Source organism: Nicotiana sylvestris, chromosome 3 (genome assembly GCF_000393655.2).
Source record: "Nicotiana sylvestris chromosome 3, ASM39365v2, whole genome shotgun sequence".
Taxonomy (NCBI): Eukaryota; Viridiplantae; Streptophyta; class Magnoliopsida; order Solanales; family Solanaceae; genus Nicotiana; species Nicotiana sylvestris.
Genome location: NC_091059.1, coordinates 203,229,847 through 203,374,025, shown reverse-complemented (window position 1 = coordinate 203,374,025; position 144,179 = coordinate 203,229,847). Strand labels below are relative to the sequence as shown.

Here is a 144,179-nt window from a genome sequence, read left to right as displayed (position 1 = left end):
TCAAACCATTTCGCTCTGTCAAAATTGGTCATCATTTCTTTACCCGAAAACTCTTTCATTCTTCCCAGGTAAAGAGGGGCAGCTGTTAATACCCAATTTTCCCTATATATTTTAAATATGCAAAATACCTTCAAAATAGCATATATATATATATATATATATATATATATATATATATATATATATATATATACACACACACATATATAAGCATGTCCAATGTTTTTATTATTTTTTTCACAATTTTAAGGTTTTAAATTGATTTATTTTCTCCCTTTTAATCCATAAAATCCCCAATAATTATTTCCAGAATTATTGTTTTGATAATTCATCTATTGGATTTCTATATTTATGCCAAAATATGGCTAATTTAATTTTTATATATATTTATAATTACATTTAGTATTTTTAAAAGCTAAATTGTATATAATTGCAATATTAGCCCTTTTAAGATTTAATTATATTTTATATGCATAAAATTGGATCCTGTATTTTTAAATTGCTAATATGTATTATAAATCATTTTAGAATTTTTAAATTATCTTTTTAGAAATTATCTACTATTTTTTATAAACTAAATAGGGAAAAATGGCTACTTAACTTATAGCCAAATTGGCTTTCAATTCTAGCCTAAATCTAACGGACCCCCAACCCAATTAAAAAACCCACCGGACCCAAGCCCAAACCCAAACCATACCCGACCCAGACTTGAGTTAATCCTGGTCGTTGATCAATTTTGATCAACGGTCCGGATTCACTCTTACCATAATTAAACTAAGACTAACCCTAACCCTCATTCTCTCATTCACTCAACCGACACTCATCTCCCTTTCTCTATCTCTGGTTCTCTCTAGAACCTTCTCTTCTCCCATCCTCTCCAATGGACCTTGTCCACCTTCTCCGGCCACCTCCCTCACCGGAAACCATGGCCTCTCATCATCTCCTAGTCCCTGCTTCACCCCCACGGTGGTTCGACACTACCCTGAGGTCCTCAGGTGAACCTGGAGCGGTTCAGCTCCTATCATGGTCTTTCATGCCATTTTCCAGCCATCCATGGTTGTTCGAGTAAGATCCATGACTTTTCCGGCTAAAACCGATAACGTTCTAAGGTTTTCCCATCTTCTCTGGGTTCTCTGAAACCCTAACTCTTGAGATCCTTCGGTTTATTTTAGATATATCTTAGATCTATGTATATTATGAGCTTTTATTGTTTTCCTCGAAGGGTTTTTCCGATTTTCTCTAAAGTAACCCTTCGCCTTCAAGACTAGGGTTTCTTAACCTTTTTTTTAGATGACTTCTCCTCTGATTTTCAGTATTATCATATGATTTTTACTACGTTTAAATTGTTTATTTTTATCTGACTCATTACGTTGAAAACCCCAATTTGTTTGGCTCTAGTTTGTGATTCTGAGTTCGTCTTTACTGTTCGTTCATTCAATTTTTCTGTATGTGCGATTCTCATGGATATGTTGTGATTAGTTAGAGTATTTCTATGAATTTCATCCTAGTGATGTCTTATTAAGGGTTCCGATTTGGTTCTTCCTATTTGTAGTCCGTTTATTGGTTTATTCATGGAAGTCTATACTATTTCCCTTAATATTAGTACTATTTTTTCGATTCTTGAAATCCTTGATTTACAGTACTGATGCTCTTATACAGATTTCTGGCTATTTTTTCCTATCCCTTAAAATTATTTCAAACCTTGTTATGGGATTGACTATATTTTAATTGATTTCTACTGTTATTTTCTTAATTAGGCCCTTATGTATCTAGCCCTAATTTACATATTCTGTACCTATGTTACTTGGATTTTTTCCTTATCTGTTACCTGCTTTCTACTGTTGGTAAATTACTCCCTTAATTAAGGGATACTTGGCTGATTTTCGTTCTTAATTGATACTGAGTTCTATAATTACTGAGAATTGATTCTTACTTTATTTTGAACCAGTTTTCAAACTACTATATAAATGACTCTCTTCTACAGTCTTAACACACGAACAATTAGCTCAGAAACACACACACACACATATAAACTCTCTTTTCTCTCTTTGATACTTGTGCTAACTGCTTGTCTAGCCGGCTGAAAGCCAAGGCTAGACTGTGGGAAACTACTTGCTTTACTTTTTGCACTTTACTTCCTTAACTGGTATGTTCCTAGTTCAATTCTGAAACTCAATTCTATGTGCTCCATGTCTATTAATCCATGTCTCCTTCTGCACTAATTTAATGGCTCATGTGTTTAATTGCCCTTCTTGTTTATTGTTTTATTCAGCATGCTTAAGTTTTGCCCTCTCTTGTTGAAGTGTAATCAGCATGTCTAATTGAGTTTTGTTTATTTCCCTCAACTAGTATGCCATGTTAGTATCATAGACTCCTAATGTACTTGATTAACACTAAGTGGCATGACTAATCATGTAGGCCCATGTCCTTAACATGACTACTATGTTTTATTACTATTCTAATTTCAAGCATGATTCTCTTGTTAACACTTTGAAGTAGTAATTGTTTGTGTCCTGAAGGCCAATCAGTTCTTACTTGTTCTTTGTACTTGCTAGTCTATATGCATCTCTTCTCAGCCATGTTTATGTGTTTTTGATTTGGGCCCTCTATGTCCCTAACCCCTTACTTCCTTGCTTGTGAATGTTGAGATGATAATTTTCTTTGAATTTGTTCTGTATGTGCTGGCTTGTTCCAAGTTGTTGTTGCTCCTGTTCCCTTCTCCTTTCAAAACTGTTTTCCCTAAGGCAAACTCTTCTATTGCTTTTTTCCAAAACGTATTTCAAACATGTTGTTTCAAAACTGTTTCCAACTCAACTCCTTTACATCTATGTCAAGAACTCTCACATATACTCTTAGACCATTAGGTTCTGCCCCTTTTGTGTGAGCCTTGCCTTGGGACCTTGGAGCTCCCTCTGAACTTGGACATATAAAAGCTGGCATTTCCACACAGCACTTACTCTGTCTTGGCTATGCAGTCTGGGTGTGAGCACTGCCCGAGATCCCTTGAGGTCCTTAGGGAACTCTGACACACCCAGATATGAGAAAGACTATGGAACAATCTTGGCACTTGAGGTGATTTATTACATAACTCAGGGATGAAGTCGTAATCAAGCTCTCTATAGTGTAACTTGTTGTAATTCATTTCAATGTTGGTCTGTAATAACCTGTTGTAAACAAGTATTGAGGTGGCTAGTGAAAAGTGATAAGGTAAATATGCATGCTATAGTTGCTAAGGGTAGAAAACATATTATTAGGTTCATATTCCTAACTGCACAATAGAAACCATGCTTAGGATTCATACACGCATTAGAAATCATGCTCTTAGATTTCTATATTTATTGTTTCAGCATGTGCTTACTTACAAAATTATGTGCTAAAATCTGCTAATAACTAGCACTTTACCGTTATGTTATGCGCTGTCATGTACACTTAGAGATCCTGCCTTAGGATAAAAACAACGCTAATAAACAGGTCATTTCCATATCTTCTGCATATTCTGAAAGTATGTAATACTTATTGTCACACCTTCTTTTTGCGCGCCTACCCCGAAGGATAAATGCGTGAGGGAGTTTTTCCAATTTAAGTGACAATATTTGAAATGGGATTATTTATTTAATTCAGAGTCGCCACTTGGGAAAGGTTTGGCTTTTGGTCTCCCAAGTCACCGGTTTATCTTGAATCCCAAATCGAGGAAATTTTTGACTTTTCAATGAAGTCTGCGAACCAGAAATTCTAAGTAAGGAATTCTATTGACCTGAGGGAAGGTGTTAGGCACCCCCGAATCCCGTGGTTCTAGCACGGTCGCTTAAATTGTTATAATGGCTAAATATCTGATTTTAATACATGTTATGACTTGTGTGCTTTTATTAAGTTTAAACCGTTTTTATTATTATTATTATAGAATTGCAACGTCGTGGAAATGGATCTTCGAACCACGTCGCAATCAATGCACCCGTGGTTGTTGATACATTCCGACACCGTTGAGATTTGGATTTGGGTCACATAAATACGCACCCGAATTTAAGAATGTAAATTAATTAAAATCGCGCCTAAAAGTCTAACGCGTTATTATCTTTGAGAAAGGCCGTAAAAATTCGTTAAATGGCCCATCCCAAATTCTAAGTATTTTATTATGACCAATTATTGAGGGCCCCGCAATTTGCATTTTTGTTTGGCAAGGCATGCCTCATTTTTGTTTTAAAAGGATCGACCTATAGTGACTATGTTTTTCTATTTCGTTTGTCTCTATAATGAAAGAAAAAGAATTCTAATTTATTTACATGCTCACGAGTTATTATAGTTGAGTTTCGAAAGTGAGTCATTTAAAGAGTTTACATGGGCAGCGCATAGAATGTTCTAAATACAGTCAGTAAAAGGAAGAAAAGACTACATTAAACTACAGCTTCAAATCTTTCCCATTTTTTTTTGCATTCATGCTTCGAGTAGCTTACAAGATGTACCGATGTATCAGTTTGTATACCTGGTATTTGGAAAACAAAGAAAGAAGATGAAGATCAGTGGAAGCAGCAGTAGTGTAAATACACAGCAACAAACAGGTTCAGCAACACAGCAAAACCAGTAACGACCAGTAGAATAACCCAGTAACAGATTGAAAAACCAGCAGTACCAGAATGCAATCGCAGTCAAAGCAGAAGAGAGACGGATACAAGACGCAGTAGTTTACTGATTTTTAAATGACACTCAAGGAAAAGCATCCTGAAATTATTCAAGTAAAGTTTCAGCTGGTTTTTCTCTTTTTGCTCTCAAATTATAATTTCTCAAAATTCAGTCAACTCTCTCAACTTTTTTTTTTCTATCAGTCTCTCTATCCTCTAAGTCTCTCCCCAAAAATCTCTCCAAAAGTCTCTCTTCAAAAGTCTCCTTTTATCCTCCCCTTTTTGTGTCAAAGAATGACTCTATTTATAACAAGACTCTTGTCTTGAACCACTCAACCGAAATATTCCCATGATTGCATGTTTTGTTCCCCACTACCTTAAACAAATGAATTATTCCCCACTATTTTGTGTCTTGTCCCCCACTATATTAAACTAAAGAGTTATTCCCCCACTATCTTGTGTCTTGTCCCCCATTATATTAAACAATTATATCAACCCCCCACTACTTCATGTCTTGTCCCCCACCATGTACTATTTTTAATATTATTAATGCCTAGTGGACGGAGCACTCAGATTAAATAATTGTTCAAATTTTCAATTCCAAAAATACCCCTCCGACCTTACTGAAATTAACATTTTACCCCCTGAAAGTACTGCAATTTACCAATCTACCCCCATCAGCTATAACCAATTCACCTAATCAATTAACCAAAATATAGCAACTATAACCAATTTTTAATCCAAATTCAATCAACAAATTCAAACTAAATGATGAACAACAAAGAAACAACTGGAATTATTTTGACTAAACAATATTTTTTAACAAACATCCTATTTTCAGATTCAACAACAATAACAAACAAACATATTCAATTTTTTTTTAAATTCAAATTAAGCTTAAACGGAACAAATAAACAGATTCAAATCACTAAACTAAATAATCAATTGATCCTCAAACTAGATCTAACAATATTACAGTCAAGACGAAGGATTCAAGTTATCAAACCGACATATTTCCATATTAAAACTAAATCCTTTTAAACGAATAAAAACAAACTGAAGAAATGATTAATTGAACTTCAACTTAAATCTAACGACATTATAATTAAACTAACAGTTTCTTTATTAAAAATAAACAATAACAAATGAAACAAACTGAAGAAATAATCAAGAAACGATAAACACGAACAAAAACAAGAATCAAACATCTACTGATTTCAGATCCGAGAATATCAAAATAAAATACGGACAGAAATGAAACTTAAACCCACTAACCGGATCGGAACGACGGCGAACTCGAACGAAAGCAAATATGCCCGGAAACAACTATCGCACCCAAATAACTTGACGCCGAAGACGACCACGAACGGACGATCGAAGAAGATTGTCGTTTGGTGTCGTTTGAAGACGAAACAGTGGCGGCGAGGAGGCGGTGAAGCAGTAGCAGATGCTACTGCTGAACATGCTCGACGGAGGGCAGCTTTGGTGGTCGTCCATGGCTGGACGTAGCAGAAGGCAGCAGAAGCGACGCTACAGCTCGTCCATGGCTGGACGTAGCAGGAGCAGCAATGGCGACGCTGCAGAAACTGGATGAAGCAGTAGCGGCAACGCGGGCAGCCATGGTCGTGCGTCATGAATCTGGTCGAGCTGCTGGTCGTTTGGGATGAGGAGGTGGAGCAGCAGCGACGATGAAGAAGATAAATAGTCGTGGCTAGGGTGACAGTGTAGTTGGGTCGTTGGTCGACGGGATCGGAGAAGACGACGATGGAGATGAAACTGGTTGTTTGGACGAGCTGTTGGACGTGACAGTGGTGAAGCAGCAGCGGTAGGGTGCTGGTTCGAAGGCAGTCACGGGGGAGGCAGCCATAGTTGCCGGAGGTGAAGCTCGTTTTGGACTAGTTCGCTGCGTGCCGAAGAAGATGACGAAGTAGCGGCAGCAGCAGGTAGTGACGATGGAGAAGATGACATAGCAGGGGTAGGCAGCCATGGTTGCCGGAGGTGATGGTGACGATGAGGAGGCAGCCATGGCTGCTAGGGCTTGGAGGGATTTGGAGAAAAAGAAGAGGGAGGGGGGAGGGTAGGTTCTTAGGTTTTTTTTTTGGGTTTGTTTTTTGTGAAATGAAAGATAGGGAGATAGGGGTGTCACACCTCCTTTTTGCGCGCCCCCGCCCCGAAGGGTTAAATGCGCGAGGGGAGTTTTTCCAATTTAAGTAACAATATTCGAAATGGGATTATTTATTTAATTCAGAGTCGCCACTTGGGAAAGGTTTGATTTTTGGTGTCCCAAGTCACCGGTTTATCTTAAATCCCAAATCGAGGAAATTTTCGACTTTTCCGAATGAAGTCTGCGAACCAGAAATTCTAAGTAAGGAATTCTGTTGACCTGAGGGAAGGTGTTAGGCACCCTCGAATCCCGTGGTTCTAGCACGGTCGCTTAAATTGTTATAATGGCTAAATAACTGATTTAAATACATGTTGTGATTTATATGCTTCTTATTAGATTTATACCGCTTTTATTATTATCATTTATTTTTATAGAATTGCAACGTCGTGAAAATGCATGTCGAACCACGTCACAATCAATGCACCCGTGATCGTCGACACATTCGGACTTCGTTGAGATTCGGATTTGGGTCACATCAATGTGCACCCGAATTTAAGAATATGATTTAATTAAGCCGCGCCTACGGAGTCTAACGCGTTATTATTTTGTAGAAGGCCATGAAATTTATTAAATGGCCTATCCTGAATTCTAAATAATTATCATGGTTATTTATTGAGGGCCCCGCAATTTTGCATTTTTATTTGGCGAGGCTCATCTCTATTTTAGAAAAGGATATCCTAAAGAGACTACATTTCTAATGTGTTTGTCTCTAAAATAGAAGAAAAGATGCATGCTAATTCAATTATATGCTTTGGCCAAATTAAGATTTTAGTTAATCGTCTGATTAATTATTTACAGAATGAAGAGACGTTGTACCTCATGAAACATGCTTTTAACTTGATAGAAGAATTATATACAAGATTGATGAAATGCTACGACTGCTGCAAGAGCTCCCTAACCCTAACTTATTTAGGCAAGATTAATTAAAACTACTTATTAGAAAAATGCGACTAATGATATTTGAAACTCATCCTATAAACTGCTTCATGAAAAACTGAAACTCAAGAGTTTGAAACTGTATTGTCTTTAGCTAGATCTAAACAATTATTTGTCCTTACATATTCGAAACATGCTGAAAGAGCGAGTTTGAATTAGCAATTGTATTAAATGGCTCTGCATATTTCACGGATTGTATTTACATCTTGTGTACTCCTAAACGAATAAAATGTCACAATTTCCAATTGGCATAAACTTTAATTAAATACAACCTTACTAATCTGTCTCCATTAGGCTAACAGACCCAGAAACTGCATATCTTAACAACATTTATATAAAAATTTGTAAGCAATGCAACAGATGATTATAACATCCTTCAGATCTTTCGATTCAACTTTCATTGCAACATCAGACAGATTCGAAATGTGTACCTGAGGAAATGCTTACAATGAAGAAAGTAGGGCAGTCAGTTGAGCAATAGAAGCGATACCAACAACAGCAGCAGTAACAGTAGGTTCCAATAGAACAAAAAATCCCAGGGCAAAAGACCAGTAAAGCCAATGGAGGAAGGGCAGAATGAAACAAATTTCCAGTAGTACGGAATAAGAGATCTAGGCAATCCAATTCCAGAAGAAACAAACAATACAAATCCAAACAATAGACTTAGCCAACACTTGAAAGAAGACAGAACTAATTTGGACAGTTTGAACAAAACTGAGAATCGAACAAATAGTAGGAAGAAGACAATTTCTGATCTTTGTGATATCCCTTTCCTTATCTCCTTTCTTTTCAAATTCAAATGTCAATCCTCAGTTTTGAAATCTATTTGGGTTATCAAAAAGAATTCTTTTCCAGTTTCTGTTTTCGGAATTTGAACTCTCAGGTGTTCCCTCTCAGTGTCTCTCTCTATCTCTGTAGGCTCTCAAGGTTCAGTCCTTATCCCCTCCTCTCTAATTCTGTCCCCCTTTATAAGCCTCAGAACTATCTCTTTTAACAGCCTGTTTTCAGAATATCACCATGCCCCTCCCATGTGCCTTCCATTTTCAGTCCCACTTTAGCTAATTAAGTATTAAACCCCATTCACATTCCCTGGCAGATTCAACTTTTCCATTTTATTATCTAAAAGCAAGTATGGGCAGTAGAATATATCTGACAGCATATGCTGTCAAATTGTTTAAATCTTAAAAGCCTTCTTATGCAGAAAAACAGGCTGTGCACAAGGCACATGAGGTGCACCAATGCACATGCTGTGCACGAGTGAACATGCATTCCAATTCAGAATTTAAACATAAACAATCCTTTTTACATTAACTGATCAATTCAAACAATCTATAAGTAAGCAAAAACTGGTTCTTAATTGGCTCAAGGAAAATGTTCATCAGAAGCAAATCGATTTACTTTGTTCAGACAGTTGAAACTAATTGACGACACATGTCGACTCGACTATATTAGCATTAACATACACAATCGTAGCCAAAAATCAGACATTTAAACAGTGTCGATACATGGTTCGAATTATACTGACTAAGCAGAAATACACTCGAGGAGTCACTAGTCAGTCCAAACTTGAAAATTAGCTACTTGCACAACATTTATATACATTATCAGAGCAAATGGAAAGACTTATTCAAACAAACAGAAGTTCAGGCAAAAATGGACGGGGCACAATTGACAAAATTCAAAGACATAAAATCAAAGCATGAACAGACCTTAACACAATCAAATGGGCCAAAACAAATAAAGAAGAGAAAGAAACTCACCTTAAATCTTGAAAAATCAAAACCTCAAACTCGGACTTGGACAAAACTTTCTTAAGGCTGAACGGACTTTAATCGAAGTGTTTCTCAAATGAGAAACACTTTGATTAAAGTCCATCAGACCTTAACCTCTTTGGTTTGAACCGGTTTGAACCAGTGACGAGGGACCTCGTGGTTTCAAAACTCAGATCTAATATTCGTGCTTCCCTGGTTAGATTCGAACCAAACCAAGTATGGTTTGGTCACGAGGAGGGTCCGGGGAGTGTCTGGTATGAAGCTGGGGTTGTTTGGTGTAGATCGAGTTTTGACTCGAATCTTCAAATGAAGATTCGAGGACCTGGGGGGTGATTCGAACCAAACGGTTAACAGGTCTATGTTCAGGGTGGTGAGGGGGTTCTATGGTGTTCATGGCGAGGTCACCGGCGTTCATGCCGCCGGTTTTCATGGTGAAGAGTGCAGGGGCGGCTCTAGGGTTCCGGGGTTCTTTGTGAGGATGATGAAGGGCAGGGGTATTTGGACAGGGGGGTGGGGTACGAGGGGCAGCTTATATATGGAGTGAGTGGATGGACCTCAGCCGTTGGATGAGGCATGATGAAAGGCCAGAATCCTTCCACTCGAGGGAAACGGTGTCGTTTCAAGTGTTGGGGGCAGAGTTGGTTCGGGTAACGGGTCGGGCAGATGGGGTTACGGGTGAGAGATCCGGACCGTTGGATCGGCTTGGTTTGGATGGTTGGGATGGATTGGCATTGAAACGACGTAGTTTTGGCGTTAAACTACGTCGTTTTGATGCCTGGGGAGTGGGCTGTATGGACCGGTGGATTGGGCCATTCATTTGGGCTTCAGTTTTCAAATGTTTTGTAACCCAAATTCATTTTAAAACAAATTTTTTGTCTTCTTTTTCTTTATTTCTAATTTCCTAAATACACAAACTAATTAAATAAAACTAAGCACCACTAATTAAACTTAACATATTTATTTCACGCGTATAAAAATGTTAAAAGTAGGTAAAATTAAACAAAGCAACAAATCAGGACAAAAGAAAAAATGCGTATTTTTGTAATTTTCCATCTAACAAACGGGTCATGGTTTAAATTACGCATGACACATACATTTTTAATTCTTTTGGAGCGATTGTCGCGTAAAACAAAAATCACGTGCTCACAGCTGCCCCTCTTTGTTCGGAAACACGAAGAGTTTTCGTGCAAAGATAAAGTGAGCGTGTATGAGCGATTTTTGCCTATGGACTACTCCGTATGAAGCATGTTTTTTGAAAGATCTGACCGAATCTTGCTTCAAAGATTTCCTACATATCCTGGGCTAAACAGGAATCAGGTCAATGTAGTTCGGGATGTTTTGGTAGCTGGGACTACCATGGGATTGCAATGCTTGCTGCTACTGCTGTTGCTGTTGTCACTGCTACGTCACTGACTGCTTTATTACAACCAAATGGAAATTGGAAACTGAGCTAACTACTTGTGTGTATGTCAACTGCTAGTTACAAGATTCCTATCTATGATTCTTTTACGACTTGATCTTGGGTCTTAGCTGATTCTGCTTGCAGACTCCGATCTGAATCTTGATGCTTGCGAGTTGTGGTGATCTGTTTAATCTCTGGGATACTGAGTGAGGCGCGACTGGCAGGGTTCAGGACCTTAATTAAATGCTGGAGTCAATCCGCCTTCCTTTTACTCCGAATCTTGGGACACCTCTTTTCTTCTTTGATTTTGAGTTGAGACTCATCTCGTGGGTCATTTCGATTCGTGTGGCTCGAGGTTAGACCTGTGGGAAAAACAAACAAACGAACGAAATTTTCTGCCCCAGTTTCACTAGGAAAATTTCGTTAATTATTCACCAAGAAGTTCATAAAATTGATGAAAGAGGATATGCATGCTCAGTTCAGGGTTGGAGCCCTAACACCGGCTAGCTGGGGAGAGGTTCGGTTTGGGGTTTAAAACCCTAACGCCGAACAAAAGAAGAATTCAGTTTAGGGTTTAAAACCCTAATGCTGATTGCATGGAAAAGCTCAGTTTAGGATTTAAAACCCTAATGCTGGCTGGAAGGAAAAGTTCAGTTTAGGGTTTAAAACCCTAATGCTGACTAAAAAGGAAAATTCAGTTTAGGGTTTTAAAACCCTAATGCTGATTGCATGGAAAAGAGTTCTCGGGTTATGCCGAAAAGATTCATCGAGTCATGCTGGGAGGATTCATCGGGTTATGCCGGGAGATTCGGGTTATGCCGAAAAGATTCGTCGGGTTATGCCGAGGGGATTCATCGGGTTATGCCGGGGGAATTCATCGGATCATGCCGGGAAGGTTTATCGGGTTATGCCGAAAAGATTCATCGGGTTATGCCGGGAGGATTCATCGGGTTATGCCGGGAGGATTCATCGGGTTATGCCGGGAGGATTCATCGGGTTATGCCGGGAGGATTCATCGGGTTATGCCGGGAGGATTCATCGGGTTATGCCGGGAAGGTTCATCGGGTTATGCCAGGAGGATTCATCGGGTTATGCCGAAAATATTCATCGGGTTATGCCGGGAAGATTCATCGGGTTATGCCGGGAGGATTCATCGGGTTATGCCGGGAGGGTTTATCGGGTTATGCCGAAAAGATTCATCGGGTTATGCCGGGAAGATTCATCGGGTTATGCCGGGAGGATTCATCGGGTTATGCCGGGAAATTCATCGGGTTATGCCGAAAAGATTCATCGGGTTATGCCGGGAAGATTCATCGAGTTATGCCGGAAGGTTCATCGGGTTATGCCGGGAAGATTCATCGGGTTATGCCGGAAGGATTCATCGGGTTATGCCGGAAAGATTTATCGGGTTATGCCGGAAGGATTCATCGGGTTATGCCGGGAAATTTATCGGGTTATGCCGAAAAATTTATCGGGTTATGCCGAAAAGATTCATCGGGTTATGCCGGGAATTTGGATAAAATGGGCTCCTTGGGTTATGTCAGGGAGATCCGGGGTTTATACCGGGATAGTTGAGGAACGAGGTCCTATGCTACCATGATTTGTTTTTCTTTTGAGATGTTTATTCCTTGTCTTCTTTCTTTCCTTTGGTTCTCCCCTTTCTTCTATTTTTATTTATCAGAAATGCACGAAAGAATTATGGGGAAACTTACCATTGGTCGTTTTCCCGCTGCAAGGCTGTTTCAATGCTTGTGTGCTCCATTTCTTTGGGCTACACCAGCTTCATGCATGGCTGATTTGGGTCGTACCTGTCTCAATTTCCTACACAAAGAAAACATTGTCAGTTTGGAAATGGCGGTTGGTTTTGGGGGCCTTGATCGTTCCAATTGCTTTGTCTTAGCCTGATTCTTGTTGACCAACTCTGCCATTGATGTGAAACCCTTTGGACTACTCAGACTTGCGTTCCCAGATTTGTGATGATTTGCCTTATAAGGTTTTGGTTTTCCCGTCCCGTTCCGCTTGGGGATTTTCGGTGGGGATTTCATTAGGGAGACTCTGTGGGGATTTGTACAAGGGAATCTCCGTGGGTATTTGCCCAATGCGAACTCTGTGAGGATTTTTTTTTTTTTTTTTTTTTTAGATTTTTGATTGTAGCAGACTTGCGGGGGATGTGCTGGGGTGGACCTCTTTGGGGAATTGTACCAGGGGGAGACTTCGTGGGGATTTGTAACAAGGGATACCCTGTGGGGATTTGTCGGTTTTGGAAGCAAATCAACTACCATGGCCAGTCGGGGTGGGACTGACGCGCCACTGAGGTCGTACATTTATTTGACTCTTGCCAAACGGAGCCTTGTAAAACCGGTCCTGCCACCTTTCTTTGCGGTCATTATGGAATTAAGAGTTAGATCAAAAGGACTCAAAGAAAACTATGTAAAGGAGAACATATGAGTTTAAAGAGAAACGCCCCTTTCGGGGAGAAAAGAAGGACTTATCTGGAGTGTATGCCAGTTTCAAACTGACATGACATGCCTTTTGGACTGGATGCCCGACCTCCGAGAACTTGCATTTCCTCATGAATCAAAACAGATCTATATTTTTCAAAGCCTGGGAACCTTGCCAGGACTTTCTGAGGTGGAATCATCTTTTTGGCCGACAACGCCCTTTGCGGGTTTTCGCTAGTCGACCTCTCTCATTTCTCTTCTTACTGTCGCCTGCTAGTACTCTTTGCGAGTTTTTACTAAACAAGCTCTCTCATTTTCAATTTCTCTTCTCGCATCGCCTCACGGTGCCCAAAGGTTTTCACCGACAAGACTCTCTTGTCTTTATTCTCCTCATTTGTTGTATCGGACCCAAATAATTCCATCTTCCCACTTTGAAACGCTTTGCTGATTGATCAGAAGGACTTGGACAACGGCTTGGGGTGAAAAGAATGTGGATTGAACTACAACTTTGGAACCTTTTGGGTGGGATTATTGCCGAATTATTATAACTTCTGCCCCAGTTCTACTTTCGGGGGAATTCCTGGATTTTATTGTTGGTGTGACTGAACCCCAAGGAGAGGTTGCCTACGTATCCTTTCGGAATCAAGTCAGACGTAGTTCATACTTTCTCTCTTTTTTTTTTTATGTATATATTTCCTCATTCTTCCAATTCTTTCTTCTTCCTTCTCTTTTTTTTTTCATTCAATTTTTTTCAATAATATTTTTCAGGTTCCAAAGAGGGTAATCAAAGAAGAGTAACCAGCTCAAATGGGTTTGCAAAGGGTTGATAGTGTTTGGGTAGCGAGAATGAAAGTCTTCGTCATCTCAAACTGTGCAAAGATATCGCCATGAGTGTTTTAGACATATCACCGCACCTGTTTTCTAAGCAAGGCTGACGTCGTTCCTGTCGCCCAAATACAAATGCTCCATTTGGTAACGTTTTTCAATGACGTATGGACCCTTCAAACCGCAGTTATTAAGGTTATCATTCTGTACGGGTCTAAGCCCATTTACTGCTCTCAAACTCTGCTTCAGTGACGGACATTCTCCAAACCATGAACCAATTTTCTTTAGTTGTTCCTATTTTTCAAATTCTTTATATCTCAAATTTTTGACTCATTATTTGAAATCTGATCGGAGTTCTCGTGATCCGAGTATGAAGTCCTCAAACATGTCATGTTATTTAAAGCTGCATTTATCAGAACTGAAGAGAACACAAAAGAAAACATAGAAGAAGAAAGTGAGTAATCAAGCAATGATTTCATTTCTTGGCATTTTGGGGAAGATAAGGAAAAAGGTCGACATTCAGGAAACATGAAACTGAAGAAAAACATCTGAGTCACCCTCGGGGGTTACTCGTGGTGCAGAAAAAATGGCAAGACAGGTTCAATAGGGCTTCTGTTTGATCAAGAATGGCGTAGCCTTCTAGTTTTGAAACTAGGTGCTTGGCCCCACGTACGATACTTCAGCGGTGCTAGTGCCCTCTCCTGGCTGGACCATGTGTATTTCGCATAGCTTTTCCCTTGTTGCTTCACATATTTCCTCGCTCTCGTCAAGCGGGGACACCTCATCATCTCCCTCTTTGTTGTATTTCGGTTCCCGTGGTATGCGTCCGACAAACACTGGCTCGTTCGGCCGAGGTTGTTTGATCGTCCCCCATACCATGGAGGCCTGCTTGAATACATCACTTATTCCTTTTTCTTGCTCCGGAGTTACCCTGGGTCCTTTTCCTGTATCAGCAACAGCAATTATGGCTTTAAGTGCCGGATCAACTTCCTCGTCTTCACAAATCATCCCAACTATCGGCCCATTGTTGTGGGCGGGCAGCAGATTATTGGTCACATTTGGGATATCCTCGTCTCTCAACACAATCTTCCCCAGGTCTAACAGATTCTCTACAGCTTGTTTCAATGTCCAACAGTCATTGGTGTCGTGCCCTTCTACCCCTGAATGGTACGCACATCTGACACCCCGCCGATATGATGGTGATCCCGGGTTCTGCCCGTTCGGTGGTATGGGCTGCAACAAATTCATTTGGACAAGCTTAGGGAATAGGGTGGAATAGGGTTCGCCGATTGGTGTGTAGTTGGGTCTCCTGGGTGGTTCCCGAGGACGGAAATTATTTTGAGGAGGTCGAGGATTGTAGTGGTTTCGGTGAGGAGGCTGATTCCTAGGATGTGGGGCCTGCCCCCGATTGACTGGTTGTGTCCGCTGTATATAAGGCTGGGTGCTCATGACCATGTAGGGCTGAGGAGCGTAGGTCGCATTTTGGTGGGGGAAATACTGTTGCGAGGTTCTTTCCGAAGAACAAAGCCCGGGATTATGATATTCTCCCACCTCTGCCACTGTCATGGACGTTTCCTCTTTTTTCTTCCCTCTTGCCATTCCTCCAGACCCGCTTTGGACGGCTTGGGAGGTTGCCCTTATGGCTGCCTGACTCAAAATTCTTCCCGTTTTCAGACCGTTCTCCACCATCTCTCCAATCTTAATCGCTTCTGCGAAAGGCTTTCCCATTGCTGACATCATGTTTTGGAAATAGTCGGACTCTTGAGCCTGGAGAAAAGTAGTGACCATCTCTATCTCGTCCATGGAAGGTTTTACCCTTGACGCTTGCTCACGCCATTTGATGGCGTATTCTCTAAAACTTTCCGAGGGTTTCTTCTTTAAATTTGACAAAGCATTTCTGTTTGGCGCGATGTCGATATTATATTGAAACTGCCCTACGAAGTCTCTGGCAAGATCATCCCATATATGCCAGTGAGATATGTCCTGGTCCATATACCATTCCGAAGCGATTCCCACCAAACTTTCTCCAAAATATGCCATTAGCAGCTCTTCTTTTCCGTCGGCTCCCCGTAATTGATTGCAGTATTTTTTAAGATGTGCAATGGGGTCACCGTGCCCATCGTATTTCTCGAACTTTGGGGTCTTGAAACCCGCTGGCAGGTGCACGTGAGGGAACATGCATAGGTCGGCGTAAGAGACGCTCTTCTGTCCGCTCAATCCTTGCATATTCTTCAAACTTTGTTCAAGGCTTCTCATTCTCTTGGCAATCTCATTTTGTTCTGCAATTCTGGGGTTCTGATCCTGCCCGGGTGCAAGCTCGCACTGAGGCGGTAGAGGATTAGTACTGGTAGCGAACCTAGTTGGTTCCATTGAGAACGATGGTGCTTGGAATGTAAAAGAAGAGGAGTCAAAGCTTGGCTTGTATATGGCAGGCTGTGCCGTAGCCGGGCAAGGCGATGCAGTAAAGATGTTCATGCTTGCATCGGGGGCTGACATTCGGGGATGAGGGTCAGAAGGCGATCCAGCAGAGAAGGCTGAGGTGGCTGGGTACCCGAATGGGGTAGCAGGATAATCTATGGGAACATTTGAAGTCCCACTTGACCTGGAGAATAATTCAGGGAATCCGGGGACGACACTTGGCGGCTCTTTCCCATTATTCCAATCGTCCAGCATTTCCAGCATGCGGAGCCGTAGGATTCTATTTTCTTCCGCAGTTGCGGACTCAGATGTGAGGACGGCTGAGATCGAGCTTTCCTCGGAAACAGGGATTGTTTGCAATGGAATTTCTGAAGACATTTCCACACTGCCTTTTGACCTGGTGAAGTAAGTGTGAGTACTACTCCTGGTCCTAACAACAGGTAGTTGAACACTTCTCCTCGACCTCGTGAAGTATGAGGTGCGAGGCCAGACTTTCACCAAACCAACCGTCTTTCCAAAAGCCCTGGATATACTCATCGACAAGCGCACGGTTAATTTGCAGCAAATAACAGATAGTTAATCTCACGTTGGGCATGATGCACCTATACAGTTAAGTGGATTACTATATGTTTGCTACGAGAGCATGCGTCATTCCGGCATTTTTCCTCTTATTAGTTCTTCCCCCTTTTTATTATTATTATTTTTTTTTCTTTTTCTTTTCTTTTATTTTGCAGTAAAAGAAATGCGACCGGATCCGATGAGGATTGCCTACGTATCACGATGCCTACGTGAATCAGATCATTACGTAGTTCGAAACTAACAAGTATAAAAATAAAGAAGCAAGTGCTCATTTAGCATAGGGCTCGAAAGATTTGACTATTCTTTGCTTATTTACTTATTCAAAATTCTTTTTTTTTTTGAAATTTTTTGAAGGAAATACTTTAAAAGAAGAAAGAAAATTTGTTTATTTTGATTTTTTTTTTTTAAAAAAAAAAAAAACATTTTACAAAAGAGAGACTAAAAGCAAAGAGTATTGTTTTTTTGGATTTTTATTGCTGGTTTTTAATTCTTATTACATTATTTCAACATGAAAGATTTCAGAAAGAAAGAGACTATTTTTATTTGAGTTTAAGAAAACTTCTATATTATTTTTCGTTTCTTTTCTTTTTATGTTTTCCAAGGAAAAATTTATAAAGAAAGAACTAAAGGGAAATATATTTTTTTGATTTTGAAAATTGGGGCCGGAACCGATGAGGTTTGCCTACGTATCTCGCATCCGGTGAGAATCAGACCCGCGTAGTTCGGTCCAATTAACCGAATTATTTTAGAACAAAACTCTTTCCTTTTCAACAAACAACTTTCCCAAAAGACTATTTTTCTATCTTTTGTTGTTTTTTTTTCTTAGTAAATAAAACATTTTCACCTTTTATTATTGCAAAATTTCAACAGCATTTTGACGGTAATTGGGCATTGCTATTTTTCAAAGTAGAAAATTAGTCCTATACACTGATATTTTTTTTTATTTTTATTTTCAGATATTCCAAAGTCAGGTAACATGCATGTCCGAGACAAATAAATGCGCGGAAACAAATAGGATGCAACAAGATGGTCTTTTCATTTCAGGTTGCTAGTCCTAGACGGACCCAACCCCTGTGTTGAGTCCCCTAAGTCAAATGCAACATGATGCAAATAAGCGTTCCTACTAGGGATCCGGCATGAAGTCGAGTTATACTAGGTTTAAACCTTGGTATTTGTTCTAGACTGTGTACCCGAGCGGACAACTCGAGTCGAGGAGGGGCAACTTACCGGGAACCAAAAGGCCGTCCGGCTTCGTAACTTATCCGTCCTCTTTCTTATTTCAGGTATTGACACTAACAGAATAGGGAGTCTCGACCAGCGAGCTTCTCCCCGGAGGTAAGAAGAGAAGAGTTTCAGCACAGTTTATATACAGTTCAGATAATATCAAAGCGGTAAAAGACAACATTTAGCACATTATGCAAAAACATGTAATAAAGATCAGATAATAAAGCCAAATATAACAATTATTCTAAGCTCGAATTCTTGAACCCTGAACCAGTGGTTCTGGGTTAATCCCCAGCGGAGTCGCCAGAGCTGTCACACCTCCTTTTTGCGCGCCCCCACCCCGAAGGGTTAAATGCGCGAGGGGAGTTTTTCCAATTTAAGTGACAATATTCGAAATGGGATTATTTATTTAATTCAGAGTCGCCACTTGGGAAAGGTTTGATTTTTGGTGTCCCAAGTCACCGGTTTATCTTGAATCCCAAATCGAGGAAATTTTCGACTTTTCCGAATGAAGTCTGCGAACCAGAAATTCTAAGTAAGGAATTCTGTTGACCCGAGGGAAGGTGTTAGGCACCCTCGAATCCCGTGGTTCTAGCACGGTCGCTTAAATTGTTATAATGGCTAAATAACTGATTTAAATACATGTTGTGATTTATATGCTTCTTATTAGATTTATACCGCTTTTATTATTATCATTTATTTTTATAGAATTGCAACGTCGTGAAAATGCATGTCGAACCACGTCACAATCAATGCACCCGTGATCGTCGACACATTCGGACTTCGTTGAGATTCGGATTTGGGTCACATCAATGTGCACCCGAATTTAAGAATATGATTTAATTAAGCCGCGCCTACGGAGTCTAACGCGTTATTATTTTGTAGAAGGCCATGAAATTTATTAAATGGCCTATCCTGAATTCTAAATAATTATCATGGTTATTTATTGAGGGCCCCGCAATTTTGCATTTTTATTTGGCGAGGCTCATCTCTATTTTAGAAAAGGATATCCTAAAGAGACTACATTTCTAATGTGTTTGTCTCTAAAATAGAAGAAAAGATGCATGCTAATTCAATTATATGCTTTGGCCAAATTAAGATTTTAGTTAATCGTCTGATTAATTATTTACAGAATGAAGAGACGTTGTACCTCATGAAACATGCTTTTAACTTGATAGAAGAATTATATACAAGATTGATGAAATGCTACGACTGCTGCAAGAGCTCCCTAACCCTAACTTATTTAGGCAAGATTAATTAAAACTACTTATTAGAAAAATGCGACTAATGATATTTGAAACTCATCCTATAAACTGCTTCATGAAAAACTGAAACTCAAGAGTTTGAAACTGTATTGTCTTTAGCTAGATCTAAACAATTATTTGTCCTTACATATTCGAAACATGCTGAAAGAGCGAGTTTGAATTAGCAATTGTATTAAATGGCTCTGCATATTTCACGGATTGTATTTACATCTCGTGTACTCCTAAACGAATAAAATGTCACAATTTCCAATTGGCATAAACTTTAATTAAATACAACCTTACTAATCTGTCTCTATTAGGCTAACAGACCCAGAAACTGCATATCTTAACAACATTTATATAAAAATTTGTAAGCAATGCAACAGATGATTATAACATCCTTCAGATCTTTCGATTCAACTTTCATTGCAACATCAGACAGATTCGAAATGTGTACCTGAGGAAATGCTTACAATGAAGAAAGTAAGGCAGTCAGTTGAGCAATAGAAGCGATACCAAACAGCAGCAGTAACAGTAGGTTCCAATAGAACAAAAAATCCCAGGGCAAAAGACCAGTAAAGCCAATGGAGGAAGGGCAGAATGAAACAAATTTCCAGTAGTACGGAATAAGAGATCTAGGCAATCCAATTCCAGAAGAAACAAACAATACAAATCCAAACAATAGACTTAGCCAACACTTGAAAGAAGACAGAACTAATTTGGACAGTTTGAACAAAACTGAGAATCGAACAAATAGTAGGAAGAAGACAATTTCTGATCTTTGTGATATCCCTTTCCTTATCTCCTTTCTTTTCAAATTCAAATGTCAATCCTCAGTTTTGAAATCTATTTGGGTTATCAAAAAGAATTCTTTTCCAGTTTCTGTTTTCGGAATTTGAACTCTCAGGTGTTCCCTCTCAGTGTCTCTCTCTATCTCTGTAGGCTCTCAAGGTTCAGTCCTTATCCCCTCCTCTCTAATTCTGTCCCCCTTTATAAGCCTCAGAACTATCTCTTTTAACAGCCTGTTTTCAGAATATCACCATGCCCCTCCCATGTGCCTTCCATTTTCAGTCCCACTTTAGCTAATTAAGTATTAAACCCCATTCACATTCCCTGGCAGATTCAACTTTTCCATTTTATTATCTAAAAGCAAGTATGGGCAGTAGAATATATCTGACAGCATATGCTGTCAAATTGTTTAAATCTTAAAAGCCTTCTTATGCAGAAAAACAGGCTGTGCACAAGGCACATGAGGTGCACCAATGCACATGCTGTGCACGAGTGCACATGCCTTCCAATTCAGAATTTAAACATAAACAATCCTTTTTACATTAACTGATCAATTCAAACAATCTATAAGTAAGCAAAAACTGGTTCTTAATTGGCTCAAGGCAAATGTTCATCAGAAGCAAATCGATTTACTTTGTTCAGACAGTTGAAACTAATTGACGACACATGTCGACTCGACTATATTAGCATTAACATACACAATCGTAGCCAAAAATCAGACATTTAAACAGTGTCGATACATGGTTCGAATTATACTGACTAAGCAGAAATACACTCGAGGAGTCACTAGTCAGTCCAAACTTGAAAATCAGCTACTTGCACAACATTTATATACATTATCAGAGCAAATGGAAAGACTTATTCAAACAAACAGAAGTTCAGGCAAAAATGGACGGGGCACAATTGACAAAATTCAAAGACATAAAATCAAAGCATGAAAAGACCTTAACACAATCAAATGGGCCAAAACAAATAAAGAAGAGAAAGAAACTCACCTTAAATCTTGAAAAATCAAAACCTCAAACTCGGACTTGGACAAAACTTTCTTAAGGCTGAACGGACTTTAATCAAAGTGTTTCTCAAATGAGAAACACTTTGATTAAAGTCCATCAGACCTTAACCTCTTTGGTTTGAACCGGTTTGAACCAGTGACGAGGGACCTCGTGGTTTCAAAACTCAGATCTAATATTCGTGCTTCCCTGGTTAGATTCGGACCAAACCAAGTATGGTTTGGTCACGAGGAGGGTCCGGGGAGTGTCTGGTATGAAGCTGGGGTTGTTTGGTGTAGATCGAGTTTTGACTCGAATCTTCAAATGAAGATTCGAGGACCTGGGGGTGATTCGAACCAAACGGTTAACAGGTCTATGTTCAGGGTGGTGAGGGGGTTCTATGGTATTCATGGCGAGGTCACCGGCGTTCATGCCGCCGGTTTTCATGGTGAAGAGTGCAGGGGCAGCTCTAGGGTTCCGGGGTTCTTTGTGAGGATGATGAAGGGCAGGGGTATTTGGACAGGGGGTGGGGTACGAGGGGCAGCTTATATATGGAGTGAGTGGATGGACCTCAGCCGTTGGATGAGGCATGATGAAAGGCCAGGATCCTTCCACTCGAGGGAAACGGTGTCGTTTCAAGTGTTGGGGGCAGAGTTGGTTCGGGTAACGGGTCGGGCAGATGGGGTTACGGGTGAGAGATCCGGACCGTTGGATCGACTTGGTTTGTATGGTTGGGATGGATTGGCATTGAAACGACGTAGTTTTGGCGTTAAACTACGTCGTTTTGATGCCTGGGGAGTGGGCTGTGTGGACCGGTGGATTGGGCCATTCATTTGGGCTTCAGTTTTCAAATGTTTTGTAACCCAAATTCATTTTAAAACAAATTTTTTGTCTTCTTTTTCTTTATTTCTAATTTCCTAAATACACAAACTAATTAAATAAAACTAAGCACCACTAATTAAACTTAACATATTTATTTCACGCGTATAAAAATGTTAAAAGTAGGTAAAATTAAACAAAGCAACAAATCAGGACAAAAGAAAAAATGCGTATTTTTGTAATTTTCCATCTAACAAACGGGTCATGGTTTAAATTACGCATGACACATACATTTTTAATTCTTTTGGAGCGATTGTCGCGTAAAACAAAAATCACGTGCTCACAAGGGGTGTTGGGTTTTTTGGGTTATGGACTGGGTCGACCCGGTTTGAAATGGACTGGGTCGACCCGGTTTGAAATGGACCGGGTCGTAGGGGAAGATTGGGTATCTTTGGGCCTGTGGTTTAAAATTGAAGAAAAGGCCCAATCCGGTTTTCTTCTATTTTTGTTCTTTTCTATTTATTCAATTTCCTAATTAATAAAGCTAAAAATGCTAAGATTAAATTATAAAACCCAAAATTATCTCAAAATACTAATTAACTCCTAATAACAATTAACACACAATTAAATAGCAATTAACGATAAAATCACACAATTTGGACGTTAAATGCTAAAAATGCAAAATACATATTTTTATGATTTTTTTTCATTTTGTAAAACAAACTTAATTACTCCTAACTGTAGAATTAAAAATTAAATGCAAATGCGATATATTTTTATATTTTTTATTAATATAACAAATAAACATGCACAAACAAAAATACAAATAATTATCCAAAAATGCCACGAAAATTCAAAAATTGCACACAAAGGAAAATTATTTTATTTTGAATTTTTTGGGAGTAATGCTCATATAGGGCAAAAATCACGTGCTTGCAGCTGCCCCTCTTTGTCCGAAAACACGAAGAGTTTTCGTGCAAAGATAAAGTGAGCGGATACGAGCGATTTTTGCCCGTTGGAATACTCCGTGTGAAGCATTTTTTTGAAAGATTGACCGAACCTTTGCTTCAGAGGTTTCCTACATATCCTGGGCTAAACAGGAATCAGGTCGATGTAGTTCGGGAAGTTTTGGTAGCTGGGACTACCATGGAACTGCAATGCTGCTGTTACTGTTGTTGCATGTTGTTACTACTGCTTTACCGACCTCCTTATTACCCCAAAGGAGAAATAAAACTAAGCTAGCTATGCCTATCAACTACTAGTTACAAGATTCATATCTATAATTCTTTCGCAACTTGATCTTGAGTCTTAGCTGATTCTGCTTGTAGACTTCGATCTGAATCTTGATGCTTGCAAGTTGTAGGTGCTTGTTTATTTTTTGCAGCATTGAGTGAAGCAGGATTGGCGGAGCTCAGGACTTCAATCAGATTTTGAGCGCTCCGCACTTTGTTTGTTCCAGTATTTGGGCTCATCTTCTTTTTGTTCTTTTCTTCCTTTCTTTATTCTGGATCGAAACTCACCCTGTAGGTCATCTCGATCCATGTGCCTCGAGGTCAGACCTGCTCAGACAACAAAACAAACAAACAAACGAAATATTTCTGCCCCAGTTTCACTAGGAAATTTCATGAGTTAATTGCCATAAAAAATCTACAAAATTGATAAGGGGATTGGAAACCTCAAGTCTAAAAGGCGCAACTCAGAGATTGGAGCCCTAATATTTGCAAAAGGCAACTTGCTCAACTCAGGGATTGGAGCTCTAATGCCGGCTAAAAGAAAAATTGCTCAACTCAGGGATTGGAGCCCTAATGTTGGCTAAAGGAAAATTGCTCAACTTAGGGATTGGAGCCCTAATGTTGGCTAAAGGAAAATTGCTCAACTCAGGGATTGGAGCCCTAATGTCGGCTAAAAGAAAAATCGCTCAACTCAGGGATTGAAGCCCTAATGTCGGCTAAAGGAAACTCGCTCAACTCAGGGATTGGAGCCCTAATATCGGCTAAAAGAAAATCGCTCAACTTAGGGATTGGAGCCCTTATGTCGGCTAAAATAAAATCGCTCAACTAGGGATTGGAGCCCTAATGTCAGCTAAAAGTAAAATCGCTCAACTCAGGGATTGGAGCCCTAATGTCGGCTAAAGAAAATTGCTCAACTCAGGGATTGGAGCCCTAATGTCGGCTAAAAGAAAAATCGCTCAACTCAGGGATTGGAGCCTTAATGTCGGCTAAAAGAAACTCGCTCAACTCAGGGATTGGAGCCCTAATATCAGCTAAAATAAAATCGTTCAACTCATGGATTGGAGCCCTAATGTCGGCTAAAAGGAAAATCGTTCAACTCAGGGATTGAATCCCTAATGTCGGCTAAAAGAAAATCGCTCAACTCAGGGATTAGAGGCCTAATGTCAGCTAAAGGAAAATCGCTCAACTTAGGGATTGGAGCCCTAATGTCGGCTAAAAGAAAATCGCTCAACTCAGGGATTGGAACCCTAATGTCGGCTAAAAGAAAAATCGCTCAACTCAAGGATTGGAGCCCTAATGTCGGCTAAAAGAAAAATTGCTCAACTCAGGGATTGGAGCCATAATGTCGGCTAAAAGAAAATCGCTCAACTCAGGGATTGGAGCCCTAATGTCGGCTAAAGGAAAATTTGCTCAACTCAAGGATTGGAGCCCTAATGTCGGCTAAAAGAAAAATCGCTTAACTCAGGATTGGAGCCCTAATGTCGGCTAAAGGAAACTTGCTCAACTCAGGGATTGGAGCCCTAATGTCGGCTAAAAGAAACTTGCTCAACTCAGGGATTGGAGCCCTAATGTCAGCTAAAAGAAAGTCGCTCAAGTCAGGGATTGGAGCCCTAATGTTGGCTAAACGAAAACCGCTCAACTCAGGTATTGGAGCCCTAATGTCGGCTAAAGGAAAATTTGCTCAACTCATGGATTGGAGCCCTAATGTCGGCTAAAAGAAAACTGCTCAACTCAGGGATTGGAGACCTAATGTCGGCTAAAAGAAAATTGCTCAACTCAGGGATTGGAGCCCTAATGTCGGCTGAAGGAAAAATCGCTCAACTCAGGGATTGGAGCCCTAATGTCGGCTAAAAGAAAATTGTTCAACTCAGGGTTGGAGCCCTAATGTCGGCTAAAAGAAAATCGCTCAACTCAGGGATTGGAGCCCTAATGTTGGCAAAGGTGACTAGGGAATGGAGGCCCTATGTCTAAGCTCTCAACTTAGGGATTGGAGCCCTAATGTTGGCAAAAGACGACTAGGGAATGGAGGCCATATGTCTAAAATTTCAACTTAGGGATTGGAGCCCTAATATTGATAAAGGCGACTAGGGAATGGAGGCCCCATGTCTAAAATCTCAACTTAGGGATTGGAGCCCTAATATTGGTAAAAGCGACTAGGGAATGGAGGCTCTATATCTAAAATCTCAACTTAGGGATTGGAGCTCTAATATTGATAAAGGCGACTAGGGAATGGAGGCCCTATGTCTAAAATCTCAACTTAGGGATTGGAGCCCTAATATTGATAAAGATAAGTTGATACTGGGGATTTTAAACTAACCTTTTTTTTGGAATTTTCTTCTTATTTCTTTTTCGTTTTTTTTTCTTTTTCGTTTTTTTTTTGTGTTTTTTTTTTATTATTTTGTTCAGTAAAAATGTAGGAAAGAATTCGGGGGAAACTTCCCTCTTGGGTTGATTCCTTGCTGTAAAGCTGTTTCTTGCACCTTTGCATTTCTTTTCCCTTTTGGTCGCACCTGCTTCTTGCACGGTTGCTTTGGATTGTACCTGTTTCAATTCTCCAAACAAAGAACAATTGTCAGTTTTGAAAACGGTGGTTGGTTCGGTGGCCTTGATCGTTCCAATTGCTTGGTCTCGGCCTCATTTCTGCTGAGAAACTCCGCCATTGATTGGATTCACATGCGACCCCCTTTCAAACTGATCAGACTTGGATTTCCGGATTTCATGATGATTCGCCCGTGTAAGCCTTTGGTTCTTCCATCTCATTCTACTTGGGGATTTTCACTGGGGCAGACTCGTTGGGGATATATATATATATATATATTTGTCTTTACTTTGAAGGCAATCAACATCATGATCAGTTGGGATTGGACTGACGCACCACTGAGGCGGGGTATTTTCTTCACTTCTTGCTAAATGGAGCTCTGTGAAATCGGTCCTGCTGCCTTTTCTTTCCAACACATTTTGGAATTTAGGGTTAAAACGAAAGGGATTCAAGGAAAGTTAAACAAAGAGCGGAGAAACGAATTTGAAAGAGAAGCGTCCCTTTCGGGGAAAAGAAAGACTTATCTGAGGCACATGCTAACTTTAATTTGACATGACATGCTTTTGGACTGGATGCTCGACCCTCATGAACTTGCATTTCCTCATGAACCAAAAAACGGATCTATGTTTCCAAACCAGGGAACATTGCCAGAACTTTCTGAGGTAATCATCTTTTCGGATGACGGCGCCCTTTGCGGGTTTTCTCTAGTCAACCTCTCTCATTTCTTTTCTCACTGTCACCCGATAGTGCTTTTTGCGAGTTTTCACTAAACGAACTCTCTCATTCTTGGTTTCTCTACTCTCGTCGCCTTATTGCGCCCGAAGGTTTTCACCGACAAGACTCTCTCGTTTTATTTCTCTCAGTTTTAGAATGCATCAGCTTCCAACAATGATATTTCTCGGTTTCCCCCGCCTTTGGCGATTGATCCGAAGGACTTGCACTAGGTTTTTGGTAAAAAGAATTGTGGATGAAATTACAACTTTGGAACCATTTGGTGGGCCCGTGGTCGAAACATTATAACATCTACCCCAGTTTCAACTTCAGGAAAAATTGGATTTTTGTTTTGGTGCGACTGAACCCCAGAGAGAGGCTCCCTACGTATCCTTTCGGAATCAAGTCAGAACGTAGTTTAAGACAATCATTTGTTGTTTTTTCGGAGCACCAGGGAATTTTTGATCCTCAAACCTAACTGCAGTGGCTAATCGCGTGGGACTTAACCCTTCCAACTTTATTTTGCCTTTGTAGGCCTTTCTTTTCTATCTTCTTTCTTCCAACTTCAATTTTAGAGCATTTGGGGGTACCTTGGTTTCTTCAACTTCACTGAGGTGATTAGCCATGTGAAACTCAACCCTTTCAACTTCAATTGCCTTTATAGGCGCTTTAATTTGATTTTCTCCTTCCAAGAGTTTTGATTCCTGAGCATCGGCCGCCATGGCCAGTCGAGGTCGACTTGATGCACCTGCTGAGGCTGGGTGCCTTTTGCACATTAGCGTGTATCAAACGAAAGCCCTGTAAATCAGTCTTGCCATCCTTTCTTTGTCTTGGTTTTGGAATAGTGTTAGACCAAAAGGGATTCAAAGAGAAATAAAAAATTGAATGGAGAATGAGTTTAAAACTAGAAGTGTCCCTTTCGGGGAAAGGAGAGAAGGACTTATTTGGAGTACATGCGGACTTCAATGAACATGACATGCCTTTTGGACTGGATGCCTGATCTCTGTAAACCGTCTGACTCTCAAAAATTCATCATAACTTTGGTTTGAATACCGAGGAACCTTGCCAGGACTCTGTTGATGCCGATGGCTATGAGGATCTTATTTTCGATCATGGGCGCCCTTTATGGGTTTTCACGAGCTGACCCACCCCACTTCTTTTCTCACCATCGCCTTATAGTGCCCGTGTGAGTTTTCACTAACAAGACTTTCATTTTGATTTTCTCTGCTTACCGTCGCCTTACGGTACCCGTGTGGGTTTTCACCAATAAGACTCTCTCATTTTATTCCTCTCATTTTGTTGTATCAGATCCAAATAACTCCATCCTCCCATTTTGAACTGCTTTGCCGATTGATCAGAAGGACTTGAACAAGGTTTGGGGTGAAAAGAATTTGGATTGAACTACAACTTTGGAACCTTTTGGGCGGGATCATTGCCGAACTACTATAATTTTTGCCCCAGTTTCACTTTTGGGCGACTTCGGATTTTTGTTTTGGTGTGACTGAACCCCAGAGAGAGGCTGCCTACGTGTCCTTTCGGAATCAAGTCAGACGTAGTTCAGGCAAACATTTTGTTTTTGATTTTATTTTGTTTTTCTGATTTGCTTTGTTTTTCTCTTTCTTCTTCCCTTCCCGTTTCCTTTTTTTTTCATTTTCATTATCTTTTCTTCCTTTTTTTTGTATATATATTTTCTTATTTTTTCCAATTCTTTCTTCTTCTTTTTTTTCTTTTTCATTTCAATTTTTTTTTCATTTTATTTTTCAATAATACTTTCAGGTTCCAAAGAGGGTAATCAAAGAAGAGTAACCAGCTCAAATGAGTTTGCAAAGGGTTGATAGTGTTTGGGTAGCGAGAATGAAAGCCTTCGTCATCTTAACCGGAAAATATTAGAACTATATGTAGGATCCAACATAGTACTTTTTGACTGCATTTGCATTGACAGTTATTTCAAGGGCATTTCCTTCGATGTGTCCCAAGTACAACGCACTCTTTTGGCAGTACTCTTGTTGCAATGTATGTACCTTTCCAATCTGGACCCAATTTTCTTTCAGCTTTTCCAACTCTTTGTTTTATTTTCTTAAACGTGTCTTCATTGCGATCTAATCCTTGATTCATTATTTCGAGGTCTGACATCTTTCAGGATCCGGACATGAAGTCCGCAAGCATGTCGTGTTATTGAAATCTGCATTTAAGAGAATTGAAAAGAGAATAAGAAAGAAAAATGACAAGATTAAGAGAAGAGACATTCCTAGACAGTGAAATATTAATTTCATTTTTTTTTATTTTGATTGAATTTTTTTGAATTTTTTGAAGATAGAAGGGTTTATACAAGAAAGTAATATAATAAAGTAAAACATCTGGATCACACCCTGAGATAATCTGGATGCAGGAAGGATAGCACGACTGGCTACCGAGACTCCCGTCTGATGGGAAACTTTCATGTTTGGCAACCATTTTATGGATTTTCTTCTATCTCGGCAATGGTTGTAATGGCCTTCAGTGCCGGATCAAATTCCTCATCTTCACAAATCATTCCGACTATTGGTCTATTGTTGTGGGCGGGCAACAGATTGTTCATCACATCAGGAGCTTCTTCATCCCGAAAAATGATTCTTTCAGCTTCAATCGAATCTTCAACTGCCCTTTTGAGGGTCCAACAGTCCTTTGTACTGTGCCTTACTGCTCCAGAGTGGTATTCACATATAGTGTCAGCTCAGTGCGGTGGGGACTCGGGGTTCAGCCGAATTTGGTCCACTAGCTGCAATAGATCTAGCCTAATCAGCTTTTGGAACAAGCTTGAATACGATTCACCAGTAGGGGTGAACTGATTCTTTTTGAAAGGCTCTCTTGGGCGAGGATTGTACCGGGGAACATCTGATTGAGGATTATATGGAGCTTGGTAAGGAAGGACATTTCTGCGAAGTGGAGCTCAGTTTTGTGGATAATATTGTGGCCGCGTGTAAGGTTGCGCATTCATCAACGCATACCAACAAAACCAATCACCTGAACAGAACCTGGCTAATTTAGTCACACACTCAACCTTGTTAGTTTTGAGGCATTTAACATATAGGAAATCGTACGTTGGGATGCAATGCACCTAAACAGTTAAACGCTTCTACCATGTGTTTGAACGAGTTGCATGTTTTATCCCGGCCTTAACTAGCCCTTTTCACTATGTACCTCTTTTCTTTTATTCCTGCCTCTCCTTAACTACTCTTGATCTTGTTTTTGCCGCTCTTTTTTTTTGTTTTTGGCACTTTTTTTAAAAAAAAAAAATTCTCTTTTTTTTTCATTTTTTACTCAATTATTTTATGGCTATAATCGAATCCGATGGGGATTGCCTACGTATCATGACCCCGCGTGAATCAGATCTTCCGTAGTTCGGGAGATCGTGAATAGAGTAAGTAAACTAACTCTTTTTTTTTGAATAATTTTTTTAAAAAAAAAATGCTTTAAAAGAATAAAGGTTTTTTTTTTATTTTTGTTTTTTTTGGATTTTTCTAAAAAACTGCTTTAAAAGAAGAAAATGATATTTTTTTTTGATTTTTGAATTTGACTCTATTTTTATTTTTTGAAAGAAAGACTTCTAAAAATTCCTTTTCTTTTGATTGGAACTTAGAGAATTTTAGAAGTAAAAGAAAATATTTTTGTTTGAATTTTCATTTGTTCTCTCTTTTTCTAAATAAGAAAGAAAATATTTTTTTTGAATTTTGGTTGTCGCCTCTTAATTTTCGAAAGAGGCACTTTTAAGAAAATATTTTGGATTTTTGAGTTTTTTTTATTTATTTACAAAATCACTTCTAAAGAAAAGCGAAAATATTTTGGACTCATATTTTCAAAGTTTTTATGGATATTTACAAAATAAAGACAGCTAAAGAGCAATTTTTCCTGGTTTTTTGTTTCTGATAGTTTTTGGATTTTTTTGGAAAAATACTTCAGAATGAAGGAAACCCGTATATTAGATTTTGATTTTTCCTTTTTTTTTGTATGAAAAATATTAGAAAGAAGGAAACCATATTTTTGAGTTTAAAAACTACTTTTTTTTGTTTTTAAAACTTTTAAGGAAATATTTTCAAAGAAAGGACTGGAAGAAAATATTTTTGAATTTTTTTTTTTGAAAATTGGGGTCGAAACTGATGAGGTTTGCCTACGTATCTCACATCCGGTGAGAATCAGACCCGCGTAGTTCGGTCGATCAGGAATATAGGAAATAAACTAACCCCTTTTTTTCGAATAAAATACTTACCAAGAAAAGGAGAAAATATTTTTGGATTTCGATTTTTTTTTTTTTTGAAAAGAAACGACGACTAAAGAAATATTTTGAATTTTAACTTCTTTTCACCTTTTTTTTTTTTGAAATTTTGAAAAAAATCTTCTAAGGAAATATTTGGACTATTAGTCTGAATTTATGAAAGAGATACTACAAAAGAACAAATATTTTTGAATTTTGAATTTTTTTTTTAATTTTAAACAACTATTTTTGGATTTTGAGAGCGATTAGAAGGAAATATTTTTTTGTATTATATATATTTATTTTTTATATTTTTTTAATAAATCAAACTAAAAGACAAATTTTGTTTCAAAAAAATAATTCGGCGGGGTTTTGACACTACTTGGACATTGTTTTTTTTTTCCTAAAAATAAGTAGTTATCTCCCTACACTGCTATTTTCTTTTCCTCTTTTCAAAAACCGGTCAGCATGCAGATCTGAAGCAAATAAATGCGCAAAACAAACGGGATGCAGCAGGATGGTCTTTTCATTTCGGGTTGCTTGTCCTAGACGGACCCAACCCCTGTGTTGAGTCCCCTATGTCAAATGCAACATGATGCAAATAAGCGTTCCTACTAGGGATCCGGCATGAGGTTTTGTTATACTAGGTTCATCCTGGGTATATGTTCTAGACTGTGTACCCGAGCGGACAACTTGAGTCGAGGAGGGGGCTACGTACCGGGGACCCGCGAGATCGTCCGGCTTTGTAACTTGTCCGGCCTCTTTCTTATTTCAGGGTATGACACTAACAGAATAGGGAGTCTTGACCAGCAAGCTCCTCCCCGGAGGTAAGAAGAGAAGGGTTTCGACACAGTTTATATACAGTTCAGATAATATCAAAGCAGTAAAAGACAACATTTAGCACGTTATGCCCAAACATGTAATAAAAATTTGATAATAAAGTCAAATATAACAATTATTCTAAGCTCGAATTCTAAACCCTGAACCAAAGATTCTGGGTTGTATTCCCTAGCAGAGCCGCCAGAGCTGTCACACCTCCTTTTTGCGCGCCTACCCCGAAGGATAAATGCGTGAGGGAGTTTTTCCAATTTAAGTGACAATATTCGAAATGAGATTATTTATTTAATTCAGAGTCGCCACTTGGGAAAGGTTTGGCTTTTGGTGTCCCAAGTCACCGGTTTATCTTGAATCCCAAATCGAGGAAATTTTCGACTTTCCAAATGAAGTCTGCGAACCAGAAATTCTAAGTAAGGAATTCTGTTGACCCGAGGGAAGGTGTTAGGCACCCCCGAATCCCGTGGTTCTAGCATGGTCGCTTAAATTGTTATAATTGCTAAATATCTGATTTTAATACATGTTATGACTTGTGTGCTTTTATTAAGTTTAAACCGCTTTTATTATTTTTTTATAGAATTGCAACGTCGTGGAAATGGATCTTCAAACCACGTCGCAATCAATGCACCCGTGGTTGTTGATACATTCCGACACCATTGAGATTTGGATTTGGGTCACATAAATGCGCACCCAAATTTAAGAATGTAAATTAATTAAAATCGCGCCTAAAAGTCTAACGCGTTATTATCTTTGAGGAAGGCCGTAAAAATTCGCTAAACGGCCTATCCCAAATTCTAAGTATTTTATTATGACCAATTATTGAGGGCCCCGCAATTTGCATTTTTGTTTGGCAAGGCATGCCTCATTTTTGTTTTAAAAGGATCGACCTATAGTGACTATGTTTTTCTATTTCGTTTGTCTCTATAATGAAAGAAAAAGAATTCTAATTTATTTACATGCTCACGAGTTATTATAGTTGAGTTTCGAAAGTGAGTCGTTTAAAGAGTTTACATGGGCAGCGCATAGAATGTTCTAAATACAGACAGTAAAAGAAAGAAAAGACTACATTAAACTACAGCTTCAAATCTTTCCCATTTTTTTTGCATTCATGCTTCGAGTAGCTTACAAGATGTACCAGTGTATCAGTTTGTGTACCTGGTATTTGGAAAGCAAAGAAAGAAGATGAAGATCAGTGGAAGCAGCAGTAGTGTAAATACACAACAAACAAGTTCAGCAACACAGCAAAACCAGTAACGACCAGTAGAATAACCCAGTAACAGATTGAAAAACCAGCAGTACCAGAATGCAATCGCAGTCAAAGCAGAAGAGAGACGGATACAAGACGCAGTATTTACTGATTTTTAAATGACACTCAAGGAAAAGCAGCCTGAAATTATTTAAGTAAAGTTTCAGCTGGTTTTTCTTTTTTTGCTCTCAAATTATGATTTCTCAAAATTCAGTCAACTCTCTTAACTTCTTTTTTTTCTATCAGTCTCTCTATCCTCTAAGTCTCTCCCCAAAAATCTCTCCAAAAGTCTCTCTTTAAAAGTCTCCTTTTATCCTACCCTTTTTGTGTCAAAGAATGACTCTATTTATAACAAGACTCTTGTCTTGAACCACTCAACCGAAATATTCCCATGATTGCATGTTTTGTTCCCCACTACCTTAAACAAATGAATTATTCCCCACTATTTTGTGTCTTGTCCCCCACTATATTAAACTAAAGAGTTATTCCCCTACTATCTTGTGTCTTGTCCCCCATTATATTAAACAATTATATCAACCCCCCACTACTTCATGTCTTGTCCCCCACCATGTACTATTTTTAATATTATTAATGCCTAGTGGACGGAGCACTCAGATTAAATAATTGTTTAAATTTTCAATTCCAAAAATACCCCTCCGACCTTACCGAAATTAAAATTTACCCCTGAAAGTACTGCAATTTACCAATATACTCCCATCAGCTATAACCAATTCACCTAATCAATTAACCAAAATATAGCAACTATAACCAATTTTTAATCCAAATTCAATCAACAAATTCAAACTAAATGATGAACAACAAAGAAACAACTGGAATTATTTTGACTAAACAAAATTTTTTAACAAATATCCTATTTTCTGATTTAACAACAATAACAAACAAACATATTCACTTTTTTTTTAAATTCAAATTAAGCTTAAACGGAACAAATAAACAGATTCAAATCACTAAACTAAATAACCAATTGACCCTTAAACTAGATCTAACAATATTACAGTCAAGACGAAGTATTCAAGTTATCAAACCGACATATTTCCATATTAAAACTAAATCCTTTTAAACGAATAAAAACAAACTGAAGAAATAATTAATTGAACTTCAACTTAAATCTAACGACATTATAATTAAACTAACAGTTTCTTTATTAAAAATAAACAATTACAAATGAAACAAACTGAAGAAATAATCAAGAAACGATAAACACGAACAAAAACAAGAATCAAACATCTACTGATTTCAGATCCGAGAATATCAAAACAAAATACGGACAGAAATGAAACTTAAACCCACTAACCGGATCGGAACGACGACGAACTCGAATGAAAGCAAATCTGCCCGGAAACAACTATCGCACCCAAATAATTTGACGCCGAAGACGACCACGAACGGACGATCGAAGAAGATGGTCGTTTGGTGTCGTTTGAAGACGACGCAGTGGCGGCGAGGAGGCGGTGAAGCAGTAGCAGCTGCTACTGATGAACATGCTCGACGGAGGGCAACTTTGGTGGTCGTCCATGGTTGTACGTAGAAGAAGGCAGCAGAAGCGACGCTGCAGCTCGTCCATGGCTGGACGTAGCAGGAGCAGCAGTGGCGACGCTGCAGAAACTGGATGAAGCAGCAGCGGCAATGCGGGCAGCCATGGTCGTGCGTCGTGAATCTGGTCGAGCTGTTGGTCGTTTGGGACGAGGAGGTGGAGCAGCAGCGACGATGAAGAAGAAAAATAGTCGTGGCTGGGGTGACAGTGTAGTTGGGCCGTTGGTCGACGGGATCGGAGAAGACGACGATGGAGATGAAAGTGGTTGTTTGGACGAGCTGGTGGACGTGACAGTGGTGAAGCAGCAGCGGTAGGGTGCTGGTTCGAAGGCAGTCGCGGGGGAGGCAGCCATAGTTGCCGGAGGTGAAGCTCGTTTTGGACTGGTTCGCTGCGTGCCGAAGAAGATGATGAAGCAGCGGTAGCAGCAGGTAGTGACGATGGAGAAGATGATGTAGCAGGAGTAGGCAGCCATGGTTGCCATAGGTGATGGTGACGATGAGGAGGCAGCCATGGCTGCTAGGGTTTGGAGGGATTTGGAGAAGAAGAAGAGGGAGGGGGGCGGGTAGGTTCTTAGGTTTTTTTCTTTTGGGTTTGTTTTTTGTGAAATGAAAGATAGGGAGATAGGGGTGTTGGGTTTTTTGGGTTATGGACTGGGTCGACCCGGTTTGAAATGGACCGGAACGTAGGGGAAGATTGGGTATCTTTGGGCCTGTGGTTTAAAATTGAAGAAAATGCCCAATCCGGTTTTCTTCTATTTTTGTTCTTTTCTATTTATTCAATTTCCTAATTAATAAAGCTAAAAATGCTAAGATTAAATTATAAAACCCAAAATTATCTCAAAATACGAATTAACTCCTAATAACAATTAACACATAATTAAATAGCAATTAACGATAAAATCACACAATTTGGACGTAAAATGCTAAAAATGCAAAATACATATTTTTATGATTTTTTTTCATTTTGTAAAACAAACTTAATTACTCCTAACTGTAGAATTAAATATTAAATGCAAATGCGACATATTTTTATATTTTTTATTAATATAACAAATAAACATGCACAAACAAAAATACAAATAATTATCCAAAAATGCCACGAAAATTCAAAAATTGCACACAAAGGAAAATTATTTTATTTTAAATTTTTTGGGAGTAATTCTCATATAGGGAAAAAATCACGTGCTTACACTTATGTATTTAGAAATCCTGCTCAGGTCCTACATATACCTTATTCTGCATTTTTGTGCATTAGATATCATGCTTCTAGGATCGTATTCACATCCGCTTAGGCATCTCTAGTGCTGGTGATAATTCCGGAATTTTGAACATTTAGAACAACGATACAATTCAAAAGTCTTGTCTAAGTAACTCTGATAACTAGAACACTGTTTTACACTTAGGCAACCCTTAGGTGCTAAATTTGTCAAAACTGGAAACATATTTTTTATGTATGCTGCTTAGTCAGTAGGCAAGCCTGAACTTAATATGACTATAAATAGCAAAATTAAATCAATAAAATATTATAGAGCCATTTGTGATGCAATTTTGTAATTATTTATATAAGTAAAATATTAGAATAAATTAATTTAAAAATATAAAATTATAAAAAAATATCAATTGATACTAATTCATAGTTTTGAAGGTATATATACACTTTAAAAATATTATAGGGAAAAATTGGGTATCAACATGATGAACGCACAAAGTTGAGGATTTTGGAGCCAAAGGCTTATGGTGGTGCAAGAAGTGCCAAAGAACTGGAAAATTTCTTGTGGGATATGGAGCAATATTTCCAGGTTGCTCGTGTGCCGGATGGTGAAAAGGTGACGATCACACCAATGTATTTGATTGATGATGCGAAAGTGTGGAGGCGTACACGGGTGGTAGAAGTGGAAAGTGCTGGACTGCCCAAGATTGGAACTTGGGAGATGCTGAAGAAGGAATGAAAATCTCAATTCCTTCCAACTAACTCGTCATGGGTTGCAAGAGATGGACTGTGTCGCTTGAAACAAAGTGGCACGGTAAGGGAGTATGCCAAGGAATTCTCGTCCTTGATGCTGAATGTCAGTAATATGGCAGAGGAAAACAAGCTGCATTACTTTATGAGCCGATTGAAGGGTTGGGCGCAATTGGAGTTGAGAAGGCAGAATGTTCAAAGCCTCTCTACTGCTATTGTAGCGGCAGATGCGTTGGATGACTTAAACATAGGTGATAACCCTGCTGAAACTTTGCATTCAAAGTCCGACAGAAGGAAAGACAAAGCAAAGGAATGGAAGAAAAGTGGGAAAGGCCAAGCTGCCGAAGATGAGGGACTTGCCAAGAATATGAGACAGGAGATTCACAACGGCAAGGAAAGGAGCGGTGAGTTCAAAGGCTACTTTACTTGTGGTGGACCGCACTTGAAGAAGGACTGTCCAGTGCAGGCTAGGGTGAATGCTATGTTGGCTGCGAAAAAATAGGAACAAGGGGCGAAGCCAAATGCCATTGTGGCAGATGTGAATGGAGCAATAGGGGCGTTGTTTGACAACAACCCCTTGGGGATGATTAATTGAGTTGGCTCGACGAGGACGTCGATTTCATAGGGTGCGAGTGGTTTGTTAGGGCTTGACTCTTTGTCATCGGGCGTGGCACGGGTGTGTCAAGGATTGGGGCATGATGACATTGTCATTGGCCTATGTGCGGGCAAAACGATCATGCGGGCGACGGACAAGACATTGTCATGAGGGCTGTTGTGGGCAAGTATTGGCCAAGATCTTGGGACAAGCAAGACACGCTTGGCAATGACCTGACAAGACAGTGTGGGAAGTGTTTGGGCGGCATGGCATGGCATGCGCGCCAAAGTCTGTGGCATGGGCACTTCGGGTTATGGCAGCAACAAATGTGGGCTAAGCAAAAATGCGGCTATCGCACCTCCTTTTTACCGCGCTCGCGGGGCGCGTGGGGAGTTTTCTCCAATTTAAGGACAATCGAAATGGGATTTATTTATTTTTCTTTCAGAGTCGCCACCTGGGAATTTTAAGGCGTCCCAAGTCACCAATTTTTAATCCCTGAATCGAGGAGAATATGACTCTGTTTGTTATTCTGCGAACCAGAAATCCTGAGTAAGGAATTCTGTTAATCCGGAAGAAGGTGTTAGGCATTTCCGAATTTCGTGGTTCTAGCACGGTCGCTTAACTGTTTTTATTCTTGGCTTATCTTGATTTTTACATTTATATTGCAGGATTTTGTCACCGCTTCTGTTTATTGTTTATAATTATATGACGAATTACGCGTACGTATATTCGTATTATATACCTTTTATAATTACAGAGAATCGTGCCACGCATACGTGTACACAATAAAATTATCCATGTTATAGTTTTTATTAAAAAATCATATGTTCAAAATTTAAATTAAAATCAGGAACATCATCACCCTTGTATTTAGACAATGAACTACACATCTCAGGTTATATGAAATTATTTTAACATCCTTGGAAAAATCCTTTTCTTAAATATTCGCTCGAAATTGCGCGTACGCATAATCCGAATTTTCTTTTAAAAATATAATCAGGGTACGCGAACGCATCCCTAATCGCGCCAAATATTTGTAATGGTATTATGGATTTTCCACAAATTGTTTATTATATTCATACATTTTTATGTGAAAATCATGAGAAACTCCCATTTTAGACGCCCTTAAATTTTTTAAAAAAAATTCACAATCTATTAAATGTTTACAGCTGATTATATTTCCACATATGAATTATATTCTTCCGAGCCATTCAAATTTTAGGAGTAAAATAAACAAAGTATGATTAAGAATATCATTTTTCTCGTAAATACAATATATATATATATATATATACCCAAAAATGAATTGCATATGAAACTAAAAAAAATGATTTATAAAGGGAAGAGATATTTTTGAAGAATTTTCATTATTTTGATTTAATACAAATTCTATTTCTACTTACCATTGATATAAAATGTTGCAATTCGTGCTTATACATCTCATCTCATTCTCATATACTTATTTTTAATCTAATAGGCGAAATTATTTTAATTAATTCTACTTACGATGGTAGATAGGCATCCAGTTGATAAGAAAGGAATTAATATACAAACTTGATTCAATAAAATTGTCTTACATGCAACCTAATTGTGTGTCGGAAACATTCATAACATTCTAACATCGTAACGAGTTATATCAAATCACTTTCACTAGTGGTTATACATACATCTGTTATCTTATACATGAAAACAACACCAACACCATTTTTTACCTTATTCAACAATAGATGTTACTAGTGTAGTTTTCTTGATATTTATACATTACTCTTTACTTAGCTAACAACACCAAAAGAAAAAAAAATTAAATATTGGCCAACATTCATTCCATATTCCCTACCTTGACAACTTAATTATATCTTCCGTTAATGAAAAATTAGAAATCAACCTTATTACAACATTTATACCAACTTCAAGAAATGACACTTAACTTACAGTCATCCCGTCAACATATACTACTTATTTAATCATGAAACAAAGCTGAATTTTTAACTAAAGAGCTCAAATGAATAGAAGCTAGTATTACAATTCAAACTTTATTTATTGTCATGTTGAAACCCTTCACAACATAGGTTTTAAAAGATATGTACCTGGCAATGAAGGAAGAAGGAGTTAAGATTTCAGCAGTAGCAGTGGTAACAAATTCAGCAGAATAGCAGTATACAGCAAGTTTGAACAAGACCCGTTAACCCAGATGAATAGTGACAGAAACTTGAGAGAAAGATTTCAGATTCAAACTGAACAATATCCACAAAACAAACAACGGACAGATTCTAGACGAATAACATTTTTTCAGATTTCAGTTTCTTCCTCTTTCGGATTCCTATTTCTGATTTTTCTGTTTCTGTCTTCTTCTCTTCTTCTATCCAGATTTCTCTCTATGTGTATGTATTTCTGTGTATATATCTAATGCTTTAAAAATCAGCCTCTCTTAAAAAAAACTCTCTGAAAAACTGCCTTTCAAATCAGATTTTTTCTCTCCAAATTCCCTCTTAAAATCTGATCTCTTTTCAAATTTCCAGTCCCTGTACTTATACAGGTCTGTCATATTTCCTTTTAGTGCTTCTTGGACCCCCTTCTTCTTTTTAAATCAGAAAGTTCCATTAAAAACTGCTTTTGAATACTTTAAATGATCTCATCCTGATTTTAAGCAGCCCCATTACCCTTTGTTTCCCATTATCTCATTAAACTATAGCCATTAACATTCCACTTTCAGCCCACTATACTATCACATTACCCTTACTGTTCTGTCCCAGAAATGCCCCAGAAATCCTACTGTAATTACTGTTATTACTGCCCTAAATTCAGAATCTAACAATACAGATTTTAAAATCTGTTTAAGCAGCTATAACCAATCCTAGGATTAACCTCCTAATACAATTGTATTTAACCAACCTTTGTAAACTTGAATTCAAAACTAACATCACAACAATATTATACTGAATTCAGCCTAATAATTCAACTGAATTTCAACATTGGACTAAAATCAAACAAACACAGGAGCATTGTCAATATACTGACAATACCCTGAAACTCAATGCTCAGAAATCAACATATACACAGCATTCATTTTGACAGACTCATTGAAATGTAAACAAGGGTGATTTAACTGACGAGTATTAATTTAAACTGATTATTTACAATAATTGTCAACAAACAGTCTATAGAAGCAGATTATTTCAATCGGTATTATCATAAACGAGAATTCATAATATAACTAATCGACGAATTTAATCGAGTCGATTACACACATTGTAAATAATCATATTGACAGAAACAATGGTATAATTAGGATCAAATAGACGAGTATGAGACAGTATAACAGAATTGACTAGAAAATTATGAAAAATTAAATAGACTAATGAAACAAACATAGAATACATGTAGAATACACATAAGAAACCGAAAAAAAACCTTTGAACCTTCAAATTCAACCGGACTCAAACTCAACTTGGGTTCGGGCTTTTTGAAATCAAACAGACCTTAGTCGAAGTATTTTCAACTGAAAATACTTTGACTAAGGTCGATTAAACCTCAATCTTTCGTCTGAATTGAAAAAGATTCCAATCTTGGAAAATTTAGGGTTTCAGATCTTGGATTTTAAATCCGGACACTTCTGGGTAGATTCGAATCAAACCAACGGTATTCTAGGCACGAGGGAGGTCAGGGGGTAACTGGTGTGAGTTTGAGGTAGGTTGGGATAGGGTCAGGTTTTACTCGAATCTTCAAATGAAGATTCGAGTAGTTCCAGTAGGATTCGAGCCATGCAACTAACAGATCCGTGGTGAGGGAATTTAGGGGAAGCTGTGGTGTTATTTTGGAAGCCATTGGAAAGGGTTGAGTTTTCAGACCAACCTTCGATTTAAGATTCGAAGAGTTGGGGTCTGATTCGAAGGAAACTAAGGTCAGATCTGTGTAGAGGAAGTGGTGAGGAGTCTGGGGTGTTATTTTGGTGACCGACAGCGTTGTTTCCGCCGGGTTTCAGGCGGTGGGATGCTAGGGCGGCTAGGGTTAGGGGTGTGTTTGAGGAAGACGATGATGAACAGTGGAGAGGGGGGTGTTAAGTTAGGAGGGCGGGGTAGGGGTTTGGACTTATATAGGGACGGGGTGGGTTGATGCTGACCATTAGATCTAGTAGAATGAAAGGCCGGGATTTATCCACTTAACCAAACGATGTCGTTTGGTTTAAGCTGGGGGGACGGGTTGAACCGGGTATCGGATCGGGTAATGATTACGGGTTAGGTTCGTGGGATCTCAGCCGTTGGTTGGCTTTGATCCAACGGTCCTTGATAAAATGTGACCAAACGTCGTCGTTTGGTCTTGGCTTTGAATTGGACCGGTTGCCTGGATTGGGCTGAAGGGAAAAATTGTTTTATTTGGGCCTGGATTTCAATCCAGGTCCAATTATTATAATTAAAGCTTATTTTCTATTTCCTAGTTTTATTTTTAATTTTTAAAATCCTAATCAAAAATTATAAAAACAAAAATTATCATTACAAAAATACTAATTACCTTTTAATAACCATTAACACAGATAAAACATTAATCACACAGTGAAACATTAAAAACAGAACAAATGCATATTTTTTTGTGATTTTATTTTAAATTGACTCAATTATTAAATGCATAATTAAATCCTAGCTACGCATGAAACGTGTATTTTTATTTTTATTTTTTGTTTAATTATAACAAAGCAAACATTTACGGATAAAACACAAACAATTAATAAACGCAAAACAATTTTCTAAAATTGCACACTAAAAGAAATTAATTTTATTTTTTGATTTATTTTGGAGTAGTTTTCGCGAGGCAAAAATCACGTGCTCACAGCTGCCCCTCTTTGCGCGGAAACTCGAAGAGTTTTCGTGCAAAGATAAAGTGAGCGGATACGAGCGATTTTTGCCCGTTCAAATACTCCGTGGGAAGCATTTTTTGAAAGATTCGACCGAACCTCTGCTTCAAAGGTTTCCTACATATCCTTGGCTATAAAGGAATCAGGTCAATGTAGTTCGGGAAGTTTTGGGTAGCTGGGACTACCGTGGGACTGTGACGCTACTGTTGTTTCGTGCTACTTTTACTGCTTGCTGACCTCCTTATTACACCTTACTTCCAAGGTAATACAAAAAGCTAAACTAGACTATGGTACATGAATTATAAAATCTTATCTAGATCATGCCCTTGCGTTTCTTGTTGTCTTGATATCTTGGTGACTCTTGGGCATTTGGCTTATTCCGTATTCCTTTTCATTGTGTCCCGTATTTTCTTTATCTGTTTGGGATTCTTGTTGTTTCCTGCTGGGGACTTTGTTGGACTCCTCTGCTTTATTGACTCTAAATGTGCTCCTTTCTCATATGAGCGGGCTTTTGATTTCAACACTTCAATTATATTTCCTTGTTCTCCAGGTGGGTGCCTGACTTCTGTTTGCTTTAATTGTATTTCCTTGTTCTCCAGGTGGGCGCCTGACTGCTTCTTTTCTTTGTCCTCATTCTCCAGGTGGACGCCTGACTTCTTCAATTCTTTGTCCTCATTCTCCAGGTGGACGCCTGATTTCTTCAATTCTTTGTCCTCATTCTCCAGGTGGACGCCTGATTTCTTCTTTAATTCTTTTCATCCTCATTCTCCAGGTGGACGCCTGATTTCTTCTTAACTTCTTCATCCTTATTCTCCAGGTGGACGCCTGATTTCTTCAATTCTTATCCTCATTCTCCAGGTGGACGCCTGACTTCTTTAATTCTCATCCTCATTCTCCAGGTGGATGCCTGACTTCTTTAATTCTCATCCTCATTCTCCAGGTGGACGCCTGACTTCTTTAATTCTCATCCTCGTTCTCCAGGTGGACGCCTGATTCCTTCTTTAATTCTTCATCCTCGTTCTCCAGGTGGATGCCTGACTTCTTCTTTTCTCATCCTCATTCTCCAGGTGGACGCCTGACTTCTTTAATTCTCATCCTCATTCTTCAGGTGGACGCCTGATTTCTTCAATTCTTTGTCCTCATTCTCCAGGTGGACGCCTGACTTCTTTAATTCTCATCCTCGTTCTCCAGGTGGACGCCTGATTTCTTCTTTAATTCTTCATCCTCGTTCTCCAGGTGGACGCTTGACTTCTTCTTTTCTCATCCTCATTCTCCAGGTGGACGCCTGACTTCTTTAATTCTTATCCTTATTCTCCAGGTGGACACCTGACCTCTTTAATTATTTGACCTCATTCTCCAGGTGGACGTCTGGCTTCTTCTTTTCTCATCCTCATTCTCCAGGTGGACGCCTGACTTCTTTAATTCTCATCCTCATTCTCCAGGTGGACGCTTGACTTCTTTAATTCTTATCCTCGTTCTCCAGGTGGACACCTGACTTCTTCTTTTCTCATCCTCATTCTTCAGGTGGACGCATGACTTCTTTAATTCTCATCCTCATTCTCCAGGTGGACGCCTGATTTCTTCAATTCTTTGTCCTCATTCTCCAGGTGGACGCCGGATTTCTTCTTTAATTCTTTTCATCCTCATTCTCCAGGTGGACGCTTGATTTCTTCTTAACTTCTTCATCCTTATTCTCCAGGTGGACGCCTGATTTCTTCAATTCTTATCTTCATTCTCCAGGTGGACGCCTGATTTTTTCAATTCTCATCCTCATTCTCCAGGTGGACGTCTGACTTCTTCTTTTCTCATCCTCATTCTCCAGGTGGACGCCTGACTTCTTCTTTTCTCATCCTCATTCTCCAGGTGGACGCCTGACTTCTTTAATTCTTCATCCTCGTTCTCCAGGTGGACGCCTGATTCCTTCTTTTCTCATCCTCATTCTCCAGGTGGACGCCTGACTTCTTTAATTCTTCATCCTCGTTCTCCAGGTGGACACCTGATTCCTTCTTTTCTCATCCTCATTCTCCAGGTGGACGCCTGACTTCTTTAATTCTTATCCTTATTCTCCAGGTGGACGCCTGACTTCTTCTTTTCTCATCCTCATTCTCTAGGTGGACGCCTGACTTCTTTTAACTTCTTCATCCTCATTCTCCAGGTGGACGCCTGACTTCTTCTTTTCTCATCCTCATTCTCCAGGTGGACGCCTGATTTCTTTAATTCTTTTATCCTCTACTAAGTGTTTCCTGACACAAATGTTTTTTTTGCCCCTGTTTAAAATCAAAGAAAACTTCGTTAGTTTAAAGCAGGGTGGTTAACTGGGGTATTCTTGCCGATGGTGGGGCTTCTTCTTCGTCTTGTTTTATTGCCTTGGAATGGTTGAAAAAGACTGTTTTGTCTTTGTAATTGATCCTTGACTATAGGATTCCCCTCTGTATGTTTTCCTTCAAACCCTTTTAACCGTAATCATATGTCTTTCCTGACATTGCTGATCCACTTTTGATTCCATTTTTCTTACACCCATATCTTATTATTTTAATCTCCCGCCTTTCATGGCCTTATTTTGCATCATGTAACCTTGAATCTTTGTAGTATACCTTGACAATCCTTCTTATTTGTTTGGAATAAAACTTATCTCAAAGCTTTAGAAAAGTAAGATTATTAGTGACGAAACGCGCTGATTTCGACAATTATAGAATGAAAAGAAAAATCCAATTTTTGGATGACTGTTGGAAAAGGAATAAAGGACTTATCTGATTGGAATTACTGGCACCAATGATCAGGGTATGCATTTCGGATTAATCAACCCAGTCTTTTAATCAATCTCCTTTCAATTGTCTCAAGGAGTTTTCATCGATAAACTTTCCTCATTTTTCACTTCTTCACTTCCTTTTCGCCTTATGGTGCCTACGAAGGTTTTCACCAATAAGACTCTCTCATTTTACTTTTCTCTCAACTTCCGTCGCCTTATGGTGCCCGTGTGGGTTTTCACCTATAAGACTCTCTCATTTTTACTTTCTTTTCTTGTTTGTACCAGAGTGTTATGAACCATCTTCATTTGCTTGTCTCAGCATTTTTCTAAGATTGATCGAAAGGTCTTTTTGGTATGGGGTTAGAAATGGAAAAGGTATTAAAAGCTAAATAGCTTTGGTATGGGTTTAAAATTACAACTCTTGGAATCTTTTCTTATTTCCAATACAATTCCTGCCCCAGTTTCTTGATTGGGGTCTCTTAATGTTTCTTTTCGTGCACATTATGCATATTGTGCACCCTATGACCGAGCTGTGAGGCGCCTACGTATCCTTCTTTGAGGAATCAGGTCAAACGTAGTTCACTAAATAATAGTGATGATTTTTTTTATTAATATTATTTCATATTTGATTTTCATTGATTCCAAGAGAGGGTAGGAAAGAAACAAATATGGCTCAAAAGGGAAAGCAAAGGGTATAGTGTTTGGATAGCAGAATAAATTGTCTTTGTCATTCCAATCTTCGAAATAATGCTAAATACAAACATTCAAAAAAGTTATGCATAATATCTCTTTACCGCGTCAGAATTGATCGCCATGTCTATGCATTTGCCTTCAATATCTGTTAAGCATAGTGCACCATTCGATAATACTCTGGTCACAATGAATGGTCCTTGCCAATTCGGGGCAAATTTGCCTTTTGCCTCAACCTGATGTGGAAGAATACGTTTCAGCACATGTTGACCCACTTCGAACTTCCGTGGACGCACTTTTTTGTTGTATGCTCTTGCTATTCTTCTTTGATATAATTGACCATGACATACTGCGGCCAATCGTTTTTCATCAATCAAGTTTAACTGTTCTAGACAGGTTTTGACCCATTCATCATCATCAATCTTTGCTTCGGCGATGATCCGAAGGGAAGGAATCTCAACTTCTGCAGGAATTACTGCTTCAGTGCCATATACCAACAAATAAGGAGTTGCTCCTACTGAAGTGCGAACAGTAGTGCGGTATCCCAATAATGCAAATGGTAATTTTTCATGCCATTGTCTTGAACCTTCTACCATTTTCCGAAGTATCTTCTTTATGTTTTTGTTGGCTGCCTCGACTGCTCCATTCGCCTTGGGCCGATATGGGGTAGAGTTGCGATGTGTAATCTTAAACTGTTGACATACTTCCTTCATTAAGTTGCTGTTAAGATTAGCACCGTTATCTGTGATGATCACCTTTGGGATTCCGAATCGACATATGATATTTGAGTGGACAAAATCGACCACAGCTTTCTTGGTCACCGATTTGAATGTCTTGGCCTCAACCCATTTGGTAAAATAATCAATGGCTACCAGAATGAACCTGTGCCCATTGGATGCTGCCGGCTCAATTGGTCCAATCACATCCATGCCCCAGGCAACGAAGGGCCATGGTGCCGACATTGTGTGCAACTCGGATGGTGGAGAATGAATCAAATCTCCGTGTATCTGGCATTGATGACACTTGCGCACAAAACTGATACAATCTCGCTCCATGGTAAGCCAATAGTAACCAGCTCGGAGGATTTTCTTTGCCAACACATATCCACTCATGTGGGGTCCGCAAACTCCCGAATGTACTTCAGACATGACAGCTGTAGCTTGTCTGGCATCTATGCATCTTAATAATCCAAGATCTGGTGTTCTTTTATACAAAACTCCTCCGCTTAAGAAGAATCCATTTGCCAATCGCCTAATGGTCCTCTTTTGATCTCCTGTGGCTTGTGCGGGATATATCCCCATCCTGATATACTCCTTGATGTCGTGGAACCATGGTTCACCATCAAATTCTTCTTCAACCATATTGCAATAAGCGTGCTGATCGTGGACTCGAATATGTAGGGGATCCACATAAGCTTTGTCTGGATGGTGCAACATTGATGCCAAAGTAGCCAATGCATCGGCAACCTCATTACGAATCCTTGGAATATGCCGGAATTCCACTGATTGAAACCGCTGACAAAGATCATGTAGACATTGTCGGTATGGTATGAGCTTTAAGTCTCGGGTTTCCCATTCTCCTTGAATTTGATGTACCAGAAGATCCGAATCTCCCATGACTAAGATTTCTTGGATACCCATGTCTGCGGCTAGCCTTAAACCCATAATACAAGCTTCATATTCAGCCATATTATTGGTGCAATAAAATCGCAGTTGAGCCGTAACAGGATAGTGATGCCCTGTTTCAGAGATGATTACAGCTCCTATCCCGACTCCTTTCATGTTAGCGGCTCCATCAAAGAAAAGTTTCCAGCCAGGTTTTTCAATTCGCTCCACCTCGTCGATATGCATTATTTCTTCATCAGGAAAATAGGTTTTCAACTGCTCGTATTCCTCATCGACCGGGTTTTCGGCTAAATGATCGGTCAGTGCTTGGGCTTTCATTGCAGTCCGAGTCACATAGATGATGTCAAACTCTGTGAGCAAAATTTGCCACTTTGCAAGTCTTCCCGTTGGCATAGGCTTTTGAAAAATATATTTCAATGGATCCAAACGCGAAATGAGGTAAGTAGTGTAGGACGACAAATAGTGTTTCAACTTCTGAGCCACCCATGTTAGGGCGCAACATGTCTTTTCCAGATGAGTATACTTAACCTCATAAGCTGTGAACTTCTTGCTAAGGTAGTAGATGGACTGTTCTTTTCTGTCGGTGAGGTCATGTTGCCCCAATACACAACCAAATGAATTTTCCAAGACCGTCAAGTAAAGAATCAAAGGTCTTCCTGGCTCTGGCGGGACCAACACGGGTGGGTTCGACAAGTACCCTTTTATCTTATCGAACGCTTCTTGACACTCATTGGTCCATTTGACCGCAACATCCTTTTTCAACAATTTGAAAATTGGCTCACAGGTTGTTGTGAGCTGAGCAATAAACCTGCTGATGTAATTTAACCTTCCCAACAAACTCATTACTTCAGTTTTGTTCCTTGGAGGTGGCAATTCTTGGATGGCTTTGATTTTTGATGGGTCTAGCTCGATGCCTCGCCGACTGACTATGAATCCCAGTAACTTTCCAGATGGAACTCCAAATGCGCATTTGGCAGGGTTAAGCTTGAGGTTATACCTGCAAAGTCTTAAGAAGAATTTCCTTAAGTCCCCAACATGGTCAGATTGATGCTTTGATTTTATGATCACATCGTCCACATATACTTCAATCTCTTTGTGTATCATATCATGAAACACTGTGGTCATTGCTCTCATATAGGTTGCTCCGGCGTTCTTCAAACCGAATGGCATTACCCGGTAGCAATAAGTTCCCCATGGTGTGATGAATGCCGTCTTTTCTGCATCTTCTTCATCCATTAGAATTTGATGATACCCGGCATAACAATCCACGAAAGATCCTATATCATGCTTGGCACAATTATCGATCAAAATATGGATATTGGGTAATGGGAAATTATCCTTCGGACTTGCTTTGTTGAGATTGCGGTAGTCGACGCATACTCTAATTTTGCCGTCTTTCTTTGGTACAGGAACGATATTAGCTAACCAAACAGGATATCGAGTGACTCGAATGACCTTTGCTTCCAACTGTTTGGTGATTTCTTCCTTAATTCTCACACTCATATCAGGCTTGAATTTTCTCAGCCTCTGCTTGACAGGAGGCACCGTTGGATCGGTGGGCAATTTGTGAACCACTAAATCAGTGCTCAGGCCCGGCATGTCGTCATATGACCATGCAAAAACATCTTTGAATTCTATGAGTGCTTTAATTAACTCTTCTCGGATCTTTGGTTCGAGATGGACACTTATTTTAGTTTCCCGGATATTACTCGTGTCCCCTATATTGATGTCCTCGGTATCACTCAAGTTAGGTTTGATTTTTTCCTCAAAGTGAATTAACTCTTTACTAATCTCTTCAAAAACCTCATCTTCATCATATTCTGATTCATAATCACAATATATTTCTTGAATTATTACTTCGGAACCAGATTGATTTTTAAGACTGGGCTGAGGATTCCTCATGCATGTCATATCACTAGAGCCAGCGTAAAAAGAACTGTACAGAAAAAAGAAGAAATAGAAAAAGAAAACTATCAGGAATGATAATGAAAAAGGAAATTGTATTTTATTGGATGATGAAAGATAACAAGGTTTGCACACTTCAAACAAACTGTAAGATAAACATTGGGATTACAACCCTGAGGTAACCCAAACAAACTGAAAGAAAATCAAAATAAACTACTAAGACTCCTTTCAAATGGGGAGAGGAGTGGCTTTCCAATAATTAAGCTTTGTTTCTGGCCCAATGAATTGAACTTCTGCGTTGCTACACCCTTCTCCGCTTTCCAACATATTCACATCATCAAATAATTTCTCGAATCTTTCAATCAATTCCTCCTCAGGATTGACCCGGGATTTAGGAATTGTTGTTATCGGGCGATTTTTAGCACCAGTCTTGACAAAAGACTTTGATAGAGGTGGGACTGGTTTTGGAAGATCCCATGCCTTGTGTTTCAGCTTTCTGGCCTTTTTCACATCGGTGATAGTGGGTATAAATCCCAAACCAAATGTTCCCCAGTTCTCGGGGAGAGATACTGGTTGTATAATTCCTTGCAAAGATGAGCCCAGACCTTTGCCGGGTATAAAACCATTTTTTAACATTTCATAGGCTACCATGACTGATGCAGAGGTTATCTTTGGATTCGGAAGGTACTTCCCCTCTGGAATTTTCTCTACCGACACTGTATCGGACACTTGGTATACCCATGGTCCCTGGTCATTTTCTATTCCCTCGACCGGTACAATGGCACTGCTGTGAGCATTTAAACTTTCTTCCCCATGCACAACTATTTCTTGATGATCCCATTCAAACTTGACCGCCTGGTGTAGTGTTGACGGGACTGCTTTAGCAGCATGGATCCATGGTCGACCCAACAACAAGTTATAAGAAACAGTTATGTCCAGTACTTGAAATTCCATTGTGAATTCAACTGGCCCTATTGTTAGTTCCAACACTATGTCGCCAAATGAATCTCTGCTTCCACCGTCAAACCCCCGTACGCAGATACTATTCTTCTGGATCCTCTCCTCTTTAATTTTTAATTTGCTTAAAGTGGAGAGAGGGCAGATGTTTGCACTTGACCCATTGTCAACCAATACCCGGGTTACTACGGAGTTTTCACATTTCACGGTGAGGTAAAGAGCTCTGTTGTGCTCGGTACCTTCCACAGGCAATTCATCATCAGCAAATGTAATTCTGTTTGTCTCAAAGATTCTGTTGGCTATTCTTCCCAAATGATTTACAGAGATTTTTTCAGGAACATGAGCCTCATTCAGGATTTTCATCAAAGCCAGACGGTGCTCCTCTGAATGGATCAGTAATGACAACAATGAAATTTGAGCGGGCGTCTTCTTCAATTGATCCACAACAGAATAATCATGGAGTTTCATTTTTCTTAAAAACTCTTCCGCTTCTTCTTCCGTCACAGCTCTCTTTATTGGTGTTGGATTATTTTTAGTTTTTCTTAACTCTTCGGGCGTAAAACATCTTCCCGAACGAGTCAAGCCTTGCACCTCACACACTTCTTCCTTGACTTCTTTTCCCTTGTACATTACAGTCACCCGTTCATAGTTCCATGGGATGGCTTTGTTGTTGATGACTGGCAGCTGGGTTACAGGTGTGATAATAACCCGATCTGTACGGGCTCCTTCCACGAATACAATGGGTTTGTTAGCAACCCCTGGTACTATCACTTTCGGCCTTTCTTGTTTTGTGGCAACTTTGCTCGATGATCCCTCCTCGACTATCATAGATGGTTCATCACCATTTCTGTTCTGCTTAGGTACCGGCTTCTCCTCTGTTAACTGCTTATCTGGCTTGGCTTCATGAGACTTGATCATCATGACAGTTTGTGACGGCTTCTTTGTCTCCCCATCAGCTTGTATGATTTCTATCATATTGGCCTCTTGATGGGCTGGCATTGGATTTCTATTGATATTGGGAGCTTCGGGGGTTTGAACCTCGATTTTATTAGTATCAATCAGCTCTTGTATTGCATTTTTCAAATGCCAGCATTTCTCCGTATCATGGCCTGGTGCACCGGAGCAATACTCACAGCTAATGGTGTAATCCAGATTCTTTGGAGGAGGATTGGGTAGCTTGGATTGTATTGGTCTTAGCATGTCTAGCTGTCTCAGCCTGTGGAACAGACTAGTGTAAGACTCTCCCAATGGAGTGTAAGTTTTCTTTTTCTGTTCCCTTTCTCCCCTGAATGCTGGCCTAGGCCTGAAACCTGGTCCGGGATAGGCTCGTGGGTAAGTACTTGGTATGGCAGGAGCACGCCAATTGGCGTGAACAGGTGGCTGATTGTATGCTTGAGCATGGTTAATGGAGAAATGAGACTCCGAAGGGTGATAGTAGTGTTGGGATAAATCATGGTGGTAAGTTGATTGGCGAGGTCGTTGTTGATTATAGTAAGGCGGTGAACCTCTTGGTCCTGACCAAATTCCTGAATCAACTACTGCTGCCTCTTCCCTCTTCTTTCTTCCGATTCCTCCTACCCCGCCTTGAATAGCTTGAGTAGTCGCCTTAATCGCTGAATAGCTCATGATTTTATTTGTCTTGAGGCCTTCTTCCACCATACCTCCCATCTTTACTACTTCGTTGAATGATTTCCCAACCGCTGAAACCAAATGGGCATAGTAAGTTGGTTCCAAGGCTTGGAGGAAGTAGTCTACCATTTCACTCTCCTTCATAGGAGGATCCACTCTTGCTGCCTGTTCTCTCCACCGGAAGCCATACTCTCTGAAACTTTCATTGTGTTTCTTCTCAAATTTTGTCAAAGATAGTCGATCTGGGATGATTTCCAGATTGTATTGGAAATGGTATGCGAATGCCTGTGCCAGGTCATCCCAGGTGTACCATCTCCCATGGTCCTGGCGTGTATACCACTCCAAAGCTGATCCGCTTAAACTTTGACTGAAGTAAGCCATCAATAATTCATCCTTTCCCCCAGCTCCTCGCATCTTGCTACAGAAACCCCTTAAGTGGGCTACTGGGTTGTCGTGCCCGTTGTATAGGTCAAATTTGGGCATCTTGAAGCCAACTGGTAATTGTACATTGGGGAATAAGCACAAATATTTGTATGCTACACTGACTTGCCCACCTAATCCTCGCATGTCTCTGAACGATAGTTCTAGACTCTTGACCTTCCTGAACATCTCTTCTTGTTCAGCATTTTTGGCTGGCTTGTCAATTTCGGTTGGGAGATCAAAACGAGAAGCAGTTGAATGGATTTCGGAGACTTTGAGGGTGGGCTCCGGGGGTAATATTGGTTGTCCTGGGCCTGGAATGTAGGCTCACTAGGAGATTTGTGGAATGTAGCAGGGGGAGGTGCTACGAAAACAGGAGTCATAGGTGGAGGAAAATATGGAACTGGTTTCGGAGGTGGAGACTGCGGTGTCTGAGAGGTGGTGCCTCGGTAGTGCTGGTAAATGGGGAAATTTGGGGATAATTCAGTGGTAATATTATCCTGAGTTTGGGTCATTGATGGAGCAGGGTTAGTTGAGTAAGACGGGGGTAACTGTCCTGTAGACCAGGCTTGGTACATCTCAGCCATTTGCTGCTTGAGTTTAAACATCTCTTCTTTCATTTTCCCGACATCCATCTCCTCTAGCTCCATACCTGTGTCAACATCTGGGATAGACATACTTTCGGGTATTGGTCCTTTTGATCTTGTGTGATAATGATAATATGCCAGTATACTCTTTAGAGAAACTAACTGCTTGAATTCTGGAAATGAACAAACTTGTTAGTTTTGAGAGTTTAACACATATATAATTGCACGTTGAGATGCAATGCTCCTAGACAAATATCCCCTTTCTATTATGCATTTGCTCGGCCGCTTGTGTCTTTCCAGCTTTCTTGAATTTTTTATTGTTACTCACTTTTATTTTATTTATTATATTCCTTTTATTGTGGTGGTCGAATCTTATAGAGATTGCCTACGTATCATGCCCCCGCATGAATCAGACCTTGCGTAGTTCGGACATGAGGCAAACACTTTTATTCATTATTCAAAGATGAACAGACATTACATTTGAAAACTTTGTAAGAAAATGGCTTGCAACACACACACTTAAATCAAAATAAAAGATACAATTCTTAACATCTCACAACGTGCCCCACTTTCCACTTGTGTTGTAAATTAATAGATTATTTGCTCAATGTGGGGCTTGACCTGGATGACCTCCCAGCGTACGATACATCCTTTCCAACTCCATTGCTAGATGACGGGCAAAAATGGGTGCATGCTCTGTAAACCTTTCATAATCCATTCCTTGGCAGTTTACGTAACTTTGAGAGGTGTAGACCGCTAGGTCGTGGATTTGTGCCCTGAAATCTTGGAGACGTTGGTCTTGGTCCTGCAATTGCTACTGGCGAGTGGTGGCTATATCTCTGACACGGTTTTCACGATCTAGAGCTAAATCTAATAGAGCTCGGAGTCTGGCCTGCTCTAATCTTGCATGCGCTCTTTCCCTGTCGATGTCAGCTTGTTGATGTTCTCTGTTGCATCTTCTTGCCTCTTCTAGTTGTGCACGAAGCTGATCTTCTGATCGTATCCAATGGTCTTTTTCCTTCTTGAATTGTGCCCTGCCTTCTTCGGATTGCCTTACTTGGCGTTCCTTATTAGATCTGGCCTCTTCGTTTAATTGTTGGATCCTTTCTTTTGCTTTGCTCAACGCCCTTTCGTTTTCCGCAAGAATGGAATCATAATCTTGCATTCTTTCAAAAAGATTGGCGATGGTTTTTTGATCCTTCCAGCTCCTCTTTGGTGTCTCAGAAACTCTTTTCATTTTTTGGAATCGAGCATGAAGATTTTCATTCTCACAAGCTAGACTCTTCTTCTCGCCTTCGGCTTCTTGTGCTTGCAAATCTTTCTCCAAACTGAGGCTTCTCAGATTTTCTTTTAGGGCATGGATAGTTGCTTTGTACCCTTTTTCCTTTTCTCCCCAGATCAACCGCTCTTGGATTTTATCATTGAAGTTTTGAACATGGGGTCTTTTTGTTGGCCTTCTTAGCTCAGGCTCTGGTACATCATCCACGCGAGACCGTTTTTCAAACCACCTTGCATATCCAGGATTTATCTCACCCTTTGTAGTGTCTGGGACTTGAGTATCACTTTTCAAGTATCGACATCCATTCCACATCTGCTGAAGTAGAGCCTCGGGAATAGTGGCTTCTGGGTGTAATTCGATTACTTGCATACTCAAATCTTCATCATCAGGAACTACTTGATATCTCCCTAGTTGTCTTAGGACTCTTAGTGGCGCATACGGCTGGATGCTTCTCAATCCCAATAGTAGCAGATAACTATTTGAGGTTGACATGTGTATCACTTCCCTCATCGGGAGCCATCCCAAAGTCCATTCAATCTGATTTGCCGTTAAAGCCTTTAGATGAGATACCCATGCTTCTATCCCTTCTGGAGCCTGATAATTTTTTATTCTTTCCTCATAACTCTCGATGCAATTATCATTGTTTGACCCATACTGTATGATCTTGGGCTGTTGTTGGAGATGTTCAATCACCCACATTTGCAACAAAATTTTGCATCCTTCGAAGACTTTTGCTCCTGATTTACATAAAGTCAAAGCCCGATAAATGTCTGAGAGAATGATGGGGACAAGGGTGTGATTTTCTTTGGTGGTGAGGATTTGCACAACTTTCGCGGTGCGAATATCAATTGTTCGCTCTTTGTTTGGGAAGATCATGATTCCTAGAAAAGCCACCATGAAGGCAAAGCGACGGTGAATCTGCCAAGTGTCTTTGTTTTGCTTGTTAGTAAGGCCTTTCTCATGAATTTCGAACCCATCTGACTTTCCGAACCTTGAATACAAAAAGTTGAAGGAACAACATCCATTGATGACATTGCTTTTCCTGATTTGACTGCTGATGTTCAGAAGACCGAAGAATCGATGTACCGAAGGAGCCTTTGTGAATATCAAGCTTTGATTTCTTAAACTTCCGTCAAAACCAACATAGCCAGCTATCTCCTCTAATGTAGGAGTAAGCTCGAAGTCAGAGAAACGAAAAACATTGTGAACAGGATCCCAGAAAGTTACTAATGCCGTAATCAGATCATCCCGAGGCTCAACTTTCATAATGTCCGTGAGATTTCCCAAATGCTTGACGACCCATTTTTGACCATCTTCGCCTAAATCATACCACCACATTTGAAGCTGAAATAGAAACTCTTCTGTATTCGTGGATGGGGGTTTTTGCGTGGTGCTCATTTTGTATCTAAAATTTAATTTAATAAAGTCAAGACTCATTTTGAAAATATACACTAAAAAATCATTTTCAAAAATTTTTATTTATTAAAACCTTTATTTCAAGATTTAAAACTATTTTTTGGAAATTTTTTTTAAAAAAAAAAAAACAACCCATTTTATTCCTTGGTTCTCACCATGATTTCATTTAAGCTGGTCAACAAGCATGTTCGAGGCAAATGAATGAACAAGTAGCAAGTAGGATGCATCAGGATGGTCTTTTTGTTTCGGGTTCACCTGTCCTAGACAGACCCAACCCCTGTGTTGAGTCTCCAAGGCCAAATGTACATGATGCAAATAGACGTTCCTACTAGGGATCCGGTACATGGCTGAGTTATTCTAGGTGAAAAACCTGAGGTTGATTGTTCTAAACCTGGCTTACCCAAACGGACAGTTTGAGCCGAAGCGGGGGCAACGTACCGGGAGCACGAAAGTCTACCCGGCCTAGTTACTTGTCCCAACTCCGTCTTATTTGGTATGACTTTAACAGAAAGGTGGGCCACGCGCACGTGTACACCATAAATTCAGAAGACTCAGAAAGAAGGGGGTTTCGTAGCAGTTGTATATATTCACAATTCAAATAATATTAAAGCGGTAAAAAAAAACATTTAGCATGTTAATCATATAAACATTTGAAAATCATATAGTAAATAAAGCCAATTATCGCAGTTATTTTAAGCTCGAATTCTTTAAACCCTGAACCAGTGGTTCTGGGTTACAGTACATTTTTTTCCCCAGCAGAGTCGCCAGAGCTATCGCACCTCCTTTTTACCGCGCCCGCGGGGCGCGTGGGGAGTTTTCTCCAATTTAAGGACAGTCGAAACGGGATTTATTTATTTTTGTTTCAGAGTCGCCACCTGGGAATTTTAAGGCGTCCCAAGTCACCAATTTTTAATCCCTAAATCGAGGAGAATATGACTCTGTTTGTTATTCTGCGAACCAGAAATCCTGAGTAAGGAATTCTGTTAATCCAGAAGAAGGTGTTAGGCATTTCCGAATTCCGTGGTTCTAGCACGGTCGCTTAACTGTTTTTATTCTTGGCTTATCTTGATTTTTACATTTATATTGCAGGATTTTGTCACCGCTTCTGTTTATTGTTTATAATTATATGACGAATTACGCGTACGTATATTCGTATTATATACCTTTTATAATTACAGAGGATCGTGCCACGCATACGTGTACACAATAAAATTGTCCATGTTATAGTTTTTATTAAAAAAATCATATGTTCAAAATTTAAATTAAAATCAGGAACATCATCACCCTTGTATTTAGACAATGAACTGCACATCTCAGGTTATATGAAATTATTTTAACATCCTTGGAAAAATCCTTTTCTTAAATATTCGCTCGAAATTGCGCGTACGCATAATCCGAATTTGCTTTTAAAAATATAATCAGGGTACGCGAACGCATCCCTAATCACGCCAAATATTTGTAATGGTATTATGGATTTTTCACAAATTGTTTATTATATTCATACATTTTTATGTGAAAATCATGAGAAACTCCCATTTTAGAGGCCCTTAAATTCTTTGAAAAGAATTCACAATCTATTAAATGTTTACAGCTGATTATATTTCCACATATGAATTATATTCGTCCGAGCCATTCAAATTTTAGGAGTAAAATAAACAAAGTATGATTAAGAGTATCATTTTTCTCGTAAATACAATATATATATATATACCCAAAAATGAATTGCATATGAAACTAAAAAAAATGATTTATAAAGGGAAGAGATATTTTTGAAGAATTTTCATTATTTTGATTTAATACAAATTCTATTTCTACTTACCATTGATATAAAATGTTGCAATTCGTGCTTATACATCTCATCTCATTCTCATATACTTATTTTTAATCTAATAGGCGAAATTATTTTAATTAATTCTACTTACGATGGTAGATAGGCATCCAGTTGATAAGAAAGGAATTAATATACAAACCTGATTCAATAAAATTGTCTTACATGCAACCTAATTGTGTGTCGGAAACATTCATAACATTCTAACATCGTAACGAGTTATATCAAATCACTTTCACTAGTGGTTATACATACATTTGTTATCTTATACATGAAAACAACACCAACACCATTTTTTACCTTATTCAACAATAGATATTACTAGTGTAGTTTTCTTGATATTTATACATTACTCTTTACTTAGCTAACAACACCAAAAGAAAAAAAAAAAAATATTGGCCAACATTCATGCCATATTCCCTACCTTGACAACTTAATTATATCTTCCGTTAATGAAAATTTAGAAATCAACCTTATTACAACATTTATACCAACTTCAAGAAATGACATTTAACTTACAGTCATCCCGTCAACATATACTACTTATTTAATCATGAAACAAAGCTGAATTTTTAACTAAAGAGCTCAAATGAATAGAAGTTAGTATTACAATTCAAACTTTATTTATTGTCATGTTGAAACCCTTCACAACATAGGTTTTAAAAGATATGTACCTGGCAATGAAGGAAGAAGGAGTTAAGATTTCAGCAGTAGCAGTGGTAACAAATTTAGCAGAATAGCAGTATACAGCAAGTTTGAACAAGACCCGTTAACCCAGATGAACAGTGATAGAAACTTGAGAGAAAGATTTCAGATTCAAACTGAACAATATCCACAAAACAAACAACGGACAGATTCTAGACGAATAACATTTTTTCAGATTTCAGTTTCTTCCTCTTTCGGATTCCTATTTCTGATTTTTCTGTTTCTGTCTTCTTCTCTTCTTCTATCCAGATTTCTCTCTATGTGTATGTATTTCTGTGTATATATCTAATGCTTTAAAAATCAGCCTCTCTTAAAAAAACTCTCTGAAAAACTGCCTTTCAAATCAGATTTTTTCTCTCCAAATTCCCTCTTAAAATCTGATCTCTTTTCAAATTTCCAGTCCCTGTACTTATACAGGTCTGTCCTATTTCCTTTTAGTGCTTCTTGGACCCCCTTCTTCTTTTAAAATCAGAAAGTTCCATTAAAAACTGCTTTTGAATACTTTAAATGATCTCATCCTGATTTTAAGCAGCCCCATTACCCTTTGTTTCCCATTATCTCATTAAACTATAGCCATTAACATTCCACTTTCAGCCCACTATACTATCACATTACCCTTACTGTTCTGTCCCAGAAATGCCCCAGAAATCCTACTGTAATTACTGTTATTACTGCCCTAAATTCAGAATCTAACAATACAGATTTTAAAATCTGTTTAAGCAGCTATAACCAATCTTAGGATTAACCTCCTAATACAATTGTATTTAACCAACCTTTGTAAACTTGAATTCAAAACTAACATCACAACAATATTATACTGAATTCAGCCTAATAATTCAACTGAATTTCAACATTGGACTAAAATCAAACAAACACAGGAGCATTGTCAATATACTGACAATGCCCTGAAACTCAATGCTCAGAAATCAACATATACACAGCATTCATTTTGACAGACTCATTGAAATGTAAACAAGGGTGATTTAACTGACGAGTATTAATTTAAACTGATTATCTACAACAATTGTCAACAAACAGTCTATAGAAGCAGATTATTTCAATCAGTATTATCATAAACGAGAATTCATAATATAACTAATCGACGAATTTAATCGAGTCGATTACACACATTGTAAATAATCATATTGACAGAAACAATGGTATAATTAGGATCAAATAGACGAGTATGAGACAGTATAACAGAATTGACTAGAAAATTATGAAAAATTAAACAGACTAATGAAACAAACATAGAATACATGTAGAATACACATAAGAAACAGAAAAAAACCCTCTGAACCTTCAAATTCAACCGGACTCAAACTCAACTTGGGTTCGGGCTTTTTAAAATCAAACAGACCTTAGTCGAAGTATTTTCAACTGAAAATACTTTGACTAAGGTCGATTAAACCTCAATCTTTCGTCTGAATTGAAAAAGATTCCAATCTTGGAAAATTTAGGGTTTCAGATCTTGGATTTTAAATCCGAACACTTCTGGGTAGATTCGAATCAAACCAACGGTATTCTAGGCACGAGGGAGGCCAGGGGGTAACTGGTGTGAGTTTGAGGTAGGTTGGGATAGGGTCAGGTTTTACTCGAATCTTCAAATGAAGATTCGAGTAGTTCCAGTAGGATTCGAGCCATGCAACTAACAGATCCGTGGTGAGGGAATTTAGGGGAAGCTGTGGTGTTATTTTGGAAGCCATTGGAAAGGGTTGAGTTTTTAGACCAACCTTCGATTTAAGATTCGAAGAGTTGGGGTCTGATTCGAAGGAAACTAAGGTCAGATCTGTGTAGAGGAAGTGGTGAGGAGTCTGGGGTGTTATTTTGGTGACCGGCGGCATTGTTGCCGCCGGGTTTCAGGCGGTGGGATGCTAGGGCGGCTAGGGTTAGGGGTGTGTTTGAGGAAGACGATGATGAACAGTGGAGAGGGGGGTGTTAAGTTAGGAGGGCGGGGGTAGGGGTTTGGACTTATATAGGGACGGGGTGGGTTGATGCTGACCATTAGATCTAGTAGAATGAAAGGCCAGGATTTATCCACTTAACCAAACGATGTCGTTTGGTTTAAGCTGGGGGACGGGTTGAACCGGGTATAGGATCGGGTAATGATTACGGGTTAGGTTCGTGGGATCTCAGCCGTTGGTTGGCTTTGATCCAACGGTCCTTGATAAAATGTGACCAAACGTCGTCGTTTGGTCTTGGCTTTGAATTGGACCGGTTGCCTGGATTGGGCTGAAGGGAAAAATTGTTTTATTTGGGCCTGGATTTCAATCCAGGTCCAATTATTATAATTAAAGCTTATTTTCTATTTCCTAATTTTAATTTTAATTTTTAAAATCCTAATCAAAAATTATAAAAACAAAAATTATCATTACAAAAATACTAATTACCTTTTAATAACCATTAACACAGATAAAACATTAATCACACAGTGAAACATTAAAAACAGAACAAATGCATATTTTTTTGTGATTTTATTTTAAATTGACTCAATTATTAAATGCATAATTAAATCCTAGCTACGCATGAAACATGTATTTTTATTTTAATTTTTTGTTTAATTATAACAAAGCAAACATTTACGGATAAAACACAAACAATTAATAAACGCAAAACAATTTTCTAAAATTGCACACTAAAAGAAATTAATTTTATTTTTTGATTTATTTTGGAGTAGTTTTCGCGAGGCAAAAATCACGTGCTCACAGCGGCAGTGCAGAATGATGGCAAAGGCTTTCAATAGCTAAGGCAAGTCTATGTGAAGGAAAATACAAGCAATGGCACGAGGGAAACAAAGGTTGACATGGGCAATGCAGAAACTCGGCCAAGGCAATGTGCGAGCGGCAGTGGCGTCGGGCGTGTGCGGCAAAATCATGGGCGGCGGATTGCGGGCAAGGCATTGGTGCGGAGCAATGTCAAAATGAGCCAAGGTTGGGCGCAATGCCAACCTCGGGCGTGAATCAGCTGGCCAAGTCAAAACGGCACATGCAAGGCATATGCCAAAGCAGTTTGGCGGTTACCTTTTCATAACCTCTTGTACCCATGACTGATTTATGCTTGTATCCATTATAATTTCGTGCATAACATGGCCTAAATAGTTGGGGATGTCAACTACAAGTTAGGAACTAATTTAGTCTTAGCCCGACAAGTGGCAAAAGCTGTAGACAACAAATATCAATATGCTATCAAGTCCTAAAGACTGCCTATGTTTTATAAATAGGGCATTTGGACTTAGTCAGATTTTAAGTGTGCAATTTCGTGTGAAATTCTAAGTGGGAAACAAGAGTGAAACGTGAGGGTTTCAAAGTGTTTCAAAAGGGAGTAAGGCTATACTTGGGCAGGTCTTAGTGTTGGCCAAGAACGACTTGTGTTCTTTGTCAAAAGTGGGTTGTGAACGACTTGTGTTCGTAGCAAGGTGAGGGTTCCTTTGTGTATTTTCGAAATTAATACAAGGGTTGGGATTTTCCTGTATTGGCTTGTGTTCTTTTAGATTTGTTGCAAAAAATTCGTTAAGGCCAAACTTGCTGAAAATTTGGCTAAGTGTTGGAAAAGGCTGAGTCAAGTGTGCAACTTGACTGCCGTGCGGGTGTAACTTTGGACGGAACAAAAATGCCTCCGTGACAACAACGGTAGCAAGTTAGGTTGGACTTTTATATTAGACACATAAAGAATGCTTTTTCCATGTTGTGTGTGACATATGTTTAGATCGTTCACGTTATCTTAACTCTTACATATCTGTGACATCATTGATTGATATGAATGAACTGAAATAATTGCAGGCAAAACTTGCCTATCATAGTTAAGCATGAAATAGAAGCTGTTAAAACAGCATCAGCGTAACTGTATAACTTTTCAGAAGCAATACAATTTTAAAATACTCAAAAGTTTAGATGTAACTAGTTAGCTTATATTGTATAGCATGTTATATATATTTGACCATATTAGTTCCACGTTCTTAAATGGCAATAATTGTCCAAAAAGGGAAAGACAGCGGTGGTGTCCCGGTGATTCTAGATTTGTATTCAGAGTTGAGTTGATTGTAGCAGATTTTGTTATGGCGTTGTTAATGAGGAGTGTTTGGAACATTATATATATCGACGAGTAGTATTTAAGGATAGTAGGATGTCTGTTAGCTCATGATGCAACAGAGTTGATGAAATGCCTAGATTTTGTTTTTCGTCTAATACTAATATGTTTAGGATAAGGGACGCCAACGCGGTTGTTTATCAGTAACCTTAGAATCTTGGTCACTTGATTAGAGTTACCTTGGTTTGTCAGATCTTATGGCGTGACAACATTATGAACATTGCAAAACTATTGACTAGATGATTATGTTATGTCCTGAAAGTACCGGGGCATATGTTGATTATCTTGAGATTTAGAGTCCATAACTCATATGGTCACTTAACCTTTCGAAATTATCTATCAAAATTATTTTTCTTTCGTTTGTAACAGCAAAGTCACTTAACTATGCCTATAGCACCCAGAAGGTCGCTCAACAAAATTTATCAAACTTTTGATCGCCAAATACCTATTTTACCCTCTAAATTATCAACTTTTATCTTATGTTTTTTTTTTTTGGCTTTTTTTTTCCTCTTTTTAATCAACATTATGGACTTACCTATAGAACAAAAATATTTTATTTAAAAATGAAAAATAAAAAAATATATTTTTCTAGCATTCTAATGTCAAAATAATAATATAATTGAGCATAATATTCAAGAATATATAATGTATATTACAAAAATATTTTTATTTTAAATAATTATTTTCTATAGTACGTGCATGGAATATATATTTTAAAACTTTATTTTCTTTCATTCTTTATGTAAATAATTTTTTGAGTTTTTTTATTGATATCAAAACTATTATTACGAACAAATTATTCTAATTAACTTTCTAATGCTCAATATTTTATTATACCAACATTGTATATGCTTAAATACTATTTTAAATTTTTTAATTATAAATAAAATTTATTTATTCTAAGGTAAGTTCATAATATAAATTAAAAAGATAAAAACAAATTATTATATTAAAAAGCTAAAAATAAAAAGAAGATAAAAATTGATAATTTAGAGGGTAAAAAGGTATTTGCCGATCAAAAATTTGAGAAATCTAGTTGAGTGACCTTCTGAGTGCTATTGGCATAGTTAAGTGACTTTGTTGTTACAAACGAAAGAAAGATGATTCTGATAGATAATTTCAAATAGTTGAGTGACCATATGAGTAATGGACTCTGAGATTTAATGCTGTAGCTCTATTTTGGTTTTTGAGGCATATCAAGTGCATTCACGACCATACCATCGCTAGAATGTTCTCATGCTGTACTGATAGATGGTTTCCAGCTTCCAATTCAAATAATTGCAGACTTCAAAGTGAATTTCTTATTTCTCAAACGTAAACTCACGACCATGTTTGATTTCCCTAACTTTTGTACACAAGAATACTGTAGTTTGTTCTATGTTAGTGCATCTTTTCCTTTCTTCTAATCTTATCTCTCAAATTTCCTTTAGAGGGTTCTTAACTGTTTAATTTTGACATCTTTTATCTACAGTAATTGCATGAGACGTTGTGTACCAGGATACTCCTCCGCACAAGGAATCAATTCAATCACTAGAAGAACTGGAGGGGTCTAACTTAGACGTTTTTTTAGTCAAATCACACAGAATAGGAACCTAGTTTGGAATAGATAAGTTCACTTCTAATGAAGGATTCTCACTCTTCATATTGTGATATCTACGTGCGACAGATATTCCAGCCAAGAATCTGATACAACCCAGAGCCCAAGGCTATATAAACCTACAAGACTGATGTGGGACTTGCCTTACAATGGACCATAACAGAATCCTCAATGTAGAACTGAGTTTGCTCCTAGTACTAAATTGCCCTCTAGACTTTCTATTCATGTGTCGATACAATTGATAGCAGAGAAAGTAAGGAATTCAGATATTCGTTTTTGAATTAGGAATCAAAAGTATGATCACAAAATGGTTGTTGTCCAGTTCCTTTTTTTTTTCCTTCAAATTTGAGCATATTTGATATTACTATCTTTGAGACTTCTAGCATATGAGTAAATTGAATCTTGTACATCACTGCAAATTGTGGCCTATTGTGGAAAGAGAATAGGGCTTGATACACCTTTTATTGCCAGATGGGAAACTGTAGCTTTCATGCTGAAAGAATATAAATCATTGGATGATTTCGAAACAAATTTTGCTTTTAGTTTGATAAGTGAATTTTTAACAGCTGGAGCCTGTGAGTCTAGTCCTCAACAGACTCATGGCTTAGCTGTTCATTTTTTGCTGTAGGAGATTGATGAAGGAAAGTGATAGATTTTGCTACAGCAAAAAGATTTGAATATTTGGCTACACTAATGAAAGGCTGAGAGGAAAATTTCCTGTTCTTTGATGTGATAAATCATAAATAGATGCTGAACTTTTCTAGGCTACTTCGAGGGAATATGGCACCAATACTTGTAGAATATTTGTCCATAGGTGTTATTGGGCATAGTCATTGGTATAGGACATAACGATATGCTAGTAGTAAATTAGCATATGAGCATAAAAATCTGCTATAAAATCGGCATATGATTCTGGAAATAAGGTGAGGGGAATAACTAGTTTAAAAATGAGTGGACAAACTAATCAATAATAGAACAACATTTCTGTTACAATAAGTGTGCCTGAAGCACATTCTACTTGCTACATATCATGTCTACTGTATGCAAAATTCTTAGTTTTTAGTCCTAATTCATCATTTTTCCTAAGTTCTACTACTTCTTGTATTGATTGTAGTGTCTTAAATCTCAAAATTTCTTTGTTAGAACAGTAAACTACATGCATTTGTCTGAGCTTAACTTTTAGTCAAATAATGACGTGACACAACAATATAGAAACGGTTAGAGCCAGAATAATGCACCCCAAGAAGTTAGCATTGTGATCATCAAACTCTCCTTCGCATTGAAGTTTACAGCAGAAGCAGAGCTGTTGTGAAAGCCAAATCCCAAAATGCTGGTTGTCTTAGGTGCTACTGTCTGCATCGGCGAAGCTGAAATGCAAGACAAGAAAGGCAAAACCATTAAACAGATCATAGCAACATCGATTTTTAAAACTGTTGAGAATGTGGATTTGTACAAAACTTCATACCGGCAACAGTTGAATTGCTTTTTGTCCCAAAGGAAACTTGAGGTGTTGGTGCATTAGGAGCCAATCCTTCAGAAACTGACAGTACAGAAATGGGATGAATCAATAATGTATTAAACTTTAAAGAAGGGATAATTTTTCCTTACATTGATCTCTATTGTTACATACCCAAACAGGTTGAGCTGTCAACATGCATGCTACAAAGAAGTGGCAACTCAAGTGCTAATGTGGTGTTGATAGGAAGAGAGCTGAGGCTAGTTTGATTGAGCAAGAGGCAAAGACAACCTGGTTGCTGGTTATAGAGTTGCCTGAGGTTACTGCAACACTGTTCAACCGGTGAGGGCGACGCGCCTTGCACGAACGGTCCACACGGAGCCAATTGTAACAGGAGTGGCCCACACGATGACACGGTGGGGCCCGCAGGTAAGTTGCCAAAGGTTTGTGAAAAGGTGGTAGGTACAAGAACAAAAACAAGGGGGAAAATAAGAACAAAAATCAGGGAATTGGAAAAAGCCATGTTCTGAACCCTTTAGTATTCTGTTTCTTTACTGAAGAAATTAGGATAAGTAACTGAACTTGGTTTTTTACTGGTAGGAAAAATCATGAGGATGTTTACTGTATGGACTCTTATATGTAGAAAGTGAATCAATTTAGTGTGACCTGCAGCATGCATAGTGTGTGGAAATACCATACTACCAATACATTTCACACAAATTTTATTATTAATTTCTCCCCTGTCAAAGAGCCGAATGTTATGATAAAAATGTTCCACGCTTTTATCATTCAGAAAATGAGTCATTATTTTAGTTATTATTATCTTCATTGAGAAAGGAACAAAAAAAGGCAGCTTGAAGATGAAGGACAATATTCACACAAACTGTTCATTGTTGTAAAGGTACAAAGAGGATAAAGACTAGTCTCTTTTAACATCAATTTGAGAAACCATCATTAAGAACCAAATAGTGGCATATATCATTAGTACACACTATTTTTTCATAATTAGCAATTGGGTTCATTCATTATTGAAAAAGAGTGGGCGATACATTGCACCTCAAGACAACAGAACAATTATTGATTATTACAATAATGATAACTCAAATTCCCTCCTAATTAACGCCATGTATAACCTTGGATCTCTTTGTACTATAACAAAGACGGTTATGTTACTCCTAGTAGAATGTGTTAGTTTTCTTTGGTAGGAACTCTAATCCTAGTTAGCTTTATGTTCCCAATCCAGCCTCTAGAGCAAGTGAATTTTGCCGCAAGATGCTGATGTGAAAATAATTTAAACATCGCATAAAAAATATACGAGGTACTTTTATAAAAAAAAAAAAATTGCCCTTTTTTGGGGAAAAGGGAGAGACCTCAAACGAAAAATTAAAAAACGCAGCTCTCTGCCTGTTATTTAAGGGTTTAAATGAGTTTCTTTCATGGGCAGAATACAATAAAAGAAAGAAGCCTTTGCAGAAAGTATTGCATTGGGACTTCTGCAGTATATTTGTTGTATGATTCAATGATTCTGATAAAGCTGTTATTCAAAAATAAGAAGATCACATAGATGGAAAGTTCGAAAATTGTGTTTAGTTATAGTGAGAGTACGCAAGTCTGTGAGTTGGGAAGGAAAGTCGGTTCACATTACGGTGGGTGAACCTTTTTTAAATCACCTTTTATATTTTGTTCCCATTAAGAAATATTTCGGGGAATAGCGCCGCGCCAGAATTTTAAAGTACACTGGGTAAGATTTTCCTTAAATGCCAGAATTTTGAAGCAACATGAATTCTAATGAGCTGAAAAATTCTGGTGATACGTCAAGATTTGTGTCAGAATGCTAAAAAACACCATAACTATTGTTAAGTAAAATCTTGGCCAGCAAGCTTTAAAATTTTGGCACGGAGCTTTTTTCTCAAAACTTATGTTAGCCGGGTCAAAAAATCAATAGTGAAACATATATTTGTATCATTTGCCAATGTTCGAATGTTAGCATCCAACCATTTGAAGAAACAAAATTATTTCACAAAGTTTTGTAACCTTTTTTCAAATTATGTCGATCATAAATGTGCATCTCAGATTTGATATTTTCTGTCGTAGCTTTGTTTTCTGTGACATACACATAGTTATGTTCCGGTTACAAAAATCAAGTTTTTGATTTTGATGTTGTAAACAAAATATTGAATATAACCTTCCATGAAACTAATCCGCTGGTTGGTTTGACTGAGTTTTATAATTACAGCTGCTTGCTTTTCCCATATTATTCCTCGACAAAGAAAGTCTATTGGAGAAAGAAATCAGTTTCAAGAGAAAACTTCAAGTATGAGGTGGATTGCACCAATCTAAGATATTCCAATACTTAAAAAGTTCAGATAATGTAAAAATATCAAGAATAGATTCACTCGTTCCAAGTCACTGTTTATGCTAATTTGCCAAAAGCTAAGGAAATAATAAAAGGTAACAAAACGTAGATTCTTGAGAAGAAAGGTAAAGTGTGGTATGGGAAGAGTTTCAACTATAGAATAGGAATATTTAGACAACAAAAAGAGATGCCTTTAATATCAAACATAGGCCTTTTTAGAACAAGAAAGTGATGCTTTTCCCACGAGGCATGTTATATAAAAAAAATTGGAGAGGTCAAGAATAATGAAGATACTAACAATCTCATGTGCAAATGCTAATTAGGCAGGAATCAGATTCCAATCAATCAATAAGACTTGAAAAAGAAATGAAACAATCCATAATCTTTCCAAATCTTGCTACTCCATCATCTCCTTCTCAACTTGAAACAGAACATTGTCCTTCTTCATGACTCAGAAGGTAACAATTCTTTTTCTAATTGTGACACACAAGGGTTCTCGATAAGTTTAATCTTTAATTTTTTTAGTACTGAACTCATTGTATTTCTAAATTATAGGTTCAAAATTTAATATTTGTTGAAATTTCAGTAATTTTTCACATATATACTTATATTCGGTGTCCAAAATATTACGTTCAGTAACAGAGGTTGCATCCGCCTCCTGTCCTTTATTTATTTTTATTTTTATTTTTGATTGCAAGTTTTCACTGCCTAATGAATGTTCAAGAATGCAGTTGTTTTGCATGGTGATGAGGATTAACATAGACTGCAAAGGATGTTACATGAAAGTAAGTCGAGCACTTCTAACAATACCAGGTAAATTATGCTTCTTAATTAGATTCTTAAAAGCTGCTACCTTAATCTTAGCTCCCGTTTGGATATAAATTTTGACAATTTTTTCCAAAAAAATAAATAAATTGAAAACGTTGTTTGTTTATGAAATTTAATTACTTTTGAAAAAAAATTTAAAGAAAAATATTCAAGTTCCAAAAATCGGTTTGGGCCGATTTTTGGGTGATTTTTTTCTTTTTGCTCACAAAACTTCAACATTTTTAAAAAACAAGATGCATGTCCAAACACAACTTCTAATCTCCAAAAATTATTTTTCAACATAAATTTAAATTTTTTTTAATTTTCAACCAAATCTATGTCCAAACGCTAGCTTAATTTGATCAAACTTATAATTAGAAAGATTCTGAATTAACGTCACTATTATATATTGGGGATTGATGTAGAGCTGGAGACAAGATTCATAGAGAAAAATCATAGCAGAGTAATTGTTTGTGGGAATTTTGTACCACAAGATGTAGCCATCAAAATAAGGAAGAAAACAAATCGGAGGGTTGAAATATTGGAGATACAAGATTTAAGTGGCAGTGACGAAAAACAAGAAGAACAAATTCCCTTAATAAGCTCATGCAACAACCAAACTGAAGCAGAAACATATGTAACAACACAAGATTCACAACCACACATGTACTTTCAAGTTATCAGCTAATCAGAACATAATTGTAATCACTTTTATTGTTTATTTCTGTTAATTAATGCCTAGTCCCATTGGGTTTAGATCTTTCCGTTTTGTCTAATTATTGATTTATATTGTGGATTTAACTTGTATGTATTGATAGTGTATTTAATTTTTATAATACCAATTTATTTTAACTTTGTTATAATAGGCATTTGCTTTATTTTATATACTAGTCTTAGATTACGCGCGTTGCGCGTGTTACCACATCTCTATAAGTAATATTTCAAAGAATTACATAAATGTTATATTATTATGATTGAGTTATAAAATAAAGTTAAAGTTCAAAATTGTAAGTTTCTAAAAGTGATAATTACTGATCCTATTTAGCTAGGTCAAAGAAAATAAAACTTTGCCCCATGTAAGTTCTTAACCATCTCATTGAATTGGCAGAAAACGTCTTCTTCTTTTTTTGCTCTCGAGCAAAATGCAATTTGTTCTATTTCTTTAATATATAAGAAATACTATAGGAACTATTTCCAACTGATTAAAAAAATAAATTACTATCACAGAAAGTGAATTCAACCGCTACATTTTAATTAATATATTCTTTTTTTTTATTTTAATTTTCCATATATGAAATTATATGTATGAATTTATTCAAGAGTTTTATAGTATTTTGCAGTTAATGCTTATTACTATATTATAATCGAATTTGCATTATTTTTTATTTTTTCCACCACAAATGCTATTCCTATAAAAAAAAAATCTAATTTTTGTATCTAAAAGTCTTGTCGAAAAAAGGGTTTACTTATATGATGTCGAAAAAGAAATTTATTCTTATTAAAAGAAACGATTCAATTTTTGTTGATTGAAATTAGTAATATTAACTCATTGCAAGTTTTAAATATTTGACTATAGTTATATTTTTCAAGCCTAAAAATCAATGTGAAATTTAAGTTTGGATATTGTATTAACAAAGCTATTCGTGTTTTTTTTTTACTATTGCCAACAACCAAACACCTCTCTCTCTCTTATGTTTTTATAGTTACTTGTTGAAATTATTGAGGTGTAATATTCAAAGATTATAGTATGAGATAAATTATACAAAGTAAATTTAAGTAAAATAAGTAGTTGGTGATATCAAAATAAATTCTAATTTTAAGCTTTTAAAAGACACCTAATCTTATGGTTAATGTCTAGTATTTTTAATATGTTGGTTTAAAAAAGATTAATTTACATTCTAATATTTTTCCACCTAGATTTAATATTTTCCTTTTGGAATATGAAGTTTTTAGTGAATTAAAACTGAATTAGGACTATTTTCCTGAAGGTGGGAGATCAGAGACATATTTGAACTGGAGTGAAATACTAATAGAATTATAGAATAACTCTAAGATCTTTATTGACTGGGAATTTGTATCGTATTTAAAGATCACATAAATATTAAGAAAGGTTTAGTCGGTTAAAACTGTTGCTATTTTTCTACTTCAAGTAAGAAAAGATATAATATGCAGAAAAAAATAGCAAAAAAAATAAAAATAATTATTCTCAAATATTAGAAAAATAACCAAATATATATTATGCCCTGTGTGAACTTTATTTTGAGGAGTAAAAAAACGAACTATATTTTGCTAAGTGTGTACCTCATATTTATGAGAATAAACTTTTTAAAAACAACCTAAATAGCATATTTTTAAATATGTTTATGTCATAAATAAAAAATAATCAAAATTATAAATTTTTAAAAATGCTAAATGTTAATCATATTTAGGAGTTTAGATCCACCTTAGTAGTTCTTTCTCCAGTTTGTTCCCGTACTTACTTTATTGTACAATTAACTATAGCTAAGTTGGTATTTCAAAATTTTGCAGATGTTAGTCCTTTGTACGCACAAAAGCTAAGAAATATACTTATTAACATATTTGAAATCCATTTAAATAAAAATTCATACTCATAATCTAGACAAAATGCATGTTATACAATATTCCTAACTTGATGTGCTCCCTATTTCCGTAAGAACTTAAAACTCATAGGAAAAAAAAGATAAAATCAAACAGAAAAATTAGGCACCATACCTTATAACTTGAAATTAAATACTCACTAAAATATTTATGATGAAGAATAAAAATATAATAAATAAGGAGTATACTATAAGAAATAAGCAGAATAACGTACCTGATCGATGAAAGTATCAAAATTCTGGTTGGCTACAATGATGGTAAGTTGCTAACTGTCAATGTTTGTTCCTCAATGAGCAATTTGTGCTGACCTTACAATTAGTAGTGATTATAATTTTAAAAGCATAGTATTTACGCAACATAGATCCTATACATAGATAGTACAAAAAACGCTAAGATTTTATAAGTAAAATAGAGAAATTATACTTTAGGATAAGGACTTAAGAAAAAAAAAAACGAAACCCTAAAGGTTAGAAAGTTTACCTCAAATCAAAGACAAGTTTATCTTGGTAGATCTGACATTATTAATAGATTGTGATAAAGAATAGAAAACTAAAAAAATGTAGAATAAAAAATTGGAATAGTAATGGAATTTCATTTACAAAGAATAATAAGCTTCCTACTGAATCCCTTATTCTTTTCCCGTTTTAACTTTAACAAATTTGACTTTTCTGGCAAGCTATAACTGAATCATCCTTTATTACGAATATTCTTTTCCCCTTTTATTATCATACGACAATTTTATTTTTCTTGTTTAAATTTTAAATATTCTTTGTTACGGATATTAATTAAAGAAGGAGTTTCCTAGTTATATCCTTTCTTTTCCTTTTTAGCCTACGATTTTTTTTTCTCCAACGAAGAATTATATTTGTATTTACAATTTTATCCAACTTAAATTTATTTAAGAAGGGTAAAAAAGGCGAACGACATTTCACTAAGAGCCTTCGTGCTTTTAATATAGTATAGATTATCGAATAGAGTTGTTATCGGTCATCTTAATCCGATGATACAAAAAAGTTATACGCAAAAAAATCAAAGTCGATGTGCTTCTTTGTTTCATTAAGACTTTGGAGTGTTCTCAGAGGTTTTGGTGTATTTTCACGTCATCATTGAACTTGCGGGATTAAAGGTGATCTATCTATTTTTTCCATATATTAAAAATGAAATTTTCAATAATACGAAAGAAGTAAAATTTGGACCTTTCATCTGCTTCAATTAAAGTATACTCATATAAGGAGCTTTCAAATGTTATAAGTATTGGACAAGAGTCCATCATAATAAAATACGTCACTCCTACAACATAGTTTTACCACATAAATTAAAACAGAAGAAGTAATAAATATAAAGAAAATTATAAACCTAAGTGAGGCCAAGTAAAAACAAACAAACATCTTGCAACTGGCTGTCAACATGCTCCAAAGGCCAAGTATGAAACATTATATTGAAAAAAGAAGAAAGAAATGGTGCGAATTGTCTATTAACTTGTTCTGAAATTCAACTGAAATGTGTCTTGGATAAATATCTATGAAATTTGGTGATACTATCACACTAAAGTAATTTGTTACTTGGCACCACTATTTTCTACATAGTAAGGTGATTTAAGTGATCGATAGAAATTAGGAGTCCATCAAACAATATAGAGAACTAGGTTCTTTCTCTGTTCCCAGAGTAAATAAAGTAAAGTAAAACCAAACAGTATAGGGAACCAGGTTCTCTATTTGTTCTCACAGTAAATATGCAGTAAATAAAGAACACGCAATATTTACGTGGAAAACTCCTTGCTCAAGAGATTAAAAATCACGATCGATCCTAGTAGGATTTCAACTCCACTAAATCGAGCAAACTTTAGATTACAACCTATTGCAATCTAGGAATTAAACTCTTAATTACTTACCCCTTACAATAACTCTATTGCAAGTTCTTTATAATAATTACAAAGCAACAAACACTGACTAACTCTAGTGAAGAAACCAAACCAAACAATGGTTGAAATCTGTCATACAAAGACACTTCTTGAAAGTAGTATAGGATTACACATGAACAGCAATATGACAAAGACTTAATAGCATAAGGACTTAAGATATCTTTGTTATCTGAATCTAATCCTTGAAGTTGTAGCAGCTTTGTTCTTGAGAGAAGTGGTAACTAGCAATTAGAGAATATTTGGATTTGCAAGTGTTGAGTAAAACTCCTTGCATCATGTTGATAATATATGTATGAGATCATGATAATATATGTATGAGATCATGAAAGATGATGCAACAGAGTGTCCTTTAGTTTAGTCTTAGCAAGCTACTAGTTTAGTCTTAGCAAACTACGGTTGTGCTGCTGCCAGACGGTACAGTGCAACAACTTTTACAGCTTTAGAGTTGACTATACAACGACTAGAGGAACTGATCCCTATTTGTTCCTTCTGTTGTTCTCTTATCTGATTTCATTAAGAATTGAACCAGACATCTGACTAGTTAATCTGAACGTAAGGGAACTAATTGTTTCTGGTTCTCTCATAAAGTTTGTCAAATCATCAAAACAAAATACGCATAACTTATCAATTTTCCCCTTTTTTATGATGACAAACTTAGAATTGATATTTCCCCGGAGAACCAGATTCCTTACATGTACTGATCACATCTGGTCCACATTTAATTTCTCGAGAACGTTTGGCAAATCATCAAAATACGAAATAGCATAACTTATCAGTGATCAAATTGATGCTTTGTGGTCAATTAGTCAAAGTACAATTGCATAATGACATAGTAAACACAGTTAAAATTAGTTGAGTATTTTTTCTGCACTGCTTAGGATTTTATCAGCTGTTATACTATTCATTTCTTCTTTGCTCCAAAAGAAATTATATTGAAACATTAAGCACGAGCGTGTTGATAGTTTTTTCATGGAACTAATTAATATAATTCCCTAAGCATTGAGATACAATAAGAGGGGAAGTACACGAACAACCATTCTTAAAGCTGATATTTAGAGATTTGGCAATACTTATTTCGTCCTGAAAATTTAAACTACAAAATTTATTCTCAGAAAAATTTAACTAAAAAATTAAAATTTAAAACACAATGACTAATTCCTAAGTAGCACCCTTTATAACCGCTGTCTATGTCATTTCTACCAATTAGAGGTAAAAAGAACAAGAAAGTCATAACTCTCGTTGGTACGTAGTCTCCTTATGTTTTTTTGTTTAGCCAAGTGCGCCAACTTGATTACTTTCATGAAAGACGTGCGATGATACAGGAATAGCCCAGCAATCATTTATAAGGTGTGAGTATTCATTATTGTTAGCACTGAAATTCATGTTAGTGATATCATTTATATGTTGCCTTTGATGTAGTATGACTTTTTTCTCGAATATTATTTTACTGAAAACGTAAAACTATTTTAAACAAACAAAGAATTTTAACTAGTGTTGAGTCAGTTATCATATGAAGAGAGCAATATAAATACAATGGTACATGTTTTTTCCTATTGGAATTTGAATTTTGCAATACATAATTTTCCTTTTATCTTAAAAAGATGTAGCGGAGAAAATAGGGAAACAAAATTCAAGGGGAACAACCGAGGGTCAGATCCACTCCTTTCTCTATGGGGTTATGGATAAATGACCTTATTACAATAAGTAAACTACATCAATAATATATAAATCTTTTAGGATCAATTAATTTTGTAATTCTTTACAAAAAATTTTAGTTTTATATTTTTTACAAAGACATATATTTTATATAAGAGATCTGAAAATTACACTCAGTAAATCTAAAATTCTATTAAATTCTAAGTGACCATAGGAGACAAACAAGAATAGATACTTGATATCTTTACACAAACAGCTGATTCGACGTACTATTTTTTTTTTTTTAGTTGGTGTACATAAATAAAATATAATTATAATATATTTACCGATTATTTTTTAATTTAAACGAGATGTTTAGATATTGTTTTTAAGATGGGCCCCACAGCAGTAGCCCATATCTGATTCGTTGGGAAAAGAAAAGGACGGTCCCACCAATCTCCACGCGGCTAAATAAGATTTCTACCAATCACCATCTCCTTTGCGACGTTGTAATACTCTCTTGAAAGGCGAAATACATGGATTACCACCTTAGCTTGTCCCCAAATCCCCGTTACATACTTTTTACGGATAAAAATTATCTTACACACTCAATCTTTTTAAAGTGTGTCTAAGACACACCACTTTTATATTTGATCACTTCTTCTCTTGCATCACACGCGCTAATTAAATTGCGACACGTGTCATAACTCAAGGAAAAAAAATATATTTATATCCCAATTGATAATATTCAAGTAAACAAAAAAAATAAATCATAAACAAATTCCCACACCCCCACCCCCACCCTCACCACATGTCTCTTCTCTTTTCCACCCCATTGTCCCCTCCGCATATTCACCATACTTTTCTCTCCGATTAATCGGAAAATCCCCTCGTAAAACACTCTGCTTCTCCCTTTCTTTAAGAAAATACTGATTTTCTTTTATTTTATTTTAGGTGATATTGGAATAGGTTTTCAATTTTGCATCAGTTAATTTATAGCAAGAGTATGCAACGAATCCTCCTCTAAAACCTTAGCAGCCATGGGAGAGAGAACCCACAAGAAAAAATCCATAGACTTCCACCCATTTTTATTAATTTCTTTCTTTTTCAACTTGAAGAAGAATCTAAACTATTTCACAGGTTGGATTTTTGAGCAAAATTTCATCGCCGACCAGAAAAAGACGAAAAAGAAGAGGGTTTCGCTGATAAATCCATGGCGTTGGAGAAAAACACGGGTGGAGATGTTAAATCCAAAGATTGATACTCTTTTATTCCTATTTGGATCTACTAGAATGTTTGAATGTGGGTTTATTGTGGGAACAAAACAATAAGCAGGGTTGGGGACGAAGGGGTTATGACCCAATTAAAAAAATTAAATAAAATTTTAACATGTGTCACTTTAATAAATAATCTGATAGCAAAAAATCAAATTTCACGCGTTTCTTTTGGATGTAAATATGCTAACCAAAAATGATGTGTACTCGATACACTTTAGAAAGGTTGCATGTAATATTATTATTGTCCACGAAAAGTGTGCAATAGTTATTTGAGTATACGTGTGGCTGGTACTTATGTATTTCGGCCTCTTGAAACTGTCAACACCTAACAATTCTTTTTCATTCTCTACACAACTCGTTAGTTTTGTTCACTTCTATGCCTATATTATCGAAATACACTGCGTAAGCAAGAGTGATTCGAAAATGGCAAGGAAATTAGGGTCGTTTAGGAAGAGTTTCGAAGAGAAAAGAGAAAGAGAAAGACCTTTTTCCTCATGCAACGGTGATTACACTGAGTTACCTGGTTTCAAGCACACTCTTGATTACCCTGAAAATCTAGGGTGTTTTTCGTATTTTCGTGAAAAGTTTAGAGAGGTATGGAAGGATTGGAGCAGCGTAGCCGTGAAGGCGATGGAGATGGGTCGATCCGACCCGAGAAAGATTGTATTCTCAGCAAAGATGGGTTTGGCTTTAATGCTCATATCTTTGTTAATTTTCTTTAAGGAACCGGTTGAAGAGCTCAGTAGATACTCTGTTTGGGCTATTCTTACTGTCGTCGTCGTTTTTGAGTTCAGCATAGGTAAGTTTTATACTTTTTCCCTTCAATTTTGTGTAGTCATTGTAAATTAAATAATGTGTGCCCCAAAAGATATAATCTTTCGTAAGAATTTTGGCATAAGAGAATTTGGTAGTACGACAGAAGATTGTGTTTGCTAATTGTAACTGTAAAGAAAAAAAGCTGTTAAAAGCTCTGAAGTCTGAAGAAGTCTTTTTTTTGAATAAAAATATAGATACTTTATTTATGTCCTTCTAAGATAGAAGTAGGGCCAAACTTTTGATTTGATTTTTATTTTGGGATTAAAGATTGACGATAATGATTTTTTTTTGTGAAACGTCTCAACTTGCTTGACCTTTTACATAAGCTATGTTCCTATTAATTTTTTTTAATATTCTTCCAATACAATCTTATCTTATGAAAAACTGAGTAGGGAAGGGAGGTGAGGAGTGCGGACGGGGAGGGGATCCTCCTCTGGAGATATATATATGTAATGCTCAGGATGATTCATATATACTAGATCGATTTACTTGTCAAGAAAAGTTACTACTAGATTTTATGAAGAAAATAAAATAATCCAAATGATATGACTAATAAAGGAAGCATGACTGGGTTATTCTATTATTTGGTTACTAAGGACTAATCATGATTTCAATATAAAACGAATAATCGAGGAGGTGGTAATTTGTACAAGATTCATGCAAGGAGGTTGACCTAAGAGGCCCTAAAAGAGGGTTTAGCTAACCACAGTTTTGTATTAGGCAGTCGTTATTCAGTCTTTCTTTCTCCAAGTGCGCAGATATACCACTTCAACAAAAGAAAACTTCCTTGTTTATGTTTCCAATTATGTATATATATGGTTTTACAAGCATGGGACAACCTGTTGCCAATGTAAATCCGTTGTTTTTATGTGTTTTATTTTATTCTTTCTAGTGTTTGCAATGTATTCCATTGGCGGTTACTATTACTGCAAGCAGGAGGCGTTTTAGCTAAGAAATCTCGTTAGATACCATGATACCCCATTAGGCACAAATATCTGCCCATAGTATAGTTAGTATTTTCTGTTTGCATTTTGTGCCTTTCAACCCCTGGTTACTGCTCTCTTTGTTTTCTGTATAGCTTTGTACGGGGAGCTTTTTATACATATTCACATATGAACTGTCCACAGGAGCCACTCTGAGCAAAGGATTTAATCGTGGACTCGGGACACTGTCAGCTGGAGGTCTTGCTCTTGGAATGGCTGAATTGTCTCAGTTGGCCGGAGACTGGGAAGAAGTTGTTATAGTCATTGGTATATTCATAACAGGTCTGGTTTTACGGTCAGTACTCTTGACTAATATGTATGAACTGATGTTCATCTCTTTTTTATCTTTGTACCTTGCTGACTGCAGCTTGTTTGCCGTTTTCTAGGTTTTTTTATTACTTATGCAAAACAGTACCCTCCAATGAAGCCCTATGAATATGGTTTCCGAGTATTCTTGATAACGTATTGTTTCATCATGGTATCTGGTTATCACACTAGAGAATTTGTTCATACAGCTGTAAGTCGATTTCTGCTAATTGCACTTGGTGCTGGTGTTTCTTTAGCTGTTAACATATGTGTCTATCCCATCTGGGCTGGTGAGGATCTTCACAATCTAGTGGCGAAGAATTTCATCAGTGTAGCTACTTCACTGGAAGGTAATTCAACCTCTGAGTCTGAGATGCTCGTTACTGTTCTCGAGATGGGATGTTAGAATTAAATTGTTTCAAAGGATCCTCAACCCTCCACTTCCTTTATCTCTTTTTGATGAAATGGAAATTGTTGCAGGTTGTATCAGTAAATATCTGAACTGTGTCGAATATAAGAGGATCCCTTCAAAAATTCTTACTTACCAAGCTGATGATGATCCAGTTTACAATGGCTACAGATCAGCAGTAGAATCTACTAGCCAAGAGGAAGCTCTGGTATGCTTAAGCATTTTTGCAGCATGAATTAGTAATTCTATGAAATTTTGCTAGGCGGATGTCCTAAATTAACTCTGATACCACAGGTAGCATTTGCAATCTGGGAGCCACCCCATGGTCCTTATAAGATGATTAAATATCCTTGGAAAAACTATGTCAAAGTTAGCGGTGCATTAAGGTATTGTGCATTCATGGTTATGGCACTGCATGGCTGTGTACTATCTGAAATACAGGTAATCATTCTACTCCTTTTTCCAACTTTCCTGCTAGCCCTTTGCTTGTAAAGTGCATCACATAGTATTCTCTAACCTTATTCATCAAACATGTTCCTGTTTTATTGCTCAATTACTTATTCTCCTAGCCAGTGCAAATCTCTTCCGGAGAACTTTCCTAAAATGACTCTGGACCCCCTTCCTTACTTACTCTCCCTTTAACTAAACTGTGCGAGGAGATGTTTGAAGATAGAAGAAATAAACGTTGGAATATTTTCGTGTGCTTTCAGCATGAGTGAGCAAAGTGAGGCTGACAGAACATGTTCTGAAGTATTACTGTTGCCTGAAGCCTGTCGTGTATTTTTTTTTTTTTTTTGATGACCGAGAAATCCGGCTGGGGCCGATCCTTTGGACCAACCGCAGCCTTCGAAACTCGGTGGATAATGGGCCCGCCCCTCTACCCTTCTCCACTTAAATACCAGGCTTTGCTTTGCATGGTATGGGGGCTTGAACCTGTGTCCTAAGACACAAATCCACCACCCTTTGCCACTTGAGCTAGGCCCTGGAGGCCTGAAGCCTGTCGTGTATTCTCTCCTTGTAAATCATCCTCGTAGTAATAAAATTAAGTTGCTGCTAGATATGCATTATTTATTGGTGAATATAGTTCAGTTTAAGAGCTTGCATGCCCAGATGTCTCAGTTATACCACTTTATTTGGTAATGCATTGACCTTTTTATCGCTGAAATGACTACCAAACATTTCTAATATGCAGGCTCCTGCTGAAAGAAGACAGGTTTTCCGTAATGAGCTTCAGAGAGTAGGTACAGCAGGTGCCAAAGTGTTGAGAGAACTTGGGGAAAAAGTGAAAAAGATGGAGAAGTTGGGGTCAGTAGACATTCTCTATGAAGTGCATGAAGCAGCAGAAGAGTTGCAAAGAAAGGTGGATCGGAAGTCTTATCTTTTCGTCAATGCAGAGAACTGGGAAATCGGATCACGACCCATAGTGGTGGATATTCCACAGGAGCTTGGAAGCATGGATGATGACAGAAATTCTTTTCAACATCACAGATCTCAGAGTGAAACAGTAATCGACATTGACTCCATCAATATCTCAAGGAGTTGGGATAATAGGACTTTTAATGTGGCTAATAATAACAACCAAACTGCAGGAGTGACCCCAGAAAATGGGGTGGAGAAACCAAAAATGCGGACGGCACACACACTGCCTAAAGCTAATGATGTACTTAAGGAGGTGGAGGAGGAGGAGAAAGAAGAAGAAGAATCAAAGACGTATGAAAGTGCCAGTGCTTTGTCTTTAGCAACGTTCACCTCCCTTCTCATAGAATTTGTTGCAAGACTTCAAAACGTAGTAGACTCATTCGAAGAATTAAGTGAGAAAGCAAACTTTAAGGAACCGGTGGATTTGTCTGAAGCATTGGGGAGAGTTGGCTTGTGGTCCAGGTTGAGAGGATATATGAAGTTCTCGAAAAGAGAGAGCGATTTACTAGTTTAGAAATCAAATCCTTCTTGTCCATGCAAAGACAGAAGAGCATTGAAACTATTACATGAGGAGATCTTGTAGCAGTTTCCACAACTGGGAACTCGAATCGGCTCTGAAAAGGCAACACATACTATATCCTGATTTTGAAACTCTCGAACTTCTGATGAGAAGTCTGTCTTAACCTTCTTGTGGATGACCATTGACGTACGCGATGATAGTTGGTCAAATATTGTTGACAGATCAATGACCAACAACTCTTTTTTGGGGTTTTGCTTAGAGAAGTCCTTATTCCTGCATGTTAGTTTTCATTAGCTATAAATATATTGACATAGAATTTTGGCCAAGTATACTGAGTTCTAATGGTTTACGGTCTAACGGTTAATGTAGGCAGCACAAATGTATATTGAAATACACTGCAAAAGTATATTATTTTAGTTTATGATGTAGCTATTGAGGTGCTTTTCCAAATTTTTTCTTCCAGCTCACCTGGGGTTGTGAACGTTTATTGGTATTTATCTGCTTGCTTACAATAATTTGTACCTTATGTTTTAACGGTATTCCGTACATTCCAAGGTGAATTCTACAAGTGAATATTATATTCCCGTCTTATTTGTAATATTTTGTAATGAGGCACGTTACTGGCATACTTGGGACACTAAACTAAGTTATTGTTTAGATGTATGGCACCCTAGTATCACCTGAACTCAATAGCTTTGGTTCAAACTCTATTATATGTGTTAAAAAATACACTAACATAAGCACAAATAATAGATTCCTAACCCAATAACTTAGTTCAAACTCTATTATATGCGTTAAAAAAATACAACTAACATAAGCACAAATAATAGATTCGAACTCAATAGAAGGGCTATAGTAGAATTCTGAGACTTGAATTCATAACGTTCAAATCGTAGCTTTCGCAACTAAGTATATCTTCCCTCCTCTATATCTTCATTTTTGGATATTAATATACAGGATCCTTGCGAATTGTTAAACGCTTCGCCCCGAGAAGGTGGTTTACATAAAGAAAAATGCCAAACCCCTCGCCCCGAGAATGTTGTTTAAATAAAGCAAAAGGTATAGTTTTGGGGGTTATACATAAATTTTAAAAAGTTAAAAAGATCAGAGGTTTTCTATTATACTTAAATTTTTAAAAGTTAAAGAACTATTGTTATTATTTAATCTGTTCGCATAAAAAAGTTTAAAATTAGATTGATCACGTGCGCGTGGCTTACACTACCGCCCCGGGAAAAAGAACGAACTCAAACAATAAACGGTTATACCTAACTATCGTTTAAAGGCGGGAGAATCACAGAGAAACAAAATTATATAAAGTTGAAAAAGCTGATACAAATCCCAAAACAAAATAAGCAGAGATCACCGATCAACTTCCACCACTTCCTTTCATTCCAAAGTTTTATAGTTTTACAGGTATCAATCTCTCGCTCTACTATTATTTTTTGGGTTTTCTGAATCCTTTATTTTTCACTTTCATGCATTTTCGTCAATTTCATTCATCTGAATCACTTGGATATCTTCAAAAAGTTCCAGGTTATAATTTGGCATTTTGTTCTTGAACTTCATTCATTAATTAGAATCAGTTTTCATTAATTGCTTCCGAGAAAATGATTGCTTCTTAAATATGTAGTTTAGTTAGTGATCTTCTTCAAATTTCTATATTCTGTTTACTGTCAAAGATTTTGTCTACTTATGATTTAGTAAGTTTTATGTAATTGATGGCCCCTACGTATGTCTTTAAACTTTTCAACTTCAAAAGATCTGTTATATATGGCCGCAGCTGAGAATTCTTTTATGTAACAGAGGAGGGTTCTTTAATTCTTTTCGTCAAGATAATCAAGAACTTGATATGAATATCTTGTGGATAAATCAAAGTTAATAAAATGAACTGGGAAATAAATAGTTTTTCTACTCTCTTTTTTCTTGTATAAAATAGTGCCATAATCCACCCCACCTTTGCCCTTTTCCCTTCATTCGGCTGTTAGTTACAGAAATGGTTAATTAATTGCTTTCTGGTAAAACATTCTTGAATAAAATCCTTTTTGTTGCTCTTTTAAAGGATGATTATTTTTGTATGATTTAAATAATTTGAGTTTTCCTGAATATATACAGAGAGAGATATTCACAGAGGCACTGCAGCAACCATGTGTTGAAGTTTGGCAAAATGCCAAAGTCCCACATTGGTTGGGAGTTAAGTTTGGGGGGGATTTTTCCCCTATAAAAGAAGGTCTAATGTTTAGGATTGAAACACACCTCTCATTTGCCTTCTCATCTGTTTAAGGCATTTGTATCTTCTCTCTTTAGTATTATTTCACTTGTATTTTTGGAGTGGAATAAAATATTTGGTTGTGTCCGAGGAGTAGGCAAAATTAGCCGAACCTCGTAAATTCTGGTGTTCCCTTTATTATTGCTTTATTGTCTTATTTATTATTTGGTGGTTGTCATAATTTTTGGTATAGTAGTTGTGACTTATTCACACTCTATACATTTGGCTTCCGCAACAATTGGTATCAGAGCCAAGGTACTGTCTAAGTATGCTCTGTGGTTGCAGCATAGTCTGATCTTCCACATCAGAAAAGATTTATCTTGGTAACTGAGTCAAGGTTCTGTCTGAGTATGCTCTGTGGTTGCAGCTTAGTCTGATCTTCCACACCAGAAAGGAAATAATCTTGATTTGTGTCGTCAGCTATTAAATAATATTTGTGTCAAAGATGGGAGACAATAAACAAGAAGAATCTACATCAAGTGTCAACAATACGTCATCATTGGCATCTTCGCTTATGACAAGAATTGTGTCAAATGCGAAATTTGCGGTCGAAATATTTGACGGGTCCGGACATTTTGGGATGTGGCAAGGCGAGGTTCTAGATGTCCTTTTTCAACAAGGGCTAGATCTGGCCATTGAAGAAAAGAAACCAGATGTTATTGGAGAAGAAGATTGGAGAATTATCAACCGTGTTGCTTGCGGTACCATTCGATCCTACCTTGCTAGAGAGCAGAAATATCCATACACAAAGGAAACTTCTGCAAGTAAATTATGGAAAGCACTGGAGGATAAATTTTTGAAGAAAAACAGTCAAAATAAATTGTACATGAAGAAGAGACTGTTTCACTTCACCTATGTTCCTGGTACCACGATGAATGAACATATCACCAGTTTCAATAAGTTGGTTACAGATTTGCAAAATATGGATACAACTTATGATGATGGTGACTTGGCCTTGATGTTGTTGGCGTCACTTCCTGATGAGTACGAGCACCTTGAAACTACTCTACTCCATGGAAATGACGAAGTTTCTCTCAGAGAAGTTTGTTCGGCTTTGTACAGCTATGAACAAAGAAAGCGAGAAAAACAGAAGGGCGGAGAAGGAGAAGCACTATTTGTGAGGGGTCGTCCTCAAAATCAAACGAGGACAAAGAAGGGAAGATCCAAGTCAAGATCCAGACCCAGCAAAGATGAATGTGCCTTTTGTCGAGAAAAAGGGCACTGGAAGAAAGACTGTCCGAAGTTGAAGAATAAGGCCAAACATAACAATGGAAAGGCCATTATGGATTCAAATGTAGCTGATTGTGATGATTCAGACTTCTCATTAGTTACAACAGAGTCATCAACATCATCAGACATATGGTTGATGGACTCGGCTTGTAGCTATCATATGTGTCCCAACAGGGACTGGTTCATGGAATTTCAAGAAGGAGAATATGGAGTCATCCACACAGCGGATAACAGCCCTCTTACCTCATATGGCATTGGTTCAATACGATTAAGGAACCATGATGGAATGATCAGAACATTGATAGATGTTCGATATGTACCGGATTTGAAGAAGAATCTCATCTCTGTGGGAGCCCTAGAATCAAAAGGGTTCAAAATCATTGCAGAAAATGGAGTGATGAGAGTATGCTCCGGTGCACTAGTGGTAATGAAGGCTAATCGGAAGAATAATAATATGTACCGCTATCGTGGCAGTACAGTTATTGGGACAGCGACAGTAACATCCAGTGACGACAAAGAGGCAGAAGCAACCAAGCTATGACACATGCGCTTGGGACATGCTGGAGGAAAATCCTTGAAAACTCTATCAGATCAAGGATTGTTAAAAGGAGTAAAGGCTTGCAACTTGGAGTTTTGTGAGCATTGTGTCAAAGGGAAACAGACAAGGGTTAAATTTGGTACAGCGATCCATAATACTAAAGGCATTTTGGATTATGTACACTCTGATGTTTGGGGTCCTTCCAAAACACCTTCATTGGGTGGGAAGCACTATTTTGTAACCTTTGTTGATGATTTTTCTCGAAGAGTGTGGGTGTATACAATGAAAAACAAAGATGAAGTGCTGGGAATTTTTCTCAAATGGAAGACGATGGTGGAGAATCAAACAGGCAGGAGGATCAAGTGTATTCGCACAGACAATGGAGGTGAATACAAAAATGATCATTTCAATAAGGTCTGTGAAAATGATGGCATCGTCCGACACTTCACTGTTAGACATACACCACAACAGAATGGAGTGGCAGAACGTATGAACCGGACCTTGCTGGAGAAGGTACGGTGTATGTTGTCCAATGCTGGCTTGGGCAAAGAATTTTGGGCTGAGGCAATTACATATGCATGTCACCTCATTAATCGTCTACCATCTGCTGCTATTGATGGCAAAACACCATTTGAAAAATGGTATGGAAAACCTGCTGTAGATTATAACTCTTTGCACGTGTTTGGCTCAACTGCATATTATCATGTGACGGAGTCAAAATTGGATCCAAGGGCAAAGAAGGCTATTTTTATGGGAATTACTTCTGGAGTCAAAGGATATCGCTTATGGTGCCCTATGACAAAGAAAGTAATATTCAGCAGAGATGTTACCTTTGATGAATTTGCTATGGTAAATAAGGTAACAGAAGATACCAAACAAAATGAAGGTGCTTCTAAGCAGGTGGAGTTTGAGGGAAAATTTATTTTTCCTACACAAGAAGCAGAGGAGGAAACAAATGAAGATTACCCTCTGGAAGGAGAGCCAGTAGAGGAGATTCCAACTCAGGAATCTCAACAACAACTTGAATCAATAGCAACCAGCAGGCCAAAAAGAACAATAACGAAACCTGTTCGTCTCATAGAGACGGTTGCTTGTGCAACCTCAATTGTAGCTGATGATGTTCCTACTACTTATAAAGACGCTGTCCAAAGTTCAGAAGAAGATAAGTGGAGGATTGCCATGAATGATGAAATACAGTCCCTTCATCAGAATCATACATGGAGATTGGCCAATCTCCCGAAGGGAAAGAAAGCAATTGGGTGCAAATGGGTATTTGCAAAGAAGGAAGGATTTCCTAACCAAGTAGATGTTCGCTACAAAGCAAGATTGGTGGCCAAAGGATATGCTCAAAAGGAGGGAATTGATTACAATGAAGTGTTTTCTCCAGTTGTAAAGCATTCCTCCATTAGAATTATGTTGGCTTTGGTAGCACAATTGGATTTGGAACTAGTTCAGATGGATGTAAAAACTGCGTTTTTACATGGAAACTTGGAGGAGGAAATCTACATGACTCAGCCAGAAGGATTCAAAGTTGCTGGAAAAGAAAATATGGTGTGCAAACTTGAAAAATCGTTGTACGGATTGAAACAATCTTCTAGACAATGGTACAAGCGATTTGACGAGTTTATGTTGCGGCAAGGGTACAAGAGAAGCAAATACGATCATTGTGTGTATTTGCACAAGCTTAAAGATGGTTCCTTTGTATATCTTCTCCTATATGTTGATGATATGTTGATAGCTTCCAAGAATTCGGAAGAAATTGATAAGTTGAAGATTCAACTGAAGAAGGAGTTCGAGATGAAGGATTTGGGTGAGGCAAAGAAAATTCTTGGCATGGAGATAATTAGAGATAGACGTTCAAAGAAACTCTGTTTATCTCAAAAGGAATATTTGAAGAGAGTACTTCAACGTTTTGGCATAGATGACAAGACTAAGCCAGTTAGTACTCCACTTGCTTCCCATTTTAAGCTAAGTACTACTATGTCGCCAATGGATGAAGCTGAACGAGAGTATATGTCAAAGGTACCATACGCAAATGCTGTTGGTAGCTTGATGTATGCAATGGTTTGCACAAGGCCTGACATTTCACAAGCTGTTGGAGTTATTAGCAGATATATGCACAATCCAGGGAAGGAGCATTGGCAAGCTGTGAAGTGGATTCTACGGTATATTCATAATACTGTAGATGTCGGGTTAGTTTTTGAGCAGGAAGACAATCAGTTTGTAGTTGGATATTGTGACTCAGATTTTGCGGGTGATATGGACAAACGAAGATCAACTACTGGTTATGTGTTTACTTTTGCAAAGGCACCAGTTAGTTGGAAGTCTACTTTGCAGTCAACAGTTGCTTTGTCTACAACAGAGGCAGAGTACATGGCTATTACAGATGCTGTGAAAGAGGCAATTTGGCTTCAAGGATTGCTAAAGGAGCTTGGTGTTGAACAAAAAGGTATCACAATTTTTTGTGATAGTCAAAGTGCTATTCAATTAGCGAAGAACCAAGTTTATCATGCAAGGACGAAGCACATTGATGTTCGGTATCATTTCGTACGAGAAATCATAGAAGAAGGTGGAGTCACGGTGAAGAAAATTCATACTACAGAGAATCCTGCTGATATGCTGACAAAGGTGGTGACTGCGGTCAAGTTTCAACATTGTTTGGATTTGATCAACATTGTTGAACACTGAAGATTGAAGATGAAGACACAACCAAAATTTGTTATTGAGAGAGAATTGAAAATGTGGAATTTTGCCAAGGTGGAGATTTGTTGAAGTTTGGCAAAATGCCAAAGTCCCACATTGGTTGGGAGTTAAGTTTGGGGGGATTTTTCCCCTATAAAAGAAGGCCTAATGTTTAGGATTGAAACACACCTCTCATTTGCCTTCTCATCTGTTTAAGGCATTTGTATCTTCTCTCTTTAGTATTATTTCACTTGTATTTTTGGAGTGGAATAAAATATTTGGTTGTGTCCGAGGAGTAGGCAAAATTAGCCGAACCTCGTAAATTCTGGTGTTCCCTTTATTATTGCTTTATTGTCTTATTTATTATTTGGTGGTTGTCATAATTTTTGGTATAGTAGTTGTGACTTATTCACACTCTATACATTTGGCTTCCGCAACACCATGTCTATGAGCAACGAATCTGCGTCTCTCGCTGTTGTTTTAATCGATGAATTGATGAATGAAGACAGCGATCTTAGATTGAATTCCATGCGACAACTGTCTACTATTGCACGTGCGCTTGGTGTGGAGAGAACTCGGACAGAGTTCATTCAATATATCAGAGAGAATTTTGATGACGAGTATGATGAGGAAGTTCTTCTTAAAATGGCTCAACAGTTGGGAGTGTTTATTCCATATGTGGGAGGAGTTGAATATGCTACTGTCTTACTTCCGCCGTTGGAAGGTCTCTGTAGGGTTGGAGAGACTTGTGTTAGGGACAAAGCAGTTGAGTCATTGTGCAAAATAGGATCTCAAATGAGGGAACCAGACTTGATCGAATCGTTTATTCCACTGCTGAAGGTTAGTACACTTGACAATGTTTCATTGCAACAACAATATACTTCTCATAAATCTTTAAGAATGGCTTCTCATTATCTCATATAGGTTTAGCATATCAAACTGCCGCTGACTTGTTATTTCTTATTTTTGGTTTGTTATTTCCGCTTTGAAATTACTGAAAAGATGCATTAGATTGAAAGCTAATATGACTTCAAGGATAATAGGTTCTGATTCAATGGAGTTAACGCAACCTATTAAGCTAAGTTAGTGCGACATATATTGTGACCTTATCTACAAAAAAGTGCCTAATCGATCATTTGAATGTCTGAGAAGATGTCCATTAGTTGGTATCATAAGTTGATGGGGTAGAAATAAAGAATTTGAAATTAACTATGTATGTGGATTGAAGTTCTCCTTAAGCTAATTCTTCTTAGGTTACTTCTTTTTATTATGCTAGCAGTTTCTTTGTTCATCCTTTAATCTATTAATTAGTTTGTAACTTAGTGTGGTGATCTTCAATGTGTGATCCTTCTTTTCCTGGTTTTGCCTAATCAGAAACTGGCTGATAAGGAGTGGACTGCTCAAAGTTCTTCATGCGGATTATTTCACATTGCTTACCCAAATGCCACAGAGCCTTTAAGAGAGGAACTAAGAACTCTATACAACCAACTTTGCCACAATGAAACACCTTTGGTAAGGAAAGCAGCTGCAAAAAATCTTGGAAAGTTTGCTGAGACTGTTGAGCAACCCTACCTGATGAATTACATCATGCCAATGTTCAAGCATCTGACTCAGGATGGTATGGTTTACTCTTTTTAACAAATTCTATTTGCTTTCTGAAAGTAGTTTTTATTTGGATAAAAAATTATTATTGGTCGCGGATTCTTTTTGGTTCTGCTTGGCTTTGATTCTTTTATACCACGAGTAATTATACAGTGTATTTCAATTTGATTGAGAGAATTCTTAATAAGGCATATTTCATATTGGCTCTCCTTAGATCAGAAAATTGGTACTAGCAGTTGGCCTACATCAATCAATTTTCAATTGACTTGTAAGGTTGGAGGATAAGATAAAATGAATGAAGGTTTAAGGAAAGAACATTTACGATTAGGATGTTGCTGTAACCCTCTTTCTAAGTTAACTAAAGAGTAAATTGCATGTAATTTAGTCAAGGCATACAATTTATCTCTTCATCCTCACCCTATTCTAGGTCAAACAAGCATAAAGAGCATATTGATGCAAGTTTGGGAGTGCAAATTTTCGTTCAGAAAGAGGAGTGATCTTCAAGGTAGCTTCAAATAATTCTGGAAAGAAGTACCAAAAAGTCTGATCAATTTTTATGTGCTGATGACAAGCCTTAGTTGTTCTATTTTAGATTTGCTCTCATATCGGAAAGTCTGCTAGTAGTCAATAGTTGGCACTATCTCAGTGTTGATCTAGATTTGGTTTATTCTATTTAAAATCATTGTGACTAAATTGGGTGTTTGTTCTATTCAGATCAAGATTCTGTCCGTCTATTGGCTGTCAAGAATTGTGCAGTTTTAGGGAAGCTATTGGTGCAACAAGTTTGTCTAGCAGAGATTCTCCCTGTCATAATTAGTTTATCACAGGTTCAATTAAACTAAACATCTGCAACATGACTTTTTTATTGACTTGTTGTTATATGTATGTACTATATTTTATTAACTTTGCATATAAATGGATATGGTGTTTTCCCTTGATCAAACACTAATTTGCTCTATCAGTTTACACTTGGATACTGGCGGCCAGAACTTATTTAAATTACCTGCTTATCTGCATTAACAGGATGATTCTTGGCAAGTTCGTTACACGGTTGCAGATCAACTTTGTGAACTATGTGAGACAGTTGGACCAGATGCTACCAGGTATTTGGTTATTTGTGAACTGAAATGCTGTTAAGATCATTTCTCCAATCTTTTCCTTTTATACTTTTTAGTTCTCTCTCTTTTTGTTTTAACTTTTAGTCAAGTGTCCTCTGTCCAAAACTAACTTATGAGAGTTGTGAAATTTGGAAGGACGGAGATGGTCCCTGCATATGTTCGTCTACTTCGTGATAATGAAACTGACGTCCGCAGAGCTGCAGCTGGTAAAGTCACCAAGTTTTTCCAGATATTGAGCCCTGAGCTTCCAGTCCAGCATATCTTGCCTTGTGTCAAGGTTTAAATCTTATGGTGCTTGTTTCGTCTTTTGCTATATTATCATGCTCTATCTCTTGGTCTTTTCAGTTTGTATGCTTTCTCATTATTCTTTTCTGTGGACTTTCTATTACTCATTCAAAGGATCTTTAAAATTTGTATCTGTAACTATCATTAGATCAATCCCAGGAAGTTCGTTTTGCTTTGGCTTCAGATATTATGGGACTGTCTCCTATTTTAGGAAAGGTATAAAACCTTGCCAATATTAGCCTATAGTTTCTCAATACCACAGTACGTGCACTAAGAACTATCATCAATTTTTTCCTGATTGTTGTCCTGGTGTAACATGTTCTTTCCCATGGTGGTTCAGTATAAACATAAATGATGTCTGCTTTGTTCTTTTTTCTTTTGTTTTTAGAAAACCTTTTGCTTACCTTTTCTCCATACGAGTCTCTAGTTATGTTAATGTGTCTCAATATGGTTTCTGATCAAGAAAATTGTCCTCCTAATATGCTTTAGTATTTTGCTCGATAAGGCACCACATTCTGCTGTAACTCTTGTACTTATTTCACTTCTCTCAGTCTCTTGAAAATCAGCTCTCAGTTTTGTTGGAAAGAGTTATAAATTCCTCTCTGATCAGATTTTAAGCAGCTTATGCTTTACTTAGGTCTCACGGCCTGTGTGGCTTTTAGTTTGACTTTGGATTGTGTAGCATATATATCTCTCTTTCTTTTTGAGCTGCGTGCCAAAGCAATTCGTGAATATACTCCTAACTTGCTTTGGGAAGTCTGAGTCTGCTTTTAGTCAATCATATCGCGAAGAGGAACTTATTGTTTCTGTACTTCTTATTGCAGGATCAAACTGTTGAGCAGCTTCTCCCAATATTCCTCACTCTTCTAAAGGATGAGTCCACTCAAATTCGTGTGAACATTATTAGTAAGATTGATCAAGTGAACCAGGTAAGCCATCTATAATCTGTATTCAAACTACTTTGCATGGTCTGAATCTCACCACCTATACCCTTTTTATTTTTCTCTTACAGGTGATTGGAATTGATCTGCTTTCCCAATCACTGCTGTCAGTTATTGATGAACTTTCAGAGGCTAAACACTGGAGAGTTCGGGTTGCATTAATTAATTTCATCCCTCTATTGGCCAGTCAGCTCGGTGTTAGCTTTTACAATGACAAAATTGGTGCTCTTTGCATGCAATGGTTAACAGATGAGGTATTCCTGAAGCTCTCTTTTTCTAATTAGGTCTACTGCTGATTTAGATGGCAAACATCTGTGAAGAATAAACTTTCTTGTTTACGACTTGTTTGGTGAAAGAGTCGTGGTCTGTAGTTTAGTTGGGATAATGTTTTTACATGTTTCTTATTGTTTTTCAACTTGCAGGTTCACCAAGTTCGAGTTGCAGCAGCTAATAATCTTGTGCTCCTCGCAGTTAAATTTGGTCCAGAATGGGCATTAGAGCATATAATTTCACAGGTTTTCTAGTCATTTACTGCAAGATTTTTCGCTTGTTGCTGATGCAATAATTTAGCAGTCAAATATTTGCAATCTTGTCTACTTCATATTCCAGGCCTTTTGTTTCATTTGACAACTTGACTAACACTTCTTTACAGGTTTTGGACATGGTTAATGACCGACGTTATCAGTATCGCATAAACATACTTCGCACACTTTCTCTTCTTGCCCCTGTAGTGGGCTTAGAGATTACTACTTCCACAATTTTCCCAGTTATACTTGCTGCTTCAACAGACAGGTTAACTATCAACCTCTTCATGCGTAAATCCTATTCATTCAAGATACTTGTTAAGGCTCGGCTCTAACACTTGCATATTCCAGGGTACCTAATGTCAGGTTCAATGTGGCAAAGGTGTTGCCGTCTCTTGCTTCTATAGTTGATCAATCTGTAAGTGACAATGTAGTTCTACCATTGCCTGCAAACATAGAATTCTGACACAACGTTCCACTGATATGAACATTGCTCTTTGCAGGTTGTGGAAGAAAGAATCCGGCCTTGTTTGAATAAACTCAATCAGGACGAGGATGTTGATGTTAGGTTTTTTGCCAACAAAGCCCTACAGGCAATCTATCAGTGATATATGTCTAGTTAAGTGAGTTTGATACGTCGAAAATAGTAGTTTTCTCCTTGTTGATACTGAATACTGAAGATAAAGGTGAATGGCGATGCAACGTCTGAGCTTTTGTAGTCTAAGGGTGTGTTAGGTATAATGGAAAATGTTTTCCGTGGAAAATGTTTTCCAAGAAAATGTTTTCTTGGAAAACAAGTAGTAATCTTATTCATTTTCTAGTGTTTGGTACGCAAATTAAGGAAAATGACTTCTGAAGAGTATTCATAAATAATTTAGATATAATAAACATGAATCCATAAACTTTCAAACTAACAACCTTCCGGACCCACAAATTTCATAAACTTTCCAACCCGCTAAACTTTCAAAACCGCGGAATTTCGGACCCGTAAACTTTATAATTTCTAAACTCGTAAACTTCAAAACACATAAACCTCCGAACTCATAATTTTGGAACTTGTAAAATTTTGAGCCTTTAAACCAATAAATAATAAAATTAAAACTGAAAAATATATTTAATTTTTTTTTTTGGTGGTGGTGGTGGGGGGAGAGTAGGGGTGGGTGATGGGGCAGGGGGAGGGGAATGGAGGGGTAGTAGGGTGGGTGGTAACGGAAAAACTGAAATTTGAAAAAAAAAAAAACCTTTTTTTGGAGAGGGGGTGGGGTGGGTTGGTGAGGGTGGGGAAGGTTGAGAAGGATCTTTGGAAAATGTTTTCCCATTCTCTTGATAATGAAAACATTTTCCTCCAATTGGAGGAAAATGAATTGATAAGGAAAATGTTTTCCACAACATTTAAGCGAACCAAACATGGGAAAATTAGAAAACATTTTCCGAAAGATGTTTTCCTTCATACCAAACACACCCTAAATGTAGATATCAGATATTGCATTCTCCTGCCATTTTGTAGGCATTAGAATAGAAAATCTCTTGAACTGCCAAACGAGTATGTACTATTTTGCGAGTGTTGTGTATATACTGACAAGCAACAACTTTTGGTTAGCTATGTTTTGGTGGTTCCTGATTTCTTGGCTTCTTGCTGTTGGGACACGAGAGTGTGCTGCATTTTATGCAGTGTTTTTCCTACCTGATTCATTCTGCATATCTGCAATTCTACATCAGATACTAGAACTCAAAGCCAGTGACAATGAGTACTGAGTAGACTTGTGGATTACTAATGAGTCGAACATTGGATGATTTTGTTGGCTTGGTTGCAGGTATGCTGACTACAAAATTTGTTTTGAAAATGGCCATGCCAATAACCACAGGTCTGCAGTTTCTCTATGTTGGTTTCAGTAAAAGAAACAATTGAATCCACAGTGATTGCGTTTTGATACTTCTTAATTTGTTTCCTTCTAATATTTGATTCCAGTAGTAAGTTACTTACTTGATTTTTATCCTTTCTAACTAAACTTAGACCAGTTTCTACTCTCTTGTATTTGTAGACAAAACATTAGATCACTAATTAAAGTTGTAGAACAAATTACACTACCAGTCATAAAATTTTAAACCAATAGTTAAGGATAAAGTTTCCAAATAGCATTTTTTTTTCATTCTTTCGTCCGTGAAGTATGTTACATTTGCAAAACTTTCTAAAGAAGGACAAAATAGAAAAAGTGGGCTCGAAAAAGGCTATTTGAGAAAATTAGAGATAAATTAGTTATACGTGATTAAATAAAAATAATAATAGGATAAAAATGTAAAAAATGGAGTAACAAACACTCAAATATGTATAGATTTTAACTTAAATATTATATAAAAATAATTTTTACATATTGGAGGTCATAGTGTAAAAAATTCTTTAGGTTAAATTAAACTAATAGTATTTAAATAATAGCCCATTCAACGCGGTAAAATAAGGTAGACGCGTACTGGTTAGTCGGTACAAATGCAAAAACTATATAGGGTTGAGAGGGCCACATACTTAACAAATCTCGAGTCTTGACCCCCCAAGATTTGAGTCGAATTCGCTCTCTGGGACCAATAGGGGTCAGGCCAACAACAGCGAAACAAAACAATTGTGGTGTTCAACATTCTTCTTCTTGTTCAAGATTTTGACTGGAAAATTGACAACTTCAAATCAAACGATTCCAATGTATCAACCGTTATCAGATCGGAGTTGATGCATAATCTTGAACATTTTCTCATCTGAAGGAGAAAGGCATTGGGATCCGTTTAATGGCTCGGATCTTCGAGTACTTCGTAGTATGTGGTATCGGGCCAGAGATTCGGACCTTGGATGGGAACAGAGGGTACCATGGCTCAGGGGTTATGTATTTGCCTTCTCTTCTTGATCAGTACCCTCCTTCCAATCACACTCTCTACCCTCCCCCTCCCCCTCAACTCCCTACTGTAAGTACTCTATTTCCCCTTTACTTTGCATTTAATGTTTAGGATATTTATTTCTTGCAGTACAAGTTATTTTAGCATTACTTGGAATGCAGTGTGTTCTACCAGCTGGTGTGGAATTCTACGGGTCGGGTTTTGATTCAAATGATCCATCTACTTTTCCCAGGAGTTATCCTATTGTTTTGACTGGTACGCTACTAGCTTTCATATAGTATCTTCACTTGATTTTTTGGATGAAATCGACTGTATAAAAATCCCTTCAACATACTTATACTTGGTTTGGTAGGGATTTGCAGCTTTATTGTTGATCTTCTGATAAAACATTATGTCCTTATTGCACCCAAGGGTCTGGCCTAGTGGGAGGAGAACCACAAGGCCTTAGGTTCAAATCCCAGCAGAGTAAAAAAACACTAGGTTATTTCTTCCCATCTACCTAAGGCCGGTGGACAGATTTATCTGGCACCTGTGCTGGCGGGAGGTGGCAGATACCGGTGGAATAGTCGAGGTGTGCGCAAGCTGGCTCGCACACCATCGTCATAAAAAACATTATGTCCTTATTACTAATGAAAGTGATTTAGTTCAACTATTGTTTTAAGGTCATCTTATTGAAAGGAAGATTAGTCTCTTTTTCTTTGCCTTCTGCTGTTGCCAGTTTAGTCTTTCCGCTTTCTTTCCTTTATTGGGTTGTGACTAGCGAGTGATACTGGTTACAGAGGGTGATGGGTCAAAGATCTACGTCAGCTGCATCGCATTTCGGGATCCTGTTTGCGAGGATATTGCTGAAGCTTACCGCATTCCTGCAAATTCATATGCTGACAAATGCATCTGTCTTGTCTCACGTTCTCCCAGTTTTGGAATCCTTCGAGATGCACTGGAGGAGATTTTTGTGCTTTGTTTTTCCTCCTCTGGAAGCAGGTATGGATTAAAAAGCTTTGCTGGTTATGATGGTAATCAGTAATTGACAGATATATTGCACATTGATTATTAATGATGAAAATGTATACCTTATATTTAGGTCTCCCAGCGAGTCAGCAATTTGTTTCCTATGAATGAAGAATAAGCTGGCCTAAAGATTATTTTTCACCAATATTCCCGCCTTAAACTAGGACAACATCTTCTCTGTTCTCCCTGAGTGACCAGTTCCCGATCTTAGTAGCTTGAGAGTAGTTTGAATCACTTTCCTATCTTCAACACCTCAATTTTTCCACCGTGATACCAGTATAAAGACTGACAGGAAATGTTACCAGTAAAGCAAGTGTTAATTGCTCCAATAACTTATGGTCGGGTCAGATGTGAATTGCGATAAAAAAATTGTTCCTCGTTTTGTGGAGATAATATATAACTTGTTAGCATGTCAAGCCAAAGGGGCGAAAGTGTTTCTTTAGGAAATCTTCTACTGTTTCGTGAGGTTACATTTTAAAGAGAAGATCAGAAGTCCGTATTTACCCTATGCTTGTCAACTAGAGGAAGGAAGGAAAGGAAGGGGATTGGGTAAACTTTCTCTACCTTCTTTGGTTTCACACTTGAAAGAGGAAGTGAGCGGAGAGAGCACAAAATAGTTCTTTTCTTGGGTCCACCTATTTTCCTCCCCCTTTCTCTACCTTCAAGGATTGTATTTTTCCTTTTCTTGCATGTGCAAAAACACATGATTTAGAATAATAATTATATAGCTTCTGATTCATACCCGACTCCAGTAAATATATGGTTAGTAACGGAAAGTGGTTTTTTGCATTTTGTTTTTTCCTAATTTTAAGATTTTATACTTCAAATGAAAGCGGAATTTCCATTTTATCATCATGTGCACTAATGTTGTCAGCTCTGCAAACATTTCAGCAAGCCATTGTGGGATGTTATAGCATATTCAGTCTCCAATGTACCTTTGCCTACACCTGGAAAGGATAGGGTGCTATTTGCTATTGAGAACAGCCTGCTCTCTGTTGAAGTTCCACCAAAGGAGGGCCTTCCTCATGCCGATGTATGTTTACGCGCATTTGTCTTCTTGACAGTTTCGCCTGTTAAGGTGTCTCACTCGATGGTTGATTCAAATTCAATAAAGGATTGACTATGTTTCACTTGATGACAGATATCATTTCAGCCTTTGCTTCAGTGTTTGGATGTGGACAATGTAATCCAGTTATTTACAGCTGTTTTGCTTGAGAGAAGGATTTTGCTTCGATCGAACATGTATTTCCTAATTGCTCTTTAGCTCGTGGAAGAAACATAAGTAAATTTGTTTAATTTCTTCTATTTATATATAGTGCTGTTGGTATCCTCTCCTGTTTCTTGTGCATAACTTACATTTTAAATGACATGTGCACTGAAGCCTCTGCCGAGTTTGGTTCTATCTTAGCAGCTTAATGAATTAGACACCTAGCTCTTTTCTAGCTTTTTGGTGCAACATGGCCTTGGTAGGATGTAGATTCCATGTTATGATTGGGGGACACTTTGTACTTTTTAGCGCACTGTCATAATGCTGTTATACCATTTATAAAATGTGATTACTTATATAAAAAAGAATTAGATAGTCAGCTCTAATTCTGACACAGTTCTTTCTATTGATACATACATGATGTGAGAATTGTTTTATCTTGTGCCTAGAAAGGGCATAATCATTAATATTAGCAAAGCCTACTTCATATAGCTTGCAGTTGTTTATTCTGTTGATTGAGCAGTATCTTTTAACAACTTTATATTGAAAATGTTGGTAATGTCACTAATGGAAAAAGATTAATAACTCTGTGAATTGTTAAATCTGGCGTTCCCGAAAATGAAGCAGGCTTATAACTTGTTTCTATAACCTTATTAAGAAAATGTAATTGTGTGTGCAATAAAGCTGAAAACTTTGGAGCAGGAAAGCAGAGCTGATGTATTTCTTAAAAACTTTTGGAGATGCAAAGTATTATATGCTGCAATAAGCTTCCAAGATTTTAGATTCTATGTCCCTAGTCCTCAATTTTTTAGTGCTAAAAAGCCCCTTAATTGGTTACTTTAGGTGCTTCAAGATAGTTGTTATTGGATTCAACTTTCTTTCAGCTTCTCTGTTTAGTGGTCTTCTCAGTTCTGGCTTTTAAGGTTTTGCAAATACACCCAAGCAACTAACCTTTTGTAGCTGATTGTATACTATTGGAACTCATGTTTCCTAATTTCTAATTAACTGATTTTGCAGGTATTCTCTGTTAACACTTGTTTCAGAAGCCATATGCCATTTAATTTATCCATTTCGGTGGCAGGTGAGTTTTTTACTGGTTTATTGAATATTTTTGGGATCTATGGCTTGTGATTTCATTTTCAATTTACACACACACACACACACACACACACACACACACACACACACATATATATATATATATATATATATATATATATATGTTCCCATGTGCATTTTCTGAAATTATATGTGTATAGGTGTGTATTTATGTACGTCAATACATATATATGTTTATTAATGTGTATGTATGTACATTTACTATGCCCTATGCTACAGGGGCTTTATTATGTTTTGAGGTTTCCATGGACTGTCATCTGATTTGCTGATGTTTGTTGTGCTGAAGCATGTCTACATTCCATTGCTGTTTTTCAGTGGAGTAGACTATATTGATGCTCCTACGCCTTACATGATGGGCCTTCACTCTGGCGTGGATACCTATGGGCTTACGATGGATGGTGTAAGTTCACATAATGCTTATAAGCTAACTTAGACACTTAGCTCTCCTTATTTTTTCATTTAATAATGAGATAACTTGAGTTATCATTTTTAGATTAAACGGTCGTCAATGTTGATGATATATAGTGGTAAATGTGCTACCTATTTTCTTGATAGTAAAGTAATTCTACTTATGAACCAGCACCAAGAAAGTGCTACCTGTATTTAGTTTCATATAAAGATGGCATTGTTCTTCGATGTTTTTTTTTCTTCATTTTTAAGTAAAAGAGGAAGTGTCTCATGAGATTTTAAGGTCTGGCATAGAAATCTCTGAAGCAATGTCTGCTTGGATAGTTCATTTTAAAAAAATATCTGCTTGGATAGTAATGGTAGTTTGATGAGTTTATTGCATATGAATATGTGAGACATTGTCGGGGAAATTATTGGTTGGCTTAGTGGTATAGTGTGAATCCAGCTAGTTTCCATGCTGGAGTTACTTTACTAAAGTTTTGCTTGCGCTCAGATATGCCAAGCCTGAGCCAGTATGAGCAAGGTCGAAGCAGATCCAAGCTTTATAGGTACTAGGTAGGAATTATTGCTTGGTAATTCTAAACGACTTTCTTCTAACATACTCCTAAACTCACTTGTCTTTTTATTAGGTTGTATTTCTCTGTGTGGTAGGGTAGGTATTTTTGGCATTTCATCAGTGTTATAGAATGAAGAAATTTCTTGATTTTGATGGCGCAATATTAAGGCCATTTCTAGAATAAATTTGATGTCACCTGTTGGTTCGTCATGATGCTGATTGCTGTTATCACTTATCACAGTTTTTGTACTCATGCCTTTTGGAGCTCCATCTTTAGCTTCTTACTGGATTAACTTGATCTCAGGCTGTCTTGTTGTAGTTACACACATAAGTTCTTCAAACATTGACAAAATCTTTCTTAAAAGAGGAAAAAACGTTGACAACATATCTGATAAACTAATAGTTTCATTCTGCTGATCTATGCCGAAGTGTTCACAAAGAGAAAATGAGTGGTTTCTGCATGTGCCCTTTCTCAAAGACATACAGTGAGTATCAGGTCCAGAACACACATCTAGTTCCCTCGAGGGTGATTCTAAAATTTGACAGCCTTATCTTGGCGGGGAACTATGGTTAAAAGAGTCACTAAGAGCTCTGCGGATCGACGCACCACAATAGACCTTATGATATAGGATAAACGGATATGATGGATTTTAGATTGGACTCTTCCTCTAGAGATATATACACAAGAAACATAATCAATCTGGATAGTACTGATAGAAATAATTAGCTACTCCAGCTAATCTAGCCTTGAAGCCACTTTAGTAGGTTGTTAAAGTCATTTTTTTTTTTTTTTTTGATGAGTAAGTGAATTTTATTAACAAAAGGCATCAAGAAGATGCAGATGTTACAAACAAACAGAAAGTATCAGCCCAAAAATATCAACCAAGGATCTATCATAAGACTAATGAGCTGATAAATTCCAAAAAGGATTCAGGGTTATAACTGGGGTAAGATTAACCCAACTAAAAAGACTAACTAAACATTTGGCTTTAAGCGAATGATTGGCAGCTGAGACCCCATCAAAGCATCTCTGATTCCTTTCGGTCCATATACACCACAAAATACAAGCAGGAACCATAGCCCAGATCCTTTTGATGCTTTTATCAACTTTCCATGAGCACCAACTCACAAAAGCCTCCCTGACATTGCATGGTATAGACCAATGTACACCAAAAAGAGCTAGGAACATGTTCCACATGTCTGTTGCAACTGAGCAATGAAGAAACAAATGATTAATTAAGCAAGAGCCCTTTAGAGTGATCCAGCTAAAACAGATAATTTTTGGTGGCAGCTTAGTTCTCAAGATTAATTTCCAAGGCCATTGATCAATCATTTCTTTATTGGAGCTCAAGTGGGAGTAGCCTGCTTTGACGGAGTAAGTGCCCTCTTTGTTGTTGCCCCATTTAAGCCTGTCTCTTCCCTGGATGGCGACTATGATGTTATGCAGGCTTCCAAAAAGTGAAGTCAGATCTTCTATCTCCCAATCATTAAGATCCCTTCTTAGGTTTAGATTCCATGTATTGTCCTCCCTGTTTTGAGCAATAGTACAGTCTGGATTGGTTGCAATTAGGAATATTCTTGGGTAGACCTCCTTTAGTGTAGTGTTCCCCAACCAATTGTCCTTCCAAAATTGGATGTGTGCACCATTTCCCACTTGCAGTGACGTGTTTCTTGAGAAATCCTCCCAAAGTTTCATGATATTCTTCCACAGCCCAGTTCCATATGTTGTTCTAACCATATTAGTGCACCAGTGACCAGAAGTCCCATACTTTGCTTGGATGATTTCTTTCCAGAACCCAGCTTCCTCCTGGTTATACCTCCAGTGCCATTTCATAAGCATGCTTTTGTTGTGAAGTGCCAGATCTTTAACTCCAAGGCCCCCAAGTGTTTTGGGCATTATAACTTTGGACCATTTGACTAAGTGAAACTTATGCTCTTTACTGTTACCCTCCCATAGAAAAGATCTTCTGAGTTTGGGTGTGTTTGGTATGAAGGAAAACATTTTCCGGAAAATGTTTTCCAATTTTCCCATGTTTGGTTGGCTTAAATGTTTTGGAAAACATTTTCCTTATCAATTCATTTTCCTCCAATTAGAGGAAAATGTTTTCCTTATCAAAAGAAGGGAAAACATTTTCCAAAGCTTATTCTCAACCTTCCCCGCCCTCACCAACCAACCCTACCCCCTCTCCAAAAAAAGGTTTTTTTTTTTTCAAATTTCAGTTTTTCTGTTACCACCCACCCTACTACCCCTCCCGCAAAAAAAATATTTTTTTTTACCTTAATTTTTTTTTGCAATTTCAAATTTTTGTTTTTTCATTTTTCTGCAACCCCCCGAGTGCACAAAATTTTTTTTTACCTTTTTTTTTGTAATTTAAATTTCTGTTTTTTTTTGTTTTACTGCCACCCCCCCCCCCCCCCCCCCCCCCAAAAAAAAAAAAATTTAAATATATTTTTCAGTTTTACTTTTTTTATTTATCGGTTTAAAGGCTCAAAATATTACAAGTTCCAAAATTATGAGTTCAGAGGTTTATGTGTTTGGAAGGTTACGAGTTTAGAAATTATAAAGTTTATGGGTTCGAAATTCCGCGATTTTGAAAGTTCAGCGGTTCGAAAGTTTATGAAATTTGTGGGAACGGAAGGTTGTTGGTTTGAAAGTTTATGACTTCATGTTTATTATATCTAAATTATTTATGAATACTCTTGAGAAATCATTTTCCTTAATTTGCGTACCAAACACCGGAAAATGAATAAGATTACTACTTGTTTTCCAAGAAAACATTTTCTTGGAAAACATTTTCCACGGAAAACATTTTCCGTTATACCAAACACACCCTTTGTCTAGTTGTTTTTGCACTTTGACTGAGATTGGGAATAGGGACATAAAATAGGTAGGTATACTATCCAAAACACTACTGATGAGTGTTAATCTACCCCCAAAAGAAAGGTACTGTTGCTGACATGATGCCAATCTTTTCTCAAACTTTTCAATCCAAATATCAGTTGCCCTGTGTCTAGCACCCAAAGGCAGACCTAAGTAGGTAGTAGGAAATGATCCTGTGGTGCAGAACATAATATCAGCCAGCTCCTCCAAGTGAGGTACCACATTAACAGGATAAATGATACTCTTGGACATTAAAGTCAATTGTGTTATTTCTTCTTTTTGGCATATACTTATATACGGATAATTTGTGCCCTTTATAAATAAAATTTCATTACTTTATCAGGAAAAAGAATTCTAAGTGTGTTATCTTTCTTTGAAGGTGAATGATGCATGTGCTATAAGTGGTTAAATAAGAGTTCACTTACCAAGCCTAGGGCTTAGTTCAAGTAGGAAATGTTGAGGGACTTGTGATTTAGGTCATAGGTTCGACTCCTGTTCCATACGAACTAAGCCTGGTTTTTAAGTGGAGAAGAGTAGAGGGGCGGGCTCTTTTACCCGAGTTTTGAAGGCTGCGGTTGGTTCCTAGGTTTGGCCCCATACTGTTTTCTTGGCCATTAAATAGGGTGTACTTTCTTTTCAAACAGATGAAGGTGTACCTACTGAACAGTGGTGAATTAGAGTCTGCTTCAGTATCATGTTGAATCTTGCAGCTGCATTAGTGCTTCTTACATAATTTACCATTTATCCAACTTTTTGATTTGTGCTTCCTTTGATGTTTTAGGTAGTTATTGTGGACCTTGAGCATAATCGCATTACCACAACTGAGGAGATTCCTCCCATACCAGAGCCAGAATATAGTTTACTGCGTGGTGAGATTATGAAGTTGTTATATCCAAATGTTGTTGGAATAGACCAAATGAAGGCTACTCAAGGAAATGTCTCAGATCAGTACCCACGAGGTGGCAACAGACCATGGGGACAAGAACACGACCTCCAAATTAGGTGATTCTTATGTGCCGTTTTACAGTTTCTGTGGTTGCTTTTGTTTGTCTCTCAAGGAGGATACTTGAAATTGCTATGTTACGGTTTCATATAAAACTAACATATTAAGCCTCTATTTTTTTTGTTTCATTGAAGATTTACATTCTTAAAGTTCTTCGCATCAATACTTAGTGGCTACCGCAATTTCATAGTAAGAAGCCTATACTCCTAATTGATTGATATATATATGAAGGTACAACTGAATATAACATTTGACATTGCTTTATTTCAGGAAAATACTGCAACACAGGTCTTCAACTCTCAGGCTTTTCTGAAGAAGCGCTCTCGGTCAACAAACCAGCCACTTGATCCAATGGTGATGTTGAAGTACCCATCTTGTGCTTGTAGACATACAGATTATTTAACTTGCTTGTAGTATAAATATCTGGTCCTTTATAAGATTTACAGGTATCAACATATCAAAGAGGGCCTGCCAGAATGTATGATGGATTTTCTGACGATAATATTTATTTGTTGTTCCTATACATACACACACACGCATATATATATATATATATATATATATATATATATATATATATATTGATGGGATTCGGTTTATTTTAGTTGCAAATCACATAATATTGATTGTGCATTACAATTTCATCAATACATTGAAGGCTAATATTTTGACGAGATAGGGAAGACTTAGCTTAGGACTGAGAAGTAAGGAGACTCCAACGTTCATTTTCATTTTCTTTTTGTTTGTAAGCCTATTGGTTTGATATTAGTAAGGATGAACATGATGAGCTTTGTCGAAGCTCGACCTGTAATGAAAAAGTTTTATCCTCACCCACCTGCTTTATTTCTTATATATCTGTATGTTACGCACACACGCACACATACACCTATACTTCCACGTGGTTTCTGTATGGTTATTGCTTCTAGTGTCACCAAATTCATTTTTTTTTTTTTTTTTTGTATTTTTCCAACAGATAAGTCAGTTTTTAGATTCCCAGGGTTTCTTGGATTATTTGGAGAGAGGTCTTGGTTCTGACGAAAACAATTATAATCTCCTAGATAAGTTGCAAGATGCAATTGGCAGGGGTCAAAATCCTCTTTCAGTTCTTCCTTCACTTATGGCAGAGGCAGAGATTATAACTATATCTGATCCTGGTGTGGGAATTTCAGGTATCTTTTCTTATTATCGTGTTGCGGCTGAATCATGTCTGATGAACATATGATTGTTAGGATGGATACACCACTGATGTAAATTCTCCTTTCCTCCAAAAAATTAGGATCAGGTGCCAAATACTGTTATGACAGGTTTCCTGCAAATGTCAGAACAGAAGAGCAAGAGGAAAAGAGGAAGCAGATTCTAGCAGCAGCAAGTGGAGCGCTTGAATATTCTGGAAGGCATACTCCTAGGTATGTCTTATGTTTTATGCGGGTATTTATCTGGATGTTATTGTAATTCTGCGTTTTATAGTTAAAACTAATATTCCCTCCATTACATCAGTTCACTTTCAGTACTTGCTGGTAACGATTCAAAGGCCGAAAGTCTAAGCCCCAGAGAGCGAGCTGTATGTTTCCTATATTTTGCTTGTGATTTCTGTGATTTGCTATTTCGTGTCTCTCAACCTAGTTGGTTTTTTTTCCTTCCTCACAGGCAGAGAGAGAACGTATGGTTTTGGACATAAAAGTTAAGCTTCAGGTGAAGTATTTTGTTAACCTTAAATCCTCCAATCCTTTTTTATCAGATGCTTCCTTTTATAGTATTCTTTCTCTTCAGTTGTATAGTATATCTGTATCAGATTCGTCTAAAATGAAGATTGCAGAAGCACTACCAGTAAGGGGTAGTTTAGAATTCAATATTATTCCTCATGCTTTGAGCTCATCTTTCCTGATAATTTGCCTTGCCTTTCCTTTAATATTACTTCCATCTTGACTTGTTCCACATGGATCGGATGTTCATTAAAGTGGAAGCTATTAACATCTGTGTTTTTATCCTTAAATTCCTTATTATTTTTACTATAAAGTTGGATCATGGAACAAAAGGATGTAGGGTAAGGAAGATAGTGGCATGTCTATTTAGTTTCTGTGACAAGCAATTATGCGTCCTTTAATGTTGTTTGATAGGATTTGATGAAAATGATATCTGTTTTTTTGTTTTCCAAATCTGGAAGAGGGGAGAAGGCTGGTTTGTCAGCTGTGTTGTTCATTGCTTTGCACTTACATTGTCTGTTTCATTGTTTCTTTCAAATCCGGTAGTGTAGGAAAGGCTGTTTTTTAGTGCTGTCTTGCTCCTTGCTTTTCACTTTGTTACATATGAAAGGAAATAGTTCAAGCCCCTTTTTCCTACCTGTGCATCTCCATCTTCTTGGGTAGATAATCAGTGCCCTTTCATTCAGATGGTGAGTAGTTTTTGTTATAATAAGTTAATATTAAGAGAACTGGAGGAGTGAAAGCTACATGACTGTAAGTATGTACCCATTCTATTGTTACGGCATGACTGTAAGTTTGTACCCATCCTATCGTTACGGCATGTACATATAGCTGATATTAGCCAGAGTAATAGTGAACAGCAAACAATCATATAGAGAACTTGCCTTTTAGCTGTTTGATCATATTTGATTTCCTATTATCTTTCATACACAGATTCTTCCTGAACTCGTGATGTAATGTATTGGTGTTCGTCCACTTATCCTCCACTAGAGATAAAGGTTTGTATAAAATAAGTACAGAATAAATATTATCAAAAAGGTTTAAAAAAAGGAATTAAAGCTGTCCTGCCCCCAGGCCTTTGGTTCAACAGCAAAAGTTAATAAGTGGTAGGTGCACTTCACAAGTTCAAAACCTGGTTTTTGCACCAAGTCTATTGACTTAAGTGGAGAAGGGTAGAGGGGTAGGCCCATTATCCCTGAGTTTCAAAGTTGAAACAGCTGATTTCTTGGTAATTCGAAAAAGAAAAAGAAATTGAAGCCGTGCTATTAAGTCCACTTATATTAGAGCTCCCTCTTCACGTTAAAACTAAAGATGTGTTGCATGTGATCTGGTTTGTTTGCTTCCAAATAGTATTTAAATTAGATCTGAAAATAATGCACTAGGGATATACGTTCCTTGCTTGGCTTTAAATTGCATGATCTTTTATTAGATTCAGTACTTTGAAAAGCTTATTTGACTAGTAAAGATATGCAGTTGTTAGCCAACGATACAACAGCTTAAGGCAGGTGATTCTACACTTATTATTTGACAAGGTGGGTGAAGTCTATACATTCTTCTGGAGAGACCAAATACTCATGGTCGTCACATAACTTTGATCATATTGTGTGTTTTCTGGATTTCTTAGGAGTTGCAAATAGTAGTGTTATTTATTCTTTTATTTTACATAGCATTTCCTAATAAATGATGCTATCTGAACTTTCTAGTATTTGTAGCTTCTCTAGTTTCCTAGTGGTCTTTTAATGTTTCTCAAAAAATACTTCGAGTTTCCAATCGATAAATACCTAAGGTTGTCCTCTCTTTTTTGAGAAAGGTAACAGTGGTATTATAAATCTCCAGCACAAAGACTGCTGAGAACAATATTTAGAGTTCAAAAAGCAAAGGAAAAGTAATCCTTAATCTTCTTACACAGATTCAGTAATGTCTAATAGATTCTGCCTCTTCAATGATATCTCATTTTCACCAAAAATAAAATAAAAGAAGACATGTCATCTTGATTTTCTGATATGGCTGCTACTTTCTTTAAAGCGTCTTGAGTTCTTTTCCTTCCAAATTGTTCACCAATTACAAGCAGGTACTGTTCTCCACCATGTTTTCTGCTTAGCAGTATCTCCCATGGTGTTCCCACAAGCCATCAATTCTCCGTTAGACTTTGGCATAACTCTTTTTCAAATGCCGACAAGTTAAATGTGCGGTTAATGTTCTTAATTTCTTATACCTTGTAAAAAAAATGTTCTTAATTTCTTACTAGCCAATTCTTCTAGTTTGACAATGCAACTTAAAAATCCATTTAGTTTCCAGTAGATGGATAGTGTGTATCAACCCTATTTATCTCTTAATTTTCTGGGCATCCCAAGGCAAGGATGTGTGCTTCAACAACTTTTGAGTCTTTGGTTCTAGTTGACTTTCTGTCTGGTGCAACAAAAATTTGCACCAACTTTACATGGGGAATTTATTGGCTTTAAAAGAGATCTCTTGTAAGGTAATACAGTTGATTATCATTTTTAGCTTTCTTGCCAATTTTTTCCCGATTCCGATGCTCGAAAAGGATCTAGGTATCTTTTGTCTGCTCTGTACATGTGCCTGCACTCTTGTGGCCCCGTGGATGCCTCTTACTTTATTGATGAAAGAAAAGAAACTTCTCAGATAGACCTTTGATTCCATATCTGCATTTGCTTTTCCTTTACGCAGGGATTGTGGGTACGCCTTGTGAATTTGGGACAAACTGATGATCCTCTTTCCTCCTTTGAATATGGAACCATCCTTGGTATTTTTCAATATTATCCCAGAATTATTGGCTTTCATGGTTAATGCTGGTGTCACCTATATCCTACTGTCCTAGCAAAAGAAGAACTGGATAATTGGCTGAAATTTTTTGTTCTCTTATCAGCATTGATTGAGTCAGATGCAGAAGGAATTGGCGGTAGTGGCTTCGTTGAATGTATAAGAGAGCACATTCATTCAGTACGTAGCTTCAAATAAGCATTGTTATGCAATCAGTTTGACTTGTTTTGTGCACTGACTCCTGCCCCCCCTCTCAACACATTCATAGGGTTTGAACTGTCAATTGTCAGAGGAGCAGTTTATTGCAGTGAAAGAACTGGTAAATTGACACTTTAACTGCATGTTATTCATTTGATTGAACTTATTGAGACCCCCCCCCCCAACCCCAACCCCAAACACACACACATACATCAAAAGAAAGGGGAGAAGAAAGCAAATGAGCTTTTGCAGACTACTCCTTCGTTTGGGAAAATCATCAGTATACTTTGATGACAAAATAATTATCTTCGCAAAGTGACTTATTTTGCAAATTGTAATTCCTACTTTTGAGTGATACTGCTGACAATTTCTTCGGTTTTTCCTTCTGAGATGACCTTTTTATTGCCAGACTCCTTACCTGTCACTAGAAACATCACAAGCTACAAGCCTCAGTATTCCCTCTTTTAACAAGTTGGCCAAGAGCTCAACAGGGATTTTCATGATTTCATGGACTCAACTTGCCTAACATATACTCTCATACAATTGCAGCTGAAAACAGCAATTAGTCGTGCTACATCTAGGAATGACATGGCAACCGTCAGAGATGCCCTGGAAGTTTCTGCAGAAATGTACAAGAAGGATATGAACAATGTCTCAGACTATGTTCAGCGACATCTTCGTTCTCTTTCTATCTGGGAGGAGCTACGGTGTGTTTCTGTCACCTAATACATCATAAGTTGATCTCTCAAAAAATACGTCATAAGTTGATGTCTGTTTTTCTGGTGTCATGTTAAATTACACGGAACAATTAAGGTAACAATAAGATCATACATTTCAATATATGACCAATCACAGGCCCCTTGGGTTTGGTCTTGTGGTGAGAGTGTGACGTGTGTTGTGTGGGTTAGGCGCTGTCACGGGTTCGAACCCTGTCGCAAACAAAAGCCTGATATTTATGTGGAGAAGGGCCTAGTAGCTGGAAGTTCTCAAAAAGTATGAAAAGCTGGAGGATTTGTACCATCATTCCGGTGTGGTTGCATTCTGTTCAACAGCCCAATGACTTATTTCTCGTCAAAGTATTCTTTCTGGAATTTACCCCTACAAAAATGTTTGAATTTCCAAGCTCTTTCCTTCATATTTTCTTTAGGATATTCAGCTTAAAATTTATTTCAATCATCGCAACTAGCTTTTATTGATTGGATTTAAAATTTAGCTTCCATAAGTTTCTCCGAACTAATAATTGGGATTTTGAGCTATTAAACCTATCACAATGGTTAAAGGGAGAACTTTGTCCTTTTTCCTAGTAATCACTATGCCTCTACCACAAGGGTGTCTTTATGAATTGTGTGCTGGTAATTATGCGGAACTAAGAGGAGGTTCATATATTCTTTGATTGTCTTTCAAAGTTGTTTTTCTTGCTTGAGGAATCCGCGTGAGGTTTCGACTGACATCTCCACCTTCATTTTGCAGTTTCTGGGAAGGATACTTTGATTGTCTACTGGACCGTTATTCTAGCAAGTAAGCGATTTATTTTTCTGTGTTAAGGTTATTACACCCATGTTATCTGAAATATCTCATTTTGGTATATTAACAAGCCTTACCTTGTCTTCCTTTCCAATTACAGTTACTTGGATTGTCAATTTGATTTCTCTAAATGAATTACTGAAGCTAGAATGCGACATGTAGATTACAAAAAATACAGCTCGTCATTAACTGAATTGCATCTTAGAGATCAGCTATGGTTGCATTTTTCTTGGTGTACATTCTTATGTGTTAAAGTACATTTTTGTGGTTTCAGCACATAACATGAAACTCATGGAGACATTTTCCAACCCTATGTTTGAGTGGTATAATACTTTTAAAAGGATTAACCCTTGCTTACACACTACTCCCCCACATGCAATGCAGTCCCATGGGCTTCGCATCGCCGTCCTTAACAAGTCTCTAAGCCTTGTTTGTGCTGCCATTTTCAATTATACACAGATTTTCAATCATATTCATATCTATGTTCTCTTTGTGTCAGGTCAACCAATTATGCTACATTGGTGACAACACAGCTCATTGTTGTGGCTACTCACATGGTACAGATTACCCCTCATTGGAAAGGAGAAAGTTGTTCCACCCGTTTTCTTTGTCACACATCTGTTGCCTTTGGGATGATAATTACTCTTCTGAATATTGGTTTCTCTTCCCTTGTTTTTCTGAAGGCTGGCCTTGGACTTCATGACACTGATGCATGGTACATGATTGAAACAATAGCTGGGAAAAATAACATTGGGTATAAGCACATTGTGAGTTACATTAGACTCTTCCTTATGCCACCAATCCTCCTCTCTCCTTTTTGCTGTAACGTTGTAGAGGCGTTTCTGTAGTTTTACCTTGTTAATGTTTGCTATGGCTTGTTAAAATGAAAGGTTGCCTATGATATTTCTATCTGTTTCTTGCTATAGTTGTGTTAATCTATCTCACATGGTTTGCTGTTATCAAATTATACACCTATTATCGCTATATAAAAACATCAAGCCGCTAATAAATCTAGAAATTCCAAGTGAATTGCTGAATGCTCTTTACTACATTGAGTCCCTCATTGCTAACTATAAAAGGAGAAACCGATAATATATTCCACGCCTCCATTTCCTGCAGTGACCAATCTGCCTTGTTGAAGGCCCATGCTTATTTTGTGGCGTATCTCCACTCTAAACCATTCTTATATTCAACATATAACCCCTTTCATATTTTGCCGTTCTGTCCTAAATTACTTGTTTGGATCTCTGTGACTACCTATCTGGTGGTGTTTGGACGTAAAACATTATCGTTTTAAATACCAGCCAACTATAAAAAACAACAGACAGGCTAGTTAGCTCCCTTTTATCCTGGACATCACATCCAGAATTCAGGAGTCCTGTGACTGGACTGACATAGTTTTTTGTCTTTTCATTTGATTTTAACCTATGAATTATTTGTCTAACTTTTCATTTGATTTTAACCTATAGATTATTTGTCATAGTTAACACTTACTATTAATCACTTGTTGTCACACTGATTATTATGTTATTTTTACGTGCATTATGAGAATCATTGAAGTATGTTTTAGCTGTGGAAGATGATGTGCTCTACTTTATGCTGACCTTCTGGACTACATCATTTTCCATTGTCCATTTACAGCCTTGTAGTCCATATTAGTAAAAATTGGTAGCATTTGCATGCTTTAAACATGTTTATTGCTCAAAGCACTTGACACCATGTTTAGAACAAGTTAATCTTCGAGGAAAGGAAAAAAAGGAGAAAAGGAAAGGGTCCTAAAAGATTGAATAATGAACTTCCATGTTGCTGAACTTCCTTTCTTAATTTGTTACTTTTCTAATTTTTTTTGTCAGATAAAACTCCGTGGATATTTGTCACATGTCCGGCATATGTTTGTTGGTTACTGGGGAATCCACTCAGTTAAGTTACAATCCGCAACTACCTTGGGATTGCCGTCCCCACGAGCACAGGATGCATCTGATGATGCTCAACAACCTGCTGAAGCATCTGGTATCGGAAGAAGCTGGGTACAGAGCATGTTCACCAGGGATACATCAATAAGAGCCAAGTCTTTCAGTCGCGTTGGCAAGTGGACCTCTGATAATAGCACTTTAGGCATGTAGTTTTTATTCTGTTTTACCTAATATGTTTCCTCAATGTTGCTTGCTGAGATCTGTTTGTCTACTAATTTCAGATTCAAGCGAGAATGGGACTCCTCGAAAACAAGATCTGTCAGCAGCTGGACAAAAGAAACTGCAAACCAGCATCCGTACTCTAAGGGGTCATAATGGGGCAGTTACCGCTCTACATTGTGTGACGAAAAGAGAAGTGTGGGATTTAGTTGGTGACCGAGAGGATGCCGGTTTCTTTATTAGTGGAAGCACAGACTGTACGGTAAAGATATAATAAGAGTTATTGAGTCTGGATGGTTGCTTATGATTACCTTTGTCGTGGTTCAATTTGTTCCTTATGCTGTAAGATCCAATACTTTCTTTATTTAGTTATGAGATAACGAATTTCTAGTTTTAGCAAACTCCTAATTTCTCTTTATGAATATTGGAATGATATGGACCCGATAGAACAGATACAGTGACACATAGAGCTGACTCCAACTAGTTGGTTTGATAGTAAGCCATAATGTGATGATAATGATCTCCATTCCTTCTGCATAGCCCCCCCACCCCCCACAACTCACACACGATGCGTGCGGACACACTGTCTATATTCTATTATCAAACCAATTGGTACTACCCTCACGCTAGAATTACATGCATTTAATGTTCTCTTAGCAACATGGGAAAACTAACATTGAAGAGAAACAAGTCAATAAATAGATGAGTTACCTGCTGTATGACATGATTATCTTCTAGAGATAGAGAGCAGCAGTAGCATATTCAAGTGTTTGTGATCTTGTTCTGGCCGTATTAGTTATTGCTCTGGCAAAATTTTGCAGGTTAAGATCTGGGATCCTAGCCTTCGTGGTGCTGAACTTAGGGCTACTCTGAAAGGGCACACAAGGTAAATCATATGCACTTTCTTCTTCTCATTGCTGGTAATTAGCTTATTGCTTTCAACTGACATATAAGTGGCATCATCTCTTTCATTTTCCACCATTTTAAGTTAAATGTATTCTCTTCCTGTTTTCTATAATTTTTTCATCTGTTTTCTTTCTAGGACTGTAAGGGCAATAAGTTCTGACCGAGGGAAGGTTGTATCAGGATCCGATGACCATTCTATTCTTGTATGGGATAAACAAACAACTCAACTACTTGAAGAGTTGAAGGGCCACAATGCACAGGTTTCATTCAATCTCTTCATGTTGGATTTACTCTTATCCATTTGTTCGATATCCAGTAGAGAATGTCTCTTTGATGTGGCAGTTTGTTTGCTTGCCTTTTGGCAAGTTGTTTTATTTTGGTGACTTAAACGCAATGAGCAAGTGCAGAATGTAGTATATAATTTAAACATTAAGGAAGAGTAAGCAGGAAACTAAGTTGTTTGATGGGCTTTGATTTTTCATTTCACTTTCTAACAACAATTTTTGCTTATTTCTTCTTAAGCAGCTCATTAAGATGTCCACTTACATTTATTATTTCAGTGTACAACGTGTAGATGTCACGTAATATAACCCTTCTGGTGATCTCATCATTGTGCCAAATCATTATCTCTTTTTGTAGGTCAGCTATGTGCGCATGCTTTCAGGTGAACGAGTCCTTACAGCTGCCCATGATGGGACTGTAAAGATGTGGGATGTAAGAACAGATACTTGTGTTGCTACGGTAGGCCGCTGCTCCGGCGCTGTTCTTTGCATGGAGTATGACGACTCTACGGGAGTCTTAGCTGCTGCAGGCAGAGATGCGTATGTCACTTCTATCAGCTGTATTTTAAACGAGCTGTTCATTATGCTCATCTGAGACATCATGTAAAAACTGCATTTTGTAACTAAAAATGTTATACTTAGGGGTCATTAATTTTGAGGGATAAGGAAAACTAATCTACGTATAAAATTCTGCACCTGGTATAGAACTCTGTGTTACTATAGTAATCTCCACAGGACTAACATAGTGTTTTATTTCTTGTATTCAAAATTTATATGGAGTTCAAATTGAGAATCAAACGAGCATTACTAATAATGTAATAACTTATGCTGGAATCTGTGTATTACTTTTATATATTATAGAATGTGGAATAAGGATATGTGTATTAGCAATACGTGGATAGGAGCATCTAAAAAGAAGGATTAAAGTAGGACTTGAATTTATCATTATTCACCACATGGCAATCCATGCAACATTATTCTCCACATAACAATCCCTACATTATAATCCTTGCATAACTAATCCGTGAATCAAATGACCCGTTATTGTATTAGCACAAGCCTGACTGCAGTGTATTTCCGTTTAAAGGGTTGCGAACATTTGGGACGTTCGTGCTGGGAGGCAAATGCACAAGCTTATGGGACATACGAAATGGATAAGGTCAGAGAAGGTTAAGAGTTTTTATCTTTTTCCTTTTATGCCACGTCTCTATGATGATTAATTGAACGTGTAGTTTGAAACAGATCAATTAGAATGGTGGGAGACACGGTGATAACAGGTAGTGATGATTGGACGGCACGAATCTGGTCTGTTTCTAGAGGACAATGTGATGCAGTGCTAGCTTGCCATGCTGGTCCAATTCTATGTGTGGAGTATTCTTCATCAGATAAAGGGATAATAACAGGTCATGACCAGTAAATAAAGCAGTATTCTATTTGTGAATTTCCTTTTATTGTTTCTCAGGGAATTATTATTTTTCATCAGTGTTGTTGATTGTAAAATCTTGAATAGTACGTCCTAATGCGTGGCAAAAATATATTTTTAGGTTCAAGCGATGGTCTCCTGAGGTTCTGGGAAAATGATGATGGTAAGTTGATTTTTTAATTCCTCTGCATGATTCGCTCTATCCCTGGCTTAATGTACAATTGGCGATTTGCAGTGTCCCGTAACAGAGAAAATGTTGAATTGCATGTGAATCCATCCATTGTAGTTTATTTCGTCATAGTGACTCTATTTTTCCCTTCTTCCTAAATACTTGTAAAAAACATCTGACTCCCTGATGGCTTTTGGAAAATCAAATTGTTCAGACAGATCGCCCATCGCTTTTTGCATTGTGAGTTACGCTTTAGCTGGTTTATTCGTTGTTCTGTACTTCTGTATTAGATGCTAATATGTTGTAAGTAATTAATGGCATGTCTCTTTCAAATGTGAGATTTTTCCACTGTAATATTAATGATTGTACAACTGGACCTAGCCTTTTCTTTTCTTTATTATCAAAAGAATCGTAACTCTCTGTCCAAGAAGAAGAAGAAGAGGGGGAAGAAAGAAAGAAGAGGGAGACAAAAGATGATAATGAAAAAGTAGCATCAAATAGTAACAATCAGGGGACAACAATTTTCAGTAACAATAGTCAAAAACAATGGACGTGGTTGCTAAGTACCAAATATAATAACAAACTAGAAGGAAGTATCTTTCAACCAATAACAAGAATATTACTAGTACTACTGGTAAACCTAGGAGAAACTCACAACTATCTGTCAACCCACCATCTTAATCCTCGACCTCCATGTCTTCCTATCGCTAGTCATGTCCTCGGTTAGGTGAAGCACCGACATGTCCTGCCTAATCACCTCTCCCCAATACTTTTGGCCTACCCCTGCCCTTCCTCAAGCCCGCCATGGTCAACCTCTCACACCTCCTGACCGGGGCATCTATGTCTCTCCTCCTCACATGCCCAAACCATTGCAGCCTCGATTCCCGCAACTTGGCTTCCACGAATGTCACTCCCACCTTGTCCCTAATAACTTCATTCCTAATCTTGTCTTTTCTGGTATGTCCACACATCTATCTCAACATACTCATTTCAACTACAATCATCTTCTAGACATGGGACTTCTTGACGGGCCAACACTCAGCTCCATACAACATAGACGGTCTAACCACCACCTTGTAGAATCTGCCCTTAAGTCTAGGCGGCACATTCTTATCGCATAAAACCCCCGAAGTTAGCCTCCATCTCATCCAACCAGCTCTAATGCGGTGAGTAACATACACGTCAATCTCCCCGTTGTCTTGGAGTATAGACCCAAGATACTTGAAACTATCTCTTTTGGGAATCACTTGAGTATCAATCTTTACTTCCACTTCTTCTTCATGCTCCTCATCATTGAACTTGCACTTCAAGTATTCAGTTTTCGATCTACTCAACTTGAAACCTTTAGACTCCAGCGTCTGTCTCCAAACTTCCAACCTAGCGTAACACCGCCTCGTGTCTCGTCAATCAGTACTATGTCATCAGCAAATAACATACACCATGGCACCCTCCCTTATATGTGTTAGCGTAAACGTAAAAGAACATACGTGGTTCGGATCAAAATAATCCTACGTCCACCAGAGACCAATTGTCTTTTATTATTAACAAAGGAAGGGGAAATTACCCAATTACACATAAGAGAATCTCTCTTAACTCTCTACTCACTATAATGTATTGTATTATTTTTTTTTTGGGATGGTTTCTACAAATGAAGGAGTGCATCTATTTATAGAGGTAAAGACCTCCTCTTGATGTCATTGGTGATCAAACTACCTTCTCTTGATGTCATGGGTGACATCAAAGGAGGAAGCTTCCTCCTAGTATTCACACCAACTCTTTCCACCAACTTTTCCAATTGGCATGCCATTGTTGACTAAACATAAACCAACATTTTCAATCTCCACCTTGGTTTGCGTTTCGAGCGTGCATGTGAACAACACTGGCCAAAACTTCTAAGCTTACTGGGCAACCCCGTTGTAAGAAAGAAGAAGAATCAAACCATTGTTGAACATACCACCTCCACCTAACAACTGTTCTCTTCGAAGTTGCATTAGTTAATGCACACCCCCGCCAAGTCCTTGCAGTGTGCAAACTTAGCGAGCGAGACTATCTTGGTCAACATGTCTACAACATTATCGTCTGTGATAACCTTCGCGACCTTGATAGTTCCTCTTCAACATCTCGAATAAAATGAAATCTGACATCAATGTGTTTAGTGCGCTCATGAAATCTCTGATTTTTCATTAGATGAATAACACTCTGACTATCATATCTAAGAGTTGATTCCAGCTGAACCAAACTCAATTCTGCTACTAAACCTTTCAACCAGATAGCTTCCTTCACCGCCTCTGCGGCTGCCATGTATTCTGCTTCTGTTGTAGACAAAGCGACAATCGACAGTCGAAAGGTTGGAAGTCAACTACACAGTCGATTGTCGCTTTGTCTACAACAGAAGCAGAATACATGGCAGCCGCAGAGGCGGTGAAGGAAGCTATCTGGTTGAAAGGTTTAGTAGCAGAATTGAGTTTGGTTCAGCTGGAATCAACTCTTAGATATGATAGTCAGAGTGTTATTCATCTAATGAAAAATCAGAGATTTCATGAGCGCACTAAACACATTGATGTCAGATTTCATTTTATTCGAGATGTTGAAGAGGGAACTATCAAGGTCGCGAAGGTTATCACAGACGATAATGTTGTAGACATGTTGACCAAGATAGTCTCGCTCGCTAAGTTTGCACACTGCAAGGACTTGGCGGGGGTGTGCATTAACTAATGCAACTTCGAAGAGAACAGTTGTTAGGTGGAGGTGGTATGTTCAACAATGGTTTGATTCTTCTTCTTTCTTACAACGGGGTTGCCCAGTAAGCTTAGAAGTTTTGGCCAGTGTTGTTCACATGCACGCTCGAAACGCAAACCAAGGTGGAGATTGAAAATGTTGGTTTATGTTTAGTCAACAATGGCATGCCAATTGGAAAAGTTGGTGGAAAGAGTTGGTGTGAATACTAGGAGGAAGCTTCCTCCTTTGATGTCACCCATGACATCAAGAGAAGGTAGTTTGATCACCAATGACATCAAGAGGAGGTCTTTACCTCTATAAATAGATGCACTCCTTCATTTGTAGAAACCATCCCAAAAAAATAATACAATACATTATAGTGAGTAGAGAGTTAAGAGAGATTCTCTTATGTGTAATTGGGTAATTTCCCCTTCCTTTGTTAATAATAAAAGACAATTGGTCTCTGGTGGACGTAGGATTATTTTGATCCGAACCACGTTAAATCTTGTGTTCTTTCTTTTACGTTTACGCTAACACACCTTTATCTCCTTCTCAAGTGTTTGAAGATCAAAAGAGATTATGGGAAAACCAAGGGAGGAATAAAAAGTGAGCTTGAGGAAAAAGAAAAGAAAGGAGGCCAAGAATTAGAAAAAAGGAAAGATGGCCGAAAGAAAGAGAGAGAGTGCAACAATTTGAGAAAAGAGATAAAAAGTGGTTCGAATGAAAAAATAGACAGTCTTGGTTAGAAGATAGAGGCTAAGGAAAGAAAAAAAGACAGTTTCTATATAAAATCCAAAGAGTGTTTAAATGCAAGAAAAGAGGGGTTGCCCATAATACTACTTACTTATAAAGAAACTTTGATTAATTCCGAGTTGCTAACTTCTTCTTTGCCAAGTAGTATTTCTTCTCTTTTGCATGATTTTGAAGATGACTTTCCAGAAGATATTCCCTATGGATTGCCACCTTTACGTGACATTGAGCATCAAATTGATTTTGTGCCTGGATCACAAATCCCAAATAGGCCAGCCTATAGGAGTAATCCAGAAGAGACAAAGAACTTCAAAGGCAAGTTGAGGAGTTGTTTGAGAAAGGCTTTGTGAGATTGAGCATCAGCCCTTGCTCTGTTCCCGTCCTATTGGTACCAAAAAAGGATGGAACTTGGAGGATGTGCGTGGATTATAGAGCAATCAACAAGATTACGGTAAAGTATCGCCACCCTATTCCTCGTCTTGATGACATGTTGGATCAATTACATGGATCCAAAATCTTTTCTAAAATTGATCTAAAAAGTGGTTACCATCAGATTCGAATGAATCCTGGAGATGAATGGAAAACTGCTTTTAAGACCAAATATGGGCTTTATGAGTGGTTAGTTATGCCTTTCGGCTTGACTAATGCACCTAGCACTTTCATGAGATTAATGAATCATGTTTTTAAGGATTTTCATGGAAAATTTGTTGTGGTGTACTTCGATGATATCTTGGTCTTTTCTAACACTTTAGAAGAGCATGTAGAACACCTAAAACAAGTTTTTGAAGTTCTTAGAAAGCAATTTTTATTTGCTAATCTTAAAAAGTGTACTTTTTATGTGGATCGTGTGATTTTCTTGGGTTTTGTAGTTAGTTCTAAAGGAGTTGAGGTTGATGAAGAGAAAATCAAAGCAATAAAAGAATGGCCTAAACCTAAGAGTGTAACTGAAGTTAGGAGTTTTCATGGACTTGCTAGTTTTTATAGGAGGTTTGTGAGAGACTTTAGTACCATTGCTTCTCCTTTAACTGAAGTTATTAAAAAGGATAAGATTTTTAAATGGGGAAAAGAACAAGATGATGCTTTTAACTTGTTGAAAGAAAAGTTATGTTCTGCTCCGTTGTTACAATTGCCTGATTTTTCTAAATCTTTTGAAATAGAATGTGATACTTCTGGCAAAGGAATAGGTGTTGTTTTGATGTAAGATTCTAAACCTATTGCCTACTTTAGTAAGAAGTTGAGTGGAGCCACATTGAACTATTCCACTTATGACAAAGAGCTATATGCTTTGGTAAGGGCTTTAGCCACATGGCAACATTACTTGTGGCCAAGAGAGTTTGTCATTAAAACTGACCATAAATCCTTGAAATACTTGAAGAGTCAAGGTAAGCTTAGTATAAGACATGCTAAGTGGGTTGAATTCATTGAAACTTTTCCTTATGTAATTTCTTACAAACAAGGGAAAGACTTTCAAGAAGGTATGTCTTAATTTCTACCCTGACTTCTAAATTGATGGGTTTTGATCAAATCAAGGAACTTTATGCTAATGATGTTGATTTTGGCAAAATTTTTGCAGATTGTAAGTTAGGTCCTTTTGAGAGGTTTAACCTCCAAGATGGGTTTCTCTTTAAGGAAAATAAGTTGTGTATCCCTAATTGCTCTTTACGTGAAGTATTTGTACGGGAAGCACACTGAGGAGGACTTATGGGACACTTTGGAGTCCCAAAGACATTAGACATACTTCCTGAAAATTTCTTTTGGCCTGGAATGAGAAAAGACGTTGAAAGAATGTGCACACGGTGTTTGGAATGTAAACAAGCTAAATCTAAAAGTGTTACCACATGGTCTTTACACGCCATTACCTGTTCCTACTTCACCTTGGATTGATATTTCTACGGATTTTGTGTCAGGTCTGCCTAGAACAAGGTATGGTAAGGATAGTATATTTGTTGTGGTAGATAGGTTCTCCAAAATGGCTCGTTTTATTCCTTATTTAAAGACTAATAACGCTTCACATGTTGCTGATCTTTTTGTAAAAGAGGTTGTCAAATTGCATGGTATACCTAGAACTATTATTAGTCATAGAGATGCTAAGTTTTTGAACGCAAGTTCTATAGTCTTGACAAGATCAAAGTAACAACGTCTTGATTTATGGAAGAAATCAAACGCCTTTACTTAAAAAGCAAATCAAAACAATAGATTCGGATCTTGATCGCTTTACTAGTAACTTGAGAAAACAATTAATAACTAGTATTAATCGCCTTCTAAGAATACCACAAAGGAACCAAAGATATCATAAAAGAGAAGTAATATTACTACCTTGAACTATGTACTAGTAAAGGTTGAAAGATAAATCTCAAAGCACAAGTAACAAAAGTTCAATGGAACTCTCAAAGGTGATATACTTAATCAATAATGTAGTGTCTTATGAATGAGAAGAACTCCCTATTTATAGGAGTACTAAGGCATAAAAGTCCTTAAAATTAGGTAGGGTGGTTGCTAAGGCATACAAAGTCATTACAATTAGGTAGGGTGGTTGCTAAAGAGTAAGAAAAGTCATTAAAATTAGGTGGGGGCGGCCAAGACCCTTTGGGGCAGATTTGGGCCTTAAAACAACTAGTTTGGGCCATTGGTTTGGACTCCAATTGGGCTCCTTTTGAAACACCCCCTTTTGGACCTCTTTTAAGGTCATTTTGAGCCCTATTGGTGGACAAGGGCTGATTTGAGTGACCCAATCTTCCTTCTCTTGGACTTCAATTTGAGCCACCAAATAATTGTAAAACTTAGACAATTCTTCTCCTTTGGGCTTGAGCTCTTCCTCTATAGTTAGAAGCTTCTTTATTTGCCATTGAAGTCCAGCAACCTTAGTCTGCAATTCTTTAGCTTGAGATCTTGTAAATGGCCTTCTTGGAGCCTCCAAAACTCTATCCTTATCAGTGATGCTATCATTTCCCTCTTCTTGAAAAGGATTCGATCCTACGTCAAACAAAGACAAGTCAGCAACATTGAATGTAGCACTAACTTGAAACTCACCAGGAAGGTCCAGCTTGTAAGCATTGTCTCCAATCCTTTCAAGGACTTGAAATGGACCATCTCCTCTAGGATGCAGCTTTGACTTCCTTTTGGAAGGAAATCTCTCCTTTTTAAAGTGAACCCAAACTAAATCTCCAGGTTTAAAAATAACTTGTTTTCGACCCTTATTCTTTCTCAAGGAAGTTTGCTTATTTTTCTTCTCAATTGCAAACCTTGTTTGCTCATGAATTTTTTTCATCATTTCAGTCTTTGTCCTACCATCAAGATTAGCAATATCATTAGTAGGTAATGGTAATAAATCAAGTGGAGTAAAGGGATTAAAGCTATAAACAACCTCAAAAGGAGACATACCCGTAGAAGAATGGATTGTTCTATTGTAAGCAAATTCAATCATAGGCAAGTGATCTTCCCATGAAGTTAATTTACCTTTCAAAACAACCCTCAACATGTTTCCTAAGATTCTATTAACTACTTCAGTTTGTCCATCAGTTTGTGGGTGACAAGAAATAAAAACAACAATTTAGTGCCTAACTTCCCCCAAAATACACGCCAAAGTGGCTCAAAAACTTAGCATCTCTATCACTAATAATAGTTCTAGGTATACCATGCAATTTGACAACCTTTTTTACAAAAAAGATCAGCAACATGTGAAGCGTCATTAGTCTTTAAATAAGCAATAAAACGAGCCATTTTGGAGAACCTATCTACCACAACAAATATACTATCCTTACCATACCTTGTTCTAGGCAGACCTGATACAAAATCCGTAGAAATATCAATCCAAGGTGAAGTAGGAACAGGTAATGGCGTGTAAAGACCATGTGGTAACACTTTTAGATTTAGCTTGTTTACATTCCAAACACCGTGTGCACATTCTTTCAACGTCTTTTCTCATTCCAGGCCAAAAGAAATTTTCAGGAAGTATGTCTAATGTCTTTGGGACTCCAAAGTGTCCCATAAGTCCTCCTCAGTGTGCTTCCCGTACAAATACTTCACGTAAAGAGCAATTAGGGATACACAACTTATTTTCCTTAAAGAGAAACCCATCTTGGAGGTTAAACCTCTCAAAAGGACCTAACTTACAATCTGCAAAAAATTTGCCAAAATCAACATCATTAGCATAAAGTTCCTTGATTTGATCAAAACCCATCAATTTGGAAGTCAGGGTAGAAATTAAGACATACCTTCTTGAAAGTGCATCAGCAACAACATTCTCTTTCCCTTGTTTGTAAGAAATTACATAAGGAAAAGTTTCAATGAATTCAACCTACTTAGCATGTCTTATACTAAGCTTACCTTGACTCTTCAAGTATTTCAAGGATTTATGGTCAGTTTTAATGACAAACTCTCTTGGCCACAAGTAATGTTGCCATGTGGCTAAAGCCCTTACCAAAGCATATAGCTCTTTGTCATAAGTGGAATAGTTCAATGTGACTCCACTCAACTTCTTACTAAAGTAGGCAATAGGCTTAGAATCTTACATCAAAACAACACCTATTCCTTTGCCAGAAGTATCACATTCTATTTCAAAAGATTTAGAAAAATCAGGCAATTGTAACCTATGTTACGCGAACTCTCCAAAATGTAGCTGCACCCGTGTCGGATCCTTTAAAAATGCACTACTTTTGGAGGATCCGACACGTATCCTGCCACATTTTTGGAGAGTTCGAGCAACATAGATTAATAACAACGGAGCAGAATATAACTTTTCTTTCAACAAGTTAAAAGCATCATCTTGTTTTTTTCCCATTTAAAAATCTTATCCTTTTTAATAACTTCAGTTAAAGGAGAAGCAATGGTGCTAAAGTCTCTCACAAACCTCCTATAAAAACTAGCAAGTCCATGAAAGCTCCTAACTTCAGTTACACTTTTAGGTTTAGGTCATTCTATTATTGCTTTCATTTTCTCTTCATCAACCTCAACTCCTTTAGAACTAACTACAAAACCCAAGAAAATCACACGATCCACATAAAAAGTGCACATTTTTAGATTAGCAAATAAAAATTGCTTTCGAAGAACTTCAAAAACTTGTTTTAGGTGTTCTACATGCTCTTCTAAAGTGTTAGAAAAGACCAAGATATCATCGAAGTACCCCACAACAAATTTTTCATGAAAATCCTTAAAAACATGATTCATTAATCTCATGAAAGTGCTAGGTGCATTAGTCAAGCCGAAAGACATAACTAACCACTCATAAAGCCCATATTTGGTCTTAAAAGCAGTTTTCCATTCATCTCCAGGATTCATTTGAATCTGATGGTGACCACTTTTTAGATCAATTTTAGAAAAGATTTTGGATCCATGTAATTGATCCAACATGTCATCAAGACGAGGATTAGGGTGGCGATACTTTACCGTAATCTTGTTGATTGCTCTACAATCCACGCACATCCTCCAAGTTCCATCCTTTGTTGATTGTTCTTTCTTTGGGATGGTTTCTACAAATGAAGGAGTGCATCTATTTATAGAGGTAAAGACCTCCTCTTGATGTCATTGGTGACATCAAAGGAGGAAGTTTCCTCCTAGTATCCACACCAACTCTTCCAATTGGCATGCCATTGTTGACTAAACCTAAACCAACATTTTCAGTATGTGTCGTGTCAGCACATCAACGCTAGGGCAAACAAAAATGGGCTAAGGGCTGATCCCTGATGCAACCCCATCTCCACAAGTAAATGTTCCGAGTCTCCTCCCGCAGTCCTTACCCGAGTCTTCGTACATGTCCTTAATCACCCTAATGTACGCTATCGATACTCCGCTAACCTCCAAACATCTCCATAGCACCTCCCTTGGGATTTTGTCATAAGCCTTCTCAAGGTCAATGAATACCATGTACAAGTATAAAGAATTTGAATTCATAATATAATTCTTAATCAACCCATGATGAATTTTTTCTTATCAGAACAACAAAAGGCTATCATCAATTTAATGTTGTCTTGTCATGCCACATGGTGTTTATTGACCTAGAAAAATCGTATGACAAGGTTCCTAGAGAAGTTCTCTGGAGATGTTTGGAGGCAAAAGGTGTGTCGGTCTCGTACATTATGGCGATTAAGGACATGTACGATGGGGCTAAGACTCGGGTTAGGACAGTAGGAGGCGACTTTGACCATTTTCCGGTTGTAATGGGGTTACACCAAAGTTCTGCACTCAGTCCGTTCTTATTCGCCTTGGTGATGGACACGTTAACGCACCATATTCAAGGGGAGGTGCCATGGTGCCTGCTATTCGCCGATGACATAGTTCTGATTGATGAGTCGTGAGCCGGTCTTAACGAGAGGCTGGAGGTTCGGAGACAAACTCTTGAGTCTAAGGGTTTCAAGTTGAGCAGGACGAAGACGGAATACCTGGAGTGTAAGTTCAGCGTTGACCCGAGGGAAGTGGGCGTGGATGTGAGGCTTGAATCACAGGTCATCCCGAGTAGAGGCAGCTTCAAGTACCTTGGGTCGGTTATCCCGGGGGGAGTGGAGATCGACGAGGATGTCACACATCGTATTGAGGTAGGATGGATGAAGTGGAGGTTAGCATCTGGAGTCCTGTGTGACGAGAGAGTGCCACCGATACTCAAAGGTAAGTTCTGTAAAGCGATGGTTAGACCGGCCATGATGTATGGGGCTGAGTGTTGGCTTGTTAAGAACTCACATATCCAGAAGATGAAAGTAGCAGAAATGAGGATGTTGAGGTAGATGTGCGGGTACACTAGGATGGATAAGATTAGGAATGATGATATTCGAGAGAAGGTGCACGTGGCTCCCATTGATGACAAGATGCGGGAAGCGAGACTTAGATGGTTCGGGCATGTTCAGAGGAGAAGCCCAGACGCTCCAGTAAGGAGGTGTGAGCAGCTAGTTGTGGAGGGAACGAGAAGAGGTAGAGAGTGGCCTAAGAAGTATTGGGAAGAGGTGATCAGGCATGATATAACGAGGCTTCAGATTTCCGAGGACATGACACTTGATATGAAGTTGTGGAAGTCGAGTATTAAGGTTATAGATTAGGAGGTAGTTGAGTCTTGCCTTATTAATACCTTTGTGAGACTAGTCTGATATGATTTTTGTCTAAGATAACTAGTGACAATGTTGTGTCTTACTATTTTTAGTGCAGGACCTATTTACTAGCTATCGGTTTTGCTTTGCATCTTTCTTCTGGATTTCATGTTGTTCCTATTTTTCTTATGATTTCTGTGGTGATACTAGTAGTCTGCTTTTGTCTTTGTGTTCTCTTGAGCCGAGGGTCTTTCAGAAACAGCCTCTCTACCCCTTAGAGGTAGGGTAAGGTCTGCGTATACACTACCCTCCTCAGACCCCACTAGTGGGATTTTACTAGATTGTTGTTGTTGTTGTTGTCATGCCACAAGTTTGATATTTCGATGTACCCAGAGCTCCCCGAGAACTCTTGCTCCATGAATTGGAACTGATTGTGAAGTGTCATGGTTAACACATCAGATTTTACATGTCCCTTTGAGCAACCTGACCTTAGAGTCCTCTGTACAGGGATGGGGTTTTACTTCTTTTCTGGATGCCATTGTTAATATTGATTGTCAGATGTGCTATTAGTTTTAGAATTTGTCAAGTAACACAATCACACATTATTTTATGAACAATATGCTTCATGTTTTGCTGGAAAGTTGAGGTTTGGTGTGATTGTTGATAAGGGTTGACATTAGTGAACTTTCTTCTTGTCCACAGGGATGAGTGGACGATGAACTGGTTGATTGACTAACTAAAGCTTTTTATTTTGTATGTAGGTGGCATAAAGTGCATTAAGAATGTCACTATCCATACTGCTTCAATATTGTCCATTGATGCCGGGGAACACTGGTTAGGGGTAGGGGCAGCCGATAATTCAATGTCCCTCTTTCACCGTCCTCAAGAGAGACTAGGTGGCTTCTCTAGTGCTGGTTCAAAGATTGCTGGATGGCAGCTCTACAGAACACCTCAGAAAACAGCTGTAATGGTATGTTTTTTGTACCAATCCAGAACCTTTTTATGTCACCAACACATCAATAAATTTGTGTGTTTTTGCATCATTAAGTCCCTTCTATAAGAGAGAACGGGGTTCAGGTTTTTTCACTATTAAGCCTTACTAGGAAAGCAAGAGTCCAATTCTTGACTTCTCAGCCACAAGAGCTGCTAGCTAGTGATATTAATCACCAGCTAAGCATGCTGTTCTTTTTCTTTTGATCCATGTAATCTCGTATGCCCTTCATGTAGGTTGCTGGGACTTGTAATCCTTGACTTGTTTAGATACTCTTTCTATGAAAGAAGGGTACTTGGGGGTTGTTGCATGGTGATCTTTGAAAATGAATATGATCGCTGTGGTAGCAAAGACATGACATGCGATGGGAATGAACAAGTTACAGAGCTTTTGAACAACTGAACTTTCGCACATGATAGAATGATACTTGGGGGTGGTTGCATTGTGATCTTTGAAAATGAATAGGAGCAAATAATACAGATGATTAATTTCTTTACTGTAAATGAGAATTACAGTAACATGTATGTTTGCTGTGGTGACCTCTGAAATGCGATGAGAATAAACAGTTTAGAAACATTTTGAACAACTAAACTTTGCACCCATCTTCTTTGGCCAAATAATCTCAAGAATATTGATAATTTCACTTTCTTCATCAGTTCAACATATGTACTCAAGTCTCAATGTATGATTACTTATGCTCGTGAAATATTAGATTGATCAGTAGTTCAGTACCCTGTACTTATTCACTTTATCATATGGCACTATGTAAGCTTCACTTTGACCTGTGATCACTCTTACTCTATTACATGCAGATATATCTTTAACCCAACTGGTTCTTTAAAATAATGATTTCTTCATTGCACCCTGCTCTTTCTCTTATGCTGCATTTGGGTTTGGGGGCGGGGGGATGGGTCTTCTTTCCTCAACTCTAGCAATCGTTTCCTTCATAGTGTATGGTACGACTTGTAAGGGCATACATCTGATTCCTTTTCTTCCTCTCTTATGAAAGAGAAGATGCAGGATACGTCTGGTGGCTTAGTAAAGTACTAGACCTGTATTTCGTATCCTGCATCTTCTCTTTCATAAGGCTTCAGTTGATTTTGAAAGAGGTCAGATGGGGGTCTCCTTGGAGAAGGGTGCTTCTTTGTTTAGTAAAAGAAGGTTACGGGCTTGTGTTTTGCCAAAATCATTTTGCTTCCATCATGTGCCTTGTTTGCACAGTTGACCAAATCTAGCCTTGCCCTGTCAGAAATGACAACTTCAGTCTCCACTATTCCAGTTTTCCTGTTAGTTTTTCTTTTCTAAAAAATTTCTTGCCTTGCCCTGCTGCTTTGCAAAAGATTAGCTGCAGTATTAAATAATGTAACATTTTCTCCAAGTTTTGATCCCATCATCTTTTATCTTCAGGTACGATGTGTGGCCTCTGACCTTGAAAGGAAAAGGATTTGTAGTGGTGGACGCAATGGGTTGCTTCGACTGTGGGATGCTACGATAAACATCTAGGTTTTTATAATTCTACTTGCCTTGACGGTTTCAATGGATGATCAAGAAGGCTTGTGGTTGGGCTGGTGACCTCCATTTGCTAGAGGATTAAATGTACAAGTTTGCTCTATTTTGTTCAGCTTGCCACTAAATACATGCATTGCCCATGTATCTTGTATTAATTGTTACAAGCTCGTGTATTCTTGAACGTTTGTCTAAGTTATAAAATCTGTTTCAGAGATGTTTCTTTCAAAAATCTTAGCTCGATCAATTTATAGGGGCATCTTTATAAGTTTTTACAAAGAACAATTTCTGTGACTTTTTATGGAATTAAAGCCGAGCATCTTTCTTTTGCTTTGTCCTATAACATTAAACAATTTTTTTGTTGAGGTAGGCTTAGTGTTTAAATCGATACAAATGATTAAAAGCCATAAAGCAACAAGCTTGTTCTCAAGAGTAAACTACCAAAAGAATATATAATATAATGAAGAAATGAACCATCATGGCTTTGGAGCCAACAGGTGGTGTGGAGAAGTTAGTTCATTGGACGTACGGATCAGGAGGCTTCTCTCTAAGGTGGAAAGCTCCAATTTGAACTCTTTACATCCGATGGTGTTGGCAGCTTGCTTAGTCCCGTTTATCTTAGATGCAAGATCGTTAAACCACTGAAGTGTTGGGGTGAACCAATATGATCCGGCTTAAACCACTGAAGTATTAGGGTGAACCAATATGATCTGGCATTTTAGGTGTCTGTAGTGGGATGGAGGTCATTGCCCTGAGTTGGTAACTTTTGGTCATAGGGTGTCGCCTGATACTGGGGAACGTGTTCCTTTTTTCATTACAGAATAAACGGGAATTGATCTGACAGTAATTATGTAAAATGATCTCTTTCCATCTTTCACCACAATGTTTGGCAGGTGCATCACCCCATCGGCTGAGAGTTATAGTGAATTATAAACAATGGTATTATTGCCTCCGTTTTAATTTATGTGAATTTATTTCCTTTTTAGTCTCTGCCAAAAAAGAATGACCTCTTTCCATATTTGGAAACAATTTACCGTCATGCAATGTTTTTATAGCCATACAAAATATATGTGCTACTTTTTACGCCACGAGTTCAAAGGTCTTCTCTTTTTTCTTAAACTTCGTGCGCATAGTTTCACATAAATTGAAACGGAGGGAGTATTAGTTACCACAAGACAATTCCTACGAGGAAAGAGATCAAAATTATCCTCATAAGTGGATATAGTATCATGTATAAGGTAAAGTTTACCGGTGGAATGTGAACCTAATTAAAGTACTTGGTTAAAACTAGCCTTGCTACCGTTATCAAACCTCAATAAGGGAATTAATGTTGCCATCTGATGAGCCATGAAAGTTCCGTTGCAATAAAATTAGTTCATCACGATGAAAATACTAGAAACATTTGAACATTTAACAGTGTTGGTTACTTTTTCCTCTTTCCCATTGGGGTATTACAAATTATAGAGGAACACAGCAATATACAAACAAAGATCTATAAAGTAAAAAAGACAGAACAAAATTTAGAGAGAAGCACAATGTAAACACTTAGTTTCTGGCAAATTAATCATCCCATCATGGTTTGGTGAATTGGAGGGAGCATAGTAGCTTGTTGCAGCTGTATGTTCTGTTTTAAAGCCTGATTTCCTTGCCATCCTGGCAATGAAGAACAATCCATATCAATCAGAACTACGACAAGTATAATAGCGAAACCCAAAAAAAGAATGGTTCTGTTCATGATTTCATAGATAAGGACCATAATACAATTGACCTATCAACTTAATAATTATGGTGAGAAAAAAGAAATAAAATAAGGTTGAAAGTAGAAGTACCAATTGAAGGGTCAAGGCCTCTTAGGTGAAGCTCTCGATATTCTTGACAGAGAGCACATCATTCACAAAAGCAGTGGATTACCCAGTCGGGTGCCGGTGATTCAATTAGCCCATACTGGCTCCTCAACTTTGTACGATAGGTGCATGACATTATGCAAGGCATTAGGACAAAGAATATCGCCCCATAGATCAAGCCGCTAGTGGTACAAGCTATAGTACACAAAAGGATAGACAAGGAGAGAGAGAGAGAGTTAAATAAAAGATTTTTCTGAAAGTAAAGAAAATTCAGAAAGGACAAAACTGCTATGAAGTGTAAGCATTTTCATTTGTTTTCTTATCTATGTATTACTTACTAGTTTGTCCAGAGTCTACAATCTCCGCAATCTGTCCGAATGTCAGGCAGGGGAAGCATGCTGTGATGAGAGCTGAAAGTTTGCACTAGCTAGTAAATCACATGGAAACTTTTACTTGTGTAAAAGAATAGAACGTTCCTTTGTCTGTATGTGCTTAAGTGCATGAAATAAGGAGATTGAAAATTGTTTACCATTTGTGGGGTCTTCCATGCAACCAAACAATCCAGTCTTCCAAGATTCAGTTGGGAGAAGTGGCTTTGTAGGGATTCCCGTCATGAAAGTCTGTGGCATGGGAGATACCAGCGGCATCCCTTGTGGGCCCTGCACTAAACCGTTGGCCGCATGGAAAAACTGCCCATTGGGTTGTGGGAAATTAGTACCTGCTTGCACATTATGATTTTGAGGTACAAAGGATTGTGGTTCAGCCTGAGGAGGAAAGAATTGGGGATCAAATTGAGGTGGTGAAAAGGCATGTGCTTTAATAGGAGTTGGAGGAAAATCTTCCTTCTCTTCCTGATTAGGAAGAAATTCATGTGGCTCATAACAGTCCTGAGCAGGAGGGAAGGCCTGTGGCACAGATTGAGCATGAGGTTGAGGAAAGGCATGTACAGGAGTTGGGGGAAATGCTTGCGCTTCTTCCTGTGTAGGAGGAAAGACGTGGGGCTCATAATAATCTTGAGCAGGTGGGAAGGCATGTGGCAGGGGTTGAGACTGAGGTGGTGGAAAGGCTTCTGCTTGAGGTTGAGGATCGTGAACAGGGAAGCTGTTGTGTTGGCTAGGTTGTAGCTGTGACCTTAGAGTCGCTGATTGGGGCTGAGGCTGCTTCCTAGGCCTTTGAGTCTTTCCATTTTGCTGAGAGAACCGTGTGGTCACGGGCCTGCTTGTTGGCTGCTTGGATGATGAGGGAGGTGCTTGCAGTACAGATTGTTGTTGTTGTACTGAATCTTGTTGCATTGTCAGTTCTTGTGATGCAAATGTTGATGGCTCATTTTGACTTTCTTCTGGATAAAGATCTTCATGGAAAAGCTCAGTGGATGGTGGAGGCATTTCTTCAATGGTCTCTGCTTGTTGATGATCAAAACTTTCTACTACTTGAGAAGTGTATTCTTGATGAGGTTGCAGCTGGTGCTGATCATTTTGGGTTTGAACTTGGAACTGATGAATGGTGTTTGCACCTATACGTCCCATCTCTTCTTTACTCTCTCTGTGGAACGAAATAAGAGAGAGCACTTGAGGTTTAGATCATTTGAGTTGATAGAAGACTGACTATTAATGGAAGCAAAGACTTGGGTTAACAGCACAAGTATGATCTTAGATTCTTTATAAAAATTAAAAAGATTATGGGAAAAGTATGTGGAATTCCCCCAGTAGGCGTCTTGTTTAATTTTGGTGACATTCGGCTGGCAAGGGTCATGTTAATTCCACGTTCCTCTATTTTATGAATGTATGGACTATGGAGATCGTGAGAAGATTCTAAATGTAAGAAGGCTCAATTTATTAATTTACAAATTTTGAAGCTAATTATTTAATTAGTTGCTAATTCTAACTTATGCTCTTACGCAACGTGTGAACAATACATGTTTTACATGTTAAACCCTTGTTTGATCTCCTCCAGTCATTCCAAATTTCTACAGCTTAACCACGAATAAGATACTCATATTGGATGTACACGGCGGTCAACGTTATCAGTTTTTTTTGAATGTGCTTATAACTAGTGGATCTTAACAAAATGTGCGATAATAATCAAACCAACACGACTTTGACATGGTTTACCTTAGAGACAGTGCCAAGAAATCATGTCAATTCGAGGAGTTTCAGTACTCCAGATTCTTCCAGCAGGATGACAACTCCAATCTGGTAAAACCAAAGACTTGGTCCATCACACGCTATGCGAGCATCTTTTTTCAAAGTCAGTTACTTGTCTATATTATTTGTACTCTTATGAAGCACCAAGCAATGGAACTTCCAAGTTTTCTTCGAAGATCGAGGAATGTAGTGTCTATAATTATGTCATTCGGAAGAAGTCTTCACTCTGCTAGTTGAATCGCGTCCAGTAGGCTTCCCGTTCCACTCGCAGCCGCTACAGCCTCTGCCCTTCGGGTGAGCACTCTGTACGCATTGGGTAAATCCCTCACTGTGTAGTAGCCTGCAAACCACACAGGGGATGCGCACTAGGCAAGCCCCGTGCGACAGGCTCAGACCCAGAAGAGCATTGAGTTGGTTTTGAGCATGCGTCATCTGTATGGATATCGCACTCCAAACCCAACTGGGCCGCCCCTTCGGGACTTGAAGAAATACATAGTTGAAACATATATTCATTGTATAAAAATTAATTAGGATAAAATATTCGGTGTATATTAAGAAGAAACAACGAGAAATACAATTGGAATAAATAAATCATTATATTTGATTATGTAGCAATTAATATTTGAAAAATACCCACTTGAAACCTGATTTTTCGATTATTCTTCCCTCCCACGTGCCTAAATGAGAGTGTATCCATGCTCTTTTCCACATCAACATCTACGGGGGTCAAGACTATCAAATTTTCAAGTTCAGGAGGTATTAAAGACCACGTAAAGTTTAAAGAGAAACTAAACAAAAGTGTCAAGTTTACATCCCAAATATTTCCGCCGTAAATAATATTTAATAACTTTTAGGCACACACATTTTTTTGTTTGATATACATATATAATTGCCACATATTAAAGTCTATTTATTTTTTTAATCTAAAAAAGATCCGTTAGTGTTCTGTAATTAAACGTTATTTTATAACAAACAGTATCTATTATGTAATTACAATTGTATAATCAATCATGACATTGAAAATTATATTGTAATTATATAATAATAAATAAATAGATCTTTATAATTACTATTCCACGTAATTACTGCAGTACGTGTGATTCCAAATTCCAACCCTAACATATAAGTGGAACATTAAAATTTAGAAGGTGCTTTGACTTTGGCGATTCTAAATCGCTTTATAAATCGCATTTGAGAAACGCAATTTATAAGCTGTGTTTATGCATTGCGATTTATAAGTCTCATTCTTTACCGATTGTACGTGCATTTTCCAATTGCAATCTATATATAACAGAACGGCATTCTCCTTTAAACTTTCGTTGCTTTCTGCGGCAACAAGATGATCGAACTAACTCTGGAACTGAAAGCTTAAGATCTTTGATCTATCAAAATATTAGTTCAACTTTTTCTCCATAGCATTGCATCGGATTGGTACATAGCAAATTTGTGACAATTCATATAAGCGTTTGAATGAACAATGGATCCCCAGGAAGGAGTATCGGAGAGAGATAAGGCAAAACCTACGTCTTCTTCTACTCCCCTTGCCGCTGTCTCTACCTACTGGAGAGGTACATTTTTCCGATGCAATAATCCCCTAAACTCCTTTTATTTATGATGCATATCACCGGCTCTAGGTTTTGCTGTTGATTATCGTCAAATTAATTTCAATTAGGATTAGTTGACTTCGCACTTGTCTTGTGAAAGGAATTTAACACTAGTCAAGAGAAAGTTCGCGTTTCTTCTATAAAATCAGTAGTTCACTTGATATACTGCTCGGATTTTTAGCTACTGTTTCACTCAAGTTCACTTGCAATTTGCTGTAAAATGTCGGAACAGAGAGATAGAGTGAGAGAAGCGAAAAAACCTAAGTATCCTAGGCAGCTTTGGATTGCTAGTGATGAAGTGAATTTTTATAATACTCGGATTTTTGGCTACTTTTCACTCAAGCTCCTTTGCAATTCGCAGTAGAATGTTGGAACAGAGAGATAAAAAGAGGGAGGGGAAAAACTCAGGTGCTTAGTTAGATTTTGGATTGCTGGTGATGAAGTGAATTCATTGAAACAAAATGTTCACTTTGCTTTTGTATGTTTCATTCTGATTTCCATGATGTAGTTTTTCAAATGACTCCAATTTTTTTGGCGCTGAGGCTTAGTTTTTGCTGTATTGTTATGTGTAATGATATTCATTGCATACTATTTTTAATTTGGTCTAAGAGAAGATAAAGTTGAAGATGCATTTTAAGCATATTGGTTTTCGTTTTCAACAAAAAAACAAATTTTACAGACTTTGATTTAGAGAAAGAAAGGAGTATACTGGATGAACAAGGTCTTAGAATTGCTGAAAATCAAGATATCAGTCAGAAGAACCGCCGGAAACTTGCGGAGAGCACTCGAGGTACTAAACATGCATTTCCATTGAGCTGATACTGCACTACCATTATAAATCCTTATAATTACTTTTACTTTTTTTGTTTGTGTAAAACATGTTCGTGCACCTCTTGGCAGACTTTAAAAAGGCTTCAAAAGAAGAAAAGTTGAGCTTATTTAACTCTTTGCTCAAGGGTTATCAAGAAGAGGTTGACAATCTTACAAAGAGAGCAAAATATGGGGAAAATGCTTTTCTTAACATTTATCAGAAACTTTATGAGGCACCAGATCCCTACCCGATTATTGCTTCTATTGCTGTAAGTACGATGCTGGATTTATAATCACTTATCCCTTGCTTGCGCAAATGAAAAACTTCATGCTCTTGAAAGAACTCCTAGAGTTTGATGATCAATCTTTGAAACAATATACTGTTAGAGCTTGTACTGGTGCTCGCTGCTGGCCACTAAAAATGGCTAGATTGAGCTAAAATTATTTAAGTTACTGTCACATGGCATTTTGCAGTGAGTGGATTAGTGGTCCGTGATTTTGGATTCTCAAATACTAAATTGTAGGCTGGTTATATGTTTCCATCTTAGATCAACTAAACTGTAACTGCTAAGTATGTGTAGGAAGAGGATTTGCGACTATCTTATTGCACAAACTTTTTCAGTGGCATAACAATCATGTCGAGTGGGGCTTGGGATACTGAAGTATTTCTGGTGGCTAACAGTTTTAAATGCTGGAATTGACACTATCCAGAAAAATGTTTTAGAAACAGTATTTAATGGCTTAAATGATGGCTACACAATTCAATTAAATAAATCTTCAGGGTGCTGTGCACAAAGCATTCAGGGATGCTTCAGTTTATTTACTTTTAAGTTTTCTCTGATTGTTCAAACTTTATGCAGGAAAAGGATTCAAAGATATCAGAATTAGAATCTGAGAATCGAAAAATGAAGGTTGAGCTTGAAGAATTTCGCATGGAGGCAACTCACTTGAAAAATCAACAAGCAACAATAAGAAGACTTGAAGAGCGTTGCCGTCAGTTAGAACAGCAGGCCAGTATTTATATATACATATGTGCCACACATGCGTATGTTTGCTACTTGCATATTGACAGTAATTTTGTTGATTATTACTGCAGTCACCCAGTTCACTACTTCGATGTGCAATCCCTACCATGTGAATTGTTGCTTATATTTATTCTCTACTTTGTAAAAGTTCCACACAAGTAGAGATGACACGATTTGAACTATGCTGAGTGGATCAGTGGAACCACCGTTAGCTTCTACTTAAAATTCACTCTGAGAGAGAGGAAAAGAAAAAGAAAAGAAAAGAAAGAGGAAGCTCAAGCTTTGTGGCTTTGCTAGCTTTTACTTTTCAAACCCACAAATCTTCTCAAGTAGCTCCACGTTTCGCTAGGATTCAACTCTAGAAAGGATTATCCCCACACAAAAATAAATAAATAAATAAAACCTAGAGAAAGGCCTTTTATTCTGTTTCAAAATTTGAACTGCTGATAGTACCAAATATCCATCATTGGCATCTGAAACTAGTCAGAGTCCCAAATTTGGTGTGTCTAATGGAGAACTTCAGTTGCTTTCTAATAATGGTCACAAGAGTATGATGATGGTGCTGCAGCACTTGGGAAATTGAATACAGTTAGACTAGAAGCCCAGGAGTCGTTCTTGAAGATGGTTTACTGCGGCTTGTGGCAAGTGGCCTTGAAGGGGGAGATGAAGTGGTTTTGCAAGCAAGTTAGAGTGTAACAGAGAGAGTTTTTTTTTTTAATGTGTGAGAGACTGGAGGTAACCAGAGACATGCAGCTGAGACATAAATGGAGTCTGCTAGGTTTCGTGAGTTGATTGGAGAAACTAGTCAGTTCATTTCACCATATAAATATCTAATAATGAAACATAGAGGCAGCTCAATAAGCTCATTAACCATTGAGTTTAACTTGAGCTAAGGGGACAAAAATAAGCAGGCTAAGCCTGAGTAAGAGTTAGTGTGGCTTCTCAGCACCCTTTGAGAGTGGTATTCAAGGTGAAGCTAAGAATATGATTTCTGCTTAATTTTCATGCACATTACTTTCCTGTTTTTATCTTTGTAATAATTCACATTACTTTTCCTCTTCCTTTTCCTTTCCTGTATTTTTGGGTCTTTTTCCCATAGGATGGGGAGTGTGGTTTGAGTTAGAATTTTGCACTTTCCGATGTTGGACTTTCTCTATAGTGCTGGCTTATAAAGAAAAGCACATCTTCTTAGTACCATCTGATGTTGTGAATCTGAGTACATAGCAGCCAGCTTCATTTGGCTTGATCCTTAATATGTCCTTTTTGTGGTTCAGATGGAGGAGAAAGTCAAGGAAGTTGTGGAAATTAAGCAACGCAGTTTGGCAGAAGAGAACCAGAAAACTCTTGAGGTTTTAAAAGAAAGGTGTTACATTTAGCTTCACATCTATCTTTGAATAAGTATTTGGTGTCATATCTTTCCTTCTGGAATAGGAATATCATGATTTGCAGTCTTCTATTTGATGCAGGGAACAACTATTGCAGGATCAATTACGGCAAGCTCAAGAAAGTGTTTCGACCATGCAAAAGTTGCATGAACTTGCGCAGAGCCAGTTGTTTGAAGTCCATGCACAATCAGGTGTTATATTCATCTAGCCATAAGTCTGTTTATTTCTTTGATTTGTATTATGCTAATCTGAAAGTGTGCAGCTCTTTTTTCTAGTCAAAGTTCGGTTTCAGGATTTGGAACTGCTCTCTTTTTTTCCCCTCGTTTTATTGGCTAAATATATACCTTAATAAATAGTTGGACTAACTCATTTGTACTCAAATAGAGGGAGAGAGGGCAGCAAAGCAATCAGAAGTCAGCTTGTTAATGGATGAAGTTGAACGGGCTCAGACTCGCCTTCTTAGTCTTGAAAGAGAAAAGGTAATAGGATCTAACTATCTTTGGTTTCAATTTTTCTTCTTTTTGTGGTATATTGCTTCACTTTAAATTCCATATCAAGCATTTTAGCTGTGGACACTTTTCCACTCTGTTTCGACGGAGACTCAGTCAGCTCAACCATAAGATCTTACGGCACAATCGTAGTGAATTTTTTCTTTTTGGATTGATTAATAATATTATGCTTTGGCTTATTCAGGGATTGTTGCGCTCACAGTTACAGACGGCAACTGAAGATAATGATCACAAGAACAGGTTAAGTTCATTGTCTTAACAAATTTGTTTTATCTCCTTCAGCCATATATGTATGTGACTGCAAATATATATCTTGCGAAAACCATCTCCTGACATGCTTTGACATCCAGTTGATCAATCTGTGGCTGGTGAACGATGTTCTTAGCTTGTTACACTGGTTCTGAGAAAGTTTATTACTCATGAAAATTAAAATGGTCAAAAGCTCCGTTTACATATCTGACTAGAGCAATGCAGTTTAACAAGAGGAAGGCGAAGTGTGAGAGTTTGTATGGCATACTCTAGAGCAAACTAGGTTAGTCAAGAATAGTGTATAAAAGTGTAATTACAGCAATCATTTCACACTAACCTTTTAATGTATTAACGTGTGAACTATGATCTATGACAAACATTTATATAGTACATCTTGTTTCTCTGTAGTTCTTTTTTCTTCCAAAACATGTCTATCATTGGTAAACAGGTTAAAGTAACTGGTCGAATGTCTTCACCGCTTCACTTTCAGCGATAATTTGGATGCAAATAGTGCTCTTGAGACTTCTCTGATTGCCAAGGAGAAGATCATTTCTGAGCTAAATACAGAACTTCATAATTTGGAGAACGCCTTATCAAATGAGCGAGAACAGCACATGAATGAGATAAAGAGGTTGAATGCGCTGCTTAATGAAAAGGTATGTTCCTTTGGTGCTAGTGTAATAGTTGTCAACTAAAAATGTACTGAGGATATAGAAAAATTCCAACTCCTCTTTGACCATAGTGTTATACCTTCCTCACTGGTTTGCTTGTATGTATCAGTACAAAATGCTCCAACTTTTCTGAGGGCCATCGGACTGGGTAAAACCTGAATTAACCGTGGTGCACCTGCGGGAAACTCCTTGCCGAGGGCCTGCGCACCCCCGGGATTAGTCGGGGCTCTTAGAGACTCGGACACCCGGTGCAAAATCAAAAAAAAAAATGCTCCAACTGACTTCCTAATGTATTGGAACATGTTCATTGTTTTATACCAATTTTTGTGGGACCAATTTGAATAATGTTCCTACTTTCCACATTGGGGAATAAGATAGACGTTCATTGTCAATATTTGGATATTGTGTAAAACTTTTTTCCTTTATGTTTTATCCCCTCTGATCTATTTTTGTGTTAGTAATTTAGGTGCTCTGAGATATACTTCACATTTCTTGCGTAAAGTACTAGTAGCAGTCCTAGGTATTTATGCCTTTCAAATTGACTCAGCTCCTCTAGGAGCACTTATGCTGAGTTTCACTCTGAAGGCTCAGGGGTTCAACTTTGATAAGTTGCTGCAACTATTCTATTATACATATTATAATAGGCATCAAGTTGTGTTGTTGGTCAATCTCTCTTTTAAGGCCTTTTTTTCTCGTTTCCCCCAATTAATCATGCTTTTGAATCTACCCTAGGAAGTTGCTCTTGAGGAACTGAAGAAGGAACTTCAAACAAGGCCAACAACAAAGGTGATTGATGATTTGAGGAAGAAAGTTAAAATCTTACAGGTTATTCTCACTCAATATGCTTCAGTTACTCGATTTTGTGTAGGTTTTACAAGTCCTTTTAATTTTTGGTTTTCGTTGAACTTCCGACTTCTCAAGATAGCCTAAGAAATCTCTAAACACATTTCTCAACATATTAAGATATTGACTGCTTTTCTCTTTTCTTCATTTTCCTTTTTCTTCCCTGTGTTACATACAACAACAACAACAACGACCCAGTAAAATCCCACTAGTGGGGTCTGGGGAGGGTAGTGTGTACGCAGACCTTACCCCTACCTCGAAGGAGTAGAGAGGCTGTTTCCTTTTTCTTCCCTGCGTTACATGACTACATCAATTTGCTCCACTATATCCAGCTTCATTTGCTTCTATTCATCTTTGAGTTTGGAACTGGGTCTCTCCATGATTCACTACCTAGCTCAAGAATGTCATTGCTACATTCTCCACTGTAATCCTTTTGTTGCTTTGAGTAGGCAGTGGGTTACAATACAATTGAGGCTGAAGACTGGGAAGTTGCTACCAGTGGAGAAGAGATGAGCAAACTTGAGTCCTTACTTCTTGATAAGAATCGGAAAATGGAGCATGAGCTGACACAGTTAAAGGTAACTTGCAAGTAGTGATTATGCCCCAACTATATGTTTGATTGTCATGAATAATTATGGGAAAAATCTGAATGTATTTAGATGGTAATGCTCTCAGAGATAAATTATGTTTATTTGATTATCATATAGTGTCTGTATCTGAGGAGTCAATTTATCAATCATGAATCATGTTGTTTTAACTTCTTTCTATGATTTCAGTTCCAACTTTCTGAAAGGACGTCTTCATTGGACTCTTCGGAAGCCAAGATTGTAGAATTAACTGCAAAGCTTAACGAACAACAACGATTAGTACAGAAGTTAGAGGATGATATTCTAAAGGTTTGTGCAGTTTTCTCCCCTCCCATTCTCCCAAACCCAGGTTTGTTGGATGTAAATATTGCATTATATATTGTGGTAGATATAATAGTGTTACTTTTGCATGTTGGTGATTGAACATGATGTGCCAGAAACAGGATTTATTTAGATTTAAATTTGCCCAAGTGATTGCTGCTTGCTTTTCTATTAGTTTGTAAAGAATTGAGTGTAGTTTAGTAAATTATATTTTTCAGAGAACTCTATTGTTGCTATTGCAGGGATATAGTTCTAAAGACAGAAAAAACACTCTAATTGATGATTGGGATTTGTCAGAGTCTGGAGGAAAAGAGGCATCTGAGGTGAATATTGGTCTTTGCTTGCTTCCTTATTTTTTCGTCTCTGCCCTAGAAAGAAAGGTTATATATAGACTATTTGAACTAAGCCTTGCTCCTGCATCTTGTCAACTCTCTCTGCAAGTGGCTTACCTTCCTTTTTCTAAAGGTTCAATTCTTTCATATAGTTGAGCAGGTGATCTTCTCCCTTTTACCCCTCAGCCTAAAGGTTTCAATAAAGGCCATGTCATAGCATACTCCAGCAGTCCAGTACTTGGATCTTTCAGAAATTGCTATAAATTTAAAATTACCAGTTTGTCGTTTAATATTTCAGTCTAATCTTATTGCTTGGCCTCAATCACATTATCTGTTTAACTTAAGGAGTGCGAGTCATGTAGTAGTGGTTGAGAAATCTGCCTTAAAGGGATCCCCTGAAGTGATCTTTTAAGCGGATGGTAAGGGATTGAGAACTGCACAACAGATTACATCAACAGTATCATTTGAACAGATTTATTACTGTTTAAGAAGATGACAAACTGTTAAAAAACAAAAACACAACTTGGTTAAGATTGAACTTGATGTCAGTAGTTCAAGACATCCCTTCAATCCAAAAAATAGGTCGATGCGTATTCTTTCTGGTACCTGAGAAAGCAGGATAGTATAACTCCGGCCTAGTTCTGCGTATCACATCTGTTACTAATTTAACAGCTGACCTATCTCCCAACATTTTGCATGTTTGATTTCTCATTCCAACATGACCCACAAAAGAAGCCACCCTATGCCAACTTTCTGAAGAAATGGAATATGATATTGATCAATATGGATTCAGATAAAAGTTTTAAATTGTGAACTCCTACCATCACATCTCCTATTTCCTCTAAGAGACTCCTTTGGGGAACTAGTCACCGAACAACGAAACCTGCTTTTTTATGACTGATGCATATGGTTACCCCTCGGAAACAGCCTCTCTTCCCTTCCAGGGGTAGGGGTAGGGGTAAGGCTGCATACTTCTTACCTCCCTAGACCCCATTTGTGGGAAATTACTGGGTTTTTTGTTGTTGTTGTTGTTGTATATGGTTACCTCCAAAGGATTGCATAACCTCCATTAGTAGTCTTGCAGTAACCTTGGAGATCCACCTCTGTTAGGCAGAGGAACAAGCGATGATAAACCAATCTAAAACAAAATGAAATAAGAATCCAATTGATGAAAATGAATGACATCTGTTAGTGATCAACAAAAACGAATGAAATCTGTTAAAGAGTGGAGAAAAGAGTATTTGTTGGGTATCATAGATAACCATCATACAAAGGATAATTTCCTCGAGTTATCTATTGACGTGTAAGATTGTGTTTCCAAAGGGTCGATGCTTCTGATTCATGCATTTCAAGTTCTAAAACGCTATAATTTATGAGTATGAGCTCTCTAAAAGTTGACACATATTTACTTATCAAAAAAAAAATATTAACATATATTTAATAGAATGCAGAACAGAGGCATGTTTCATCAGACCAAGATCAAAACTCTATGCTTAAGGTGATTTGCAACCAACGAGACCGCTTCCGGACTCGCTTGCAGGAAACTGAGGAGGTTTCACTCTTTTTCCCTTTCTTATTGAAATGATTTCTACTTCTATCTTTCCACCCACCTTCCAAAAACCACAGATTATTTTATCTTTTATGATTACAAGAGTCATTAGCTTGTAATTCTTAATCTTGCTAGGAAATTAGACGGCTGAACGAGACGATAGGGGTGTTGACCTCAGAACTCGAAAAAACAAAAGCAGATAATGTCAAACTTTACGGAAAGATCCGTTATGTTCAGGATTATAATTCTGAGAGAGTGATCTCAAGAGGATCAAAGAAGGTGACCTACCTGGATTTATTGTTGATTTCACAGTCTGCTTCAATTTCTTTTTCTCTGAAATGCTGCCTTCTCATTCTCAGTATGCAGAAGACCTAGAAAGTGGTTTCAGCTCAGATGTGGAATCCAAATACAAGAAGATGTATGAGGATGATATTAATCCATTTGCAGCATTCTCAAAGAAGGTTTCTTTCACATCTTAATTGAATTCCAAGTCTTTTTTCCAGAGGGCACGGTTAGGCTGGTGTTAGTAAAACTTAGTTGCTCCACTTGCCTCCATCTGCCAAGTCCATTCATTTGAGGCCTCTGAATTAGCTTTCAGAATCATTTAAATTGATGAGAGCAGCTTCCTTTGCGTTTTATTTTTAATGTCCCATCACAAAAATTGCCAAACATTTAAATTTCCAACTTCTAAACTGTTTCTATATGTTCTCATCTTTCTGTCTTTCCCAACATTTACATTGTCTAGTCCGTGCAATAGCTTCCCTTTAATTTTCTGTATGTCCCTTGTTTCCATTTCTTTATCTGTTCATGATCATACCCATTTTACTCATGCTATTGGAGGTTGTTGGTCCGCATCTTATCAAATCTTTTTGCCTATAATAGGAAAGAGACCAGAGATACAAGGATCTGGGTTTGAGAGACAAGATTACTCTCAGTAGTGGACGTTTTCTTCTTGGTAACAAGTAAGCTTCCACTATTATGTTTCCTCTTTAGTTAGCTCGACACTCGCAAGTTATGATGAGCATTATGGAAAAAGTTAGGTGTCATTGTTGATTGTTGTCACCGGTTTTATCCTGGATGGTATTAATAGTAGATTTGAGTCTCATACATTTTATATCATTTAAAAGGTAAATATATAAAATAGTGTTGTTCTTAGATTCAGCAGGAATAAAGTGTACAAATTTTTTATATGACTACTACTTTCATTATACGCCATTTTCCTCTTCGTGGGTTTTAAAGCAGTGGGTAAAGAGGAAATATTTTAAGACCATATTCACAGTAGAAATCTGATTGTATTAAAATCAGCTTTTGAATGTCATGTAACGAAGTGAAGCGAATTTTCATGTTGCAGATATGCCCGTACGTTTGCATTCTTTTACACCATTGGGTTGCACATTTTAGTGTTCACCTGCCTATACAGGATGTCAGCTTTGAGTAACCTCAGGTAAAACCTCATGGACACCCCCACTCTCTATATTATAAAAAAGAAATATCATTATTGTTTCTGTGGTGTAATTCATGATCCATAAGGTGGTTGTTTATTAGATTGAGTTGATTTTTTTGCAGCCATGGATCTGAAGAATCTTTTGTTGGAGACAAGACTATCAATCTTCCTCATGCCCTATAGGTCCTCTTCAATATGTCAAAATTTTGGGTCTTTTAAGTCCTTGCAATCACGTGGGAAACATAGGAGCTCTGTATAAACATGTATAGGTTAAAAATTACACATTAATTGGTTAATTCAAGTTTGATTGTGCATTAAAAAACTACCAAATCCTGGTACAGTGGATTTCTTCTTGCTCTCTAGTGTTGTTTCTTTCCACGTGATACTCTCGTGCATTTAAAAAAAATGAAAGGCACATGGAGCAAATAAATTTGGTATTTTGCAAAATGTTACCCTGAAAATGTTTTCAAGTGTTTAGTTGCCTTGAATTTGAAAAATATTTTCTGAGGAATTTGTTTTCATTAAAATGGAAAATGGCTCCTCTTACTTTTGGGTGGAAGTTTTTTATTTTAACTAAAAATTTTCTGCTCTATTCAATCTCCCATGTTGCATTCAACATTTATACTTTGTTACCAACACTGATCAGTATCTGAAAATATCAGCAAAAGACTATCCTCGTATCTTACTTTATAGCTTGTACAATTATCATATTTAACCTAATCTGTATCCAACTTAATATTAGAAACTAATTTTCTAAGGAAAATGCTTTCCATGCAAAACGTGAAGAAACTATCATAGTCAGTGCTTGGGTGGTTGATATTTCGTGATCTCAACTTGGGTACGGTTTGGAATATGTAGTATCTTCTTTTAGGTCAGCAGTTCAGTTCCGGGCCAATCTGATACGCTTTTTCTCACTGGCTATCATATTGAAGTGCTAAGCTTGTGTTAACGGTATCTTTCTTTCTTTCTATTTTGTAGTCTTGTAGATACTGAATTAATTTGGTTGGATGAGAAAAATTAACTTGGTGGTAGCTTGGATGTTTCCGGCGATACCCTTAATTTAAAATTGGTCAAAACTATGAATATAAGGTGGATATCGAATGGTAATAGAAGTTATTTCGACTTAATTACCCAAAAAAAAAAAAAAAAGTTATTTCAACTCATACATTCTGAGATGAGCAAATGTTGGGAAAAAAGTCGGGCAAAATAAGATAGCGCTATGCCATTTCTCTATTTTAGGATCGAGTCACTTAAATAGGAGGTAAGAACTAAGAAGAGTGAGAGCCTAGCCTACCAAAAAGTTTCTGCTACTTGTACTAGTGTATACCCCTGCTTAATTACAAAAAGCGAAAAATAAGAAACAAAACTCTTACTGCCACCATTCTGCACAATTGGCAAGTGAGCATACACGAATGTTTGGAATCATGTAAAGACATTGTCTAATATCAATGACTAAACAATCCTTTAAACAAAGTCGTTGTAGTATAGTGGTAAGTATTCCCGCCTGTCACGCGGGTGACCCGGGTTCGATCCCCGGCAACGGCGTTACTTTTTTGGTTTTAACATTTGTTTGACGGCGATGCCAGATAAAATTGAATGATACAGCAAAGTATGACGCCGTTCACAGCCAAGTCGTTTGTAGTACAGTGGTGAGTAGTCCCGCCTATCACGTTTCTCACATTTTTAATGCCTGTCACCACTCACAGGAGCTGCCATTTTCCCCTTTTACGAATTGGTATTGCATCAACTCTTCGAGTTATATTGGTATAATTTCTATAGTACTCCTATTAAACTAGATATCTATGTAGGGAATCGGTGAGGATTTAGTTGGATTTGTTGGAAAAAGGTTTGCTGTCGGTGAGGATTTAGTGCTCGAGAATTTAGACTAAGTGGGTGTTGGACATAAGAATGGTAAAAATTCAAAAAAAAAAAAGTAAGAACAAATTCCAAGTGAAAATGGAATTTAAAAATTAGATTTGTATTTGGAGGTGAATATAATTTTGGACTGTTTTGAAGTTTTATGAGTGATTTGAGTGAAAATTTTAAAAAATAATTTTTTTGAGTTTTTCAAATTTTCGAAAAATTCCAAAATTCATCTTCAAATAAAAAATTAAAATTTTTATGATCAAATATTAATTTCGAAAAAAAAATTATTATGTCCAAACGGGTTTTAAAAGTGCCAGATTTGTCGATAAGGAAGAGCGCTCGACACTCGTCACGACAGTAGTGTAGGTGGGGGCGTGGGACATGTTTTTTCCCTTCCTTTTTGGCTCTTTTACCAGACAGGGGTTCAGTACTATTGACGTAGTGAAAAGTTTCATCCACTAGTTGTTGGAATTAGAGTGATCTTTCCTTTTGATTAGAAGATTCAACAGCTAATTCACCCTCGCAATTAAATTATGTAAAATATGAGGGAGAAATTAACAAATAACCAGATTATAAGTGGTCATTCAAAAATAGCCACAGTTTCAAAAGTAATCGAAATTTAGCCACTTTTCATGTAAAGATAATCTGAACGAAAACACTGTTCAAAATCTGGAAAAATACTCCAGT

The 144,179-nt window shown here is 37.6% G+C and overlaps 6 protein-coding genes and 1 non-coding gene across 10 annotated transcripts; 5 read left to right on the top strand and 2 right to left on the bottom strand.

Moving 5' to 3' along the window:
- Positions 1–64,390: 64,390 nt before the first annotated feature.
- On the bottom strand, positions 64,391–65,505 carry LOC104216449 (non-specific lipid transfer protein GPI-anchored 10). Its single transcript, XM_009766485.2, has 3 exons — positions 65,073–65,505; positions 64,908–64,982; positions 64,391–64,809 (listed from the first exon to the last, which is right to left on the bottom strand). Exons 1-3 carry the CDS (start codon positions 65,419–65,421, stop codon positions 64,661–64,663), a joined length of 573 nt encoding a protein of 190 aa, XP_009764787.1. The 5' UTR covers positions 65,422–65,505; the 3' UTR covers positions 64,391–64,660.
- Positions 65,506–75,040: 9,535 nt separating this feature from the next.
- On the top strand, positions 75,041–80,433 carry LOC104216451 (aluminum-activated malate transporter 9). Its single transcript, XM_009766488.2, has 6 exons — positions 75,041–76,312; positions 77,457–77,594; positions 77,699–77,968; positions 78,099–78,235; positions 78,322–78,468; positions 79,220–80,433. Exons 1-6 carry the CDS (start codon positions 75,808–75,810, stop codon positions 79,958–79,960), a joined length of 1,938 nt encoding a protein of 645 aa, XP_009764790.1. The 5' UTR covers positions 75,041–75,807; the 3' UTR covers positions 79,961–80,433.
- Positions 80,434–87,270: 6,837 nt separating this feature from the next.
- LOC104216455 (serine/threonine-protein phosphatase 2A 65 kDa regulatory subunit A beta isoform-like) lies at positions 87,271–91,900 on the top strand. Of its 3 annotated transcripts, XM_009766494.2 has the most exons (13): positions 87,271–87,522; positions 88,057–88,300; positions 88,712–88,789; positions 88,999–89,111; positions 89,308–89,387; positions 89,538–89,679; positions 89,847–89,903; positions 90,512–90,616; positions 90,700–90,882; positions 91,051–91,143; positions 91,281–91,420; positions 91,504–91,570; positions 91,656–91,900. In XM_009766494.2, the coding sequence occupies exons 1-13, from the start codon at positions 87,328–87,330 to the stop codon at positions 91,758–91,760; spliced, it is 1,602 nt and encodes a 533-aa protein (XP_009764796.2). In that variant the 5' UTR covers positions 87,271–87,327; the 3' UTR covers positions 91,761–91,900. The 3 variants fall into 3 exon arrangements, with proteins under 3 accessions (XP_009764796.2, XP_070024759.1, XP_070024758.1); XM_070168658.1 differs by lacking the exon at positions 88,712–88,789; XM_070168657.1 differs by lacking the exon at positions 89,847–89,903.
- Positions 91,901–93,678: 1,778 nt separating this feature from the next.
- On the top strand, positions 93,679–126,526 carry LOC104216452 (DENN domain and WD repeat-containing protein SCD1). 2 transcript variants are annotated; one of them, XM_009766491.2, is made up of 31 exons: positions 93,679–94,101; positions 94,194–94,287; positions 94,812–95,013; positions 95,932–96,073; positions 96,182–96,282; positions 97,265–97,328; positions 97,653–97,766; positions 101,993–102,213; positions 102,349–102,403; positions 102,485–102,568; positions 103,188–103,383; positions 103,491–103,620; positions 103,712–103,775; positions 103,862–103,906; positions 106,606–106,681; positions 106,805–106,878; positions 106,967–107,017; positions 107,446–107,603; positions 108,367–108,414; positions 108,920–108,977; positions 109,104–109,187; positions 110,274–110,505; positions 110,615–110,814; positions 111,374–111,438; positions 111,595–111,718; positions 112,098–112,279; positions 112,827–112,898; positions 112,982–113,142; positions 113,284–113,325; positions 124,574–124,782; positions 126,211–126,526. In XM_009766491.2, the coding sequence occupies exons 1-31, from the start codon at positions 93,928–93,930 to the stop codon at positions 126,304–126,306; spliced, it is 3,618 nt and encodes a 1,205-aa protein (XP_009764793.1). In that variant the 5' UTR covers positions 93,679–93,927; the 3' UTR covers positions 126,307–126,526. The 2 variants fall into 2 exon arrangements, with proteins under 2 accessions (XP_009764793.1, XP_009764791.1); XM_009766489.2 differs by having other exon boundaries at positions 110,274–110,535.
- Positions 126,527–128,602: 2,076 nt separating this feature from the next.
- Positions 128,603–129,679, bottom strand: LOC104216453 (pollen-specific leucine-rich repeat extensin-like protein 3). Its single transcript, XM_009766492.2, has one exon. The coding sequence runs from the start codon at positions 129,677–129,679 to the stop codon at positions 128,603–128,605; it is 1,077 nt and encodes a 358-aa protein (XP_009764794.2).
- Positions 129,680–131,610: 1,931 nt separating this feature from the next.
- Positions 131,611–141,973, top strand: LOC104216454 (protein CASP-like). The gene is made up of 19 exons (XM_009766493.2): positions 131,611–131,865; positions 132,581–132,691; positions 132,802–132,980; positions 133,572–133,721; positions 135,011–135,099; positions 135,203–135,312; positions 135,506–135,600; positions 135,815–135,870; positions 136,370–136,535; positions 137,283–137,375; positions 137,843–137,971; positions 138,170–138,289; positions 138,544–138,624; positions 140,078–140,185; positions 140,318–140,461; positions 140,542–140,643; positions 141,065–141,144; positions 141,534–141,626; positions 141,749–141,973. Exons 1-19 carry the CDS (start codon positions 131,775–131,777, stop codon positions 141,807–141,809), a joined length of 2,058 nt encoding a protein of 685 aa, XP_009764795.1. The 5' UTR covers positions 131,611–131,774; the 3' UTR covers positions 141,810–141,973.
- Positions 141,974–143,099: 1,126 nt separating this feature from the next.
- Positions 143,100–143,171, top strand: TRNAD-GUC (transfer RNA aspartic acid (anticodon GUC)). The gene has a single exon. It is a non-coding gene; the product is annotated as a tRNA-Asp (tRNA).
- Positions 143,172–144,179: the final 1,008 nt, after the last annotated feature.

Excerpts from the sequence above, each read along its gene's own strand:
- LOC104216453 (XM_009766492.2), bottom strand. The coding sequence starts at position 129,679 with ATGGGACGTATAGGTGCAAACACCATTCATCAGTTCCAAGTTCAAACC.
- LOC104216449 (XM_009766485.2), bottom strand. The coding sequence starts at position 65,421 with ATGGCTTTTTCCAATTCCCTGATTTTTGTTCTTATTTTCCCCCTTGTT. Across the intron at positions 64,983-65,072 it reads TGACAGCTCAACCTGTTTGG|TTTCTGAAGGATTGGCTCCT; the intron begins GTATGTAACAAT and ends CTGTACTGTCAG. Across the intron at positions 64,810-64,907 it reads AAGCAATTCAACTGTTGCCG|CTTCGCCGATGCAGACAGTA; the intron begins GTATGAAGTTTT and ends CTTGCATTTCAG.
- LOC104216452 (XM_009766489.2), top strand. The coding sequence starts at position 93,928 with ATGGCTCGGATCTTCGAGTACTTCGTAGTATGTGGTATCGGGCCAGAG. Across the intron at positions 108,978-109,103 it reads TTGTTGTGGCTACTCACATG|GCTGGCCTTGGACTTCATGA; the intron begins GTACAGATTACC and ends GTTTTTCTGAAG. Across the intron at positions 112,899-112,981 it reads GGACATACGAAATGGATAAG|ATCAATTAGAATGGTGGGAG; the intron begins GTCAGAGAAGGT and ends AGTTTGAAACAG.
- LOC104216455 (XM_009766494.2), top strand. The coding sequence starts at position 87,328 with ATGGCTCAACAGTTGGGAGTGTTTATTCCATATGTGGGAGGAGTTGAA. Across the intron at positions 88,301-88,711 it reads CAAGCATCTGACTCAGGATG|GTCAAACAAGCATAAAGAGC; the intron begins GTATGGTTTACT and ends ACCCTATTCTAG. Across the intron at positions 91,144-91,280 it reads TAGAGCATATAATTTCACAG|GTTTTGGACATGGTTAATGA; the intron begins GTTTTCTAGTCA and ends ACTTCTTTACAG.
- LOC104216451 (XM_009766488.2), top strand. The coding sequence starts at position 75,808 with ATGTATTTCGGCCTCTTGAAACTGTCAACACCTAACAATTCTTTTTCA. Across the intron at positions 77,595-77,698 it reads CATTGGTATATTCATAACAG|GTTTTTTTATTACTTATGCA; the intron begins GTCTGGTTTTAC and ends GCCGTTTTCTAG. Across the intron at positions 77,969-78,098 it reads TGTAGCTACTTCACTGGAAG|GTTGTATCAGTAAATATCTG; the intron begins GTAATTCAACCT and ends AAATTGTTGCAG.
- LOC104216454 (XM_009766493.2), top strand. The coding sequence starts at position 131,775 with ATGGATCCCCAGGAAGGAGTATCGGAGAGAGATAAGGCAAAACCTACG. Across the intron at positions 135,871-136,369 it reads GATAATGATCACAAGAACAG|CGATAATTTGGATGCAAATA; the intron begins GTTAAGTTCATT and ends CTTCACTTTCAG. Across the intron at positions 141,145-141,533 it reads CGTTTTCTTCTTGGTAACAA|ATATGCCCGTACGTTTGCAT; the intron begins GTAAGCTTCCAC and ends TTCATGTTGCAG.